This window comes from Zophobas morio, unplaced genomic scaffold (assembly GCF_036711695.1).
Source record: "Zophobas morio isolate AGI-343-1 ecotype UQ-CSIRO unplaced genomic scaffold, CSIRO_AGI_Zmor_V1 ptg000024l, whole genome shotgun sequence".
NCBI classification, from domain to species: Eukaryota; Metazoa; Arthropoda; class Insecta; order Coleoptera; family Tenebrionidae; genus Zophobas; species Zophobas morio.
Genome location: NW_026972129.1, coordinates 9,842,006 through 9,986,184, shown reverse-complemented (window position 1 = coordinate 9,986,184; position 144,179 = coordinate 9,842,006). Strand labels below are relative to the sequence as shown.

General features: G+C 36.3%; 8 protein-coding genes and 1 long non-coding RNA gene across 9 annotated transcripts; 2 read left to right on the top strand and 7 right to left on the bottom strand.

Annotated features, from left to right (window-relative positions):
* Window positions 1-34,028: 34,028 nt before the first annotated feature.
* Window positions 34,029-35,745, bottom strand: LOC135135284 (uncharacterized). Its single transcript, XM_064064311.1, has 2 exons — window positions 34,398-35,745; window positions 34,029-34,261 (listed from the first exon to the last, which is right to left on the bottom strand). Exon 1 carries the CDS (start codon window positions 35,533-35,535, stop codon window positions 34,723-34,725), a length of 813 nt encoding a protein of 270 aa, XP_063920381.1. The 5' UTR covers window positions 35,536-35,745; the 3' UTR covers window positions 34,029-34,261; window positions 34,398-34,722.
* A 48,273-nt stretch (window positions 35,746-84,018) lies between these two features.
* LOC135135031 (uncharacterized) lies at window positions 84,019-85,253 on the top strand. The gene is made up of 4 exons (XR_010281428.1): window positions 84,019-84,451; window positions 84,502-84,640; window positions 84,692-84,832; window positions 85,177-85,253. It is a non-coding gene; the product is annotated as an uncharacterized LOC135135031 (long non-coding RNA).
* Window positions 85,254-90,461: 5,208 nt separating this feature from the next.
* LOC135135595 (uncharacterized) lies at window positions 90,462-91,316 on the bottom strand. Its single transcript, XM_064064690.1, has one exon. The coding sequence runs from the start codon at window positions 91,314-91,316 to the stop codon at window positions 90,462-90,464; it is 855 nt and encodes a 284-aa protein (XP_063920760.1).
* Window positions 91,317-91,373: 57 nt separating this feature from the next.
* LOC135135594 (uncharacterized) lies at window positions 91,374-92,240 on the bottom strand. The gene has a single exon (XM_064064689.1). It carries the CDS (start codon window positions 92,238-92,240, stop codon window positions 91,374-91,376), a length of 867 nt encoding a protein of 288 aa, XP_063920759.1.
* Window positions 92,241-100,725: 8,485 nt separating this feature from the next.
* On the top strand, window positions 100,726-104,237 carry LOC135135593 (myb/SANT-like DNA-binding domain-containing protein 3). Its single transcript, XM_064064688.1, has 7 exons — window positions 100,726-100,924; window positions 100,973-101,236; window positions 101,316-101,785; window positions 102,366-102,599; window positions 102,721-103,662; window positions 103,727-103,905; window positions 103,972-104,237. Exons 5-7 carry the CDS (start codon window positions 103,442-103,444, stop codon window positions 104,235-104,237), a joined length of 666 nt encoding a protein of 221 aa, XP_063920758.1. The 5' UTR covers window positions 100,726-100,924; window positions 100,973-101,236; window positions 101,316-101,785; window positions 102,366-102,599; window positions 102,721-103,441.
* A 60-nt stretch (window positions 104,238-104,297) lies between these two features.
* On the bottom strand, window positions 104,298-105,465 carry LOC135135592 (putative nuclease HARBI1). The gene is made up of 3 exons (XM_064064687.1): window positions 105,178-105,465; window positions 104,846-105,121; window positions 104,298-104,789 (listed from the first exon to the last, which is right to left on the bottom strand). Exons 1-3 carry the CDS (start codon window positions 105,463-105,465, stop codon window positions 104,298-104,300), a joined length of 1,056 nt encoding a protein of 351 aa, XP_063920757.1.
* Window positions 105,466-105,567: 102 nt separating this feature from the next.
* Window positions 105,568-107,076, bottom strand: LOC135135590 (tigger transposable element-derived protein 4-like). Its single transcript, XM_064064686.1, has 2 exons — window positions 106,422-107,076; window positions 105,568-105,644 (listed from the first exon to the last, which is right to left on the bottom strand). Exons 1-2 carry the CDS (start codon window positions 107,074-107,076, stop codon window positions 105,568-105,570), a joined length of 732 nt encoding a protein of 243 aa, XP_063920756.1.
* Window positions 107,077-109,853: 2,777 nt separating this feature from the next.
* Window positions 109,854-111,629, bottom strand: LOC135135589 (uncharacterized). Its single transcript, XM_064064685.1, has 3 exons — window positions 111,398-111,629; window positions 110,354-111,205; window positions 109,854-110,011 (listed from the first exon to the last, which is right to left on the bottom strand). Exons 1-3 carry the CDS (start codon window positions 111,627-111,629, stop codon window positions 109,854-109,856), a joined length of 1,242 nt encoding a protein of 413 aa, XP_063920755.1.
* A 20,099-nt stretch (window positions 111,630-131,728) lies between these two features.
* LOC135135588 (uncharacterized protein K02A2.6-like) lies at window positions 131,729-135,865 on the bottom strand. The gene has a single exon (XM_064064684.1). The coding sequence runs from the start codon at window positions 135,863-135,865 to the stop codon at window positions 131,729-131,731; it is 4,137 nt and encodes a 1,378-aa protein (XP_063920754.1).
* Between the last annotated feature and the right edge of the window lie 8,314 nt (window positions 135,866-144,179).

Sequence of the window (144,179 nt, the reverse complement as noted above, 5' to 3'; positions counted from 1 at the left end):
TGTTTGAGTTTGATGTTTTTTTCCTTTCTCATTGGTGCATTGTGCTCGTAATCGATTCCTCAGCACGGAAATCGTATTTTACATACCTCATTTAAGGCCAGATTTGACCATCCATGTCCTCGCATTGATCCATGCTTCGTGGCGACAATCTAATCCTCGGTTAAAAATTTAATTCTAATTCTTCAATTTTGGATTTAAAATAATTTATTTTCCGATAGGAGATTCGAATTTTGTTTTCATAAAAATTTTACTTCGTTCACTACAGACGAATTTGAATGGAAATCCGAAAAGAAGTAGATGGAATGGCATGTCGTTTGTATCACAGACTTACAGTATTTTTTCTACTACCCCAACTGCAACAAAAAAATTTAGATGACAGAAAACTAAGGAGATCATTTTATCACGATATTTAGTTAATACATATTTATAGTAAAATTTGAACCGACATGTATTGTTAGACCTTGCTGATCAAGATTTGACAACAGTACTGTTGGTATTACTGGAAAAAAGTTACCGCTTTTGTAAAATTTAACCGTTTTATTACAAATATTGAGAAGTAGAAGGTGATGTTAATATTCTTGTCACCGTTTCTATTTTGTTGCGTATGGAGTCATCAACATAGCTTTCGGCCACTGTGGATAACTTCCAGCCACCATGTCTTTTTTATTTGGAGCAAATCCGCACCCTTGTCAGCTAACATCCTCGAGGAAGTCCTGCGGAAGTAGTGAGCCGCAAATAAATTAGGATTATTTGTATTTAAATAAGTAGTCGTGATTTACGCGTTTCGACTATCATTTACATTCGAGTATCTATCCACTCGAACGGTGATCCAAGACTCTCGGATCCACGAAAAAGGAATGTCCATGTTTCGGAATATTTTTCTATCGACGGAGCGGGGCGCAGCGCACCCGCCGATCAATAACGATTCAACTGCCACGTGCATTACACCTCAATGGCTTCTTCACTTCGGTGGTACTTTTCTGAATGTATTCATTTCTCATTTTTACGGCACAAGTAAGTACTTGTAAATACCCATCAATGAATATTTTTTCGGTAATTCCGTATGAAAACAGCGTAAAGGAATTTTGTTTGAACTTTTGGTGAAGAACTAAAAGAAAAAATCAACGCCCGGGCACCATTTAGGATGGCGGTGGGTAGAGAACTGCAGGTGCTAAGTATAATTCAGTTGGTCACCAAGTGTAATTCTTCGTTTGAATAAAAATTCCGTTGCGTCCGTAGCGGAGCAATTCTTTCCTCTCGTCGCTCCAGGTCTTCTCGATGTTCTGAGTGTCAACTTTTGTATACCTGGAGTTCACGAAGTAGAAGGAATGGCTTACATTCAAGTGCTGAAGTCCTCCAACAGTCAGGTACAACAACAGTACCGGGATGTATCCACTTACGAAAAACACCCAGTTGACGCATACCTCTCTTCGGAACGACAAGTAATCCACGACCGTGGCCGAGCTTCACTCCAGTTCTAATTGTGGCATTTTCTGCCTTTTGCATCAAACCATTTAAAGTTTTAATTGAGACCACGCGCACTACTCCATAGGCCCCAGGATGTACTTTTATACGTGTCCAAGCTTCCGTCGTAAAGATGGCAGGTTGTCTTCTACGATGGCGATGTTGGGGTGTCTCTATTTGTTGGCTGAAATACTGGTGGCATAGAGTCCAGAAGTGTTGGTCAATTATTGGATACGTTGCTAACGAGATAGATGGTTTGAGCTTATTTCGCGTAAATCTCTTTCCATATTTGCGGTTAATGACACCTCAGTTAACAAATATCTTTGATTTACAGCTTCCAGGTGATCAAAGTGGCCATGAAGATATTAATACAAGCGAGAACTTCTTCTCGTTGTGTCAAATTTTGCGTAGATTTTTTTCTCGTAATTTCTAATTTGAAAGTTTATAAATCGCATTAATACAGTGTTAAACGATTATTCAGTTACTTCAGATTTATTGCTATTACAAAGTTTCTTCAAGGTTATAAATTGGCCACACTACTTCATAAAACGTAATCAGTTTTGTGATGTTTTACTCAACATTGCGATGGATCTTCCACGTCTCCCATTTTTTGGATGTTAAATCTTTTAAAATTTAACCCCCTTTTTATCATTATTTCCATTTGAATCAAATCTGGTATTGATTTTATTCGCATTTGTGGAAATTGGCAACTAGAAAACTAGAAGAGGGTTTTCACGTTTCTCTCTCTTATTTAGTGTGTGGTGGGTCCATGGGCGATTAGTGGCCGAGAGGTGTAAATGAGTAGTGGAAGTGAACAGTTTCTAAATAGAAAAGAGCAAGAAACCATTATTTCTAATAAAATTGGGATGTTGATGAATTTTTATTCCCTTTAGAATTTTTCTGTTGAAGTTGCTGATGAGCGAGAGATGATGAGGATGAAACCTACCGGTACTCTGCAGCCAAAGTTTCTTTATGCAATGTCAACAATGTCGGCAGAACGCAGTGCAGCTTCAAATAAAGTTTCCTGTTCGGTTTTCACGACTGAGTTACATGATTGATTGCCGCTTATTTTCAGTTTAACGAAATCAGACCAGAGTTTGAACATGGCGAACCTTGTCGACCCTGCAATTTCCATGCAACAGTATCCATCGAGCCGAACCTCTTTTCATGCCCAAATCTTCGTGTATAATCTAGAATATTCTAGTTTCAGAGACACTCCAGCTACTTTTGCAAGCACTGGGATTTTCATTCGTCGATCAGATAGCAGGAAATCTTCAACAAGCCCTCTGGTTTCCTCAGTTCTTGCCTCAACCGGTCTTCCTGATCTTGGATCGTCCTGAATCGAGTCTCGACCCCGCGAAATTGTTTCGACCAATATTTTACTTCCTCTTTAGTGAGGAATTTTATATCCGCGCGATGCTCTAAGTTCAGTTCATTCATTTTTCGATACAAAAAATACTGCCAACACTGCCCAATGTTGTAGAGCCGTACAAAATTACGTCAAAGTACTTACTACACTAGCAGTTATTTGACAACCAAGCCATTTGTTTTTGTGATGTTATTATCATAGCTAGGTTGATGATTTAAAAAAAACGCCCTCTTAGCTAAACTCAAATCCATAAGGTTGTAACCACTCCCTAGTGTAAATTTTAAAAAATTGTTCAGTGTAAATGTGTCTTTTAGTAACCTGGTGACATGTCTGGTGACCTGCCAATATAATGTCAGTTCATTCATGTATTCACGATCGTTATTACGTTCGATTTCATTGCAATTCTTGCACTCCTGCACAAGTTATTTAATAATTATCATTGTAACTTGTCGCAATATTGTAAAAACAATTTTCAATAAAAACACAATAACCTGAGTCTTCATGGTAATTATAATACAAGAGCAACGATAAATAGAAACGTGTTTTATCTTTCATCTGCAGAAAGAAGAATTCCACCTGCTGTAATTTAGACTTGCAGTCAATACGTTTACGAATTACGATAAAACAAACCCAAAAATATTGTGGTCACGAATGAAATCAGATATTGGGCTGGTAAAAAAACAAGGTGAATTGATTTATTTATTGTTGCTGCGACATAAAAATCGCTTTACAGATGGGGAATAACTGAATACCTAATTCAGAATTTGTTTAAATTATTGTACATGAGTGTACGTGATATTATATACTAATCATGATATGATTTGACTCGAAGGACAGCTCTCCCAACTGAAATAATCAATCTCGCGCGCAACACCAAAATTGTCTATAAAGGGTAGATAATTGTTCACCTTAATTAGTCGCAACAGATGACCAATTTTTCATCAAAAAAATGAGACACCAAGAAGTCTTTAATGTTATGTTTAATAACTCTAATTTGGTACTACTAATTATTTACAAAGTATACAAGGAATTTGATTGAAGGTGATAGGCCTGGCTATGCTCCACCATCCTGAGGATTTTAGTGGTAATAATAATAATGAACAAAATGTAAGTTCACAAAATTCAGAGGCTAAAATAATAGGTATGTTGAAAATAATTTGACAGCTTATTTAAACTTACTGCTACAGGAGTGATTAGAAACATTGGGAACACAGACCAAATAACCAAAAAGTAAACATTTTTCTGTTGTTAACTTTCTTAAATCTGAATCCCATGGATTTTAATACTCGATGTAAAGTATTTAAACTTGCTGTATATTCGCAAAAATAAATAAATCCCGAATAGTAAAAAATTCATTTTTTTTTTGTTTTTGTCAAATATACGGTAGGTTAGATCTTCTTTAAATTCTAAATTTGAATACCACTGCGATTTTTGTTTTGGTTTCCACTTTGCTTCTTGTAAAGGTTCTCCAGATTGGTGTTGGGTTATAATTTTGTGGGCTTAACATCGGGAACACTATGGAAATGATAGGAATTAATAAGTTTACAGGGAAAGTTTATGCAGTGTTTGAATTTAATGAGGGACATTTAGTTGTTTTGTGTAGGATATAAAGAGTGGGTATAAAACTTGAAAAGACAATGTTATACTAAAAAGCGAGATATACACTTTCAACTTGAGGTAGTTAAAACTAAAAGTCCTTCGATAGACCACCATGTTGTAATAACATGAAAAATGGTCCGAATGTCGATACGTTACTCTCATAGTATAGTACTCTCTGTCCATGGGATAAGAATAACTACATACTGAAAAGATTTTTGCAAGCTTGAATTCAAATTCTCGGGAGGATGCTTGGGATAAGTAAGTTTCAATTCATTGTGACAGTTGGCAAGTGCCATTTTCATCTGCTTATTTATCACAATATGCCGTGTTGGTATCATTTTTCAATGATATGGTTTAATAACAAACTGTGAGATATTTAAATAAAACTCGCTCGCGCGTGATTGTCAAATTTTGACACATGCGCAGTTACCAATCTGTTCATGTAAAAAACACCATTCGCTGTAATGCCAACCTTACAATTTAACGAGTGTACAAGCTTATGGATTTAACTGTAAAATTTTATACATATTTTTGTTTAGAACGAAAATCTGGGAGATAGGTAAAATCGCACAAAAATTGCCTCCTCTTAAACGAAGTCCTGTAGCCGCCCTTGTCTTGAAGACACTTTTGTATTTGGTGTCAACATGAAATGTATTGTATGGCTACCACGCACACGCGCACACTAATTATAAATCACATGATTGAAATTGCCCTACTCTTATTTACTAAAGCAATTATTTTATTACTCAAAACCTTAAATATTTATCTATTGCTGTGGAAGTTACAAAAGCAAAGTTATCGACAAGAAAACAAAGTTTTTCCTCATTTTTCAATATAGAGAATCAGAAAATAATGATTAAAATAAAGACTCAAAAATAGTATATTTTGCAACAAGAAGTGAAAGTCAGACTTTTTTCGTGAGTTGAGTATTGTTTCACGAGTCGCGCAGCGACGAGTGTAACACACTCAACGAACGAAAAAATTGACTTTCAGTTCGAGTCGCAAATGCTATTTTTTCTACGACAAAAAACATACCTAACTACATATAAATTTCAGGAAATTTTATTTTGTAATATGTTGAAAATTACAGTTGTAATAATTATGTACAACACCTGCTGCTTTAGCATTATTTTCTTTTTTATTAATTATTGATGAAGGCACATTGTCTTCAAGTGCATGTGATGCAGGAGGAACCTCTGCTTCTGTTATTTCTGTCTCCTTAGGTGACAACGAACCCTCAATAGGTGGTAAACTTCCGATATTTTCTTTGCTAATCTGTAATGAATCAAAAAATTTTTTCCCTCTATTAATTTTGTTAGTAATCGAATCTTCGATGTATTGTTCAGCTACAGAACTCGATTTCCATCCGCCGTGCTGCTTTATTTCAGTCATGTTAGCACCCGTGTTTGCAAGAAGTGTCGTGGAAGATCTCCTTAGAGAATGGCCAGTATATAACTGTGAATCTGGTAATTTGAGGAATTTAGCAATTTCTTTTGGAACAGATGCAAATTTATTAATTCCAATAACTTGTCGGGTGCACTTGTTGTGTTGGTAATTCAAAAAAAATCTAACGAGTCGTATTGTCTATTCCTTGTGGACGAAGATTGATGTATCTCTTGCAGATTTTATAATGGGTATTAACAATTGTAAATGAACGAGGTAAATTTGTTTTTGTCTTTGGAATAGTCACAAATAAAGCGCTTCCTAAATCTTGAACATCTTGAATTTCTAAATCTTTTAATTCATGTGAACGAAAGGCCCCACAGATCCCAAATATTATTAGAGCAACCTTCAAATAGTCTAGTATGAAACATTATAAAACACAACCTCAACTCAACTTACCTTCGTGAACAAGAATTTTTCATCATTTGCTTTATCGATAAACAACTGAATTTGTTCCGAATTCAATACTTTTGCCTTTTTAGATTTGAAACCCGTCGACTTCCTTTTTAGAAAAGTTTTTAATTTGAGGTATTTAGAAATATCAACATCATGTTTCAGACTTATTACACTTCGTAGCATGGAATACATGCTCCATAATGTGGAGGGCTTCAGACTGTTTGACAATGTACCGAAATAAGCCATCAAGACATTTTCGGAAAAAGATGTTACTCGGTTGTCCTTCCGCCAAGTTATAAATTTTTGTATACAAACTGATATCTCTGTTGGGATTTTTGTGGTAAGATATCATTTGAAGCGGATGTTGCTGCTTGTATCACACAAGGTGGTGTGGAACTACGCGATTCTTCTGAATCAGACATGGCTTTTCTTTTTCAATAAATTAGGAACACAATTTGAAACCTAATATGTCATTACGAAATAAAACAATCACGTAGAATAAACAATATGACTACTTGACTGGCGCTACTGGTTGCTTAGACGTATGCAGATCTTGCTGCGTCAAACATTTTTGTTTAATTTTTATTCAATTTTATTAATCAGTTTTAATCAATTTAGTTTCAATTTAAATAGGTAGTCATATTTCATTTCTTAACAGTTGATCAAATTAAAAAAAAGATACTTAAATTTTCAGTGGATTTAAACTTTAAATTTTCACTTTTCACATAGCAGTCCATGGTTACTTTCGCTTCTAGAATGAATAAGTATTTTCACTTCTAGAAGTGAAAATGATGTTTTCGTTAAGGGTAAACGATGGGAAAAAGTCTACTTTCATATATAGGAGTAGAAAAAATTATTTATTATATTCAATCGAGTAATATTATTTGGTCCTCACGATTTATATATTGTGGATCATCTACGTCGACTTTATTCATCAGTTCAATCGCAGCTTCTTCTTCTTCATACACTGCTGGCATTTCTTCTCTTTGGTCAGAAGCAATATTGTGTAATACTGCGGTAGCTACAATTATAGCTTACGTCGTAACTAATTTGAGTCTTAAACCCAATGCCGGAAACGACACTGAATTTGGTATTCTTCATAGTCATTTTTTCTTCCATTGTTCTACTCTGTAATGCCAATTGAAAAGTGTGCTACAACCAGGAACACGGCTCATTTTTATGGTCCAACGGTGTTAGGTCATAAGTGGGTGACCTAACGGAAGTTTTGTGTATTCTCGAAGGAACAGCAGTCACAATGGGTGACCACAATAATGTTAGTCACTATGGATGACCAAAAATGAGGTGTCACAATGGATGACCAAAATGGGGGGTCACAATGGATGACCAAATGATGAAACTATAAATATAGTTTCAGTGAAACACGAACCTTTCTGCTTGACGGTTTATTCGAATCTACTAAAAATATTTATGTTATTTACAAGTGGAGGTGATGGGTGAGAGGGTGGAGTCTGATGCACCCCTTCTCCTTCGGTTTACCTGACTGGACCGAACAAAGGGGATGAATTATTGTTTAAAAAAATGTCATGAGGTGAACACTCGAAAACCCGATTTCTAGTTTATATTTTTTGGAACAGTTTGAACAAGTCTTGAAACGACGTTGTCACTAACAACATATAAATTGTGTGCAACTCCTTATGTTGGTTTGGCAAAAACATTAAAGCAATAAGAAAACGAAAATATGCCATTCAATACATACACTTGCGAGCATTAGAATGGGGCCACTATTCACATCTGACTTTGAATCAAATTTTCCATCGAACTAAATTATACTTAAAGAAACTAAAAAAGCCATTAGAAAGACCAGATATTAGTCTTTAAAACAGAGTTACGAAAAACTTAATGAAATTGTTTTGTAATATTCTTTTTTGTACAAAAAAGAAAATTTTTCAATAACGAATTTTTTTATGTCAACAAAATCAACAATTTAAAGAAGAAAATGATGTTAATATTCGGTGTTGCCAACCCTAGCTCGAATAACCGCTCGCATTCGCCTATTCATGGACTCAATTAAGGTGACGACAACTTCTTGCGGATATTAGCCCATTCTTCTTCAATAGCTATTCTGAGCTCTTGGAGGGACCCAGGAGCCGGGATCCTATCTCTAATTCATCGTTTAAGTTCATGCCACAGATGTTCTCTAGGATTCATATAGATATAGCATAGATTTTGAATAATTTTCATTCAAAGACAGATTTGAATAGTGGCCCGATTTTAATGCTCGCAAGTTTGGTATCTCAGTCAGCAAGGGTCTTAATTAAATAATTTATCGTGACCCGGCTGATACTTTAGCATATAATTTTCATTATTGTCGAAGCGAATTTCTGTTTTCTTCCTTTTTTTTGTGGTGGTACCTTTGGAACAGAAGGAAATTTTCTTTAGAATAGGGATAGTATATGTAGAAATCATTGCGTTGTTATTGTAGTTTTGCTGATCATCACCAATTGTGTTACATAACAAGTTTTCTTTAGTGTTTTCAGTTTCCATGTCTTCTGCATTGCCGGGTGTAAGGAAAATATCTTCTAACCATTCGTCTTCAAATGTCCGGGATCCACTTTGGTCTCGAACTTGTCTATCAAAAATAATTATTTACAAATATTTTTGATATAGTTAGATTATAATCTGACTGACTGTCAGTTTCCTAAATTGTGGTCGTCATTTCTGCATTAAGTTATCGTTTGATTTATAATTTAGTTCTTGCCATATTGTCTAAAGATTTATCTACTCCCGTAAATTGTCCATGCTTATATTGTATAAATTTATCGTGATTAATAGTAGTTTGCTCTAAATGCAAAAGTAATGTATTATCTTCTTTTGTGTTATCTACAACTTTTTATGTGACTTTGTCAACATTTCTTCATTATTCAGCGCATTAGGATTATTCACGTGTTATTTTTATTCTTCCATTTACAACACTCCATGGAAGTAATTCTTTCTCCAACATTCTTGCAGCGGATGGAACACAGCGACGTCCGTCCATAGGTTACAATAAGTGTATAAATTGGAATCCAAGGGCTATGAGAATGATCGGATATTCCTAACAAAACTGACTTACGGGAGCGTAACGATCATATCATTTGCGTTAATAATAATTGACTATAATTTTTCTACGAGTGTCATGTTTTAACTTTAGGCTTGTTTAGATTACTTAAATATGTTGTTAAGAACCAATTATCCCCAACGAATTAATTAAATAACTTATTTATTTATGTGTAAAACACATTGTCAGGTGTGAAATGTAAAAATTCGTTCTTCACTATTTACATAACTCAGCTTAAGGCTTTTATATACAAGGGTAATTTGTTAAGTTCTTAGCCTACCATATAAGAAAAAACAATTTAAAAATCAAAATATTTTTTTATTCAAGGTAGTCCCCTTTCTAAGCTACTCACTTGTTACAACTTTTCTAATTCTCTTAAAAAAAAGATTCTTCCTGCTCTTCAAACCAAGTCTCCACGGTCTCTATCATCTCGTTGTTTGAAGAAAATTTATAGCCTTTTGAGTTTTTTTTTAATTGAGGAAACTCTTATTTAGTGTGTGGTGGGTCGAAGAGCGATTAGTGGCCGAAAGGTGTAGATGAGTACTGGAATTGAACAGTTTCTAAATAGAAAAGAGCGTGAAACGATTATTTTTATTAAAATTGGGTTGTTAAATTTTTCTGTTGAAGTTTCTGATGAGCGAGAGATGATGACGATGAATTTTTATATTGGGAACAAACTGCGCGGGCGTAGTGGTGTCGTGGGTTGTAGACAGAAACACAATGATCTAATCAGTCGGTGTTTATTATTTATTTCAATATACTGTCACCACTCTTACAACTGCTGCACCTACTGGTACTCTGCAGCCAAAGTTTCTTTATGCAACGTTAACGACTCGTATTTTGTCAACGACAGCGACTGCATCAATGTCGGCAGATTCCAGTGCAGCTTCAAATAAAGTTTCCTGTTCGGTATTCACGACTGAATTACATGATTGATTGCCGCTAATTTTCAGTTTAACGAAATCAGACAAGAGTTTTGGTAGTGGTGAGAGTCGACTGTACTAGTGTGGTTGGTTGAAGCCTGAGTTTCGTAGTAATTATAAAATTGGTTTCTTTTTTTCCTGGTTTAAACGTGAAGTGCTATTTTCTTGTTTCCAATATGTCGTCTGCGGGTGAGTCCGTCTCCTTTTTCTCACTTTGGCAAACTTTTTTATTTTTTCCGGTCGGTTACCTGCAACATATGAAGACAGGGCATTTAAATTTTATTGTCATAAACAACACTGAATTTGGTATTCTTCATAGCCACTTTTTCTTTCATTGTTCTCCTACTCTGTAATGCCAATTGAAAAGGTGCTACAACCAGGAACACGGCTCATTTTTATGGTTCCAAGGGGATGAATTCTTGTTTAGAAAAATATGTCATTAGGTGAACACTCGAAAACCCGTTATCGAAAGAAATTTTCTAGTTTTTATTTTTCGGAACGGTTTGAACAAGCCTTCAAACGACGTTGTCACTAACATATAAATCGTGTGCAACTCCAGTCCTTATGTTGGTTTGCCAAAAACATGAAAGCAATAAGAAAATGAAGATATGCCCTTCAATTAATTTCATTAATTTTGTGTGTTGTCCTATTCCGCAATTCTTCCAAGTCATTTATGGGTGTTGCATGAATTGAAGTTTTTATATGTGGCCACAAGAAGAAGTCACAAGGAGTGAGATCACATGACCTAGGCGGCCAGTTGTTTGGTGTATTGCGAGTAATTATGTTGTTATAAAATTCAGCTAAGAAATCTGTTGTAGCTCCAGTTGTATGAGCAGCAGCTCCGTATTGCCGAAACTAACCATACACTAACTCATCATCATCCAGTTGATTTAAGAATACAGTTAAAATTTCGCCACGGTATTTTACAGCGTTTATGTTTCCTGAAATGAAAACATCATTATTTTGTTGTTAAGATACTAAAAACCTTTTTACCATAAAAAAAAATTGGACCAGTTATTCTGCGTTGGCTAATTGCAGCCCAAACACCAACTTTCTGGGGATATTGGGACGACTCAATGAAAAAGTGTGAAGTCCACATGCTTGTGTTTTGTGATTTTACATAGCCACTAAGATGAAAGTATGCTTCATCAGTGAAAAACGTTTTTTCAAGATGGTTACCCAGATCCTGAGTATTTAGAAACCATTCAACAGTATTGAACTCTTTGAGGAAAGTCTGTTGTATGTAATTCATGTACAGACGTGAGACGATAAGGAAACAAATGAAGAGCTTTTTTTACAAGAGAGTTACAGGTACGAACACACAAACCAAGGTGTTGTGATGAATGAGGGATAGAAGTACCCGGGGTTTCTCCCATGAATTCCCTCTCTCATTCAATTAGTTCTGGAGTTCGTTTCTTTCGACGGCCACTTCTAGATTTTCGTGTCACAGATTCATTTTCTTGGAAATTTTTTAAAGGGATATTTAAAGTTTGTCGAAACTGCGTATACTCTACGGCAAAATCAGGGAATTCTTCTCGAAACTCTTCCATACATAATCCAATTGAATACTGCCAAGTTCCATCTTCTTTTACACCGTTTCGGTAATACGACATTACCATGAATATTTTGTGTTGTTTAGAAAAACCATTCTTGTTAAAAAATAACTTAAAAGCAAAACTCACTAGTTCTGAAAAGAACCGATTTTTATCACGCAAACAAAGCAAAAGATGAAATAACAATAAACTGCGAAAAATTGAAACGAAGGTTAGGAAAGCTGGACGTCAAATTTCATTTTATCGTATTTAAGATAGTAATGATGTACCCATCTATGTTGTGATGGTTGACTACTTAGGCTCCGAAAATATTTGCCGTGTTGACAAAAACGTCAAATAGTAATTCCAACCACTGCTCCAAATATATATATTTTTTGGTACACCCGTTACTTTTATACGTGTCCAAGCTTCCATCGTAAAGATGGCAGGTTGTTCTCTACGATGGCAATGTTGGAGTGTCTCTATTTGTTGGCTCAAATACTCCTGGTGCCATCGAGTCCAGACGTGTTGGTCAATTGTTGGATACGTTGCTAACGAGACAGACATTTTGAGCTTATTTGGCGTAAATCACGGCCAGTGTTAATAATAAAAAAAGTTTATGCAACGCCAACGCCTCGTTGTATTTTGTTAGCGACAGCGACTGCATCAATGTCGGCAGATTCCAGTGCAGCGTCAAATAAAGTTTTCTGTTCGGTATTCACGACTGAGTTACATGATTGATTGCCGCTAATTTTTAGTTTAACGAAATCAGACAAGAGTTTTGGTACTCGTGAAAGGCGACTGTACTAGTGTGGTTGGTTGAAGCCTGAGTTTCGTAGTAATTATAAAATTGGTTTATAATAACCTTTTTTTCCCGATTTAAACGTGTAGTACTATTTTCTTGTTTCCAATATGTCGTCTGCGGGTGACTCCGTCTCCTGTTTCTCACTTTGGCAGACTTTTTTCTTTTTTCCGGTCGGTTACTTCCAACATATGAAGACATAAGTCAGCTTATGACCTTTGTGTACGATGGACTCCTCATCCATCACAAAATGTGCTTCGAATTTTTTTTCCCATTATTTTAATTTAAAATTTTTGAACTAGAGCTACAGTAAGGAAATTAGCCTAGGGGAAAGAACATTACAGATTTGGTATTCTTACCCAAGTAACAAAATATTTTTTGGCCTCCTGACATGTAAACGTCAAATTAACATTCAAATGACATCTTCGGAAACATCAAATTTACAGTCATCCTGGATGTTTACCACCTGGCGTGCGTAAAAATTGCCCAAATTGTCCACTCTTCCTAGACGTTTATAAATAAAAATCTCTTTACACAACGAAAATATAATGATTAAAACGCCAAATACATAAGTTATTTATTGTTGAACAGCAATGTATCATATAATTTGGAACATTAACGGAGCTACGCCATCTTGTGTATTTTTGTGCACCAGTTACAGATCACTGTAATTGACATATTCATTGACAGTTAAGTTTGTTTTATTTCTGACTTTATGTCAAATTTAATAAAAAATATAAATAATTTTTAAAAATTGTCGGCCAAAAAGTTTAATACAAATCTTGTGCGTTAACCATTTTACAGCACTCAATCATTAAAGCACTCCGGCTTCGCCGTCGTGCTTCAAATTTATTTCGCGCTGTAAAATGTAAGTTACCACACGCGAATGTAAATAACTATTAACTACATTTGGTTCGGGACGTAAAATGTAAATGGCGGTAAAACAAACAGCGTTGGAAACGTAACGACTTATTGCCATACTGTTACTACTCTGCCACTGAAGTCTAATTTGCTTGAAATACGTTGTAATACGTTTTACAGTCACCCCAGGCCAGGTCAATAGGATTGTACTGGCAGTTGTACGGAAGGAAACGTAGTACCTCATGGTTTTCTTTTTTCAGCATCTCATCAATCTCATATTTGTCCAACATTTTACCATGCAGTTGAATTAATTGCCACATATGTTTTTTTTTGTGTGTGAATGACTCTTCAAACTGAATGCCTTGTCTCCTTAACCAGGCTCGCATTTCGTTTTTTTTTTTGACAAAAATGTTGTTTTATTTTTAATTTTCATAGAATGGCACGGCGCATTGTCTAATACAACAATGTACTTAATATTCAATAACCACAAGGCATGAATTAACCAATTATTATTAACCCATTTTTTGAAAATGTCAACATTCATGGTTTTATGATAATCTCGGTCATTATTACCACTATCTAATATTAAATCACAGCCAGGTAGAAAACTTTTATTACTGCCAGCACTGACAACTGTATATCTTCTACCTTCACCTTTAAATTTATTTGGGCCACCATTTTTATTATTTTCCAAAGCCCATTGACGCATTTCAGTTCCATTCTGGTATACCCATGTCTCATTCAGACAGACAAAAATTACATCTCTTTTTCTGCCTCGTCGAGTAATTCTGGATACGTTCCACAAAATTTAATTCGTAAATTTATAATTCTTGGTGTTTGAATAAGTATCTTTCGTCTATCAATTTTCTTGTAAGTGTATCGCATGGTTTAACAATTTTAAATTTTGACTGTGGGGGAAATCAAGATATTCCTTTGCATATTCATAAACAAGTGACAATGTGATGTGTTCATTCTTGCTAATTTGCATAAATATATAATCATTTAATGTGTCTTTAAAACCATAATCAGAATATTAGGGCACTCGTTGTTTTTCAGGCCTCACTGATGATACAAATGTTTTTCTAGACTTTTGCTGCAAAAACACGATTTACGACTTCTAGTGCTAACCTAAAATAAGTTAACAACAAACATTTAAAAATGTCCTCCATTTTTTCCAAACATAATCTAACTTTTCTCTTCTTGTTTTCAAAGATACGCCGACTTTAAGTGGATGCAAAAGTATTTCCACAAATTCATGAGAATTTTCAGGACTTGATATCCTGAAGTTTTGTGAATTCACATATCCAGACAAGTGAAACCAGGCTTCGTCACTGAAGAGCGTTGGATCCAGCACATCATCATTATTTAAATGGTTTTCAAACCACTAGTAATATTGCCCTTGCATACCAGTAATTTTGGAAGGTTGTGAGTTCAGGTTCCTTTTAACAACTTTGTGAAAAATCGCCAATGGAAGATCCAATTAAAGAGATAATCTTCGCATCAATGTTCTCGGATACTCTTCCATTGTCTGTCTCATATTTTCCGCAATTTCATCAGACACAGCATGTCGTCCAGATGATTTGGCGTTCTGTTGTAGAATAGTTATTTATGTACCAAGTCAGTAAAATGATTCTTTATCGAACGAATCTGAGATTATGAGCCGAGCGAGCGAAGCGAGCGAGGCGAGTAACAGGCGAGTTCGATAAAGATCCTTTACTGACGTGGTGCATACAAATTTTTATCGCCAACCTTAAAAATTTATAATTAAAAATAATGGAAATGTTATGACTTATCACATTTTATTATGACAGTAAACATATAATAACAATGTGTCAAAAGATATCTACTTATTACTTGTTATATTAAATGTAAATGTACAACCTGACGGATTATAAAAATTGAGTCCTGAAGTCGAAGGAGTTTGAAGTGAAAATGTTTGAGAATTAGCCGTGCTAATAATTTCATTAGGTGAATCTTGAGTAAAATTATCATTGGTAACAAATATGTTGTCAGTTTGACTTTCACCTAAAATTGTCTCTGCGATTTTCTTTTTATTGAGCACCAAAGACTTCAAATATATATAGGCCGGCGATAGAACGAAAAAGCTGAAGCTAATCGGTCGCCATTTTGGATGTGACCGAAACCGCGGGAAGTTTAAAAGTGTATACAATCGACTTCATATGAATAGTGAGTTTGCACATCATACATACACAAACAAATAAACTTCAACAATACTATAATTGCTGAATCTTAAATGCACGGAAACACGATCAAAAGAACCAAAGAAACTGTGATCACATCCACGTCACAACTGAAAGTGATACATAAGAAAGGAATAGGTTATGGGTATGGGTTGTTGCGGTGTTATTAGTGACAGAAAAGTAACAGCAATGGCGGCGATTTCTGTTGACAGAACTGCTTCACGAAATACAATAGAATTTAGGGTGACAGCCAGTCTATATATATTTGAAGTCTTTGTTGAGCACAGATTCCTCAACATAGGACTCTGCAATCGTATCGCTTTTCCACCCTCCGTGGCGTTTTAAATTTTCCTTACTGCCGCCTGCGTTGGCAAAGAGAGTGGCAGATGTTCGACGGAAACAATGTCCCGTATAAAGTGATGGTTCTGGCAAATGCAAATACGTAGCAATTTTGGTTGGTATACTTCCAAAAGTATGGATCCCTACTGGCTGGACTGTACATTTGTGATTTCTATAAGTTAGAAAAAATCGGTCGTGGGGCGTCTGCTTAGGACGCAAAGCTAAATATTTGTTAAATAATTCTATGGACTTTACTTTTCCTTCAAATTCTGATGTGATTACAAATAATCGAGGCCTGTTGGTTTTTGTTTTAGTTATGTGAACAACAAGAATTGTTTCTTTGTGCTCGATGTAACTTACTTTTAAATTCAGAAGTTCATCATTACGGCAAGCCCCAGCAATGCCAAACACAACACAAATCTAAAATAATTATTACATTTATATCAAATTGGGTTTAAAAAGTTTGCATAAAATACCTTCATCATCAAGTAGACTTCATCCGGAGCATTTAGTAAAAATTTAAGTCCAACTTGTGAAACAGTTTTAGACTTTTTTGGAATATGATGTCTTCCTTTTTGTTTTAAAAAAGCCGTAAGTTTCTTGTATTTACAAATGTCGACGTCATTTTTTGCAGAAAGGGTTGCTTTCACCATGGAATAATACGACCACATTGAAGAAGGAGAATACTTTTTAGATAAATCGGAAAAATATGCCAGTAAAACGTTTTCACTATATTTTGCAGTTCCATGTTTTTTACACCATTCCATGAATATGTCATACTGGCGATTGTATTTTTCGACAGATTTTTGTGGTAGAAGTTCGAAAGACGTCTCTAGCGACTTCTTCTGAATTTCAGGCGGCGTGCATTGAATGTCTTCTTCCATTATTTTCTACATAATTCGCGACAGAACTTTTCTCGTTGGAACCGTGACAGTGACACACAGAATGTCATACAGTCATGGTTATGTTGACAATTATGAGCGGCAGGTAAAGGGTTGATTTTTACAGTAAAATAAAGTGTTTGTTTACTTCCGAAAATCGCTATGGTAATGCATGTCTCTATTGCCGGTTGGCGATAAAAATGATTTGCTATATTTTCAGCATATTTCCATAATAAAATCTCCTACTTCAAGATCAAGAAGCGTGCTTTGAAATTCTTGTTTACAAGCGGAATTGAATAAATTTACCCTACATTTTCCAAATCAAGCCAAATTGGAAATTACAGTTTGACTGCTGACATTTGACAAAAGACAACAACAGTTGCATTCAGTAAAAAGGTGGCAAAACTTCATTGTTTTTTAGAGGCGAGTTGATGGATTTTGTATTATTTTGTTCAAAATATAATCTTTTGATTAAGTCGATGTTCGCACGGAACAAATTTTTATTGGTATTACTATATTCTTTTCGTAATTGTACTTGAAATGTATAACTGCTGCCACACTTTTGCATTTATCAAGCGGTTCTCACATTAATGCTATTCAACATTGCTCCACTCACGTAACCGGTAGCAGTAGTTTCAAATGTGATAGTTTCATTGTGAGAATTCGCTGTATCCGGCAATGCTGGCCTTTTTTTATTATATATTTGTTTGGCTTTAACAAACTGATTTGATGTTAACAAAACAAATCTCCATCGGTTAATGATTCTCGATATTGAATTATTCCAAAGTTATATTCATCTCGTAACCAATTAACTGATCTCCAGGAAAATTTTTCTTTTCCGTGGGCCGGAAGCCTTCGAAATAGCCCTATTTATCGGATTTCATGCCGACAAAGAGATACATCTACATTTACCTACATTTCATATTATAAGCGGCGGCAGTCAATGAGATTTTATTTCATACTTGCTCTTTTTTGCTAATTTACCGAACTGATTTGCAGCCGGTAAATAAAGCTTTACGGTACTAAAATTTTACATACAACAAGAACAAGAAACAAAAAATAACCAAATTTATTCATAATAAAAAATACAAATATACCCTAAACATTAATAGTTATATTAATCGTATAGCTAGTAATTTCTGTAATTTTAACTGAAGGAATGTTTTCAGTTTTAACACTTTTAATCTCCGTTAGATTAATTGCTGAAGAAGTAGATGCAAAGTTTTCATTTGACCTCTGTTGTGGTTGCAAAACTTGCACAAAGTTTTCTCCACATTGGATCATGCGAGCAATTTTTGTTTTGCCTTCCATCGATTCTTCAATATATTTTTCCGCCACTGTTGAGCTTTTCCAACCGCCGTGTCTTTTCAATACACTTAAATCAACTCCAGCATTTGCCAAAAGCGTAGCTGAGGTACGTCGAAAGCTGTGGCCTGTGTATGCTTTTGGGTTTTCTAATTCAAGAAATTCGGCAAGTGTCGTAATCAAAATTTTAACAAGGAACATTGTTGCAAAAATCAGAACAATTGGTTGGCTACCTCTCAGGCGCCATTTATTACAATTATATTGTATAAAAGTTTTCTTTTTTTTAAGCACATCGCCTCTTCGTACAAATTCAATAAATAAAAAGCATTTTATCCAATGTACATAATATAATACAGTAAAACCTGTCTATGCCGGAATCGCGCGGGTCCAGAGATTTGATCCGTCTTAAACAGGGTTCCGGCTTTTACAGGAAACCCGCCTATGACGGAAAGTAAACCTCTATAAAACGGAAATCAATTTTTATTAAATTGAATACATAGGTGCATATTATTTATTATTATTTAAAATAGTCGTTTATTATTCTTTCCTTCTTCGGCCATTGAGATATATTTTCAATACTTATTCTCAACTGCAAAATGTTGGCTACACGCTCACCACTTTGCCATTCTTCTCTAATTTATTTTATGTTTTATAATTTGATATACTTGCTTTTTTTCCAACCGAACTTACTTACTTTAACACTCAAATTTCGCGGCTCGTGTACATTAATTAAATCCATTTTCTTGTTATTGTTGGTCTTGTTTTGGGCCATTTCGAACACACATACAACAACAAGACACACTAATCAAATAAGAATTGAGAACAGTGACTTTGTGTTGACAAAAAATGCACCTGCAGGTCTACGAATTGAATCACGTTTTTCGCAGAAATCATCAATTTTGTTCTCGCTTCCGTTTTACACAGAGTTGGGTGCATTTATTTTGACACGTTGGGACTTACAAACATTTTCCGTTTCCGCGTTATACAGTTTCCGGCTTATCCGGACCAAAATACATTAAATTGGGTATTTGAAAAAACGGGACTGCGGAAAATTTCCGCGATGAGCAGTTTTCCGCCTTCTACAGAGTCCGGCATAGACAGGTTTCACTGTAGTAATAGTCTTAATTAGTTGTAGTTTCTATTTCATTATTGCAAAACCGCACACTAGATAAAAAAGAAAGCTTGAACTGCATCCACAGCCTTAGCTTAGTCGTTTTACATGGTAACATATGCATATATGATAAACACTAAAACAGTTATTGGAAGCAGGAACACCTGGTTTCTAACTAGCGCTAATAATACCAATTACGTAACATAAGTCAGATTTAAATTATGGGAATTACAAAATTGTTAAAGGAGCTTTTTCAAATAAATTTTTCGTTTTTGTACTCAAACTGAATTCTATATTTACTTGTGAATTTTAGTGCTGCATTCAAAAAATGTTTGTATTATTTTTGTTTTGTGAATTCGAATGGTGAACTTACTTATGCACCATAAATTTTCATTTACGAGGCCATTATATAAAATAAGTTATACAATAAAGTTGGTGTGGAAACTGTAGTGATTATTAATTGTGGAACGATGTGCACTTTTAACAACGATTTATTGATATTATGTACATGTCATTATGTATACTTGATAATGAAAATATTTATGTATCTTTGCGACGCGTGCCCGATGACGGGTTGTTGGTGACTCTGCGTCCGTCACCCGTTCTTCCAGGAGGGCGGTGATGAATAATTTTTGGGGGTGGTACCGAACACCCGACGAGAGCCGAGCAGCCGAGAACTCCGGGTGGTACCACACAGTTGGTTGTCGATTTTTCATTTTTCAACATGTACTTATAACACAAGTATATGATAATATAATTCTATATTCAAGTTCTAAGTTAATACATGGAGTTACATGTGTCCTATAAACCATATTAAACCAAATCTTAAACAGAAATTCTGTTAATAGTTGCAACTGCTGCTCTGTGCAGTTAAAAAAATTGTAATACATATACCAATTACCACAGCATTTAATACTACTTAAAACAAGTCAGTTACTTAATTGACATTTAATTCATTGGGGGTTATATACTTTTTTGGAATTTACCGGAATAAAATATTTTATCAAAATCATCAATTAACACGAATGTATTCTAATCAATATTTTCTCATACTCAACCTCAATACTGTCATGAATTTAGAAGGATGCTCCTGAAGCACTAATGTGATGGTCCCTATTTTATTTTCATTAAAAATGGTACAACCTATTTTCTCTGTATAGTTTACCATGGGTGCCTGTAAGAAAAAATAAAAGCAGCAAGAATCTATCACAAAATACCTTCCATTGAAATTATATATTCAGTTTATCAGTTTGAAAAACGGCGACATCGTTTTTCTTTATTAACCCTGCAGTTATTCTAATTTTTAAGGCGACGCTTTTACAATATAGAATTTTGGTTTGGTATAAAATATTTTAATAATATTCAAATACTAATAAGAAAATAGTATTATGTTATTTTATTTTATTTTTCATATGACCAAGACATTCGCTGCATACTATTTCAGAATGGAGTAGGCACAAAAACTATTCATACCTTAGTTCTTGCGATAATGTCTTGTTGGGCAATTCTTTTTCCTGTCGCATTTGCTGCATATTCTATGTTTTCCCCACTCCGGTTGTTCACAATTTCAAGCTCCGAGTCGAGTAGTTTTCCCGATAATATGTCGAGCTAGTATTTTCGATTGATTTTCTCATGCTCGAGCGGTATTCGTTAGGTACGACTGCATAATGTTGAACATAACTTATTTCTTTATTATTTATAAAAATTGAACGTACAATTATTATAATACACATTGTTTGCATTCAAAGATTCCTGCTGGTGCAAAGAAGTAGATGGTTTTGATGATGACGGAATTGTTTCGAATCTGATTTATGATTTTAGCGTCATGTTTGCTAAGCTGTAAGTTGGCGTGAAATGGCCCGTTACTTTAATTATTTGTTGTAAATTTGCACCAGAACTAGCTAATATTCTTACTGCCGAAGATCGGGTACAGCGGTTCGTAATTCTTGCCTTTTTAAATCTGCAATTTCTGTGTTTGGTGTTAGCCACTTGCTTTCGGCCAAATTTTTCTCACCTCCTTGGATTGTTTTTCCAAAAATAGTATCATGCTCTATAAACGACCCGTTGGTATCTCAGAATTATTACTATTCGTCGAAACTTTGAGAAATCTTTTGAATTTCTCGCTGAAGTTCTTTTCTGTTAGTTATGCGGGCTTTACGACCTCTTTCGAATACTAAATCGTTCAATGGGTCCATTTTCCGATTGTGCTCTTTGAAGTACTGTTACGATGATCGGTGAATTAAATCGTCGTAGGTAAAAACTCAACAACCTATTTCTTAATAACTCGAATACACACGAATAACTACTACAGCGATTATGTACAGAATAACTTCGTGGTTCACTTGGATGAGTTCGTTCACTCGCTGGACTCCTTGACTGAATTCGATTGAATCTATTTGTTCTCGACGGTGGCCTCTATTTAGACCCATGCGTGCCTCTCGATGGATCCAGAACGCCGCATCGCGAGTTTTCTCGGTCCGCAATCGAGACTTCCGGTACTCTAATTTTATCTTCATCTGGCTTAATACCATTTGCCCCTTTAACAATCCAATATATTTTGTTTTGTTCATTGCAAATTTACATTTATCTGGATTAAATGTGATATTTTTTGTTTTAGCTCTTTCTAACACAGTTAATTTGTTAATAAGTGCTCCTTTGTATACCACATTTGTGGTAAGGTTTTCATGTGCTTGAATTACCAGACGGCTCGCGGCACTCACTCTGGAACAGGCCACATAGAACTGTCCGTGAGAAAACATCTTCTGTGTTTGACCTTGTGCTTTATTAATGGTCATTGCTAAGTAGACCTTCAGGGGGAACTGCAATCTTTTGAATTCAAATGAGTATTCAGTTAGTCGGTCAGTCAGTCATTCAGTCAGTCAGTCAGGACAAATAATTTTATATGTATAGATAAGTGGGATGATTTATTTTGTCTATGGCTGCATAAAGTAAAATTACAATTATTATTGAAGTTCGAAAAGTCATGGAGCCTGATTTGATTATCACCATATTTTGGAACATGTTTTTTTTCCCACAATATGCTCTGTTTGGAGAATGCGATGATTAGGCTTCGTGCTGGACTTTTCAATTCTTTTCTGGCTGCTGAACTATTCTTTTGGAAGTTTTAACCTCGTTTTTGATACTCCCTTTTTACATAATCCTTTGCTAATAAAGTTAAGATAATTTGGTTGTAACGACATATTTACAGCTTTTACATTAGTTTGGCTTCCAAGATAATCTAGGGAAACATTGGATGTTCCCATGTGTTGACAGCGCATTGTCTCTGATTCGTGATCATCATCTTGTCTAAATAATAGTGGGAAATACATATTGAATACTGTACATGTAATTCTAAAGCAAGAGTTCAACTGGGGAAGATACTGAACATTAATATCGTTTTTGAAAAATGTAAAAACATTTTTTAATCTACCACTCACACTTTCAAGTCGGACGATTGTTACGTCTCTAGATTCATTAGCCTCGGAGGTAGAAAATTGCTATATGACTAAAAACAGCATTGCAATTTTAAATCCCATTTGTTCTACTCTTATTTCCGATTTCGCATCTCTTATGATCGCGATCAAGAATTACTAAATCACAGTCTTTGAGATTATTAAAGAAACTAATTTGGTTCTTTTCTTCTAGAATGTAAAATTTGTGCGTATTACCGCATCAGAACAAAATAAACCGTCTGTGTCTACAAGGTAACCATCAGTGGCGCAAGTTATGTGGGGTCTCACCAAGTTTGAATGTTTTTGTGTTGAATATGTTTTTTTCAGCGTAAAATCTTTATCGATATATAAATAAGTGCCATCCATAATAACGCAAGCATTAATTTCAAGCTGAAACAGTTTGTTCACAGGTTTTACTGTATGTTGAGTAATTATTATTTGTTCTCAAGTGATATTTTCAAAACCTAGATATTTCTTAATGCAATAATTTTCTAAACAGCTACTCAGCGGTTAATGTTTCACTGACAGATTTGCGATTTAACACCAAAAAGATTCCCTGTTGCTTTATCGGATAAACCTAATCTAAGTTTTACTGAAAAAACTGCCAGTGCATTCCTGGTACTACGATTTGAACTAAATCTAATGTTCAAACAAAACTTTAAAAAGTTATCAAAATGTTCTGTCTTTGTTAAACCCCTGTGTAAATGATAATCATCGTCTGAGTAGATATCATAATCAAAATCTAATTTTCAATTTTTAACGCTACTTCTAGCACATATGGACGGACGCTAAAGACTGGTTAAAACTGAACACTTGTTCCAATGTTCACTATTCCACGTTACCGATACATGTGTTGCAATTAGGAGTCGCTTTGCATTTTGAGAGATGGTTGGATGAAAGATGACTAGAACGGATTCTATTTTTATATGAGATGAAAATTTGATGTGTTATAAAATCATCCATATCAACTTCTTTTGGTACATCGATCTACTAAAAGTTGGTGTTGTAGTTGTATTTAAACATTTGGACATAGGGTTATTGGGGACTGTATTTCAAAATCTATATTATTTTCTGTTTCGACTTAGTGAGGTTTTGACCTTAACGATATTTGTAAAAGGGAATTCTCTTGATCTATTGTACACTGTTAATTTAAATCGAGAGCGCCTTCCAGATCTTATTGGAAAAATTTTTCATTAATGCTCCAGCGACTGTTGAGATCAGATTGTTCTTGTAAAAGACAGGCTTTACGATCAACATTTGAGATGATTTTAGCAAATCTCTAAACGATAGATAGACGTGCTTGTGCAAAATCACGTTTTAGTGGAACATGGTTTAGATCTTAGTTTATTCGTGTTTAATTTTATGTTATTGAAGTTTTCATATTTTTCGGTCAAGAATCTTATATTTTTAAAACGTAAACACAATTTGCAGGATCGATTTGAACCAATGCCAAACATGGTGTTGCAGCATTAAGTTGCGATAGCGCAAATGACCATCTTGAAATTGGCCTCTTTGAGACGAAGAATAAAATTTAATATACTTATTGACGGTAACGTTAATATTCTTAAAGAGGTGAAATATGTTCGACAATCATTCCTATAGCCTATGCCTGCAAGAATTCTTGTAGCTCTTCACTGAAGCCTAAATATACTATGAGGTGCTGGCGTGATCCCATGTTAGGATACAGTATCTTTACTTAGATGCGACTCACATAAAACAAAATATGCTGTTCGGAGTACTTGATTTGATGCCTTATCTTTAAGACTCCTTAAACATAAATACATATACGCAATTTTTAATTTGATTAAAAAAAAAGTCCAAAGGAGAAAGGTCTAGAGATCTAGGAGGCCATATGTTAGTACTGCTACGCCCAATCCACCTATGAAGATAGACTGTTTTCAATGTTCGCCGTGCAAGTACCAAATTATGTGGAGGAGCTCCGTCGTGCTGAAACCACATATTCCGCCGTACATTCAAAGGAACGTCTTCTAACAACCCCAAAAATTAGCATATGCCTCACCATTTAGGCGATCAGGTAACACAAACGGAGTTTAATGATAATTTTATCAATTGCATTAAAATTTTTACCACAGTGGTACCAATGATTCCAGCCCATAGATTAATAGTAAATCGCTCGTGATATGCTCTCACCCTAGTGAGATGTGGATTTTCGTGTGCCCAGAAGTGCCAATTCGGCATGAAAACTGACTATAGGGGCGCTGCGAAAAAACAAAATGACGGTCGAGTCAAAGATAGAATTGTTTGTTTACATACGGTATACGTTGTTTTGTCTGACAAAGAATTGTTTAAGATCAAAGTGTAAAAGGAGTATTGTTTAATGTCAGAATGTAAAATGAGTAACGAAAAACGTAACACTAGCCATACGTATTTATTGTTGTGTTCCGGTGTATAGTTCGTATTATTCCAAGGACTCGTCATTTATACATTCCTAAAAAATAGGTAATTCCGAATGCAGTGGGTCAATGCCTGAAAAATTGGAAAACAAATTACGGACACAATGGTTGTTTGTAACAAACATTTTCGAGATGAAGATTATTTTTTTAATCGACCCAAGTATTTAACATGCCAACTGTACACAATATATAAATATAACAATCTGATTGGTTCCTTGTTCTTTAAAACAATGCCATCTCGAGAGCAAGCCAACCATGGTAACTTCAGATTCTGGGAGTGGGTTGGTAGATCTCACAAACAAATTTCTTTTGCCTGTTATCATAGCGGGTGGCATAATTGCCCTTAAAATCTTTTGGGTAGAAATACTTTTGGGCCTTTGTTTTCCATTCAGCATCTTTGGAGAATGTAAACAAAATGTAGCACCTTGTTCCTGCAATACTACGAGGGCCAGTCAAATATAAACCGGAATTATTTTTTATTAATTTAATAATGCAAAACAAATGTACAAACGATGTCTAGAATTTTTCTAAGTAGTCTCCCTGAAGGGCTACACATTTTTTCCAACGTCTAGGAAGCTTTTTAATTCCTTTATCATAAAATGTTTGAGGCTGTGTCACAACCCAGTTGCGCACGAACTGCTCCACATCGTTGTCGCTTTCGAAACGCTGCCCTCCCATTGCCTCTTTCAGTGGACAAAACAAATGATAGTTACAGGACGACAAATCTGGGCTGCAGGCGGGATGTTCGAAGACTTCCCAGTGGAAGTCAACCAATTTTTATGACGTTAAAAGGACTGTGTGCGGTCGAGCGTTATGGTGAAGCAAAATTACGTCTCGGATTGGAGTTTGGCGTCTTTTGGATCTGTACGCGGCTTTTGCATCGTCCAAAAGCTGGCAGTAGTATGGAGCATTTACAGTACGACGTTCATGAAGAAATCGACAAGCAATGTTCCTCTCCAGTCCCCCCCAAAAAAAAAAAAAAGGTTGTGAGGATCATGGTGACTCATTTTCAACCTTTTCACGCCCCTCCTGAAATTTTCTGGACCATTCGTACACTTGAGTTTTTGACAACGTTTCTTCCCCGAACTGTGCAAGCAATTTGGTTAAAATTTCGGAGGATTTGACGCCCTTTTTTGCGAGAAATTTAATTATAATGCGTTGTGCAACCGACGCTGGCACTGCTTGCTTCGACATGATGCTACTGCTCATTGCAAAAAGATATCGGCTGCCGCTATGGCCACATCCCTTCTCTACATTCCTACCTTCATATTCTATTTATGGCAGCTTATTAGAATTAGTAGTTTTCGAAAAAACAGAATTCCGGTTCATAATTGACTGACCCTCGTATATTATATGAAAAGCAAAAAATTGAGTAAACACAAACCAGTTATTCTGAACTGCCGTTCTTTCTGCCAAGTTTCTTTATTGTTTAAAGTCTCTTTGCAGATTTTTAAAGGGTCGCAAGGGTACAGTTTGTTGTATTTGTCCACGTAACACTTTTGTAATGAAGCAGGTAAAAGCAGAGAGGTAACCATATCACTAAGGTCACCCAAACTGGCGTGCCAGACTATCCCACATGAACATAAACAAACCACACAAAACGCACTACTACTAATAAATCCATGAACTAAATACTAGAGAAAACAATGTCAATTTGTTTCATTGCATAATGTGCTGCATCTACTGCATCATTGGACCCGCCCCTTAGTCTCACGTGAGAAAATGTGGCTTCAACAGCATCCGAGCTAAAAGATCGTGTCAAAACATAGTAAAATCTTGACTGAGGAGGAAGTTGGTGCATAAATAAGTGCTCTTTGCCGTAAATTTTAATGCATGGGAAGTTTCTGCTGTAAATCCTTTTAAACAAACAGTTCTAATGTTTTCCTGAATGTCATCAATGTAACTTGCAAATGTTTCATTTAACCACTGAAGACGCTCATCAGAAACATCCATATAAGGTGCAATACTGCTGTTAAGGGAATGAATGTAATGGCGTCTGTTGGAAACATTGTGCAGTTGAAAAAATTTATACATGTTTTCCATGTAAAGCACAGTACTATTTACTTCCACAAATTACTCCTCACCATTCTCTTTTAAGAGCTTCAGGGATGATGTGACTGCAGGAGAAAATATTTCAATGGCTCTCAACACATTCATCTTCTCGAAATTTGAAGGATACAAATGTTTCTTCGTTAAATGCCTAACTGGTTTTATTGGCATCCCCCTTTGTATTTCATAGAGCTTTTTGAGGTAAGGTGATGATATTCTACCTCGACTGGAACACATGTCATGATCTAAAAATAGATTTAGGGCATTTTTCAGGGCGTGGCAATAATCGAAACTTAAAAATAATGGCAAAGAGTCTAAAGTTGGATGATCAATGTAATTTTGTAAGGTCCATTGCCAGATTTTTTAAAGACAGAGACATTAGAAGAAATGTTATCAATAATAAATTTTCATACAATGTAACCATTTTCTGCCAAAAGTTGTAAAAGTTTCTTTGCCAGTAAATACAACTCATTCGCTGTCAATGATGCATGAAAGAAGTATCCTGCTGGTATCGTATATCTGGTGGATAGTCCATGTATAACAAAACAGAGCATTTTGTTAGCCATTTTAGGTGTTTTGCCAAAGTTATTAAACTTTGTTGTCTGAAGCCCATAAATTTGATCTTCTGATCAGTCGTGGGTAACTTTTTCCTTTATGGACATATCATCCATAATTAATAACACATTCTTTCCACAGGTTTTAAATGGGCCGCTTCAGCACACAACCGTTCCTTAATTAATTGATTTTCCCTATGAGATTCACCAAGATATCTCAAAATAGTGGTTTTTGATGGTAATTTGAGCAAATTGTTCTGGCAAACTGTGTATCCTTTAGGCGAGCAAAATCTCCATACCGTGCACAAACGTATTGATATTTCAGACCACCTTGGTTTCTTTTTATCAAAATTTTTGATGGTATCTACGTCAGTTAGTTTTTCACATACTACTTTGGTAAATTTAGAACGAAAGATGCGTAAAAATATCACCCCCGACAAGTTACAATTCACTCGATTTCCATTATTTCGCTATGAAAATCTATATCATCACCGTAATTTTCAAATTCAGATTCTGAATCAGATTCACCTAGCGAAATAATGAAAGGGGGTATAGATTCGCACGAAAGATTTCCCATATTTGTTTCCCAATCTGCCAAAATAAGTTTTTCACAATGTTTACAAAAATTTTGCCACATGCTTGGAGTACATTTAGAAAGCCCCTCAAGCCATAAATTCTCCACCCTATTTTTTAATGAAGGTTAAGAATTTATATGTTTGTTGTAATAAGTAGTTTTTACAAAATCCCCACACCATTTCAATTGGGTTATATTGACAATGGTACGGAGGTAATCTAAGAACTTCATGGCCACTTTCTCTTAATGTCTCGTCTACCAAATACCTTTTTTTTCTATTGTTTCTGAAGGGTTTAATTAAATCCCACAATTGTTTCTTCGAAATTTTTTTGTCAAATTCAACACGATGTTTAAAGAGCCATTCCTGCATTTTACATTTTTTATTAGAAAAAGTGGGTGGTTTATCCAACTGAACCGAATGAATGGTGCATTGTCTAAAACCACCACACATTTTTGGTTCAACTTTGCCAAAGCAGGAATGAGTTGATTAACTACTCAATTTTGAAAAATTGTCCCGTCCATCGTTTTATGATAGTCTCTATCGTTATTTTTTGAATTTAAAAAAATGTTACAACCATCCAAGTAACATTGAACAACCCTCGTGGAGAATAGTAAACCTTGATCCTTCACTTTTAATTTTGGTGGGATTGAAATTAATGTCCTTTTTTTGCAACTAATTTTTTATTTCGTTTTTCTTACTAATATGAGGTTGGTGATTTTTCCTTTCTCCTTGAATGTGTGTGTAATAAGACTACACATTTTTCATTAATTTTGTACAATTCGGGTATTAACTGATTGTCCAGACCAAAAGAGTGTCGGAGTCCATTGTTTTATGATAGTCCCTATATTCTGTCTTATTATTTAGTAAAAGGGTACAGTTTTCGAAGACCACGACTGCACCACGCCTCGAGTATAGTGAACAGTTTGTCTTCATTTTTAATTCTCTTTGGATTTACCCTTACGTTGTCCTCATGCATTCACATTCGGACCTGACTCTCGTTTTGATATATCCAGGTTTCATCCAAAAACATTAATACCAAATTTTGATTTTGGTGAAAATGTTCCAGAAAACTCTTCATAAATGAAATTTTTAAAGCATGGGGTATGGAGTTGTCCACAGAGAATATTCTTGTTATGCACATTTTGTATTTGAAGCCCATAGATTTTATAATGTCAAATAAAATAGGAGTGCGTATTATGTGTAAATTTTTGTGAACTTAAACATTTTGCGTCAAAAAATTGAAGGTTCAATTTATTGTCTTACGGTTTCTACTGATGAAAGAAATTGACGAATGTGTCATAAATATTTCTTCCACCTGGACCACTGGTACTTGTACTGGGCATGCCATATTCTTTGGAAGTCCCTTGCACCATCCTTACAATTCTTTTTTTATCAGAAATGGACTCCTCCACATGCCCCTCAACCACCATGGAGGACTTCCATCCCCCATGGCGCTTTAGAGTTAATATATCGCTTCCATTCATTGTCTGCTAAGATGGCGGCAGACGTTCACCATCGGCTGTGTCCGCACTGATAGTGACCCATACTCGGTCTAGTCGGTTTTCCGGATCTAAAGCCAGTAAACACTCTTTCCGTATTTGAAGATGGCCGTTTGGTAAAATTTTTTTTAATAATCTCAACCCATTACGGTTCCACAAGTACAAACTTTCTCAACGTTTTTGTTTTGGTGGATGGGATGTTCGAGAGGTACCTCTATACCTATTAAAAATACCACCTAAAAGTTTAATATTACCCACTATTTTCCAAAAATTTACCATCAAATTGCGGAATTACCTTAATAGAAAGAACATCGTCATCAGGTGCCTCCAAAATAAATTTTAATATCTGCTTTTTGTCTAAAACTGCAGTATTTTTTGGTATGTAACTATTACTTTTTCTTTTTAGAAACGCAGTAACTTTATAATACTTTAATCTTTCAATATGTTCCTTTGTCTTTAAAGTTTTTGTTAACATTGAGAATATATCCCACGAAGTGGAGGCTTTTCTATTTGGAGCTTTTTCTTGGAAATAATACTAGTAATAAATACATTTTCACTAACGTGCGATACCTGTTTCGATTGGTACCAATCTTTAAAGCAGAATAACTTTTATTGTATAATTGTTTTGATTTTTCGGGCAACAAATGGTTGATTTCAATGTTTTTTGCTTCTTCTCTAATTTGCGGAAGGGTTCCGCTTACACTTTTTATATTTGCTGTATCTTCTATTACCCTTCTCCTTTGTAAATGTCAAATTACACTGTTTGAAACTCAAATTGTTCCAAAGCCTACCAAATTTTGCGCAACTAAATAAATAATGTAAATTATAAAAAGGGGACAAAATCCTCCAATAGTGAAAAAATGGTAGATAAACCACAGTAGAGAACAATTTTCTTAGCCTCTCTTTCGACGCTTTACTTCTCGGGAAATAATACGCTCAGCTAAGGAAATTTCTACCGTGATGTACATACAGGGTCATTATAAAATAATGTAGTCAACTCACCTATGAAAAACAAATGAAATTTTTCTCGTGCCGCTAATCACCAAAATGATTTGAACTGTTTTGAAATGTCACGAACGTCCAAAAAAATCTGTCAGATGTGTCAAAAATTGAAATGCCCGGTTCGCGGTTTACTTTCATTTTAAATAGACACGAAAATACGCCAGAGGTTGCAATGTTGTCGAGCAATTGTGAACGCTACTGGAACTGCATGGCTAATTGGCTACTGCAACATATTTGAATTTGACCTTCAAAAATTGTAAATTGTCAGAAAAGCGTTGAAGGCATGTTGAAGGGCTTTGTCATGAATTACACCTTGGAAAGTCGATTGGAGTTAAATAGAATAAATCGTCTGGTCTGTTTTACAAAGAAACAACAATTTTTCAAATAATGAAATCCAAAAAGTGAGGTTAAATTTGTCGAAACCAATGAACACGGTAATTAATAAAAAAATACATTTTTATAGGTCCTCTGAAGGTAAAAATTGTGAAAAATCACGTAATAGATAATGACAGAGCAAGTCTTATTACAATTAAAGTACAGTACCACTGTTTTAAAATGACAGTGAGTAGTTTTTGCGGTAAAACTTTACAAAAGGCACTTCTTGATTTCGCACAAACTGTTTGCATACACAACTCTTCAACAGCACCTCCTGATCACGTTCCTCGTCTTCAAATGTTGTCAAATGCTTCCATCTGCCACAAAGAAATTGATAAATTTCCTGTTTGTACACTTTACTCGGAAGCTGTCCCTAACATAACCTAACTATTTTTAGTCACCAACACGCGGGTAATGTCGGGTTTTTAATGGACACACTGCACCCCATTACAAACATACCCCTAAACGTGGAACTTCTTACTCCATAGATCATTTAGTTATTGGAACTCGTGCGAGTTAAATTGCATGTGTAGTTGGTTTTCTACATTTGGCGCAACTAATAGTGTGGAAACCATAGGGCGAACACTAAATATTTTTTTTTGTGACACAAGGAAGCATTTGCACAACTTTTGTAAGTGAGGAACGTGATCAGCCGGTGCTGTAGAAGAGTTTTGTGCAAAATCGCGAAGTGCCTTTTGTAAAGGTTCACCGTTTTGGCATTAAATAATTTTGCTAAAATTGTAATCACGCGAAAGTTCAGTTTGTAAATTGTAAGGAATCGTCAAAACATTGTGCAGACGTGGTTTGTAAGCAGTGCTTTTCTCTTGAAATACCACAACTGAAAGCCTTCATCTTTGTTCCTACAATAGGTGAAAACTGCCATGTCTAAGCATTATCTTCAGCTTTGCAGTTTCTAGATATATGAAACATGCGAGATCTGTATAACAGGAATGTCAAAGAAGTTCTACCCAAAACACGCCCACATGGTCATCCTAATATCAAGATTTTTCAAAATTCCTATAATAAAAAAGATGAAACAATAAAGTTTCAGGAGCATAGTGTTAAAGATTTCTGTAGATGATTATGAAACCTCTTGAAATAACAGAATGTTTAATAAAGATTTTTAACCTTCCTAATAGTAAAGTTACAATTATTACTAAACAGTAAGTTGAAATTTTAAATTAAGAGAGAATGCAACTACCACAGAAAGAAAAGTGAAAGTTACTGATGATAAAAAACTTTACTACAGGACCTACATACACTTTTTCCATCTAATTTTGTTTATTGATCACATACATTTACTTAGCACAAATGTAATGAAATGTAAAATACACATGTATGTTGTAATAACCCAAACATTCCGCCAAAATTGGAACATGCGCATAAAATTTGAAAACCCGCGAAAATTTCGAAAAGTGGCCATGAACTGTGATCGTCAACAAAATGGGGACCCTACGTTGTGTTTTGAATGGTGGAATGCGTTCGGATACAAATTGGCGCAATGAGGAGCGGGAAGAGTGTAGGAAGTCAAAGTCAGCGCTGAAAGGGAACATCTTTTATTCAATTTTGGTAAAAAGAGATTTGAACTGAAATAGAATATTTAAGTTTACACATACAACAAAACAATTGGCTGAACGTTGGTTCCTCTTAAGAGAGAGGACAAAAGCTGTGAAATAAACTTGATGAGCATATTTTCCCAGCTGCAAAACCCCTCCATCTTTTATGAAAACAATTATAAATTTAGTTATAATATTTTCAAAATCCTAGCAGTGACATACAATGAAAAAAAAAAACAGTTCGCGAAAGCTCTAGCTAAAGTAATTGGATGGCCATGCCACAGTTGTGATAGTGGCGTGTTAGAAATTCTTTTCTTTTCAGTCAGCAGATAACAGAAACATAATTTAATTCAATAAATTTAGAAACAGGGGGTGTGTAGCGCTAGCGGTTCTAGACCTTGTCTTTTGACCGTGGTTTTCGCTCTAACCAGCTACGTACAATCAAGCCACTGTGCCACCCCAAACGTCACGCTATCTCCATCCTGTGTTCGCCGGCGTCCGAGGCAGCGGCGGCAAGTATTATCCCGTAACTTTACTCCCTCCACCGCGGGACACACGACACTGGCTCCCACCACTAAAGTTTCCTTTACCAGCAAGACACCCTCCGCATATCCCGTGTTGGCGGCATTCGGTATTGCGAGAAAAACAGTCATACGAATGAAAGAAAAATCATCAATTTGAATTTGGGCCGCTCCCCGCTCTCGCCAAACAACCCCGAACATTTTCTGATTAGACAAATTTTAGTTTTAATATCTTTGAAACTTGAAGAACTATCAAACCCAAACTAAAATTGTGGATATTGCAACAAAGTTTAAGTACGCCACATTTGTCAAGGACTTTTACCCAATCGAGAATTAATTCGTTAAAATGTGAATGAAACGGAAAACTGCACATAAAATAAAGCCGACAAAAATACATACGAACATGTCAAAAACAACACAATAAAATATGATGGTTGGTACACATTGCGCTTTGAATGTGTGCTTTTCAAAATGGTAAATATATGTAGAATTCACATGGTAACACATAAGTCATAACATAAAACAGTGGTCCAGCTTTCTGTTACTAATTGAGTAATAATTTTTGAGGTCAATCGACATTTCTCTGCTGGCTAATGCAAAAATGATCTGGGAGCGCGGATTTTCCAGATTAGCGCCGCCCATTAAAATCGTCTAGCCTAAACATTGATAATCTTGAGCGAGCCACCTGCACCCCCCCCCCCCCCCCCCTTAACGATTAAATATTGATTTGAAATTGCCCTAACATGAAAATTTGAAAAAAAGTGGCAACTGGGGAAAAACCATCCAAAAACCTTGGATATAAAATTAATGAAATTGAATTGCATCCTAACTAATGAATTGCCTGAAAAGCCCTGCGACAACGGTTTACTGATACTGAAAACAAAACTAAGAAAATGACGATCACGTGCGACGAACGTCTGGAGATCTTCTACAGCGGGCCCCGGGTCGTAGCTCGGCGATTTCCACACCAAAACGGCATTCTGGGTGGTTCGCACCAGGTACATAGAGAAGCGGAGATTCGCGTTAGAATAATCTCGCAACAATGTTCAACTAAAGAACCATGCACTCAAGAGCACCAGCTTGCATCCAAAGAAAGATAATTAAATAAGCACATACCTGTCCAATTCGACCAAACGCCCAGCGTTCTGACCGCCCCAAACGTTCCTCCCTCCGCGAGCGAAGAAGCGATTTTCAGCCCCACGGAAGACGGCAGCGGTGGTTGGCGGCTCCAACGACAAGGGGGAAAAGTCCAGGTGACAGTCGGGGTGAAAACACAATGAATAAACTGAAACAATAAAACACAGACAGAAAGCGCTCTGTACACAATTGTAAATACAACCTCTTGTCTGATGGGTGTTAAAAAACTAACTGCCGCCACCGGCAGTCGGTTGGGCGCGCTTTTCTTTAAATTTAAATACAAAGTAGGCCACTACAATGTATTTTATAAAAGATGTTGAAAATGTTGTCCATTTTCCCGCAAACACAAAGCCACTCTTCTTTTTTTATTTTCAAAAATGTCCTGCAATACTTCTTCATTGAGATTTTCATTACAAAAACGTGTAATTTTATCCATTAATTTTTCCAATGTGTGGATTCTATTCTTATAAATGCTGTCTTTCATCCATCCAAACACTGAAAAATCAAGTGGAGTCAAGTCAGGAGATCGGGGGGGCCACTCTGGATTGGCTCTTAAACTTATTATGCGGTCATCATAAAATTCTTCCAAATATCTTAAATTTTCTCTTGTCGTATGAGCTGTAGCACCATCTTGCTGAAAATAACCAGACTCTAATTCTTCAGGCAATAACTGATTCAGAAACACATCCAAAATTTGCTCCCTGTATCTCGCCGCATTAATTGTCTCTTGAAAAAATATCGGGCCTATGAATCGTCGTCTGGAAACAGCTAACCGCACACCGACCTTCATTGCGTGTAATGGTGTTTCTTCAAAAGCGTGAGGATTTTCTGTACTCCAAATTCTGAAGTTCTGTGAGTTGACGTAGCCGGACAGATGAAACCAGGCTTCATCAGAAAAGAACGACAAATCAAGAATCCTGTTATCGTCCCAATTAGCTTGAAACCAATGACAATACTGGACGCGGCGAGGAAAATCTGCTGGTTGCAGCTCCTGAACCAACGAAATCTTATATGGATGCATATGTAACTTCTTTTTTACGACTTTCTGGCACGTGCTGTATGGTACTCCGGACTGTAAAGACAGTTTTGACAAAGATTTCTTCGGACTTTGCTCCATTCTCGTCCTTAAATCGTCAACAACGTCTTCACTAACTTCAGGTCTCCCCGTCGGTTTTCCCTTAGAGACGCTACCAGTGTCGTTAAATCTTGCCACTATTCGCCGTATGTGTGTCTTCAAAGATTCTTCCTCGATGGCAACAGGATATTTCACCAGATACTCGTCTTTACAGGCATCCACAGAGTACACCCAGTCTCCATCCTCATTTAACACCCCATTTTACCGTAGGACATCACTATGAAGATGTTTTGCTCTAAAGAATAAACCATCCTAATTCTTAACCTAAAAAAGTCATTTGTAACACTGACTATAGGTATTCCTCTGTGTTCATTACCTGAGATTATTCCACAATGATCTGTAGTTTTGATAAAAACTGTTTTTTGAGACACTTAAAGTTCGAACAAAGGGGAAGACAGCAAATGATAACAACAAGACAAGTCAATTAACGCACAAAATGTGGAAAAGCGCACTAGTAATCAGTAGAAACGAAAAAATTGTTGACATCCGACAGAATCTGATGAAGCGTTGGCGCCGAAACAGTGTAGCCACTAATGTGGCGTAAAAAATAAAAATTCCAATATTAGTGTAATTCTTTCCACAAAACTGAAAAAGGCGGCACATAATGTCACCAAAATCATGGCCTTCTTCGACTACAATATTTTATAATGACCCTGTATAATTACTACTATAATTGCAAAGGAATACAAATAGTAATTGTACACAAAAGGTTTAAACATAAATATAAACATAAATATGGCTAGAAATTTAACAGCACACTGCACTGTTTCACAATGTACTCGCTACTTGGTTCTTATTATTAAGACCCACCACTGACCCGGAAATGACCGGCATTCAGGCAAAACTTCTATCATTACGGGTACTAAGACCAAGTAATGATATGGATTGATTAGATTAACAAAACAACTTTCGAGATTCTTGAATTACAGCATACAAATTAGTCTGCTATTATTTTCTAATCTCACCCCATCCCCAAAAATCTAGCGTAACTACCGATCATTTATCCGCGCATCACTTGGAAAGTGACCTACACTACTCTGACCTACTGGTGCTAATCTAATCTGACTGACATGATCAGACTGTTCGAGAAACTTACGAACAATATGACATGTTCCTAACAAAACAGCTTTTTGAATTTTGACAATTATTGAATCATTCAAATGCAAAGACTTTAAATTCTCAACTAAGCTATTTGGGACTACACCTACATTAGAGATAACTAAGGGTAGAATTGAAATTTTTTTAAGATTCAACATGGATTTCATTTCTATCGATAATTGTAGATATTTTGAAATCTTGGTGTGGTATGTTTGAATAATGTTGTTTGTGTTAGGAATAGCAATGCCAATGAGAATGGCTTCGTTTGTGCGTTTTTTGATAATTATGATGTCTGGTATATTAGCTGTAATGTTTAAGTCTGTAAGTATTGTGCGATCCCAGTATAATTTGTATTTGTTATTTTCAAGGAACGGAGATGGAATGTAAGTGTAATAGGGTGTCGTATCTTCGATTAAGTTTCTTATATTCGGATCTTTGATGATGTATTTTCTGTAATTCTTGGTATTGATTACTTGGTCTTGAATAGCAAACACAAATCCTTCTGTTTCGGCATAGAAACTTGATTTTTTTAACCAAATCAATGACATCTTGTTGACATGAGTTTCTTCTAAGTCTTTGTAGAATTTTCCATGTAGTTGTTTTTGTTTTAAGTCCACTTATTATTTTGTCTATTGTGTGGGGGTGTGGATTTCTTCGGTGTTCGACAGATTTAAGGGTGTGTGGTTCAAATCTGCCCTTGTGATGGTGCGAAACACTTCATTTCTTTCCGCTCGTTTCAAGAAATACTTCTTCAGATCTGAGATTTGTCTCTGATATAAGTTTTCTAGGTTCTGGAAACCCCTTCCTCCATTCTGTCTTGGTAATGAGAATCTTTCAATGGACGATTTTGGATGATGCCTTCTATACTGATGAAGATTTTCCTTGTTGCGATGTTTAAATTTTCAAGATCAGTTTTGGACCATTTAATGACTCCAAAAGAACATGTTAGCAGTGGAACGCAGAATATATTTACTGCTTTCATTAATTTTTTTCATTTAACTGTGTCTTCAATATTAATTTTAATCTCGCTAGCTATTGATCTTTCAATTGTGTTTTCGTTTTGGTATGATTGATGTGGGAGGATTGACAGAAACCCAGATATTTGTATGTATCATTTCGTTCTTGGGCTTCGATTATTTCGTTATTCTGGGTTGTATGTGGTACTTGTTGTTGGACGCCTTTTCTGCTTGCTTGGGTCTTACATTTCTCAATACCAAAACACATACCAGTATCACCAGAAAATTCTTCAGTCAGATTTAATAGGTTTGTTAACTGATTTTGTGTACTTGCATATATTTTTATGTCATCCATATACAGCAAGTGACTTATTCTGTTTTCTCTTTGTTTGTTAATTCTTATATTGAACCCATAATTGCAGCTGTTCAGGATATCGGAGAGGGGATTTATGGCTAAGCAGAACCATAACGGGCTAAGAGAATCGCCTTGAAAAATTCCTCTTCGGATCATTATTGGATCTGACTGAATTGTTTGTTCATTGAAGGTTATTTGGAGGGTGGTCTTCCAAAATTCCATGGAACATTTGAGAAAAGTGCAGATTTTAGTATCAATTTTGTATAATTCCAGAATTTTGCATAGCCAGGAATGAGGGACAGAATCGTAAGCTTTCTTATAATCAATAAAAGCAGTGTATATGTTTCGATTTTCTTTTCTAGCTTGTTCACAGATGATGGAATCTATGATTAATTGCTCTTTGCAACCAAAGGATCCTTTAATACATCCTTTCTGTTCTTCATTAATGATGTCAGAGTTAAAACAGTGTTGATAGATTTTTAGTGTAATGCATGAGGTTAATATTTTATTGTCGGTAAACATGTGATAGGTCTGTATTTTGATGGATTTTTTGTGTCGGTATCTTTAGGTTTTAGGTATGTTACACCATGACATAAGAATGTTGGAAAGGAGGATGGGTCAAGAAGGAACTGATTTAAGTGATTTTTATCCAAAAATTATGGATTTTGTCTGGTCCTGGTGATTTCCAGTTGTGTGTCTTATTGATGGTATTTATTAATTCGGCAAGTGTTATCTGATGATCATTCATTGGTGTAACTGTGGATAGTTTATGGGATATATGAGGAATCCATTTGGCAGATTGGTTAAATTCAAATTCTTGAGACCAAAGTTTAGACCAAAATGTTACATTCTGTGAACTTGGAAATTCACCGGATAGTTGAGTTTTGCTTGAATTGTTAAATGTTGATAGAATAGTTTTTCGTTGTTTAAAAATTTAGTGTTATGAATTTTTCTGAGATGTGATTGTTTGTATCTTTTAAGTCTTTTGCTATATAAGCAAAGCTTTTGTAATAGGGTATCTTTAATTTGGGATAGTGTTGTGTTGTGTTGTACTCATCGTAATCAGTTTGATGAAAATTATTGTTGGTCAGTATCGAATGCATACATGTCATGAAATGTGGTGTTTTAACTCCTCTAAGGTACTGTGTTATTTGACCTAGTTGTTTTCTAATGTTATTAATTTTATAATTTAATCGTGTTTCCCAATGAGGGGTGGAGGGTATATGATTGGTGTTTGTATTTATTATGTTATCTTTACATGTGTTAATTTGAATACAAGTTAAAGCTACACAGTAGATAATTGTATGAAGTTTTTCAAAAGAGATCGAGTTTGTGAGATATTTTGGTAAAATGAAGGAGTTCATTATTTCTACAATTGCCAGAAACTTTTTAGAATAACACTGGCGGGGAAGTGAATGTCTATCATTTGGTTTTAATTTAGAACATGTTTCGAAAGTTAATTTAAATTGGTCTTCAATTTCATTTTGGAAATTAATGTGAAATTTAAAATTTTTGTTTACAGTTTTGATTAATGTGTCTTCGGTGTTGTAGTACGTGTTTTGTAGATTATCTGGGATGTTAATTTGGTTTTGGATTGTTCTTGATAAATTGTTAAGTGATTTGTCAGTTAATGTCTGGGATCTGTTTGATAGTGCGTTGGTAATTTGTGTTATGCTTGTGATCTTATTTGGAGGTGTTTTGTTTGACAAATCTTTAGTAAATGTGTCAGTCGGTTTCTGTCGTGTATTTGATAGACTACTGTTACTATTTTGTGGTATCATTGGGATCTTATTTTGAGATGTTGTTTTTGACAAATTGGTGACAGATGTGTTAGTCAGTAATGTATTTGGTGGTGTGTTGTTGACATTTTCAGGAAGTGGATTAATGATTTTGGAAAGTTCATTTTTTAATTGTTCTAGAGTAAGTTGAAGTATGTAGTTATTTTTAACTATAGCTCTACGTTGATCTGTTAAATTTTGAATGGTAACTGGAAAATTTGGGTACTCATGGCTGAAGGCTTCGTGTAGAACTCTACGATTATTACTTACATCAGTTTCATTGTTTGTAATTTTATAATATAAGCGCATAATATGTAAATTCATGTCTAGAGACCACTTTTTACGCTTTTTTGTCTACTAATGGTCTGAGGCTGATTTGTCTAAGAAACATTAGAGACTAATAAGCTGTTAATTGTCCTTGTGGTGGTATTTCCCGAGGTGATGCCACTTGTTCCATCGACCTCTTCGGAGACTGCAGTAATAGGTGTTAGTCGAATTTCGAGTTGAACATTCTCCGTTGTAGGCGAAACAATTTGGTTTAGACTTATTTTTTAATTGGAAATGTCAGCGTTGACAGTTGATTATGAAAAAAGGAAATTAAATGCAAATATCGAGTTAAATAGGTGGTTTTAATAGTAAATACAGTACCTTGCACTATTATGAGTCCTTTTGAGTCAAATAAAGGTATTGAATTGAGTTTTATCCAAAGATTCCGCCTTGTTAAGAAATTTACGAACAACCAAAGGTCACCTTTTTTTTTATTATTATTAATATTAATATTATTATTTTATCAAAACAGCGTAAACGAATTTTATTTGTTTGAAATTTTGATAACATTAAAAAGAACCAAGTGTTCGTCTACAGTTTGAGGCATCACAAAAAATTTTTGGTAAGTACAGTTTAACCACTGATCTGGGCATTCAAGGAATTATTCTCATAATTATTGTTTGATGAATGTCATGAAATTCATAATGCAGTCTAAGTGCGCTCTAACAACGAAATATCGTAAACCAGTTAAGAGTTAGTTTATCGAAGAGATACTTTGACTGCTGGAAGTGAAATATTTATCTCTGGCTACTGACGTAAGTTCTATACTGACATATCTGCAGGAAATCCTAGATGATGTTCTAGCAGAGGTAAAATAGGTACACATCACTGTTTCTTTGATCATCTGAAACCATTTAAAAAATATGCAATCACTCATATTGTGAGAATGATCAGTTCTTGTTTAGGTTACTCCAAGAACGTCAAATCATTCAAATTCTTCTATTTCATCAAATACTTCAATATTCATTGTTAAATCATTGTCAGCTAGAATAAAATAGAACCTAATACTTTGTCGCTATATAACTTATGTCACTCACCAACAGCTGATTATGTTGAATTACAAAAGATGCAGTAAATGCTGTCCGTTTTGCTGTAAACATAAAACTACTCTTCTTTTTTTGTTGTCAAAAATCTCTTCTAACATCACTACATCAGTATTTTGACAACAATGTATAATTGCATCCATTAGTTCTTCCAAAGTATGTAATCGGTGTTTGTATATGTTATCTTTCTTCCATCCATCCGAATATTGAATAATCAAGTGGAGTCAAATCGGGTGAACGAACAGGTCACTCTGGATTAAAATTTTGAGTTATTATACGATTCCCATAAAATTCTTGCGAGTATCTTAAATTTTCCATTGTTTTATGGGCTGGGGCCCAATCTTGCTGGAAGTAACCAAACTGCAATTCCTCATCATTCAATTGGTTTATAAAAACCTCAAATATTTGCTTCCTATACCTTGCGGAGTTAATTGTGTTGTGGAAGAATATTGGCCCAATCACTCTTCTACGCGAAACCGCTAACAACACGCCAACTTTAACAGAATGTAAAGGGCTTTCTTCAAAAACAAAAAGATTTTCAGCACTCCAAACTCTATAATTTTGAGAATTAATGCATTTAGATGAAACCATGCCTCATCGGAAAAGAATGATAAATTCAAAATTCTGTTCATGTTGTTTTGAAACCATTCACAATATGCAACACGACGAGGATAATCAGCTGGTTTAAGTTCATGGACTGAACGATACTTTGTAGAGATGCTGTATAAATTGCGGTTCTAAATCTGTTTAGAGAATGAATGGACTGTATATTTCGCTCAAGGAAGGTCATTTACCCCGGTTTCTTTGACAACTGTCTGGATGCGTGTGCAGTAGTCCACATGGGATGATATTGCGGGAAGCACGAACTTGCGGTGGTTGCAAAGTGTATGAAGATGCGGAAATTGTGGATGCGTAACCTGTCGCGTGTAGCGTTCAGCGCGAGTTCTGACTCTCTTCTTCTTCGGACGGTTTTTTTCAGAATCCCAAAACCGTTGAGGCAAAAAGAGACCTTCGCTTGTTTATAAGCCCGCGAATTTAATAAATATAAAACTTAAAGAGTATTAAGGATTGAAACTTTGGCATGATATAAAAAGGAAAAATCATAACTTTACAATGCTACCTCCATTCTAATAAATTAAACAATTAGAAATTATACTAATAACTTAAAGTTAAGAAAAAAATAAATAAAAATTAATGCGAAGACGGAACAGATGCATATGTAATGTTCTTTTTTAAACTTTCTGACAAGTGGTATATGGGACACCAGATTGCAAAGACAGTTTACTTAAACATTTTTTTTGGGCTTTACTCCATCCTTTCCCTCAAATCTTCGACAACTTTTTCACTAACTGGAGGCCTTCCTGGTGACTTCCCTTTAGAAGCATTTTCAGTGCCGTTGAATCGGTCCACGATTATTTTTATGTGAGCAATTAAAAACTATTCTTCGATGTTTAATTCAGGAAATTTTGCCAGATATTCGTTCTTTCAAGCTTGAACAGAATACACACGTTCCCCGTCTGCATTTAACGTCCTATTTCGATAATTAGACAACAAGAAACGTACTTTGTCTTAACCTAATGGTATATTATTAACCAAGGTTGTGAAGCCGAGCATTCTAGACCGAGCGCAAATTAGAACCGGAGACGCGCAGCGTCGAGGTCTAGAAGTGGCTTCGCAACCGTATACATGCCTTACTTAGAGTTTGTCAAATTCCGAATTAACCATTTTTTATGCTGTTTTACTAAATAGTGGATTATATATAATGCGACGGGCTTTTATTCCGCATTATTTACTTTTTATGCGAAGTAGTCTATTTTAAACAGTTTATAGCCTTGCCACCTCACCATACCATTTTTTTTTTCTTTAAACCCCAGGAGCATCTTCTACTTCTTTCAAACTTGAAGTAGAAATTTTTTTTTTTTTGGTTTTAACTGCAAACATTTTTTTTGCGAATGTTAGTCACAATTTCCTAGAAAATCTTAATAACAGATCCGTTGATTAAATGATCTCGAAGATTTTTTAAAATATGCGGTCTGATACGAACACATTTCTTTGTGGATCACAGGGATGTTGCGTGGTATCTCTTAGTTGGAGAATACCGTCCGCCACTTATGCCTAATAGCCTCTACAATGGTTGATTTTGTCCAGCCATATAGTTGATTACAACGTCGACTATAAAACCCAACTTCTCTTCTTCATGCGTAAATAATATTAGAACAGACAACACAGTAAATGCTACAAGTGCCATGCTGACGTGCGTTTCCAAGGCAATACGTCTAAAGCTCATACGATGTTTCTTCAAATATTGGACCTTCTAGAGTTTTTAATAATTTATAATAGTTATTTACAAGTGAGATACAAATAAAATATTGAACAATACACGCAAGGTAACGGGTTTTTACAGGCTCCAGAAGGTGACTGGCTCGCCTGCGGCTCTCTAGTCATATCCTTCTGTCCGCCAGTAAAAACCCTTTTACCATGCTAGTAATGTTAAATACTATTTCACCATTTGCTGTGCAAGTACTGAATTATGTGCTGGAATCACATAGCAGCCACATGAGGTATGGCTAGGTGCATTGTCTTGGTGAAACAGCACTCCACGCCCTCAATTTGCGCATTCGCATTTCTTTAATGGTATTGCCCAATTTTTCGAGGAATTTTGCATAGTAACTCCCTGTTATTGTGGCCTCCTTTTGCAAATAGTCAATTAAAATTACTCCTTCGCCATCCAAAAAACACACACATCAAAACCTTCCAAAGCAGACGTAACCACCTTATATTTTCGTGGCGGTGGTGATCGTGAATGTCTCCACTCGTTACGTGGATTTTTGGTTTCAGGATCATAGTGGTGTTGTAACATAGCAACTACAAAATTTTCTTTGTTTTCTTGAAACATAGTTAAAAGTTTTTCACATGGTCAGTACCCACCTTACAGCCCATTTTTTAGTTGTTCAGAGGATTGCTTAAAAATTTGTATGTGAAAACGAGTACTGCTACCTAATTACATAATGACAAGTGTTCGGATGAGAAGACGTAGGCACAACTTATATTATTACCATCGTTTTAACTATCTTGAAAATAAAACAAAAGTGTACCCGCAAGTTAACAGACATTAAAAAAATGCAAATATTGACATTTAGTCACAAGCGTTGGAAATAACGAATGTATGGAGAAAATATATTTCGGGCAGGCGGCGAAAATTCAGTTGTTTGCAGGTTTTTTAGAGTGTAGAAAGAGGTACGTCAAAACCTGAAGGTCATTGAAAATGACATTTAGCAGTAAATAATGTTAGGTTAGAAAATATTTTCTCCTTTTAATGCTTGACGCAGATTTTTCAAATAAAATTAATAAATAATTACTGGTACGGCCTTTACCACTGGCAGCACTCTTTGGAACGGCCCGCACTTTTGTTGGTAGCATTTTTATTCATAGCAGAATTATTATGACTAATACTAACGTATTTTATAAAAAAAAAAAAACAAAGTTATACACTTACACATTATTATTTCCCTAAAAATGCGTAATTCCCATCCGATTTAGATGGAATCTGGGTATTGTATTCTGAAGGTGTAAGATTTAAAAAGTATTTCAAGAATATAAAATAATACAATTCAGTTGACATATTGGAAATGGGCAATAATTACGTAATTTATGGAATGTTTTTCTGAGTTACCTATTATAGTAATCGTTATTTTATTATATTCTCATTAAATGTATCGGAAAGGTACAGGCACAGAACACCTAACTTAGGAGTTTATGTTTAGCGCCTTGAAAACTGCTTTTGCCATCTGAAGATTGTAAAATTCCCAGATTTTTCACTCTACTTCGTTGTTTATTTGCGAAAAAGGGAAAAAGCACGTATTTGTTGCAAAAAATTTGTAAGCTGAAAAAAAAGTGAATTATAACGAACAAAGTAAACGAAAAATGTATATTTTAATTAAAATGTTGCTTAATTAGTCTAGCTCTGGTTTTGAAGGGCCACATTTATCATTCTTGCCTCATTTGGAGGCTGTTCGGGCAGCAAATCGTCGTCGTCGTTGTCGCCTGGGTCATGCATGTGTTCCAGGATCTCATGCTCTGGAGGTAGTGGAAGGTTTCGTGCAACCATAAAATTGTGCAAGATTGCACACGCCTTGATAAAACTGCCCGCTTTCACTGGTGGATATTTAAGCACCCGTTCTTGAATTAAACACCGAAATCTGGCCTTTAATACACCGATACACCGTTCAACACATGATCTTGCACTCCGGTGTGCTACATTGAAACGATGTTCAGGGGTATCATCTGCAGGATTCCTTACTGGTGTAATAAGATATGGTTGTAATGGGGAATAACATGTTTTGAAAAGCTGATGGTATGCATACGTTGTTTTTATTGCAGCATATTCTTCCGGGTTTGGAAAGCCGATGAAATCACCCAAATGGGTCTCGATAGCGGCAGCTACCTCAGTTATGGCGAGGGAAATCTGAGATTGGGACAAATTGACGAAACAATCTTGCCCCACACAACGCTGGTAACTACTGCTAGCGAAAAACCTAATTACAGCCAAAATTCGGTGCTGCTTAGAAGTCTTGTGTGTTCCAAGGATTAAATGTGGTTGCAATAACTTGATCAGTTCTCTCATCGTGGCTTTATTATAGCGGAATAACTATAAAACTAAACATATTTATTTGTTTGTTAAATAATAGTTAAATAAAACATTAACAATTACCGATCGTCTCTTAAATTAAAAGGGTCGTTTTCTTCTCACTCGTACTCGAGCAAGTCCAATTTGAATTCGAGACCGAAATGTCATGAAATTCGAGACAGTTATTGTCTTTGCCATTTCTATTGAAACAAAACCTGTTGATTTTGCTTAAAATTTAGCAATTGGTAACAGCTTTCGGTTGATTGACAACGGCTTTTAGTTAGAAAATTGTCTGAATATGAACGTTGCCAAATTTACGATTAACAAGTGGTGTTTCAATAGAAATGGCAAAGACTATAAGTTGGTAACAATTAAAAAATACATGCGGCAACACCGCACAATTTTATCACTTGGCGCGAACTGTCAGTCCACGTATCACTTCGTTTGTGAAAAGAAACGAATTGAACGGTTTTCGTATACGAAAGTGAGTCGCATGAGTTCAAAAATAAGGTCCCTGTCATTATTACATCGTATGTTTCGAGGTCTGTATACTTTTAGCTTGCCATTTTGGCATGATTGAAAGACTTTCTCGTCTGAGAAAATAATTCCAAAACCTGTCAGCCCACATGAGATGAAAACAAACCCAATCTGTGCGTCCATATGGCTACGAATGCCTTATTTTTGTGCTGCTCTATGGTTTCCAAGTCCTCGTTCCCTAATGCGTCGTCGGGCAATTCTTGCTGATAGTTTGGGAAAATTAGTAATCGCTTCAGCTTCAGCTGCGGTTGTAGATGCTATGTCTTCTACACTTGAACGATCGCATGATTTTCACCAACCCTGGTGATGCGACGTGCCTATACATACTTTGACGGCGATCAAGTTGCTCGCCTTTCCTCAATTTTTTTTCTTATTAGATAACTAACATTAGTCCGCGGTATGCCCAAAAGTGTAGCGACACGCCTCTGTGACATGCCCTCTTAGAAAATGGATATTAATTTAAGTTTATTAAAATAACTAATCTGTGGCATGTTCGGAGTTAAATTAACGTCGGTCATCATGTCAATAAAGCACCCACTGCCGTGAATTTTTGTGAATTCACGTGAATTGTGTGGACCAAATTCACTGTCCTCGACTGTCCGGTGGAACGTGAATCGATTCATATTCCCTAAACCCTAAATAACGTGCAAATATTTTTGCCATTTTGAAAATTTGGCGTCACCTCTTAAAAGGCCGCCAACCTTTAAGTTTTAGTGATTACTGATTACAAGCATGCATCTGAATGACAAAAAATTACTGTTTGTCATTTCTAGCGATCTGGAATCCCTAAAACTCAAGCTCAATGGTGTGTCCATGATATTTCAACAGCATCGTCGACAAGATGGGATTTATTTTCATTGGAATGGAGATAATGGGTTTGACTTTACGCCGCAGTTTTTTCTTAGTGATTGTTTCGTTAAAACCAATATTCTTTTTCGTTATCACTGTTTGAGTTTGGTAGTGTTTCCTTTCTTACTGAATGGTAGGGTGCGTTGTCCATAATAACCACACATTTTTCATTAATTTTATTCAAAAGTTTTAGCACAAAATTCTTTAATAATTTTTTTGTGTGATCCATGGTCTTCCACTAGACGTAACTTTCGTCGCACACTTCGCATTAAGTTTTGGACGGTGTCAATATCGATTTCTCTGAACTTTCTAAAAATTCTTCTTCGCAACTTCTCTTCATTTTCAGCTTCCCAATCTTCGCCGTACACCTTTCGACATAAAAGGGCCCAAAAATCTTCAATCGGGCGAGCCTGGGGAAGATTAGGGGGACTGTAATTTTTAGGGGCAAAGGCTATGTTGTGGTCGTTAAGCCAAGAGTAAAGAAACACATCCAATCTAACTAACACTTATTACAAAATTTCAAATAAGATTTGAAATATCATAGTTACCAGAAAAAGGCTCAATTGGCATTTGAAATATTATATCTAGACTCATAATTAAAAAATAAATAAATACATTAATACAAACGACAAGAAGAGTCTAAGAGGCGTTTGAAACATCATAGCTTCATAATATAAAAGTCACGTGACCTATCACTTCCGCTATATGGAGATGTAAGTTCATTTAGACTGCGATGAAAAATTGAAGATAAGATAATCGAATTTGTTCCTTTTGTCAATTAATTCATTGGTCACACGTGAATCTTTAGGAAGCTTTGCCTTATACATTCACAAAGACGTACCGCTTGCTACATTTTGAGTAAATACCTGCAAGGCAACATATTAGCAATATTCTTGCATTCGGTTAAATCTGTCAAGATATACATGATTGTCACTCAGTTCGTACGAATTTCTGTGACGCAGATTTTTCATATGCTGCTAGTAAGTTTCAAAATATATATGTTAAATCAGGTTTTCCATATAATGTGATAATATGTTTATCCAAGAAGTGACGGTGCATCACATATGTGAAAAAAATGTTCTTCATTCTCTCCAAAAAAAAACTATCTGCTTTAAAATTTAGCTTAGTTGAAAATTCACAAAAATTTGATCCCTGATCAGTTATAATAATAGCATTAACAATTAAGCACACCAACTTCTAAATTAAAAAAAATCTTATGTTGGGAAATATTATTAATAAAAACGATTGTTTCCATTTTGTATGGATACTACATGTCATCACAACAGGAACTTCAGTTGCTGGTTTAAATAATTTTGATTTTTTATTAAAATTTGATCAAAACAAACAAACCAGTGTTTTGGATTTCTTGTGAAAAACTGCATTTTAGATTTTGTAACTTGAAATAAAGTATTGCTTAAACCAGGAGACAAGTACTAGACACAGGTGTATCTTAATAGCTGAACGATACCACTGCCTGGGACCCATATATATGCCTTTGGGTCTATTGGGCCCTCCCCGGTCTAAATCAGGGTGATGTCTACCCGCTCTTCTATTCATCAAGCCACCCAACTTGTTGATGAATGCACTTGTTAATGTAGAGGGTGGGAACTCCTTGATTTTTGCCGTACTAGGTTATATGTTCCCGTAGTATGGATTTTTTGTAGGAGGCTAGCGCTGGACACTTACGAAGAATGTGCTCAACTGTTTCCTCTTCCACATTGCATCCACCACAGATTGGGTGGGTCTGTTACCACTCCTATGGTAAAATTCAGCGAAAGCTTTTAGCCGCACATTATGGCTGGCAGAACTGGTACTAGACCACTCGCCCACTTGCCAGACGCGTGACCAGATGTTCGGTCCGCAGGTGTTGGTGATACTCCCCCGCCCGATATTCGATCCGCGATCGACGGGGGGACAGACAGGCAGGTGTAAGATCGGCGTTCGGAGGACTAAGACGTGGACAGACAGAGGCGGCGGAGTGGTTTCGCGAAGCCCTACGCCCAGACGGGACGGTCCTCATGAAGACATAATTAATTAACACTCAAGCCCCACTTGAAGATCGAATTTGCGCAGGAAGCCCTCAGATGGTCAGGGATGTTTAACAGGTCTACCGTCACCTGGTTGCATCGGCGCCAGAAACCCCTAGCCCCCATGTTGATCGGACAGAATCTGAAGCTTCCTCCCGGCCACCGTCGGGCTGCTGCCTCACGGAAATGCGGTTGGTCGTACACACGACGTTTCAGGTCCCAGACTACGCCCATCGAGCGGGTGTTTGACTCCCAGCTGATCTGCACGTCGACCATTAGAATACCCCAATCCATGTGGATAGCAAGGTCGGGCTTATACAGGATGCCATCGGGGGCTCGCACATGCGGTTCCCATTCGACGACAGAGCCTGATGCCTCTGCAAAACGGGCTATTTTGCGACAGATCTCGTCATGTCTTCGAATCCTCATCCCGTGCGTCACAGGACATCCCTGCAGGACGTGGGACAATGATTCTATCCTCTGGCGACAACTTTTGCACTGCCTGGCCGGTTGGGGATTATAAGGCACTCCGACTACCGGCAGGTTCTCCGTGCGGAGCTGGACAGCTCGCACGAAGTCCTTACCGGACCAGACATGGCCTAGCCCTTAACCTGGCAGAACTCGCAGGATCACCAGAGGCGCTTCGGAAACCTGCCGTCATTTGACCCGTATGCAGCCGTTGCTTCCACACTTGGTCTGGTGGGACGTCTCCCGCCAGGTTTTTCAGCTGGGTGATGAGACAGTCTACCCTTTGCGAGGCCACTACTGCGCGAATCGCGGAATCACCTCCCCTGCTCAATAGGTCGAGCCTCCGGTAAAACATATACGGTACGCCAATCCGGAGGGTCATCACCCCCAGACCATACCTCGCCCAAGCGTGTATGACCGCATTTGGGGTGTGGATGTTCAAGTGCAGGACCCTCTTTACAAACATTTGTATCAGCCGCTCGGCCGCTGTAAGCAGGCCGCTCGTAACATCGGAGTTCTGGAACCTATAAAGGACTCGGGGGACAAGATGCTGCTTGAGCATGAAGAGCTTCTGATACGGTTTTAAAGGAGCGGGATTAAATTGGTTAACATCCTCTGGAGCGCGTAGAGATTAGGCCGTCTGACACCGAACGACCTGAACCCATGTCCGAGGTATCGGAAAGAGTCCATCGCCTTTATCGGTCTTATCCAGTATCCGCCAATCCCAAAGACCGGACGGACTCGCGGGATAGTCTTCCCTTCATACCCTCGGACACAGAGGCCTGCACTCTTTCGAGGATTGACCTCTATGCCTTGGGCAGCGAAGAAGCCCTCCACATCGGCAAGCGTGCTAGGGATTCTAACCTCCTCCTGTTCCAATAGGACGAGATTGCACAACGTACTCCATCCGCTAACCGTGCGCCCTTATGCCCCGGACCGTTCAGCATCTCCAACAGCTCGTCCACCACCATGTTAACGAGTACTGGCAACAGCGGATCCCCCTGTTTGACTCCCCTCCGGAGAACAAGCTCACGCCTACAGGTCCGCCCCACCTTGATGGTCGTGGTGGAATGAGCACATGTACCCATGATGTATGCCCTGGCGCCCTCATCAATTCCAAACCGCCGCAACGTCCGACCAATCGACCAGTGAGACACCATGTCGAAGGCATTCCTGATGTCCAGAGACACAACCGTAAACGACCTACCTGTCTCTGTCTTGTCCCGAATAAACGAGTCCAGAACAGAATTGTGCCGCCGTTCAGGATAATTGACACTAGAGTAGACCTTTCCGTCTGCCAGACGTCCTGGGTCTCTTTGTAGAGTGCTGCCTGGTGTCCTCTGGACGGTGGCTTCTCTGAGCCTTCTCGGCGTAGGTCTGCCCTTCTAACTCCTCTCCCTCTTTTACCTCTTCTGCGACCGACCAAGTTGACCCGTAGCCAATCGTCTACCAGGCCCAGCAGATGTTCGCGGCTGGCACCTGATAGCCAGGCATCGATGAGGTCGGTCGCGGTAGGCACCCCATCGTGGAGGCCCCTCAGGTAGGTGTTCGATGAAGGGCCTATCAACCGCCGCGTATGGGTCGTCCTCGGGTGGGAGAGACGGGTATACGCTTCGCCGGATTAAACGACCCGCCTGGCGCTCAACCCTTCCCCTCATCAGGATCGGGATCTTGCCTTTGTCTATGTGAGGGAGGACTGCGTCGTCCCGAATGGTAATGGCTGGCGAAACGCTGGGTTCTGGTGAGGCCGAGATGGACGACGAATCATCGGAACTGCTGAGGGTCGAGCTGTCTCCGAGGGCCGGATCCACGTACTCGTCAGAGGAAGAGGAAGATGACAACTTTCGGACCTTCCGTTTGGGCTGCACCAGAAAACTGGAACATCGCGATAAGGAGCTAACTTGAACAGTCAGAATGTCATGGGCGCCTCTCGAAGGACCCGGCTGATCTCTAGGTTGTAAAGATTCCCAAAGCAGGTACTTCATGATTCTTGCCGCGATGCATACCACCCCCCCAGCTAAATACAACCAAGGGTCGCCACTCCCCAGAGGTCCACGTTCGTGACTGCGTAACCCGGCGCCATTCATACCTGAATGCGTAGGTCCACCTTGGATTGGGGCATTTTATAGCTGCTGCCAGCTAGCTCAGGTACGCGGGGACGCCAAATCCTGAAGAGCCGCATCACGCCGAACGCTCACGAACTCCTCCTGTGTAGATGTTTGTTAAACTGGTAAAACTGGTAATGTTCCGTAAGGAACCGTACCAGTTTAGGAAATTTATCTCTTGAGAGTGAGAGATAAAATTTCGTCAACTTATGGTCACGTGTCGCTGTGCTAGCTCTACTCTGCTGATAGTTGCTCAACATGGTCTATATCTGTTCGTGGTGTCTATGGGTATATTGCCTTACAAGTTCGTCCGAGTGAGCGACCAAAGGCGTGGTTGCCGGTTCGGGTCCCCAGAAGGGCATCGCTGCGGCTTCCTTCGCCATCGCATCTTTTTTTTCTTCTGTGCAAGGGGAAACCCGTCTTGGGCACCCGGTGCTTAGGATCGTCCGCGGCGGATAGTGCCGGCCTCTTACCGTATAAAAACCCTCCAATTTTGACCGGATGTTATCATCACCGCCACCGGAACCACCTGGGTACTGGCGTCTCTATCGTCGGGGTGATTGGTCTTTCCCTTTTCATTGTTCTGATTGCCATCTTGTCTCATCTTGTTCTTTACAACGGAGCACCTTCTTTACAAAATCATGCACACGTTTCCATCGATTTGTATCGCCTACCATAATCTGGATGATATTGTTCACTTCCAACATCTCACCATTGAGGCACCATAGCACCGTATGCTCGGCATCATGTGTCTGACCGCAATATATAAACGCGTCGTCCTAGCTTTCGCTATCTCATCTGCCCTCCCGTTTCCTTCATTGCCAGTGTCCTTTAATCCAACAATGTTCTACACGATTACTCTGTATTACATACTTTAGCGTTTGTCCAAATTCCCATACCAACCCAGATCGAACTACGGCTAGTAGTACCGACTTAGTGTCAGGATGTATGGGTATTGATTTGTTCTCGATTTCATGTTCTTCGTCTATTCTTCCCAGCATTATTCCTATCAGTTATGTTTGCAAGACAGACGTTTGGGTGTAGAGAACCACTGTCTGTTTTGCATTATCGACATAACCATTGAGCAAAATGTACTCGTCGCGGGTAGTCGGCTGGTCACAGATGCTGCACTCTCGTGTAATGGTAAGGATGCAGTCTTTTGTCCTGAAGGATACGATGTGTGGTTGATCTTGAGCATCCACTCATTTGCACAACGCAGTGGATACTTCTCCAAGGATCCGCTTCCATGTTTTCTAACACTTGCTCTTCAGCGCCTACACGTACATTCCGATCGATGTAACAATCGGTGAAACCATGTTGGTCTGGCTGCCGACGATTGAGGAAACGAGCTGTATATTCGCGTACAGCAGCGGTTGCATTATTGTGATTGCACTCTCCATAAATTAACATCATTTCCAAATCTTTTTCATTTGAATAAGACATTTTTTTTCTACAGTGCTTGAAGCCAATGTTAAAATTGTATTGCCAAGTTGAGACGACAAAATAATGTCAAATTATGGCCGGCCAACTGAACTTTTTGAACACATTCTCTATTGTATTACGTTTACGTCCAGTTTGGTGTGTTATGTCAGGACTTTTCGTATACCAAGTTCGTTGTTGGCTTAATTCGTGTTGCTTGCTTAATTTGTACCATTGTTAAATAAATAAAAAAAAAACACGATTTATGTCACATTTTTATTTATCTTTTCAATCTCTAAAAAGTACCCACAAATTTAAAGAAACTGTTTTAAATCTTCATGTGCAAGATCAATTTTATTCTTAAATATGTATCCGTTTTCATTTATTTTCTCCATATGATTGACACCACAGCAGATACCTATGATCTCAATACACCAGGGAAGTCCTGGAGTCTCGTCTCTTTCTTCGTTGTTTAGATTATCAACAACAAAATTGATACTGTTTATTGAAAATCAAAAGCGGTAATTATGTTTTAGTACACTTAATAACGTTATTTGACGAACGTGTGGTACTCTTTTTTAGTAATAACGATAAACCTAATATCAAGGTTATGATGCGTAGTGAATTCTAAAAATGCACTAATTTTCGTTAAAACGAACAACACATTATTCACGGGGCTCTAAGAAAATGACTTCAAATACCTGCTCTTCGGTATCTACAGTACAAGCACTATGTGGAATACTTATAAATGAAGGGGGCACGTGAGTAACGATCAAAGTCACTATTTATAATTATCGACAAAAATTAATTTTAAAGTTGGCAATCTAATAGGTTCTGTAACACCCAAAATTGACTTACGTAAAGTTGAGGCCTGCTCGACTAGCTCAGGTGGGAGCAGGTTCGTCAAGTTCTTCAATTTCTTTCTTATTTTATGGGCGCCACGAATTTTATCCCCTCAACTCCTGTGCAGCTCAAATTCGAAAACTGTTATCGTAATAAACCGTCTTACCAGTATCTCAAGAGGAAGGGCATAAGTTGGTAACAAAGACCAAAAGCAATTTATTCTGTTTACGAGACAATCAAATAACACAAAATAATAATAAAAATAAAAATCCCTATCTAATTTTAATCAGTTGGCACTGCGGCTAATTCAAACGTCCAACGCAAAACACAACCAGACCGTATCGATAACCGACGTTAACAGCTGTTCACGAATCGATTACCGATGAACACAACGATACCCTAATTCTATGGCGCTGACGAGGTAACCGCCAACAGTCGGAAAATCATAGTACAACTAGTTACAAAATTATAGGAACTAAATATTTTAAAATTATGTCATTCTCTTTTTGGTGTTAAATTAGTTATTCCGCTAAAGCCCTGATGATCTTATTGGTATCTGCTATCAATGCACAGCTCCTCTCCTCCGGGAAGAGGTGAGAATAACCAATATGCAGATCACGGTGCTACCGGGGCTGCCCAAGGCGCTTCAGTATTAACCAGGGGCCGATGTAATTCCTTCAGTATCCTGGCTTCCTGGATGACCGTACTAAATGGCAAGTCTCAGGAAAGGAAAGTATTCCTGGATGAAAGCCAAAAGCCTAAAAATCCAATAAGCGTGAGACTCGTATCTATTGAGGAGGCGATCGAACCGAAGACACTCTTTTATTGCAAAGTTACCTGAAGATGGCGAGCGGCTTAGGTTGAGTTGAAGCGGCTGAAGCCGTTACAAATCCGAACTCGTCGGGGCTGCTATCCAAGTCTGCACCACAGTTCTCCGGTAAATTAATCCGACCACGTCGACTTGCGGGTACTGGATATATGACTCTCGTTCCAAAGAACGTACGAACAACACAAATTCCAGCAAAACCACAATTTAAAGCTACCAAGAGTATTTTTGACGTTCAGCCCATTTCAAAAACAAAATCGTCTCCCCAGAAAAAAAAATAAACAACCAAAAACAAAACCGCACACTCCTCAATTTGGCGGTACACTGGATAATAATACTACACAAAGAGTGTACAAACAAACTTAATAAAATTAATTTAAACGAAAATAAATATATAATTCTGGAAAAAGTATATTATTTCCATGGGAAAAACGTTCAGGGTCCATTGATATGCTGCTGTAACCACAATTTTCATTTTAAGCTTATCTTGACTTCCAAATCCTCATCGTTGACATTAGTTACTGTGGGAAAATTTCGGTAGTATTTCTGGGCGGCTGCTCCAAGAATCATCCCAACTGAAGATTTTCGAATTTTTCCTTTGAAATTGGTATACGATCTTTCTATAAACCCTCTCATGTTGTTGACTGCCAAAGAAAAACATCGTTGCCCGTTCTGGGTATTTGTGTTGGACTTTGATCTTTTTATCGTTGTACGGTTGGAGTCTGATCTCTTTTCCTTTGGATACCATATGTTAAGCCCTTCTTTCTGATGACTGCGACCGTTTTTTGAATGGTTCTAATTTATACTACTGTAGTATTCAGCATTTCCTATAAGATGGCAGTCTTATCTCAGTTTGTCAAAAAAGGGACTTTGATCGTTATTCCCGTGCACCCTTCAAATGTATTATTTGTCTACGATGATGTTCTGTTCTTGGCAGAGGTAGCTTTGAACATTCAGAAATAAAAGCAGCCTCTCTATTGGTCAACTTAATCGCCTTCCAGTTCTCACACGGTTAAAGCTTGGACAATTCTTTTTGCGAATTACGGCACAGTTTGGGACAGGGAACATGTCATTCACGGGAATGGCGGGAATTCTGGGACATCTGTATATCGATGTCGGTTGTTTCTTCTGAATTACCGTTCGTTGATATTCTCTCTTCTCTTACGATAAATTTTGTGGCCATTCGGTCACAACCCATCCTTAATAGAGATATTCTGATGAACGTTTCCGTGTGCTTCGTTATGCGGTCCTTCGTGATTGGCGGAAATTAGATTGATCATGCGCAAATTGCAACTTTCGGTGGCGCTTATTTGTGACAGGACAAAAGTGACCTGAACAATTTAGGTGTGCAAATTTTTATAATAAAAAAATTAAAACAGAAAGCTAAATAAATAAAATGGAAAGACAAACATCCTAATGTGAAAATCAAAGTCACAAAGCCTCAGTTCTAAGGAACAAACCATCGAAGTATAATTAATCCACCAATTTTATCCATTTATCCATCCATCCATCCATTTATAACTGAACCTGTATCTCGTATTTTTCGTTGATGGCTTGCTGTTTGATAGCATGTAGGAACGTTTTATTCTTTTAAACTCTTCGACAGTTTTTGCGACGTTTCCACTGTTCCGAGCATTTCTTTTGACAATTGCCAAATATCTTTCTATTGTGTCTGATTTCTTCCCACAAGAACAAATGGCTTACCAAACTAACACCTTCTCGTCAAATTTTCCAATAGTAACAGTTTTATCAGCGTCTGGAACATCAGTACTTTCACGTACTGTATAAAATTGGTAGTCCAAGAGCCTATGACACATGTTTCATGAAGTGTTTGATGCACTTTGTTATTTTACCTGATGATTCAGATAATATATACGAGTAAATAATGAACGGTCTGCCTGACCTACCGTGGGACATTAAAGAATGGTATAAACGAATTTTATTTGTTTGAAATGTTAGATGGCCCTTAAAAGAACCAAGTCAAAAAACACCCGAACTCCATTTAAGATGGCGATAGAGAACTGCAGCTGCCAAGCAGAATTCGCGGACCCGTTCACCCAGTGCGAGTCTTCTTTTAAATAAAAATTCCGCGAGGTATTCCACGAAGTGTTCAGTTCTGCGTCCATAACGGGGCAGTCCTCCCCTCACGTCTGACCAGGTCCGCTCGATGGTTTGGGTGTGAGCTTCTGGATCCGTCGGGTTTACAAAGTTGAGGGAATGGTTGACACTCAAGTGCTGGAAGCCCTCCTCCTCCAGCGTGTTATACGCACTCCAGCAGTCGGATACAACAACACTACCCGGATGTTTCCCTTTACGAATAACCCCCAGGAATGTTGGTGCGTCCCGACTAGGTACAGGCACCAGGAAGACGTTCTTGGTGGTGCAGTCGAAACCTCTAAAAACCCACTGGCCTTCAATTCGGCGACCGCGATTATATTTGCGTCTGCCAAATTTGGCCTCATCAATCTCCACTATGACGCCAGGACCTCCGATCTTCATAGAGTTTGATAGGGCCCAGTTAAAACAAACTTCCCTGCAGAAGGACGACCAATCCACAACTGTGGCCGAGCTCCAGCCCAATTCCAACTATGCTATTGCCTGCCTGGGGAACTTCGCAATACACCACACACCTATAAAATAGGTGATATCCTCCAGGGGTAGGTGGCTTCGCTCAAAAAAGGTGCCCACCCGACAACTTCTTTTGAACTTGCATTTAGTCTTCTTTGGACCCTTCTTCTGTTCAGAACGGTCTGTATACCGCACTCTTGCACATATGTGCAAGGAGCTGTTGATGTTGGCCTCAACCGCTACTTCACACGTTGGACAATTGCGGAACCGTCTTAACATGTTGTGCGAGACCAGAAAATCAACAACGCGCCTCCGATCCTCGCAACGCACCGCAAGTTGTCGCAGCGAATTTGTACAACCGTCACGCCATTATTAACAACTAATAAAATTGACATATGCCATTAAAGCCGCCAATTAGCTTCCGCAGAAGCAAATGGCGGTTTATGTCTTTGATGTACAGTAATGATCACTTATAGCGAACCCGGCTAAAGCGAACTTCCTGATATAACGAACTAACTTGCAAAGTACGAACTGAAGTACGAGGGTCAGTCAAATATAAACCGGAATTATATTTTATTAATTTAATAATGCAAAACAAATGTACAAACGAAGTCTAGAATTTTTCTAAGTAGTCTCCTTGAAGGGCTACACATTTTTGCCAAGGTCTAGGAAGCTTTTTAAATCCTTTATCATAAAATGTTTGAGGCTGTGTCACAACCCAGTTGGGCACGAACCGCTCCACATCGTTGTCGCTTTCGAAACGCTGCCCTCCTATTGCCTCTTTCAGTGGAGCAAACAAATGATAGTCACAGGACGACAAATCTAGGCTACAGGTGGGATGTTCGAAGACTTCCCAGTGGAAGTCAACCAATTTTTATGACGTTAAAAGGGCTGTGTGCGGTCGAGCGTTATCGTGAATCAAAATTATGACTCGGATTGGAGTTTGGCGTCTTTTGGATCTGTACGCGGCTTTTGCATCGTCCAAAAGCTCGCAGTAGTATGGAGCATTTACAGTACGACGTTCATGAAGAAGTCGACAAGCAATATTCCTCTCCAGTCCCAAAAAAAAAAAAAAAAATGTTTGCGAGGACTATGGTGACTCTCATTTTCAACATTTTCACGCCCCTCCTTAAATTTTCTGGACCATTCGTACACTTGAGTTTTTGACAACGTTTCTTCCCCGAACTGTGCAAACAATTTGGTTAAAATTTCGGAGGAGTTGACGCCCTCTTTTGCGAGAAATTTAATGATAATGCGTTGTGCAACCGACGCTGGCACTGCTTGCTTCGACATGATGCTACTGCTCATTACAAAAAGATATCGGCTGTCGCTATGGCCACATCCCTTCTCTATATTCCTACCTTCATATTCTATTTATGGCAGCTTATTAGAATTAGTACAGTTTTCGAAAAAACAGAATTCCGGTTCATAATTGACTGACCCTCGTACCATAAGATACGTGTTATTTTTTTCCGATTATAACGAACCCGCTTATAGCGAACTTTCGGATAAAACGAACCAAATTTTTAATATTTAAGAAAAAAAAAATCGTTTATAACGAACTTTTTCACCAGTTAGCTTTATCTCGACAATGGTCAGGAACACTTTTGTGTGAATCTATTAGATCTCGTCAATTTTATCAGTATGACATGGCAAAAAGTATCAGAACAAACAATTGCTAATTGTTTTCGACATGCTGGGTTTCTCCAGTGTGAGGAAAAATTTGAACCAGGGGTGGGATTTTGTTTCTACCGATACGATACGATACGAAGCGATAAATGACAAGGACTAAAATATAAATTTCAGATGCGAAAGAAAAAGACGACCACATTTTATCGGTACCGATATTTTATCGTTATAGAAACAAAATCCCACCCCAGAAGACGAACTACTATTGGCTGAATGGCTGAGAAAGCACGAGCAATTCTGACGATTAATTTGATATCGACTTCGAAGAATACGTCCATTTTGACGATATTTTAGTGAAGTCTGAAATTTTAGATGATGCTGCTATTGTAGAATTAGTTCAATGCAACATTCAAACAGAAGATGAGAATGAAGACGATAATGATAACGAAGAAGAAGAAGAAAAAGAGGAAACGATCCCAAAACCCTCTTAAATTAATCTTTCTCACAAGAAGCAACGTAAAATTTGAGATCATTTTAAGTAACAACTTTTATTTTTAATCAATTTTTTATTAATCAAGTTTTTTTTTTCTTATATGTACTACTGTATTATTATCTTTATATGGTTATATTTTTGTAATACTTTTAAATGTTGCGTCCTGAAATACATAGTTCAGTTTATGAAAGTATATATTGATTTTTTTGAGATCATTTATAACGAACTTCGGATATAACGAACTACTTTTCCCAGTCCCATGAGGTTCATTATAACCGAACATTACTGTAATTTTTATAAAAAAAATATAAAATCGGAAGCATTCCGACTAATTAGTTTATTGTTTAAAAGATTCGCGGTCGTTTCCTTTTCATTCGAAATTACAAAATGCGCAAGTGTAGAAAATGTGACCCTCTGTTAGCTCCCCGTGGTCATCTAACGCTAACTTCATTCAAAACAAAACCTGAGAAAATGACATTTGTACGTGTTTCTCACAATCAATTAATTTTTGGTTTGCCAATTCTCTGAATCGATTAATCGGTAGAAAAGAAAATCGATTCTATTAGAAAAAGATACAAATAGAAAAAGGAAAATATTTATTAAGTAAAAGCAATCAACATTCTTCAAAAATGAGAAACAAATGGGATAATACATACCTTAATTATGGAAACATTAAAACGAAAACGTACAAAGTTTCAAGTTTTGCTTGTTTGTTTGACGATTGACACGTTGACAGCTTAAATCTTAAAAACATATAAATATAAAAAACTATTATGTAACTAGTGAGTAAAGTGTATCTTTTTTTTAAGAGAAGGAAAAGGCGAGTGCGCAAATCCGCCGAGTAAACAAAGCCACTTTACTCACGAGTCGCATACAAAATTTTTTTCACGTTCGTAACAAAACTCAACACCCACCAACTTCAAAAACTTTTTATTTTGGAACATGGATATTAAATGTAGCCGTATTTGCCGTCTTGACAATTTTTTCGGGGGTGCACGAGCAATCTTCATCGCTGTCCATTGTCCGAGCACACAAATTACCACACACTGAGAAAATTAATACAAACCACATGTGGTGATGAATTATCATAGCGACGGCAGGCTTCTATGTTTTACTTCCGTTAAAAAATGACACGCTACGACACTTTTTTTCACTCAAATGCGTGAAAAAATGACACGCTATGACACTTTTTCACGCTTCTAGTGAGATGAAATAAACGTATCCTTTATAAACAAACATTAATAAAAAATGTTACACTTTTTTTAACGAACGTTAAAAAAATTGTAATATTGTGATTTTTTTACAAAAAAAATAAATAGTGGATTGTTTTACAAGTTTAGAAAACTGTCAGTTTTCCAAGAAGTGTAAAAAGGTTTGATTCACGCTTATTTTAAGAACACAAATGGCTCATCTTGGCTGAATAACCCTGTATAAACGATATCCATCGTTTGCGCTGTTATTACAATTTATTAAACTGCAGTGAATTTTCAGAAAATATTTTCAATGTTTGACTTTTTACTTCAAAAAATGACAAATTATAAAAAATCACAGTCAAGTGACAGCAATTTTGGCATGACGACCAGTCATATATCCTAAAATATTTTTTTGCGCTGCCATAGTTGTAATTGACATTTTACGTTGACACGTGGCGTGTCGAAATGGCAATGAAAAAGGATCTAGTGCCGCAAAATACAAACGAGGAATTTAAGCTTTGAAAAAATAAATTGATTATCACGAAGTAATTACTACTAATTGATAATCATGTATCTAAAGTTATTATAACAAAAAGTGGCTCGAAATTTTAAAAAAGCGCAATTTAAGTTGTAATCTTAAATAGGGGAATTTGTTGATCAAAATTTGGATTTGTAGTAATTTGACAGTTGACACTATTTGATGGTTTGGTTTATGTTGTTGACAACTATTATGTTATTACTATTTGTTAGTAGTTCTTGTTAATTAAAAAAACCGTTTAAACTTGACGTTATTCGCAACCTCACGCTGAATCATAATCACAAGATTCTCTCTGATCTGGAGCCGTAAATAAAAATGTTTCCACTGGTAAGTATTTCAGACTTCTTGGGCTTGTGTCATTCTGCCGCTTTAAAAACGCTGTTAATTTATAAAATTTCGAATGATTTATGTTATGTTTGATGCAAAGAGTACTTTTCAGAACTGAATATATTGTCCACAATGTGGAGGCTTTCATAATTTCCGACTTAATTTGGAAATAAACCAAGAGCGTCGTTTCAGAAAATTCGCGTATTTTATTTTCTTCGCACCACTTGATGAATTTTTGATATTCTGCTTCATATGGACCTGCGGATTTTGCAGGCAACAAATTTGCAGTTGCTTTATCTGCAATTTTCTGAATACGTGCACGATTTTCCATTTCAACTTTGAAATTCAAAAGCTAGCCCGGACAAATTGACAGATTGGTAATTGACGTATTTGGTAATAAATTCAATATCAACATAATTTCGGTTCAGTAATATTTATTCTTTTAGCGATTGAAAAATGTTATTTTTTCAAAAAGGCAGCGCAAAAAATATTGTATGATACTCGTGTGAAAACTCCATTGCATTACTCACTTACATACAGCGCTCGACTGCGTCTCGCGCCGTATTCCCGTTCGTAATGCAATGGACCGTTTTCAACACTTGTAACATAAATAAGTATTTTGTACGACCATTGCTTTTTCGATCATTTACCGTACAGGTTTCCATAGCAGTAAGTTCAGTTTACGGGTTGCTACGACTAACAACCAAGAGGCGAACGGTAAGCAAATTACTTACTGTTCAGCGGAACGCTAAAGTAATCACGCATTCAAGATTTTTTAAATTTTAAATTCCATGCTTGTTCGACTTGGATATTTTAGCTTTCAGAATCACTCATGATTGATATTTTAAGCAAATAAATCCCTCACTAATAGTCGCGGAAAGAAAATTCTCGAAATCAAGCCGGATCAAATCTGAATCGACAGCGGTCAAAATGGAAACTGATTTTTAAAATTGTTGTTTATATTAATCGAAACCATAGTAACAAATTTTAAATAAAAATAAAGACCTTGTTGATGCTTGATATAAATTCTTTCAATTTATGAATTTGATAAAAAGACGCAAATCTTTTGATGGTCGTACAAAAAATAGTATAAGCATCACGAACGTTAAGGGGGTTTACTGGTAAACACCCCTTACCGTTCTTAATACTTAATATACTATAAAGTTGAAACCGTCATTTTTGTCCACACTGTTAAAAACGACATATTCTGTCAAGGCATTCTACTATTATACACCATCGCTTTATTTTAATATCCGATACAGTAGATCGAGGTATACCCAATTTTTTTGGAAACCAAACGAACAGATATCCGAGGGTCATTCTCAAACAATGTTTTACTCTGTTACAATTTCGTAGGGTTGAAACTCGACACTTACGACCACTAGGAGGGAGATACTCATCAGTCATCACTATCTGTTTCTTCATATCTTTTAATTATTCTAAAAATAGATGTCCGTCGTCTTCCTTTATTTTGAAAATGATTTGCGGTGATTGCTTTGTTAGAGGTTGTTTGATGTTTATAATAATGAATTATGCGTTTTGCTAAAAATTCGTTTTCTTTGCGTGACATTTTTGCTGAATCTGTCAGATCAATCAACCGTTCGTTCCTAAATACGCCTCTTTAAAATACCTAATTGCTACATTATTATAGCGCACATTCATCTTTATAAAAGTGATATTTTGGAATAAATGTTTTCTCATTCCTTTCCGGACATGTTTTATATACAGGGTGTCTCAGAAATAAGTACATTAATTTTAATCAGTTATAGAGCTCATCAAACTCAACAACTTTTTTTAATAGAGTTTTGTCAGGAACTTTTTAATTATCAAGTTAAAAATTGTTAAAGTTTTGTCCCAATTAAGGTTACCCGCCCATGGATCCTCAGTCACCCATGGACACTAATAATTATTATAATTAATAATTTATGGTCAAAAACAGTTACTAGGATACGTAGTTTTCTAGTCTTGTCAACGTGACAAACATTTAGAGAGAAATTGAAAATGCTGCTCCCTAATAGCGTACGGAATTTCATCGGCCCAAATGTGGGTGTTGATTACACCTTCCCTCGTGAATCCGACCTCATCACTTAACGGTACAGAGATACAAAATTTACTTGTTCGTTTATTTTTCTATTAACCCACTCACAAAAGTCTTGCCTACGTGGTAAGTCTGTTAGTTTCAATAACTGAACTTTCTGGTCCTGAAAGGGGTACATTTGTTCTCTGAGTATCCTCCAAATACTACTCTCCGATACATCACACTAGACAGTGATGCGTGCTAGTGTCCGGTCGAGCTTCGACACTCTTCAAAACAGCCTCTTCAATATTAGCAATTCTATTACTACGTAACTTACCCCGATCCTGAGGTGCAGGTTTAAAAAATCCGTACTCTCGAAGATGCTGTAACGTTCTTAAAACTGCGCATATTTGGCAGACGACGATTTGGGAGGCTTTCTGAAAAAATTCTTTGGACGCGAGTGCCGTTTCCCGGAGCTTCACCGTACGTTAAAACGATATCAGTGCATTCCAGATTTGAAAGCAAAGCCATTTCAACACATTTCGTCTCTAAATTAGAAATATGTGCCAAACAAACTTTAAAGAGACAACGTTTAATAACATACACTTGACATAAAAATGATTGTCAGTGTCAAAACGGTTGCTAGGGTACCTTCTTCATTGTTGTAGTGTTGCTATTATTTAAGTTATTATTTAAGGTGAACATAGACGGCTCGTGAATATATGGGTGGGAAAATTCGAAATTCCACTTGAGTTTTCGAGAAAATGCTAGATAAAAAAGTTGTTCCGTTTCACGAGTTCTGCTACTGGTTAAAATTAATGTACTTATTTCTGAGACACCCTGTATTTTAAGGTTGAAGAGGAAACATAACGTAGAAATACAAGCCCTTTGCCACTGTTTAATGTCTTTATTCGCAGCATCACTAGCGTTCAGGGTGCTCATCAACTGCTTCCACATATTTTGCACCTTCCTGTCATCGACCTCTTGACCCCTGGCAAATTTCAGGTGCTCCTCCATGAAATTTACAAGGAGCCCTTTCTGTTCCCCGGTTGGCTTACTGAGGCTTTTCTTGTCCATCTAAACATTATGGGAATTGGAATATTTGGGAAAATAAATTTCTTTAAATAAAGGACACTACTTAAAATGTGGAACAAAATCGCACCCCAGATAAGAAAAGAAGGCGCAGTGCTGCAGTTGGAAATCAGGGAGTTTGCTTTCAGAGACTGTATTTGGAAATTATTGACAATATTACGTCCCACATTGATACGCGATTTCTTAGATTTTTTTTCTTATGGCTACTACAAAACGCAGTTGTACAAGACGATCATAGTTTTTCAAAACCAGCGGACAGAAAAATATTGTTTCATTGAACAGTATTCAAAAATATTTTGCAATACAAAATGGATGTGTGATCTGGCTTTGTTAACAAATACTTATCCTATGCATGTGAATATGAATGAACAAAATGTGTTTTTGAAATTATCCTTAATAACATTAACTACTTGTGAATGTTAATTGTAAAGGTCCAGTTTGAACATTGGTTTAACTTCATTAACGAAGTGTTCATCTAGCCGCTCTGATGGTTGTCTTCTATGTCTGTGGCTTTTTCAGGCGTACTCGGAATCGAAGTTTTAGAGGTAGAAACAGCAGAACTGGTTGTCGGTTGATTGTTGCTGTAAAATATCTTATTTTTTGTTTCTATTTTGTTTCTCATTGATTCTGCCACATAACTTTCAGCGACTGTAGCAGATTTCCAACCTCCTAACCGTTTTAGGTCCAAAACGTTCACCCCTAGATCTGCCAATAACGTTGCGGTCGTATGGCGAACTCAATGTCCCGTGTATGCGTCAGGATTTGGAAGCTTTAAAAGTTTGGTACAGTTGATGACTGAAAGTGATTTTTCCTACCGGTTGTTTCACACATCCACGCTTCTCGTAGCTTAAGAAAAATATCTTGAAATTCGTGCTACATTTGTTTAAGTTTCAAAAACGCACGTAATTTGGAATATTTAGATATATCGTGATTTTCCTGAATGGAAAGCATTGTCTTGATCATCGAAAACTTGCACCACAAGCTCGAAGGGGATTTACATGGTTTAGATTTTTCCAGAAAATACGCTAAAAGCAGATTTTCCTCGATGTTCACCTGCTTTCTTTTGGATTTTTGAAGCAGTAATTCTTGACTTGCCTCATTCGCATCTTCTTGAACGTTGTACAGTGGTGAACAGTGAATTTCGTCCGCCCAATTTCTTTTTACTGAAAAAACTCTAAATTACTCTTACTTATGAAACAATAATAAAGTCATATTTACATTCGTCAAAAAGTTCTGCCCGACTTTAAATTTCCCGCACTGTACATACAGACGTATCTATGTATAAAATTACAGTATATACTTGGAACTTGGACATAACTTTTAGATCTTGTGGTTGAAGGATCAGGATCATGAATGCAGTTGAAGGAGCTTTAGATTATGTAAGGAAAACTTTATTTTGTGAGCACCACCCTGCAGTGTCTTGCCGAAGATCGGATTATATTGCCAGCCTATCTACAACGCAAAATTTGATTAATTACAAAATTTGACAATAAAATTATTACGTACTGCTTAAAGTTCCATCATTTTGGGTCTCTTCTTTAAAATGTTCTACAAGACATCCTGCCGCTTCGCCTCCTCTCCAAGCCAATTCAAATGCGGCTACTTGGTAAAACTTACGTTGAAGTCGATCAGGCGTATTTTAGTCGAATATTTTAGCAACTCCCTGGTGTTCCTTCACGGTTAGGGCAACAGAACTTATTTTTCGCTTTTCTGGTATAGCCTGCAACTGTCGTCGTTTGGCATCCCTTGCTTCTCTTGAAGATTTAAAAACAACATCTTTAAAAGGATCTAACACTCGTTTATGTTTTTAATAAATATGACGTAACCACCGAAAATTTATCGCTTCGGTCGCGATAAGTGAGAAACAAAATCGCACCCTTCTAACAACCATGCATTCGAATGAATCTAATTATTATCTGCGTAATTAAGCTTCGTATCATAATTGCTTCTCAGATTATAGAAATCAATCCAGACCAAATAGAAGACAATCTCAAATTATCAAAGAAAGTCAAGAAATTTTATTATATGCAGGTGTTTAGAACACAACAGTCAAAATATTGAATTTTTCTGGCACCTGTAACATGACTGTACAGAAATGCATGCCCACATGTTGACAGAACATGTTTCGCTTTCTTGACATGTTTGAACATATCTGTCATTACATCATATGTTTCGAGGCCTATACCTATAGGTACTTTTAAGTTGCCATTTTGGCAAGATTGAAAGACATTCTCGTCTGAGAAAATTACTCCTAAACCCGTCGGCCTATATGAGATGTTGTAAAACAAACTCAATCCTTGCTTCCATATGTCTAGGAGTAAGCCTTATTTTTTTTGCTGCTTAGTCCTCGTTCCATAATGCGTCGTCAGGCAATTCTTACTGATGATCTGGGAAAATTAGTAATCGCTGCAGCTTCAACTGGGGTTGTAAATGGCATGTCTTCCAGAACTTGAACGACCGCATGATTTTCTCCAACCCTAGTGATGCGACATATCTTGACGGCGATTAAGTTGCTCGCCTTTTCTCCATTTTTTTTATTAGATAACTAACACTAGTCCACGGTATGCCCAAAAGTGTAGCGACACGCCTCTGCGACATCTTCTCTTGGAAAAGACTGTCCACGAAAAAAATTGGCCATTCAAAGAAAATTATATTATATATATATATATATATATATATATATATATATATATATATATATATGTTAATGATAACTTTCGACCTCAAATTCTCTCACGTATATATACTTTTGGGCTCAAATTGGAAGTTTCGGCCTCGCCGTAGCTTTTGAGGCCGAAGTGACTCACACATTCAACGTAACATTTGGACTCACGCACATCCAGTGACATCTTTTAACAGTAATTTTAACAATTTTGGTTTGAGAAAAGATTGTTAAGTATAAAAGTTGGTTGCATAGATGATTTACTTAACAAAGCTAATATTATGACTAGGTTTTATATAAATACGGGAAGTTGTTTGAAGGTAGTAATTTCCAGAAGAATGTTGGAAATTTATCTAAAATTAAAGAAAATATAAAGCAACTGAAAACAATTGGACAGTAGAAGAGCCAAAAATTCAGAAAGAAGTTAGAGAGTAAGAAAGAAAAAAAAGATACACAACAGCTATAGAATGTAAGAAACGGAAAGTTGAGGACATGGAATGAAGACAGGGAAATTTGGATGAAAAATTTTACAAAGAGAGTTGGAATTAACTGAGCAAGGAAGCATAAAGAGAAGGGGTAATAATTATAGAAAAAAATAGAGAGAGAATGGAAAAGAAAAGCGGGGAGGACAAATGGGGTTTAAAATTGCTTGTTTGAAATATTGCATTATTAAGAAAAATAAACAGAATTTATTTAATGAGTACATAAAATTTTGATTTTGTGTGATTAACAGAAACATGGATACTAAAGAGTAAGGGGAATAAATTGAACGAGGAAAAAGGAAAAGTTGAGGGTGAAGCAAGTGGGGGATCCATAACAGGGGTGACAAAAGATATAAAACAAATCGAAGAGCGGGTAATAGAAGTGGAACGCATAGTGGAAAGAAAGATAAAAGAAAAAAAGAATTTGCATATTGTATTGCATTGCAATTAAAAAAAATTTGAAGAAAAAAATTTAAGAAAAAATTGAAGAGTCTAACGAAGAATTTCTTCTGATAGGAGATGGTTTTAACGCCAAAATAGGCAACAAAAGCAGGGAATATAGCGGAGAACGCACAGAAAAATCTAAAGATAAAATTTTAAATAAAGACAGAAAATTTATATGGAAATTAATTGAAGAAAGAGTTTGGTAGTCTTGAATGGGGTGAAGGAGGGGGATGAAGATAAAGAATTTACCTGTATATGTAACCCAGTAGCTGATGAAGAAGCCGAAACATTTAAATTAGGAGAAAGAATTGATTCCGACCACATGATATAAGAAGTAAAATTGAGGGATAGAAGTAGAAAAGTCGGAGTCACAAATAAGGAAGTAGATAAAAAGGAGAAGGGAACTGAGCATTATAAAAGATGTTGGAAATTGAATTCAAAAGAAGTAAGCTAAAATAAAATAGAAGAATTAAAAACAACAACTGAAAAAGCAGCAATAAGAAAAGGATTTATAACGAAGAAATCAGAAAAGAGAAACAAATGGCGGGTTAATAGATGCAGAGATTTAAAAACATAAGAAAGAAAATGTTTACAAAGGTGTAAAAAGGGAAAGATAAAAAAGAAGAGTACTGTCCAGCAAGAAATAATAACAGGTCGGTGTGAAGAAAAAAAAAGAAGAGATTCCGAAAGAAGAAATAAAATAAAAGCCATAAAATCAGAGCAAGAACCAAAATAAGGAAAAACAAAAACATGATCAGTGAAGAAATGCTAATAATACAATGGAAGTACCATTTCATGAAACTAATGAGCGGAAATGAGAGTATTGTAGCGCAAAAGAGTTAAACCGAGAATGCTGAGAGAGAAAGAATGGCCGAACATTACAGTGGAAAAAATATGGAAACAAGTTGGAGGGTCGAAAAGAGGGAAAAGACCAGGGAGGAATGGATTGGTAAATGATGTATGGACGTTTAGAACGGATGATTTGATTGAAAGACTGTGTGAAATAATGAATGAGATGTGGAAAAGTAAAGGTCTCCTCGAAAGTGGCGACAAGGACAAATACGTCCAATGGCGAGTATAAAGGAACCTAGGTACAATGGGGGTTATACTCGTCTAAAGATAATATCAGAAACAATGCCAAGGTACCTAGAGAGAGAAAGAACGAAGGAGAAAAAGTAATTGCTAGACAGAGGGGTGGACATGAAGAAAGAAACAATAACTTTTGCTTAAGCGAAAGCAGAAGAATATATAGGATGTGTGGAGAAGTGCAAGAGACTTTAGAATACATGCTACAAGACTAGGGCGAAATTAAAGAAAAAAGGAAAGTATAACAGAAATATTGAATGAAGATGGAAGAGAAGCTGGGTGGATGAAAGGAGTGGAAAAGAGCGGAGTAAGGCTGGAGCAAAGGGGATGCGATAAAGGAAGTAAATTGTAAAATCCTTGATTGTTGACCATTATTATTGCTATACCACACCAAAATAGTATAAATAAAAATAAATAATTGGCAGAGTGGTGAACTATCTAGCCTAAAATTATTTTCATCTTTTGTACAATTCGGCCTCACAGAATCGTAGAAAACAACTTTCAAATTTACAACCCAAGCTAAAATTAACTTAATAGCAGTTATTTTAATAACAAATAAGAGAAATAAACCTACAAGAAAAAGTCATAATTGTGTTATTAATTATGAAGTAACTATTAAAAAAATCTAAAGATTGTGATGCCAAAAGTTACTTTAAATCAAATAATGGCTTTCATCCATAGAAACTTTTGGCCTCATAATTACATGACGAATAACTTTCGGACTCATGTGCTAACATACATTAAAGTACAAGGTACATGAATAAATCTAAAATGGGAAACCCAAAATTTGGTCAAATCGAGGCAATAAAATTCATGTGAATCAATATTCGGTGCTATATATTCAGGCACACCCCCAAGTGTAAAGATTCAGATTTTTTCCATAAAACGAAACATTTTCTATAAGGTTAAGACAAAATCACGACTGTGAATGGTAGAAGTATCTGTAGACGCATTCATAAAAATATTTTTTATTCAAAGTTAAAGTGATAATTTAAATTTTTTAAATACTTGCTACTTAGCCAAATATAAAGGAAGATAGGTCCAAAGTTGCTATAAATGAGCTAATTATTTTGATATGTTTGTTTCCATATTAGCGTGGGTATAAATTTGGGTTAGGTAGTTCTGCAATCAACAAATTTTTTATTTTTATTTATACTATTTTGGTGATACCAGTTTCAGGGTTCATCCCCTTTCTCAGCCACCTCGTCAGTAAACTTATGACACTTTAAAAAAGTCAATCTTTGGTTAGATTTTTAGACTTATTAGTGTTAATATTATCTGGAAATTGATGTGCCGTTTTTTGATTCTAAAATACTTGATTTTTGACCATTATTCTTGCTATACCACACGAAAATAGTATAAATAAAAATAAATAATTGGCTGAATGTTGAACTATCTAACCTAAAATTATTTTCATCTTTTGTAGACTTTGGCCTCACAGAATCGTAGAGAACAACTTTCAAACTTACAACCCAAGCTAAAATTAACTTAATAGCAGTTATTTTAATAACAAATAAGAGAAATAAATCTACAAGAAAAAGTCATAATTGTGTTATTAATTATGAAGTAACTATTAAAAAAATCTAAAGATTGTGATGCCAAAAGTTACTTTAAATCAAATAATGGCTTTCATCCATAGAAACTTTTGGCCTCATAATTACATGACGAATAACTTTCGGACTCATGTGCTAACATACATTAAAGTACAAGGTACATGAATAAATCTAAAAGCGGAAACCCAAAATTTGGTCAAATCGAGGCAGTAAAATTCATGTGAATCACTATTCGGTGCTATATATTCAGGCACACCCCCAAGTGTAAAGATTCAGATTTTTTCCATAATACGAAACATTTTGTATGGAGTTAAAACAAAATTAGACTGTGGATGGTAGAAGTATCTGTAGACGCATTCATAAAAATATTTTTTATTCAAAGTTAAAGTGATAATTTACATTTTTTAAATACTTGCTACTTAGCCAAATATAAAGGACGACAGGTCCAAAGTTGCTATTAATGAGCCAATTATTTTGATATGTTTGTTTCCATATTAGCGTGGGTATAAAGTTGGGTTAGGTAGTTCTGCAATCAACCAATTATTTATTCTTATTTATACTATTTTGGTGATACCAGTTTCAGGGTTCATCCCCTTTCTCAGCCACCTCGTCAGTAAACCTATGACACTTTAAAAAAGTCAATATTTGGTTAAATTTTTAGACTTATTAGTGTTAATATTATCAGGAATTTGATCTGCCGTTTTTTGATCCTAAAATACTTGATTTTTGACCATTATTCTTGCTATACCACACGAAAATAGTATAAATAAAAATAAATCATTGGCTGAATGTTGAACTATCTAACCTAAAATTATTTTCATCTTTTGTAGACTTTGGCCTCACAGAATCGTAGAGAACAACTTTCAAACTTACAACCCATGCTAAAATTAACTTAATAGCAGTTATTTTAATAACAAATAAGAGAAATAAACCTACAAGAAAAAGTCATAATTGTGTTATTAATTATGAAGTAACTATTAAAAAAATCTAAAGATTGTGATGCCAAAAGTTACTTTAAATCAAATAATGGCTTTCATCCATAGAAACTTTTGGCCTCATAATTACATGACGAATAACTTTCGGACTCATGTGCTAACATACATTAAAGTACAAGGTACATGAATAAATCTAAAATCGGAAACCCAAAATTTGGTCAAATCGAGGCAGTAAAATTCATGTGAATCAATATTCGGTGTTATATATTCAGGCACACCCCCAAGTGTAAATATTCAGATTTTTTCCATAATACGAAACATTTTGTATAAAGTTAGTACAAAATTAGACTGTGAATGGTAGAAGAATCTGTAGACGCATTCATAAATATTTTTTTATTCAAAGTTAAAGTGATAATTTAAATTTTTTAAGTACTTCCTACTTAGACAAATATAAAATACGAGAGTTCGAAAGTTGCTATAAATGAGCTAATTATTTTGATATGTGTGTTTCCATATTAGCGCGGGTATAAAGTTGGGTTAGGTAGTTCTGCAATCAACCAATTATTTATTTTTATTTATACTATTTTGGTGATACCAGTTTCAGGGTTCATCCCCTTTCTCAGCCACCTCGTCAGTAAACTTATAACACTTTAAAAAAGTCAATATTTGGTTAGATTTTTAGACTTATTAGTGTTAATATTATCTGGAAATTGATGTGCTGTTTTTTGATCCTAAAATACTTGATTTTTGACCATTATTCTTGCTATACCACACGAAAATATTATAAATAAAAATAAATAATTGGCTGAATGTTGAACTATCTAACCTAAAATTATTTTCATCTTTTGTAGACTTTGGCCTCACAGAATCGTAGAAAACAACTTTCAAATTTACAACCCAAGCTAAAATTAACTTAACAGCAGTTATTTTAATAACAAATAAGAGAAATAAACCTACAAGAAAAAGTCATAATTGTGTTATTAATTATGAAGTAACTATTAAAAAAATCTAAAGATTGTGATGCCAAAAGTTACTTTAAATCAAATAATGGCTTTCATCCATAGAAACTTTTGGCCTCATAATTACATGACGAATAACTTTCGGACTCATGTGCTAACATACATTAAAGTACAAGGTACATGAATCAATCTAAAATGGGAAACCCAAAATTTGGTCAAATCCAGGCAGTAAAATTCATGTGAATCAATATTCGGTGTTATATATTCAGGCACACCCCCAAGTGTAAATATTCAGATTTTTTCCATAATACGAAACATTTTGTATGAAGTTAGTACAAAATTAGAATGTGAATGGTAGAAGAATCTGTAGACGCATTCATAAAAATATTTTTTTATTCAAAGTTAAAGTGATAATTTAAATTTTTTAAGTACTTCCTACTTAAACAAATATAAAATACGAGAGTTCGAAAGTTGCTATAAATGGGCTAATTATTTTGATATGAGTGTTTCCATATTAGCGCGGGTATAAAGTTGGGTTAGGTAGTTCTGCAATCAACCAATTATTTATTTTTATTTATACTATTTTGGTGATACCAGTTTCAGGGTTCATCCCCTTTCTCAGCCACCTCGTCAGTAAACTTATAACACTTTAAAAAAGTCAATATTTTTTTAGATTTTTAGACTTATTAGTGTTAATATTATCTGGAAATTGATGTGCCGTTTTTTGATCCTAAAATACTTGATTTTTGACCATTATTCTTGCTATACCACACGAAAATATTATAAATAAAAATAAATAATTGGCTGAATGTTGAACTATCTAACCTAAAATTATTTTCATCTTTTGTAGACTTTGGCCTCACAGAATCGTAGAGAACAACTTTCAAACATACAACCCAAGCTAAAATTAACTTAATAGCAGTTATTTTAATAACAAATAAGAGAAATAAACCTACAAGAAAAAGTCATAATTGTGTTATTAATTATGAAGTAACTATTAAAAAAATCTAAAGATTGTGATGCCAAAAGTTACTTTAAATCAAATAATGGCTTTCATCCATAGAAACTTTTGGCCTCATAATTACATGACGAATAACTTTCGGACTCATGTGCTAACATACATTAAAGTACAAGGTACATGAATAAATCTAAAATCGGAAACCCAAAATTTGGTCAAATCGAGGCAGTAAAATTCATGGGAATTAATATTCGGTGCTATATATTCAGGCACACCCACCAAGTGTAAAGATTCAGATTTTTTCCATAAAACGAAACATTTTCTATAAGGTTAAGACAAAATTACGACTGTGAATGGTAGAAGTATCTGTAGACGCATTCATAAAAATATTTTTTATTCAAAGTTAAAGTGATAATTAAAATTTTTTAAATACTTGCTACTTAGCCAAATATAAAGGACGGCAGGTCCAAAGTTGCTATAAATGAGCTAATTATTTTGATATGTTTGTTTCCATATTAGCGTGGGTATAAATTTGGGTTAGGTAGTTCTGCAATCAAACAATTATTTATTTTTATTTATACTATTTTGGTGATACCAGTTTCAGGGTTCATCCCCTTCCTCAGCCACCTCGTCAGTAAACTTATAACACTTTAAAAAAGTCAATATTTGGTTAGATTTTTAGACTTATTAGTGTTAATATTATCTGGAAATTGATGTGCTGTCTTTTGATCCTAAAATACTTGATTTTTGACCATTATTCTTGCTATACCACACGAAAATAGTATAAATAAAAATAAATAATTGGCAGAGTGGTGAACTATCTAACCTAAAATTATTTTCATCTTTTGTAGACTTTGGCCTCACAGAATCGTAGAGAACAACTTTCAAACATACAACCCAAGCTAAAATTAACTTAATAGCAGTTATTTTAATAACAAATAAGAGAAATAAACCTACAAGAAAAAGTCATAATTGTGTTATTAATTATGAAGTAACTATTAAAAAAATCTAAAGATTGTGATGCCAAAAGTTACTTTAAATCAAATAATGGCTTTCATCCATAGAAACTTTTGGCCTCATAATTACATGACGAATAACTTTCGGACTTATGTGCTAACATACATTAAAATACAAGGTACATGAATAAATCTAAAATCGGAAACCCAAAATTTGGTCAAATCGAGGCAGTAAAATTCATGTGAATCAATATTCGGTGCTATATATTCAGGCACACCCCCAAGTGTAAAGATTCAGATTTTTTCCATAATACGAAACATTTTGTATGGAGTTAAAACAAAATTAGACTGTGGATGGTAGAAGTATCTGTAGACGCATTCATAAAAATATTTTTTATTCAAAGTTAAAGTGATAATTTACATTTTTTAAATACTTGCTACTTAGCCAAATATAAAGGACGACAGGTCCAAAGTTGCTATTAATGAGCCAATTATTTTGATATGTTTGTTTCCATATTAGCGTGGGTATAACGTTGGGTTATGTAGTTCTCCAATCAACCAATTATTTATTTTTATTTATACTATTTTGGTGATACCAGTTTCAGGGTTCATCCCCTTCCTCAGCCACCTCGTCAGTAAACCTATCACACTTTAAAAAAGTCAATATTTGGTTAAATTTTTAGACTTATTAGTGTTAATATTATCAGGAATTTGATCTGCCGTTTTTTGATCCTAAAATACTTGATTTTTGACCATTATTCTTGCTATACCACACGAAAATAGTATAAATAAAAATAAATCATTGGCTGAATGTTGAACTTTCTAACCTAAAATTATTTTCATCTTTTGTAGACTTTGGCCTCACAGAATCGTAGAGAACAACTTTCAAACTTACAACCCATGTTAAAATTAACTTAACAGCAGTTATTTTAATAACAAATAAGAGAAATAAACCTACAAGAAAAAGTCATAATTGTATTATTAATTGTGAAGTGACTATTAAAAAAATCTAAAGATTGTGATGCCAAAAGTTACTTTAAATCAAATAATGGCTTTCATCCATAGAAACTTTTGGCCTCATAATTACATGACGAATGACTTTCGGACTCATGTGCTAACATACATTAAAGTATAAGGTACATGAATAAATCTAAAATCGGAAACCCAAAATTTGGTCAAATCGAGGCAGAAAAATTCATGTGAATCAATATTCGGTGCTATATATTCAGGCACACCCCCAAGTGTAAAGATTCAGATTTTTTCCATAATACGAAACATTTTGTATGAAGTTAAAACAAAATTAGACTGTGGATGGTAGAAGTATCTGTAGACGCATTCATAAAAATATTTTTTATTCAAAGTTAAAGTGATAATTTACATTTTTTAAATACTTGCTACTTAGCCAAATATAAAGGACGACAGGTCCAAAGTTGCTATTAATGAGCCAATTATTTTGATATGTTTGTTTCCATATTAGCTTGGGTATAAAATTGGGTTAGTTAGTTCTGCAATCAACTAATTATTTATTTTTATTTATACTATTTTGGTGATACCAGTTTCAGGGTTCATCCCCTTCCTCAGCCACCTCGTCAGTAAACCTATGACACTTTAAAAAAGTCAATATTTGGTTAAATTTTTAGACTTATTAGTGTTAATATTATCGGGAATTTGATCTGCCGTTTTTTGAGCCTAAAATACTTGATTGTTGACCATTATTCTTGCTATACCACACGAAAATAGTATAAATAAAAATAAATAATTGGCAGAGTGTTGAACTATCTAACCTAAAATTATTTTCATCTTTTGTAGACTTTGGCCTCACAGAATCGTAGAAAACAACTTTCAAACTTACAACCCAAGCTAAAATTAACTTAACAGCAGTTATTTTAATAACAAATAAGAGAAATAAACCTACAAGAAAAAGTCATAATTGTATTATTAATTGTGAAGTAACTATTAAAAAAATCTAAAGATTGTGATGCCAAAAGTTACTTTAAATCAAATAATGGCTTTCATCCATAGAAACTTTTGGCCTCATAATTACATGACGAATGACTTTCGGACTCATGTGCTAACATACATTAAAGTATAAGGTACATGAATAAATCTAAAATGGGAAACCCAAAATTTGGTCAAATCCAGGCAGTAAAATTCATGTGAATCAATATTCGGTGTTATATATTCAGGCACACCCCCAAGTGTAAATATTCAGATTTTTTCCATAATACGAAACATTTTGTATGAAGTTAGTACAAAATTAGACTGTGAATGGTAGAAGAATCTGTAGACGCATTCATAAATATTTTCTTATTCAAAGTTAAAGTGATAATTTAAATTTTTTAAGTACTTCCTACTTAGACAAATATAAAATACGAGAGTTCGAAAGTTGCTATAAATTAGCTAATTATTTTGATATGTGTGTTTCCATATTAGCGCGGGTATAAAGTTGGGTTAGGTAGTTCTGCAATCAACCAATTATTTATTTTTATTTATACTATTTTGGTGATACCAGTTTCTGGGTTCATCCCCTTCCTCAGCCACCTCGTCAGTAAACCTATAACACTTTAAAAAGTCAATATTTGGTTAAATTTTTAGACTTATTAGTGTTAATATTATCAGGAATTTGATCTGCCGTTTTTTGAGCCTAAAATACTTGATTGTTGACCATCATTCTTGCTATACCACACGAAAATAGTATAAATAAAAATAAATAATTGGCAGAGTGGTGAACTATCTAACCTAAAATTATTTTCATCTTTTGTAGACTTTGGCCTCACAGAATCGTAGAAAACAACTTTCAAATTTACAACCCAAGCTAAAATTAACTTAACAGCAGTTATTTTAATAACAAATAAGAGAAATAAACCTACAAGAAAAAGTCATAATTGTGTTATTAATTATGAAGTAACTATTAAAAAAATCTAAAGATTGTGATGCCAAAAGTTACTTTAAATCAAATAATGGCTTTCATCCATAGAAACTTTTGGCCTCATAATTACATGACGAATAACTTTCGGACTCATGTGCTAACATACATTAAAGTACAAGGTACATGAATCAATCTAAAATGGGAAACCCAAAATTTGGTCAAATCCAGGCAGTAAAATTCATGTGAATCAATATTCGGTGTTATATATTCAGGCACACCCCCAAGTGTAAATATTCAGATTTTTTCCATAATACGAAACATTTTGTATGAAGTTAGTACAAAATTAGAATGTGAATGGTAGAAGAATCTGTAGACGCATTCATAAAAATATTTTTTTATTCAAAGTTAAAGTGATAATTTAAATTTTTTAAGTACTTCCTACTTAAACAAATATAAAATACGAGAGTTCGAAAGTTGCTATAAATGGGCTAATTATTTTGATATGAGTGTTTCCATATTAGCGCGGGTATAAAGTTGGGTTAGGTAGTTCTGCAATCAACCAATTATTTATTTTTATTTATACTATTTTGGTGATACCAGTTTCAGGGTTCATCCCCTTTCTCAGCCACCTCGTCAGTAAACTTATAACACTTTAAAAAAGTCAATATTTGGTTAGATTTTTAGACTTATTAGTGTTAATATTATCTGGAAATTGATGTGCCGTTTTTTGATCCTAAAATACTTGATTTTTGACCATTATTCTTGCTATACCACACGAAAATATTATAAATAAAAATAAATAATCGGCTGAATGTTGAACTATCTAACCTAAAATTATTTTCATCTTTTGTAGACTTTGGCCTCACAGAATCGTAGAGAACAACTTTCAAACATACAACCCAAGCTAAAATTAACTTAATAGCAGTTATTTTAATAACAAATAAGAGAAATAAACCTACAAGAAAAAGTCATAATTGTGTTATTAATTATGAAGTAACTATTAAAAAAATCTAAAGATTGTGATGCCAAAAGTTACTTTAAATCAAATAATGGCTTTCATCCATAGAAACTTTTGGCCTCATAATTACATGACGAATAACTTTCGGACTCATGTGCTAACATACATTAAAGTACAAGGTACATGAATAAATCTAAAATCGGAAACCCAAAATTTGGTCAAATCGAGGCAGTAAAATTCATGGGAATCAATATTCGGTGCTATATATTCAGGCACACCCACCAAGTGTAAAGATTCAGATTTTTTCCATAAAACGAAACATTTTCTATATGGTTAAGACAAAATTACGACTGTGAATGGTAGAAGTATCTGTAGACGCATTCATAAAAATATTTTTTATTCAAAGTTAAAGTGATAATTAAAATTTTTTAAATACTTGCTACTTAGCCAAATATAAAGGACGGCAGGTCCAAAGTTGCTATAAATGAGCTAATTATTTTGATATGTTTGTTTCCATATTAGCGTGGGTATAAATTTGGGTTAGGTAGTTCTGCAATCAACCAATTATTTATTTTTATTTATACTATTTTGGTGATACCAGTTTCAGGGTTCATCCCCTTCCTCAGCCACCTCGTCAGTAAACTTATAACACTTTAAAAAAGTCAATATTTGGTTAGATTTTTAGACTTATTAGTGTTAATATTATCTGGAAATTGATGTGCTGTCTTTTGATCCTAAAATACTTGATTTTTGACCATTATTCTTGCTATACCACACGAAAATAGTATAAATAAAAATAAATAATTGGCAGAGTGGTGAACTATCTAACCTAAAATTATTTTCATCTTTTGTAGACTTTGGCCTCACAGAATCGTAGAGAACAACTTTCAAACATACAACCCAAGCTAAAATTAACTTAATAGCAGTTATTTTAATAACAAATAAGAGAAATAAACCTACAAGAAAAAGTCATAATTGTGTTATTAATTATGAAGTAACTATTAAAAAAATCTAAAGATTGTGATGCCAAAAGTTACTTTAAATCAAATAATGGCTTTCATCCATAGAAACTTTTGGCCTCATAATTACATGACGAATAACTTTCGGACTTATGTGCTAACATACATTAAAATACAAGGTACATGAATAAATCTAAAATCGGAAACCCAAAATTTGGTCAAATCGAGGCAGTAAAATTCATGTGAATCAATATTCGGTGCTATATATTCAGGCACACCCCCAAGTGTAAAGATTCAGATTTTTTCCATAATACGAAACATTTTGTATGGAGTTAAAACAAAATTAGACTGTGGATGGTAGAAGTATCTGTAGACGCATTCATAAAAATATTTTTTATTCAAAGTTAAAGTGATAATTTACATTTTTTAAATACTTGCTACTTAGCCAAATATAAAGGACGACAGGTCCAAAGTTGCTATTAATGAGCCAATTATTTTGATATGTTTGTTTCCATATTAGCGTGGGTATAACGTTGGGTTATGTAGTTCTCCAATCAACCAATTATTTATTTTTATTTATACTATTTTGGTGATACCAGTTTCAGGGTTCATCCCCTTCCTCAGCCACCTCGTCAGTAAACCTATAACACTTTAAAAAAGTCAATATTTGGTTAAATTTTTAGACTTATTAGTGTTAATATTATCAGGAATTTGATCTGCCGTTTTTTGATCCTAAAATACTTGATTTATGACCATTATTCTTGCTATACCACACGAAAATAGTATAAATAAAAATAAATCATTGGCTGAATGTTGAACTATCTAACCTAAAATTATTTTCATCTTTTGTAGACTTTGGCCTCACAGAATCGTAGAGAACAACTTTCAAACTTACAACCCAAGCTAAAATTAACTTAAAAGCAGTTATTTTAATAACAAATAAGAGAAATAAACCTACAAGAAAAAGTCATAATTGTGTTATTAATTATGAAGTAACTATTAAAAAAATCTAAAGATTGTGATGCCAAAAGTTACTTTAAATCAAATAATGGCTTTCATCCATAGAAACTTTTGGCCTCATAATTACATGACGAATAACTTTCGGACTCATGTGCTAACATACATTAAAGTACAAGGTACATGAATAAATCTAAAATCGGAAACCCAAAATTTGGTCAAATCGAGGCAGTAAAATTCATGTGAATCAATATTCGGTGTTATATATTCAGGCACACCCCCAAGTGTAAATATTCAGATTTTTTCCATAATACGAAACATTTTGTATGAAGTTAAAACAAAATTAGACTGTGGATGGTAGAAGTATCTGTAGACGCATTCATAAAAATATTTTTTATTCAAAGTTAAAGTGATAATTTACATTTTTTAAATACTTGCTACTTAGCCAAATATAAAGGACGACAGGTCCAAAGTTGCTATTAATGAGCCAATTATTTTGATATGTTTGTTTCCATATTAGCGTGGGTATAAAATTGGGTTAGTTAGTTCTGCAATCAACTAATTATTTATTTTTATTTATACTATTTTGGTGATACCAGTTTCAGGGTTCATCCCCTTCCTCAGCCACCTCGTCAGTAAACCTATGACACTTTAAAAAAGTCAATATTTGGTTAAATTTTTAGACTTATTAGTGTTAATATTATCAGGAATTTGATCTGCCGTTTTTTGAGCCTAAAATACTTGATTGTTGACCATTATTCTTGCTATACCACACGAAAATAGTATAAATAAAAATAAATCATTGGCAGAGTGGTGAACTATCTAACCTAAAATTATTTTCATCTTTTGTAGACTTTGGCCTCACAGAATCGTAGAGAACAACTTTCAAACATACAACCCAAGCTAAAATTAACTTAATAGCAGTTATTTTAATAACAAATAAGAGAAATAAACCTACAAGAAAAAGTCATAATTGTGTTATTAATTATGAAGTAACTATTAAAAAAATCTAAAGATTGTGATGCCAAAAGTTACTTTAAATCAAATAATGGCTTTCATCCATAGAAACTTTTGGCCTCATAATTACATGACGAATAACTTTCGGACTTATGTGCTAACATACATTAAAATACAAGGTACATGAATAAATCTAAAATCGGAAACCCAAAATTTGGTCAAATCGAGGCAGTAAAATTCATGTGAATCAATATTCGGTGCTATATATTCAGGCACACCCCCAAGTGTAAAGATTCAGATTTTTTCCATAATACGAAACATTTTGTATGGAGTTAAAACAAAATTAGACTGTGGATGGTAGAAGTATCTGTAGACGCATTCATAAAAATATTTTTTATTCAAAGTTAAAGTGATAATTTACATTTTTTAAATACTTGCTACTTAGCCAAATATAAAGGACGACAGGTCCAAAGTTGCTATTAATGAGCCAATTATTTTGATATGTTTGTTTCCATATTAGCGTGGGTATAACGTTGGGTTATGTAGTTCTCCAATCAACCAATTATTTATTTTTATTTATACTATTTTGGTGATACCAGTTTCAGGGTTCATCCCCTTCCTCAGCCACCTCGTCAGTAAACCTATAACACTTTAAAAAAGTCAATATTTGGTTAAATTTTTAGACTTATTAGTGTTAATATTATCAGGAATTTGATCTGCCGTTTTTTGATCCTAAAATACTTGATTTTTGACCGTTATTCTTGCTATACCACACGAAAATAGTATAAATAAAAATAAATCATTGGCTGAATGTTGAACTATCTAACCTAAAATTATTTTCATCTTTTGTAGACTTTGGCCTCACAGAATCGTAGAGAACAACTTTCAAACTTACAACCCAAGCTAAAATTAACTTAATAGCAGTTATTTTAAAAACAAATAAGAGAAATAAACCTACAAGAAAAAGTCATAATTGTGTTATTAATTATGAAGTAACTATTAAAAAAATCTAAAGATTGTGATGCCAAAAGTTACTTTAAATCAAATAATGGCTTTCATCCATAGAAACTTTTGGCCTCATAATTACATGACGAATAACTTTCGGACACATGTGCTAACATACATTAAAGTACAAGGTACATGAATAAATCTAAAATCGGAAACCCAAAATTTGGTCAAATCGAGGCAGTAAAATTCATGTGAATCAATATTCGGTGCTATATATTCAGGTACACCCCCAAGTGTAAATATTCAGATTTTTTCCATAATACGAAACATTTTGTATGAAGTTAGTACAAAATTAGACTGTGAATGGTAGAAGAATCTGTAGACGCATTCATAAAAATATTTTTTTATTCAAAGTTAAAGTGATAATTTAAATTTTTTAAGTACTTGCTACTTAGACAAATATAAAATACGAGAGTTCGAAAGTTGCTATAAATGAGCTAATTATTTTGATATGTGTGTTTCCATATTAGCGCGGGTACAAAGTTGGGTTAGTTAGTTTTGCAATCAACCAATTATTTATTTTTATTTATACTATTTTGGTGATACCAGTTTCAGGGTTCATCCCCTTTCTCAGCCACCTCGTCAGTAAACTTATAACACTTTAAAAAAGTCAATATTTGGTTAAATTTTTAGACTTATTAGTGTTAATATTATCAGGAATTTGATCTGCCGTTTTTTGATCCTAAAATACTTGATTTTTGACCATTATTCTTGCTATACCACACGAAAATAGTATAAATAAAAATAAATAATTGGCTGAGTGTTGAACTATCTGGCCTAAAATTATTTTCATCTTTTGTAGACTTTGGCCTCACAGAATCGTAGAAAACAACTTTCAAACTTACAACCCAGGCTAAAATTAACTTAATAGCAGTTATTTTAATAACAGATAAGAGAAATAAACCTAAAAGAAAAAGTCAAAATTTTGTTATTAATTGTGAAGTAACTATTAAAAAAATCTAAAGAATGTGATGCCAAAAGTTACTTTAAATCAAATAATGGCTTTCATCCATAGAAACTTTTGGCCTCATAATTTCGGACTCATGTGCTAACATATCTTAAAGTACTAGGTACATGATTAAATCTAAAATCGGAAACCCAAGATTTGGTCAAATCGAGGCAGTAAAATTCATGTGAGACAATATTCGGTGCTATATATTCAGGCACACCCCTAAGTGTAAAGATTCAGATTTTTTCCATAAGACGAAACATTTTCTATGAGGTTAAGACAAATATTGGTGGATTGAGAAATAAATCTAAGAAATAAATTCATAATGATGTTGTTAAGTGTAAAATACCTATGAAAAAAGATCTAAAGACTGTGATGCCAAAAGTTACTTTAATTCAAATAATAGTTTTCATCCATAGCAACATTTAGCCTCATAATTGCATGTTAGGTAACTTTCGGACTCGTGCGCTTCGTATATGTGAAAACAGCTAATTAACCCATCATTCCGGGCACAATTTTGTTTTTGGAACGAAGTACTAGATTAATAAATTTAAAATTGGAAACCCGAAATTTCAACACAAGCCAGTGAAATTCATGTAGCAGTAATTCTATACTCTTTGTTAACCCTTTTTATTAGTTATTAGAAAGACATCCGGTTTATTAATTTTATAAATATAATTTATTAACTAAATTTGCGCGTAATCTCGCAACGTCGCAACCTTGCATGGCAACAGCGGATTTCTTGAAGTGCAGCGACATTCTATGGCAGCGAACAATGTGTATCCACATAACCTGTAATAAGTTTTTGTTCGGTGCAGAAACAACCATGGAAAACATTATATGGAGAATATCTCATTTTGCATACGAGTATTTCGCTGAAAAAGAAAATTCTGTGAAATCAACATTTTGGGCTACATAGTCGTTGTTAAAGTCAACTCTGTTAATATAAAACAGCATAGATATAATCTAAGTACACCAAGTTCTCAAGCAAAAAATATAGGTTATGTTTCCCAGAAATCAAATATATTTACAAGAGAAAACTTACGAAAATTTTTAACAGAGGCCCGTGATTAATGTACCTAATGTCAAAGGTAATCTCAAAGAAGGTCAATCACATTGTCTATAAAACATAATGTTTTAGGTATATTTTTTATTCGAAGTTGTAGGAGTATGCGGAATGGAAGAATTTGAACAATTTTCTTGTATCTACATAACCTATAATAAGCTTTTATTATTATTACAGAACAGATTATTAGCTTACATGCCCATTTTAAATGAAAGTATGAAGCATACCTCTTATTTTTCGGCACTTTTAATATTTTTGCTTGCAGAAAGATCTGTAGCAATTGCAAAATAGAGATGGATAGCAATAATAACAAGCAGTTTACATGCATTCGACCGAACTTGCAAAAACTGGCAGATAATATATCAAATTTATTACCTAAAAACTCAGCCACAGTTTATGAAAAGCGGTATGAATTTTTTTTTTACGCAGAAACAACCATGCAAAATATATGGAGAACACCTCATTGCATACGAGTATTTCGCTGAAAAAGCAAATTCTGTGAAATCTTTAACACTTTGGGCTGCATAGTCGTAGTTAAAGTCAACTCTGTTAATAAAAAACAGCATAGATATATCTAAGTACACCAAGTTTTCAAGCAAAAAATATAGGTTACATTGCCAAGAAATCAAATATATTTACAAGAGAAGACTTACCAAAATTTTTAACAGAAGCCCGTGATTAAATGTACCCGATGTTAAAGGTGATCTCAAACAAGGTCAATCACATTGTCTATAAATCATTATGTTTTAGGTTTATTTTTTATTAGAAGTTGTAGGAGCATGTGGAATGGATAAATTGAAAAATAATGACGGCATTCAAGACAAAAACGATACGCTAATAATTAAAATTCCAACGTCTAAAACTGGCAAAGCACGAGAATTTACAAATATGTGTAAAAATATTTATCCAATTGAAATATAGTAAAAATACCTAATTTTAAGACTGCACCATACACCAGACAAATCATTATTTATACATTACATTTGGATAGTGAATGCAGCAGCTGCTGCATTGTACAAATATACCTGCAAACACACTGTAACAAATTATGCAGACACCTCTTTTGACTAAAAGATATATATTTAACTTTATCCATACGTTGTCAACTTTGTTAATAATTGCAATCTCTAACTTCATAATAAATATGAATAATCTACTTTGGTGTTTTATAGTAGTATTAAATGTTCATAGAATATAATTGCACTTACTACGAAGTAAGCTTTCCTAGTTTTAAGTTGTTTTCTTTTCTCTTTGATTATCTTAATTTCTTCAGCCTCTATGTGGCTGTTTTAATTCCAAAAAATTATTTCTGAATAAACTGATTCATACCACTTTTTCTTTCTTTTACTCGAAAACAGTTTAAACTATAACTCCAAATATTTACCTACTTTAAAACGTGTCAAGCATTCGCTTGTTGTAAATGATGCAACCATAAATACAAATTTGAACACTGATATGACAGGTTTGAGGCTAGGATGTGGTTTTCATATTCTCCCATTACTTGTTGCCTAAATCTGGCGCGAGGCCAAAAGTTATTATTGACGTATATATATATATATATAATCAAAAACCTACAATACCCGAAGGTGTTAGATATTTACATCATATTATTCATGGACATGTCCTTCGTACACCACGTTTCTCCACTTTTTCTTATCTTTTGCGAGCATCCTGGCTTCCGCCCACCCTACTCCTTTCTGCTGCAGAGTTTTCCCAATATTTTCATTCCACGTTACGGTCGGTCTTCCTCTTGGTCTTTTGTGCTGAACTCTAGATTCTCATACACTTTTTACTGGAGTCTCTCTGTCCATTCTGATTAGGTGTCCATACCACCGTAGTTGGTTCCTTTCTATTTTATTCACGATCGGTTCTATATCTAATTCTTTCCTCACTTCTACATTTCTGATTCTATCCATTTTTGTTATACCCATTACTCGTCGCAGAAATTTCATTTCCATACTTTGTATTTGGCTTATTATTTTCTTTGTTACGATCCAACTTTCACTTCCAAATATAAGTATTGGTGTAAAAACAGCTCGGTACACGCTCATCTTCACTTTCCTTGATATTTCCCTCTTTCCTATGAATGTATTTTTAATACTGTGGTACAATCTTGCTGCACTTTCGATTCTCGCCTTGATTTCCACCTCCTGATTGCCATTGCTGCTCAGCAGTACTCCTAAATACTTAAAAGTTTCCTCTTGTTTTATAGCTTTTCCATCTATTTGTACGCTAATGTCATGACTAGCTTTTCCCATTACCATGACCCTAGTCTTTTCTACATTTATTTTCAATTTTCTGTCCATTAATGCTCTGTTCCAAATCTCAACGTTCTTCTGTAGATCCTGCTCCGTTTCCGCGAAGATCGCCAGATCATCTGCGAAAGCACATTGCTTGATCCATACAGGTTTTAAACATCTATGCCCTACGTACAGCTTGCTCGTCTTATTACCCGTTTTTTTATGATGTCGTCCATAACTAAGTTAAATAACAAGGGGCTTAGAACCCCTCCTTGTCTTAGTCCTTCTTTCACTACAAACTCTCTTGATTCCATGTTATCGGTCCTCACATAGTTTCTAGTTGTTCTATATAGGCTCATAATTGCTTGTCTCAATTTTGTACTTATATTTCTCTTTACCATACTTTCGTTGATTGCGGACCTTGGCACCCTGTCAAAAGCCTTTTCTATATCGATAAATGCTGCATATATATTTTACTTGTTATTTTCGCCCTTTCCGTAAGTTGTTTAATTGTAAAGATATGGTCCTGGATGCTTCTTCCTTTCCGGAATCCACTCTGCGATTGATCAAGTTGTGGTTCAATTATCCTTCTTATCCGCTGTTCCAAAATTCGCTCATATCTTATTGCGTTGCATTTGATGGTTTAGAAGTTATTCGCTGCTTTAATTGCAACCGTTTCGGTCACTCCTCTCGGTTGTGCAAGGAAAAAATAAGTTGTCCAAAATGCAGCGGAGAGCACAATATTGCAACCTGTACAGCAGAAAATTATAAATGTGTAAATTGCATACGCCAAGGTATTAAAGATAACCAAAATTATTTGGGTGAACAAAACAATACTCAAGCTGATGTTAAGCATGCTGTATGGGATTACAACTGTCCAGTATATAAAGCTGCCTTAGACAAACTTAAATCTGATATATTCTCAGCATAGCAATTGCCAAGAAAACCTCGGGCAAGCGCAGTTGGGGTTCCCTTAAGCAAAATAACTGAACTCTCAATAATGTATACTAACATCGCATCATTATTAGCTAAATTAGACTCATTCATTTTATACATTCAAGACAAAAATCCAGCAGTCGTCTTATTAACTGAAACATGGTTAGATCCCATAATCCCCGACTCTGTAATTGGGCTTAATGATTTCAATCTGTATCGAACCGATCGTACGACTCGTGGGGGAGGAGTAGGTATATTTTTAAATAAAGCTCTTTTCACAGATTTTTCAATAAAAAGTTCTAGCAAAAACTTTGGTAATATAGAGGTGGTTAGCGTTAACTGTACAAGTAGACACATAAACTTATCATTAGTGTGTATATACAGACCCCCTAGTAGCAATATTATAGATGATCAATTGCTTTTTGACGAAATTAAGTCACTCTCCAGTCTTCACTCAAACTTATTAATTTTTGGAGATTTCAATTTTCCCAAAATTTCGTGGCCAAATATTCTGATATCAGATAATGATGGTTCTGAGGGACTATTTAAGGATATGTTGCTTACAACTAACTTAGCGCAACTCGTAACATTCCCTACCCGTTTTCGTATTGGTCACACTCCTTCTTTATTAGACCTGATTTTAACCAGTGATCAAAATCTTCTAAGTAAAATCGAGCAAAATCCGCCAATTGGGGTCTCCGACCATTGCGTTATAGAAGCCTCTATTCAATACTTCATACCCTCAGTTGAAAAATACTGCATTAAAGAATTTTCTAAAATAAATTTCGATAATATGAAGTTTGACTTGGCTAGTAAAAATTGGGACTTTCTTTATGCAACTGGCAGTTGTGGTGATGCTTGGGACATCTTTGCTACCACCATATCTGATGCTATGGCCAAAAATACTGTTAAAACTAAAATCAGATTTAATCGTAAGAAGCCATGGATTACGCAACCATTTATCAGACGTGCCAATGTAAAAAAAAGATTATGGGCTAGATACAAAGCCACCGGCACTCAAGCGGATTATGATCAACATCGGAATTTCTCGAACATACTTAAGCAAGACCTTAAAAAGGCCAAACAGAATTATGAAACAAAATTAGTAACTAGTGGGCCAAAAGCAGTCTTCAAGTATGTCCGAAGTAAATTGTCAACCAAAGTCTCGGTTCCGATTGTAGCAGACAAACATAACAAACTTGCCACAAGTGAAACAGAAACCGCAAACTTGTTGGCAGATTTCTTTGAAAGTGTTTTCACTTCCGAACCCGTCGGTAGCCTACCTTCTTATCAAAGACCCGTGACACAATTACTTTCTGATATTAGCTTTTCTGAGGACGTTGTCTTAGGAGAATTGGAAAAACTGTCTGAAAATTGCTGTCCAGGTCCTGATGGCATTTCGGCGCTTGTACTCAAACGGTGTGCTATAGACTTAGCGGGACCCTTATCCTACATTATGTCCTGTTCATTTAAAACCTCAACTCTCCCTTCTAGTTGGCGTCAGGCACTAATAACCCCAGTATTCAAAAAGGGAGACAAAACTAAACCAGAAAATTATAGACCGATAAGCCTCACTTCTATATGTTGCAAGATTATGGAAAGAATAATAAGAAAACATCTTCATCTGTTTTGTGAACAAATCAATATTATTTCTCCAAATCAACATGGGTTTTTACCTAGAAGGTCAACTGTTACTTGTTTGCTTCACTGTATCAATAATTGGACATTGTCATTAGAGCGAAATATTCCGATCGACGTTATATACCTTGATTTTGAAAAAGCTTTTGATCGCGTTCCTCATCGTCGTTTATTGTACAAACTGGAAATAGCTGGTATTCGGGGTCTTTTGTTACGGTGGATAGAGGCCTTTCTTAAAAATCGATGTTTTTCAGTCAAAGTCGGTTCACTCTATTCTACTAAGCGCACAGTCCTATCGGGCGTACCACAGGGATCCGTACTAGGTCCGATTCTTTTTCTTTTATACATATCAGACCTCTTAGCTTTGATAAAGTCTTCCCATTCTTTTTACGCTGATGATGGCAGGTTGTATGGAAATCCACTAGAGAATTCGCAGGCGATTCAAGATGATCTTCAAACCATACACAAATGGACTTGTGACTGGTTAATGCCGTTAAACAACAGCAAATGTTTTGTCCTCCGGTTGGGGAAAAATAATCCAAATACAAATTATACAATTGAAAACCATTCCTTGAAGACGGTTCGTGAAATAAACGACCTGGGTGTCTTAATTGACAAAGAACTCGTATTTTCTGAACATGTTGCATACGTTGTGAAAAGAGCTAATATTAAAACTTATCTATTCCAGAAAATTTTTACTAATCCAAACGGGGACCTAATGAAAAAACTCTTTGTCTCGTATGTTCGGCCCATTATCGAATATGCCAGTGTGATATGGTCACCATATCTTATTAAGGATAAACAGTTATTAGAAAAAGTTCAAAGACGCTACACCAAAACTGTGGTAAACTTAAAGAACAAGTCGTACGAAAACAGATTAACAGAATTAAAGCTACCATCCTTAGAAAAACGTCGTATAGTAAATGATCTTGTCTGCACCTATAACATACTGTCAAATAAATTCAGTATTAATTTAAATAATATATTTGTTATGGCTAACACATCTCGACTACGTGGACATACATCGAAACTGTTTCATGAGGAATATAAAACAAGGTGGCGTCAAAACTTTTTAACCAACAGGGTGTTCCATTTATGGAATAATTTAGATGAACAAATTGTTAACTCGAGAACTGTTAATTCATTTAAAAAAGGTTTAAATATTCATCTGAATGATGTGTTATAGAATATTGCATTATCTATCATCCACCCGAACACTTCTTAACGAAGAAATAGTAGTAAACTGAAAATAGCTGCTATAATGTGTTCCCTCTGACGAGCATAATAGGTTACCTCTGCTCGGTAAAGATAATAATAATAATAATAATAATATAATTTACACGCCACGCTGAGTAATGTAATACCTCGATAGTTTGTGCCCTGAGTCTTGTCTCCTTTCTTGAAGATTGGTATTATCACTCCAACTTCCCAATCTTTCGGGATTGTGTTTTCATTCATTGCTTTGTTGAATACATCTGTGAGCAATATCAACCCATTTCTGCCCAGATTTTTCAGCATTTCTCCCGTAATCTGGTCATATCCTGCAGCTTTACCTTTTTTCAACATCTTTATTGCCATCTCCGTCTCATTAATCTCTATTTTTGCTTCTTGTCCCCATTCTTTATCGTCTCCCACCACGTCGACGGACCTGTCAGTTTCGTCGCTGCTCAGTAGTTTCTCGAAATACTTTTTCCAAGTTTCCATAATCTCTTCTTCCTTTTTCAGCAAAATACCCTCTGCGTTTCTTATCTGTTTAATTGTTTCTTCTTTCTTGTTTGTTCTTAAACTCTTCAGAATTCTGTAGAAGAGCTTTTGGTTAGTATGATAATCCTGTTCCATTTTATTTCCAAAGTCTACCCAAGACTTTTCTTTTGCCTTCTTTATTACTTCTTTTACTTTGTTCCTTTGTTCTTTATATTTATTATAATTTCCATTTGTTTTCCATTGCAGGTACTCTCTCCACCTCCTCTTCTTGATTTTCACTTCGTTCTTAATTTCTTCGTTCCACCAATGAGTTTGTTTCCTTTTTGGGTTTTCCTTTGTTGTTCCGCATGATCGTACCACACCCTTACACATCGCCTCCTTCAATACTGCCCATGTTTGTTGACAATTCAACCTTTCAGTATCGGTTTCTTATATCATTTCTTCTATTATATTTCTATAGTCTCGTGCTACTTCAGGATTATTCAATTTGTATGTTCTTAATTTTACTTTTGGTGCTTTCTTTGGTGAATTAGGTTTTTCTCCAGCTCTGTCTTTAGTATAACCAATGCTCGTGTTCGCTTGGACTAAAAAGTGATCACTATTAATTTCAGGCCCTCTTTTCACTCTTACATCCTGTATTACGTGTCTAAAGTTTCTATTAATTAAAACATAATCTATGATAGATTTTTCATTTCTACTTTCAAGTACTCTAGTATATTTATGAATTTCCTTATGCTGGAAGAACGTGTTCATTACAAGCAGGTTATTTTGGGTGCAAAATTCGATTATCCTTCTTCCATTTTTATTTCTTATATTTTCTCCGTGTTTTCCTATTACATTTTCGGCATCATTAAGCCTTCGTCCTACTCTACCATTAAGGTCCCCTAGTATAATCGTTCTGTCTTTTGCATTATCCACTATTTCCGTTACTTCTGCCCAGAATTCATCCTTTACTGCAGCTCTATCATCTTCGTTAGGTCCATAAATAATTATTATATTAATCTCTTGCTTCTTATCCGTCTCAATCTCCAACTTAAGAATTCTTTCCGAATAAAACTCCCATTTTTTTACAAATTCCACTATGTTTCTTTCTATTAGGCATCCCACTCCCGCTTGTGCCCGTTCTTCTACTTTAACTCCGCTTAGAATCAGGAGATGCCCATCTCTTTGTTCCATACTTGTACGACCTTTTTTCTTGGTTTCCGTTATTGCCAGAATATTCAAACCCAGTTTTTCAAATTCATCCAAAAGTTCTTCTTCTTTCCCGTTCAAACCTCTAATGTTCCAAGTTCCCATTTTCCAGCCTTTTCTATGTATTTTTCCGTTAGCCAATCTCGTATCCTTTATCCTTGCCGGGTTCGTTACCTTATGCCATTTTGTCCTATTTTGCGCTAGTTTTTTGAGACCTCTTCTAATGTTTCTGTGTGTTTATTCCATCTATAAGTCTTGCCTTCAATAGTTAATTTACTATAACCTAACTTGACTTGCTTCCCCTTATTTCTTTCCTCTTTAGCAATTTCTCTTATTTTCTTATTTACATCTCTTTCTTCCGGTGTCCAATCATCATTTATATATATTCTATCGCCTCCTTCATTCTTCAATTTTTTCTTATTTTGCATAACCTTTAGCTTATCTTCTTTTTTACCCAGTTCGACTAAACAAATTTTAGGGCCTAATTGGTAAGCATTTTTAACTGCAACTTCCCCCTCGACAATTCTTCCTAAAAATTTTTCCATATTTGCTGCTAGTGGCTTGTCAGTTCCTATTTCTCCTTTCCACCCACTAACAACGATATTGTTTTTTCTATTATCTCTGTCGAGCTTTTCTACCCTTTCTTTAACTTTCTCTAGCTCTTGTTTTAATTTGAGATTATCCTCTTTAATTTTCTCATTTTCGACTTTCAACCCTCTCAACTCTAGCTTGTACTCATGATTTTCTTTCCTTATTTCTTTTATATCAGTAGTTATTTGCATCATCATTTCCATTATCTTTTCCAATTTATCACCATCTGTTGGTTTCTCTTTTTTGCCTGGTGTTCTGGCAGTTTTCGCACTCCTACTAAAGATGTTATTCTCTTGATCAGCCATTCTTTTCCTTCCCTTTTCGTCGGTGCTATTCTCGTCGGTATCGGACATTTTATGCGCCGCCACTGACTTACGGTTTCTATCTTATCAGTTCGCTTTTTCGCTATTTCGCTATCACTGCCTACTCCCCGCTCCGCACTGTTCCCCGGGTCGACCCCTCGTAGGTTACAGCTCGGTTTTCCTAACCTAGACAGTGTTTGTTTACGTACCAATTTATCCGAATTTTGTTATGTACATGCACTGCGGTCTTTGTATTATCACTTTTTAATTACACTTTCACACTTGAAAACTCAATATTTCCCACTAAATTGGGTTTAATATTGGAGAATGTTTCTCTCTGCTTCACTTCAGATGCGCACGCTGACCTAGTCCTCGTTCCATAATGCGTCGTCAGGCAATTCTTACTGATGATCTGGGAAAATTAGTAATCGCTGCAGCTTCAACTGGGGTTGTAAATGGCATGTCTTCCAGAACTTGAACGACCGCATGATTTTCTCCAACCCTAGTGATGCGACATATCTTGACGGCGATCAAGTTGCTCGCCTTTTCTCCATTTTTTTTATTAGATAACTAACACTAGTCCACGGTATGCCCAAAAGTGTAGCGACACGCCTCTGCGACATCTTCTCTTGGAAAAGACTGTCCACGAAAAAAATTGGCCATTCAAAGAAAATTATAAAATATTTATTTATGAAACTTTCGACCTAACATTATAACGTAAGGATAATCTTAACATAATCTATAACATATTGTAACCAATTTGATTCAAACAAATCTATAACCAAAAAAAACTTTAACTTTGTTTCCTATACTTGTCATCATATCTTGTGCATACTTTAAATGAACGTTATTTGATGATTTGCTCCATTTTTTTCAAAACCAGTAATTCTCTTAGCTCTATCTCTTGTTTTTCTTAGTTCCGGTTTTACATGGGACCAATATTTTTCAATGGGCCTTAACTTGGGGCCGTTAGGTGGATTACTGCTTGAGACAACAAAAGAGATTCCCTCACTCCACAACTCGCTTTGCTTGGTGTGCTGTGGCTAGATCGGGCTAGAAAAGAGTAGGAACATGATCTTTTAGAAGTGGCAATAACCTTTTTTTCAAGCATTCCTCCAAATAAATTTCTTTTGGCCACATCTCTCACAGAGTCATTGGGATTTCGCATGAAGGACCGTAACACTTTTTTTTCCATGATTTTACATGCAGCACCAGATTTTCTGCCTAAACCTGGTTTGCGATCAATGGTTAAGCGTTGACTGAAGTTATCCAAAACATTTGCCACCGTCGACTTTGAAATTTCCAAGGAATTTGCAATCTGTTCTAAAAGACATTTCTGGGTTCTCATTCGTCTTGCACAGAATTTTTTGACGAAGCAAATAATGTTTCGGATTCATTTTCTAAAACAAAAATAATACACAATAGTGGTTATGATGTTAGAAACTGTCAAAAACAAAATGTCATTTAAGCAAAGCCTACTATGTTTTACATTATTTATTAAAAAATAACGCTTCGTTTTAAGTGGCCAATTTTTTTCGTGGACTAAAAATCCGCCAATATAGCCTATGATATTTTGATCGTAAAGATTGTCTTTAGATACTGTATCATGAACTGGTGGCGGCTTCCACTGATCTTCGATACCCTTTCGGTTTATTTGAAGACCAAGAAACTCTCTAATTGTGACCACAAATGAGTCGTCATCTTGCTCACAATTAGATCCACGAGAATGATAGGAGCAAAAATTCTTCATCATTAGTAACTTATAAAATGGCAGGAATGCTCGACAAGTGGGATTTGTATATCGTACTCCATACTGTCTTCTTAATTGACCAAAAAACTTCTCTAAAGGATCTTGGTTAAAAGCTCTTGCTGGGAAAAAGTTATAGCCAAGCTTCTTTAGAGTTTGCTTGATAATCATAAAACCATTTAAAGTGCTATACCACCCCTGTAAAACTGGGGGCTTTGCTCGATCTCCAGCTTTACTTGGTTCAAATCTCATATTGCTGAACATGCGTTTCCCTTCCAACCAACAAGATGATGGTAATTATTAACTCCTACCAATTTACGTAAGTTCTTACCACCGCAGTCTCCGAATCCTCCATTTACGCTGTCAAAGACGGAATCCATGAAGAGAAAAAAATCGGACGTGTATTGAGCATCAAGTGGTAATGATCCCCCAAATCTCCGGTTGGAACAGAAATTCATGAAAGAAGAAACACCACGGCTAAAGACCTGTGAAGCATAACGAACTTTCATTGTTTGCCTCTTAAGTTCGGCTCCACATGGTCTATGGTAATCTTTGACATCAGTCTTACATTGTCACGTAGCATATGATCCAATCCATATGCCCTTTCAAAAAAACTCCAAGAAGCTCTTCTCTCCACACCTGCTTTCTCTGAATAAAGCAGATCTTTGGTGAGAAGATTGTTCCGCGTACTTTTTAGAAGATGAGGAGGATCAAAGAGAGGATAACTTCGTGATCACCAATTCTTATCACATTTTCTTTAATTCCTGTTCCATTTTCCAAAATAGCACGCCGTTTGGGGTCTTGTAAAATAATATCGAGTGCAGCACTGTTTGTAGTGCCTTGATCACAAACGGAAGCAATGATGTTTAAACCTAACGCCGTTGCCTCTTTCACAATCTCTTTATAAAAGCGGACAATGTTTACGGCAGGCACAGTGTTTTTCCAAAAAGCAAAAGCAACATGTTGTTTCCACCTTCCAAAAATTCCTCTTAGCATAAACAGGCAAACATGATCTACAATTTTGTTCGTCTTTGTTGTACCCTCATCCTCAAAACCTCCGACTCTGTCCTCACAAGGCAAGTAGTCAAGGTGAGGCTGAATGGACATCTCATCGAAGATGAGAGTACACAAATTGTACTTGGGGTCCATTTTACGACTTACCTACTTGTCTTCTGAGAACTTCGAATATGGGTTTGTTGATACCCGGTTCTATTTAGGGTTGCCCTCACAGTGCCAATAGACGGCAACGTAAACATTTTGTACAGAAGTTTTAGGGCCATTTTTCCAAATGGCAATGGCGCCTGCCTTTTCCTCAAACGTAAAACTTCTGCCTTTTGGTTTACGATTTTCGAAAAACCGCTGTTGGACGGGAGTTAGACCTTCTATCAGATCAACAAATCGCCGATCCCGCAGAAGTTTTCTTGCGGAGTGCAAGGCGTTCTTCCTTTTTTGGGCTTGTCTTTGGAGACGGCCCACTTGCTTTTGCAGGCGTTTTGCTTCGCCATAAAGTTTCTGTTCACTAGGCGTGAAGTCGATTAGACGTCGTTTCTTCACACCTATGCGATCCAGAATATTTCCTGTGAATGTATATAAATTAACTTGATTTTTACTATATATATTAAATACAAACGTGAGGTTTGCTGCCTTTGCAAGCAAATATTTGCGGACCGTTCTTCAGGGAGTACATTGCTTCCAACAAAATCTGAAAATAGGGAATCGATGACAATCAATATATTATCAGTTAAGCGATTATCATTGTTTCTGTTCCTATTACTCATCCCTGCGTTGTTGGTTGCGGTTGCCCCCCTGCGGCCACCTAGGTTTTTCCACACAGATCGCATGAATAAAGAATGGAGGGTTGAGCCCCACTTCAGGGTAGATTGCACACAGCTATGCCTAACCGACGATGGAATGTCGAGCGCTTCTTCAGTTGCCCGGTTAGCACGAGGCCATATGCCTCGTGCCCCCAGGATGACGGGTCTAAAAATAAGGTCTTTGCCCGGCCATGTCTTCTTAGCTGCTTCGATAAACTTATCGTTTTCATACATTCCCTTCTTCCGATTATAGATCTCAGTCATCGGTGTCTCAGAGCCGTCCCAGCTGACTTGCACATCAGCGATGACAATACGGGACGAGGTTACGTGAATCGCTAGGTCCGGCTTGTAGAGCTGGCCATCGTCGTGTCTGACTTTGGGCTCCAGCTCTGCACCCCAATTCTTCTTTTTGCAATGGCCCGCAATCTTTCCCACTATCTCATTGTGCCTTTTAACCCGCGCATCGTGCGTTACGGGACAAGCTTGTAATATGTGGCACGTCGTTTCCGTTTTTTCGCATCCGCCCCTACAGTTCCGCTGGTTTGCCGGAACGGAGGGTATGCCTTTTGATGGCAAGTTCGCTGTCCTTAGGTGCACGGCACGGACATAATCTCGCCCAGACCAGCCGGGCGGGATCTTCCTGATCCATGCCCTGCTCGCGTGATCCTCTGCCGCTTCTTCGAGGCCCTTCGTGAAAGGACACGTCTTGATAGCCTCTCTCCACTTTTGGACTGCTGGAATGTCACCTGCCAAGTTCTGTAGCTTCTCCAGCCAAAGTTGTCCGAACTCTGTCTGGAGGATCCTGGTTGTTATCGGATCGAAGTTCTGTGATCCCTAGACCTCCATCTCGCGGTTCTGGTATGCAAATGTAGAATGAACCTCACCGAACTTTTGATCATTCTATCCGCGTCTCGTAGGATCCTTGAGTTCACTCTGTAATTTTGAAGTCCATACAGCAGTTTGGGGGTCAGAAAAGTGTTGATAAGATCCACTTTTTGATGCGGTTTCAGTGGCGATCTACCGACATTATCCAACCACACTTGTAGATTCGTTAGAGAGGGCTTAAGGACACCGGTCGCGTTGTATGCCTGGCCTAGATATCGAAAACTATCTAGGTAGTCCATCGTGGGAATCTTCTTCCTATTAACCGAGAAGATGGATTTAGTTCGAACCACTGGAGCTCCTTTCACGATCCCGACCGATAACGCACGACTCTTCGTAGGATTGATTTCCATCCCTCTCTTGGCTACGAAGCACGACACGGTATCGAGTATGACTGGCATGTCGACGTCCTTGTCGGCCAAGAGGATGAGGTCGTCGGCAAATACGAGACACGCAACTTTTTCCTGGTCCCCAATGGAACCGCCGACGGAACCGTCATTTAACTCGGTCAGGAGTTCGTCCATTACAGCCACGAACAATAATGGACTGAGGGGATCACCCTGTCTAACGCCCCGATTAAAAGAAAGTTTACGGGTTCGACCCATTCCCGGAATATTCATGATAGTGGAAGATTGGAAGGTAGTTTGGATATACTTGATCATGCTGTCCTCGATGTCCAATCTCCAGAGTGCCCTAATTAGAGAAAAATGTGAAACCGTATCGAACGCTTTACTGATGTCCAAGGATACCACGTTATAAGTCTTACGCTTCATATAATATTCCAAGAGCACGGCGTTGGCAAGCGTTCCATCGACGTCTACGAAACCCCTTTGGAGGGTATTTAATGAGAAGGCAGCTTTGAGACGATTGGCGATAATTCTATGGAACAGGCGTTGTATCGCCGACCCTATGGTTATAGGGCGCCAGTTCTTCGGATCGTCACGAGGCCCATCCTTGTGCAAGAGGGTCGTCCTTGCCTCACGCCAGCTAGGTGGGACCAATTTTTGCAGAAGCATGACTGAGAAAAGGATGGCCAGTACCTCATTCGGGACCTTCTTAACGTCCGCTGTGTCGAGACCGTCGGGGCCGGGAGCTGAATTCGGCCAATTATTTTTTACAAACGCGACATCCTTCATAGTGATGGGGTAATAAGTGTTCTTCCTCCTCTCTCTTGTCACGAATTGTTCGCCGTCTTTCGGGGAGGCAGATTCTAATATGCCCCCGTAGACTTTTTCGACCGCTTCGACCTGGGGGTACATCTCTTCTTCAAAGAGGCTCTTCCCCTTAAGAATCTTGTCAGCCAATAATCTTTTGTTTTTAGAGTACAGGTCCTGGGCTTTCTTGTAGGTGGTAGCCCTCCTGTTGCGCCCTGTATATTCTTGGCCGTAGTTCTTGGGGGGCCTATTCTTCTTTGAGGGACCCTTCTTTACTTTTTTTACTGGCTTGATGTTTTCCGCTATCCATCCGCTAATAATAGTGGGGAGCTCATCAACCTCGGTCGTTATTAGTACGAGATGAGCCAAATTACGGGCCTCTTGTGTGATCTTCTCATCCTTTAGAGTATCACGAAAGAATTGTTCGAAGGGGCACCCCTTATCCTTGTTCAATACCGATCTTGAAATATCGGGGTTACTATCACACCGGATGATCGATGCTCTCCGAGGATTTTCAGTCATCCCGGTTAACAAGTCGGCATCCTCCTGCGAGATGGTTACGGGAGTCAAGGGGATCGGATCTGTGAGAATAGTTACAGGGGTCGCGTTTGGTTGACAGGTCGAGTCTGGTGTTTGAGAGGGGTGGTTTGCGATTGGGAGAGTCTTATTAGGGTTTGTCGTAATTAGGGGTGTCTCAAATTGTGTAGTCTCTTTTGGGTGTGTCATAGTTAGGAGTGTCTCAGATCGGGTAGTGTCAGTTTCGATAAGTGCGTCATGGTGTACCAAGACTTCCACTTCCTCGAACCGCACCTCAGGGCCCTGAGAGGGCAGACTTCCCTGCGAGGGCGATTCGAGGACAGCAGACAAGTCGTGTCGGGAGATAGATGACGTAGGTGTCTCTTGGGGATCGTAGGTTTTCCGCAAATGCTCTCTCCGCTTATAACGGAGGTCCCGTGGTGTCGGGGGGCATTTTTTCTTTTCAGCGGGCGGTGGAGGCGAGCAATACGCTCCATCAGGTGATACGGAGTTCGGCGTGGGAGGGGGAACTATGGTGATATGGTCTTGAAGAGGAACGATATGGTCCTGTAGCGGAACGATATGATCCTGTGGTTTTCCCGCGATAGTGGCGACTACGGGTGGGGCAACATGCTTTTCCACCTGCGTGTTAGACGCAACTGCAGGGGCTGGGGAAGGGTCACTACTGATGTTGGATAGTGGCGTAGAGGGGGAATGCAATTGGAGGTGGAAGTTGAGGTACCTACTCGGGTGAAGATTTTCCTGCTATCCTCCTTTACCTCTCTTCTTGCATTTTCGAGGTACTTCTTATAGAGCGCCTTTTCCCTTCTATGCCTGATCTGATGGACGGACAGGCCCGTCATTTGGTCAAGGAAAGGTTTCACAGGGACCGCCCTAGCCTCTATACGGGCTAATATCGAGAATGTCTCCGCATCCGATTGCGGCAGTCGCTTCGCCAGTTCCTTCTGGTAAAGCTCCGTATGTGCTCGTCTCTCGTGCTGACGTACTGATTCGTAACTGGGAAATTCCAGTTTACAGAATTGGCACTTGGTACGCCTCATCCCACAAGTACGCTTGTGAGTGCCTAAATTCAGCGCCGACTTGAATGCCTTGTCGCACTTGTCACATTTATATGGAAGTCCGGTTGATGATGGGGAAGATGGGAAGTGCGGTGCGGGGGATGTGCTTTGTACATATTTCATACGCAACGGTAGGTAGAAACGCAAAGTGTGATGAAATTTTACAATCCATCACATTTTTATAAGTATTTTCGTTGGTAAAATTGTTTATTCACAATTATAGTGTAATACACAGTTTCCCAACCTCCGTATAGGTTGGAATATGATTTATTACTAACCTTGGTCGGGAAATTATTACTGACCTGAAACGTCAAAAGTCATAACTGTCATCGAAAAATGATACCATTTGATTTAACATTTTTCGATTAGCAAATCAGAAAGAATTTCACTTTTGAAAAGGTAGGCAACCAGCTTTACTTAGGTGCATTTACAACAGTTTCTCGTATTAAATTATGTATTTTTTGAAAAGTGAGGTTAGATGGTTAGAATACGAGAATAACAAATAACAAAATTACAGCATTTGAACTTAAACATTATTATTAGAATTAGAATGTCCAGTAAAGTGGAAATTGAAGGTGGCATTATCGTGGCCTGTAATGTTTAAAGAAATCCCCTGTTGCAAGTTTTCTCTTGAAAAATTGAATTTCTGAGTGGATGTTGATGGGCCAGGCAAATCAGGATTGTCAATGCAGTTGGAGTTTTCGGTAGATTTTGTTGATAGCATGTTTGCAATCTTAATCCGACTGTTTAAGGAAGTGTCCACATGGCCCTCGGCTACGGCACTTGACTTCCAACCTCCTAATTTTTTCACACCGAGGATGTCTCCCCCACTGTCCGCTACCAAAGTCGCAGCTGTGCGTCTAAAGCAGTGTCCTGTGTATGTATTCACGTTGTTTAAATTTAGATAAGTGGCAATTTTTTTGGGGAATTGTGCAATTGAATTGTGGCCATATGGTTGTTTTGTAGCTTTGCCCTGCCGCACTTGAAGGAAAAATCGCACATTCTCCACCTTTGATGTAAGTTAAATATATTCTTTTATAATCCGCATCCAATCTTTCTCAATTATGATGAATGATCGTGGTTGGTATGTTTTAGTATGGGGAACAAAAACGATTACTTTTTCTTCTTGTACATCCACATTTTTCTTATTCATTTTAAAGAGTTCCTCGCTTCTACATGCCCCTGTGACACCAATAATCAAAGCAGCCTGGAAAAATGAATAGTTTAATGCAAGAATTTTGGTTGTTACTTACAGTTTATACCTTTTGGGGAAGAAACTCCAATGGGGCGTTTTTTAGGAACTTTTCCATATTTTCTTTTGTGAACACACTTGATTTTTTTGGCTGATAGCCAATATTTTGTTGTTTCAAGAACGCTATTAATTTGGCGTTTTTCGAGATGTCAATATTATCCTTTATGTTCAAGGTTGCCCTCAACATTGAATAATGTGCCTATAGCGTCGAGGGCTTTTTGTCTTTTTTCAACTGGGCAAAATAAGCCAATATGACGTTTTCAGAGCCAATATTTGGAACGCCTTTATCATTACACCAGTCTTGATAAGCCCGGTAGGTTTTTTCGTACCGGTCTTTGCTTTTTACGGGTAACATATTCATCGTAATACTTTCCGCAGCCTCCCTTAGCTCTGGTGGAGTACACTCCATCTCATTTTCCATATCACTGTCCATTTTATCAGAGAAAAACGAAAAGAAAAGTTTTCACAGCGGTTTTGTCTTATTTGACAGATAAAGTCACAGCCAACTAAAGTTTCCATAACCAACGTAGTTTAGATCTTTGATGGGCATAAACGGGGTCATTTTGGTGTTTATTTAAATAGTTGATTGTGAATAAAATAGTATACAAACCTCGTCGTGAAGGTACATTCCTACCTCTCGAGAAATAGTTGACCTCGACTACGTCTCGGTCAACTATCTTTTTCTCTCGAGAGGAATCATTACCTTCCCGACTCGGTATGTAATATACTATTTTAGATTTCCAGAAATGTGGTGGCAAACAATATTACAGTTTCTTACCTATTTTTCGAAAATTTTGTAACCCCGAAGGACCAGCACAAGAGAGCTCATTGATCTCATCTTTTTCTGTAAATGAAGTAATATCATTTTCTCTCTATTTGTTTTATTTTTGTAGCATTATAATACCTGCTCCAAAATTTGGTTGTCGTCCTGGAATGCCACTACTCCACGTACCTCCAGCCCTCGGTGTCTCCAGTTCAGTATCTAGACCTATAAGGTCGAAAATAATTAGTGTTGTATTAAAAACAAACTGTAATATTTACTAACTTTGAGAACTAGGAGATCGTCTCTTAACTGGAGATAAATTGGCGATTGAATAAAAATATGGCCATTCCTTTTTTCGAGAGAGGTAAGTGAGATCAATGGTCTGCGGTTCCACATCGGCCACATCAGTCTGATTTGCCTCGAGTGATCCTAGACTAATTCCAGTATCAGCTGTAGGTAAAAATATCTTAATATTTGTTTCGTAGTGGTCTTCAATTTGTTTTTACCTCGAGAAGGCAAAATGGTTGGTACTGCAGACCGACGCAGCCTTTGTGTTTCTGGTACAAAATCCTCGGGTCGAAAATGTTGGAAGCAAATGTACCCCCTGCGATATATTTGCACATTTGTTAAAACCGCGAATTTTGGTTTATTCGCGGCTTTAACCCACGCCATAAATCTATCATGGCCCCGCTTCGGATGGGGGAATGCAAATATTGGCTTTACTCTCGCCGCACATCCGTTAACGGAGCAAGTTTTGTTTTCTTGCATTTTTCTTCTACAAAAATTGGATATAATAATCTAGTAAAGACAAAGTTATATATGTACTTACATTTGTTAATTACACAATGTAAACAAATAAATTCATAAACTGGGAAAACACTTAACACACTAATCACGAGAAAAACATATGAAATGTGTCAAATGGTAATGTGGTAAACAATGAAATTGCTAGGAGACATAAATGAATTCTCAAAAATTTTGAAAATCGCCCAAATTACAGACGTAAGGCCGGTATTTATAAACGTAACTCCAACTTGAACTGAAGTCTGACTTACCCAAGTTATACTAAGTCTAAGATAGGGATAAGTTTAGTTTGGATTTATAAACCGAACTTCGGCTAAACTCGGTGAAGTTGCGGAAATTGTCTGTTTTGCTCGACAAATGTCATTTTTTGACATCAATTTCGAATTGTTTAATGTTTAAAAAATGGAAAAAACGCCTTATACTTTTAAAGAAAAAGCCATTTTAACCAACATAATAAAGGAAAAAGGATCCGTTATAGAATGTAAGAAAACGGACGCGGTGAGTCTTGAGAAAAAGTCTAAAGTTTGGGAGGAAATATGTGCATATTACAACGCACAGCCTGAGGTAGGCTGTAAATGCACCACGAAACAGCTGAAGAAGTGTTGGGCAAATTTGAAGCAAGCGTAAGATTATTTTCATTCTATTACTGAATAATATATCTGAAAAATTTATTCCTATTATTGTTAGTAAACGAAAAATAGTCACTGAAGAAAAATATGACATTCTAAAAACTGGAGGTGGAACGCGAAGCGCCAAAGAGCATGATACCATTATGGACCTAGTAGAAGAGGCAGCTCCACATCTAGACATTCAGTTGGGATGTCAGTATGATTCTACGGCCAGATACGAGAATCACAATAATTTAGGTAGATAAATTTCCACATTTAATTTTCTTTTTTAAAAAATTTATGTTTACGAACGAGTCATAGCAGACCCAACCACGGATTTGGCAACTGGATCAAGCTTGGGTGACACCCAAGAAACCGTACTGGAGCCTCCAAAAAAGACAGCAAGAACAGTAGTAGATCAAAGCTTGGAAAAAACACTTCGCGTGCAAAAATTACAAGAATCAATCGAGCAGCAACGGGAGTTGCATGAACTCCGTATGCAGGCTGCAAAAGAGGAACTGGAAGCCATTCGCAAAATCGATGAAATTAAATTAGCTGTTGCTAGTCGCCTTAAGTTCAGCAATGGCTGAACTTAAGGCGGCCAAGAAGGCTTTAGATTCGTAATTTTTTATTTTTGTTAATTTGTTAATTTAAAAATGTTGTCGAATAAAATATCTTCTAAATTCTAAACCTAAGAAATGATTTTGTCTTACGACAATATCTTCTTGAGGTTCGGGTGGAATATCTTCATCGAACGGAATATCATCATTTAAAAATATTCCAATATTATGCAACACAGCAGTCGCACATATAATAATTTGTGAGGTTTCTAGCTTGTTTCTTAACGTTCTAGAAAGACAAGGAAATCGTCTTTTCCATCTTCCAAAACATCTTTCTACGACATTTCTTGTCGTTTTATGAGACTGATTATATCGCCTTTCTTGGTTATTTTCTATGTTAAGAAGGGGTGTCAATAAATATGGACGACAAGCATAAGCGCTATCACCCAAAAGCAGACCAAGCACTTGGCGTTGTTCAAATTCAATTCTAGCAGAACTGCGGTTAAAAATAACACTGTCATGTGTCGATCCAGGATGAGGCACAACAATATTTAAAATTTCTAACTTTGGTCCTGCTATAACCTTCAATAGAAATCCCAATAAAAATATAATGTTGGCAATACCACAATGTTGGGTACCTGCACGTTCAAAGAAAATTGACCTTTTCTGTTTCTAAAAACTTCGGCATTATTCCCCCCTGGATTTTTTATTGGTATATCAGTACCATCGACACATCCAGCTACAGAAGGAAATCCTCTAATATTATGAAAAGCCATTATATTTGCTCTTTGACCGTTAGGTGTATTCGGAAAGTGGATAAATTCTTGCAAATGTTCTGCGATCGCTATAGATACTCTTTTAATTGTTAACGAAGTGGTGACTTGACTAATTCCTCGCAAATCACCATCCACCATCTAGCAGACATTATTAAAATATAAAACACAAAAAATTTCAATAAATCTCTACCAACCTGAAAATTTCCAGTAGCATAGAATCGCAAAGTTAGAAGCAGTTGTAAAACGGAAGGTACTGGTAAACCTCTATTATTTATTTTTTCTAACGAATGCCTGATCAATGGCAACAACGTGTTTCGCACAACACGGTTACTGAAATAAAAACGCATTTGAAACTGTTCCTCGTGGTAATACTCAAAAGGATCTTGTCCGTCGCGGATGTAACGTTTAGGTACACGAACAGGGATAGCATTGTCATTGTCGTTGTCTTGATATTCTTCGAAAAAATCATCAAATAGGTTCATGGTGGAACTGGTGGAATATTATAAAAATGATTTTTTCAAATCTATCAAATGTCAGTTGCGACAAACTACAAATTGAGTTGCAAAATGGAATTTCAATTGTGCCTATCTTTGATAAGTCGAACTTGAGCACAGGTCGGACCTGACTTGGGCTTGAGCCTGTCTTGAGTTTGACTTGAGTTCTAAGATCGGTTTATAAATCTCAAACTGTCAACTTGAGTCTGAGTTGCGACTATAAATACCGCCCTAAATCAGCTTTTACAGTTATTAGAGACCCTAAATAGGGGTCACTAACAGATAATCTTTTCATTGTGACCCGTAGCGGGCGGGTCGGAAAATTACGTAACGAAGGAATAAGGTGAAGGCCGGGGATCATTGACGTCGAGACATTGATTTGATTTGTAGGTTAATGGTATCGAAATTCACTTAAATAAATAATTTAACAAGAAAAACAACATTGTGCTACGAAAATTTATTTTATTGTTAAGCGGCCCCTAGACGTAGATTTGTATGTACAGTATAATCCGGCTATAACGACATCGAAGGGACCTTGAAATTTTCGTCGTTATAACCGGAAGTCGTTATAACCGATGAATGCTAATTTTATAAATATTACAACTTTATTTAAACAAAATGTAATATTTAATACACGTACATAGGCGCAAGTAAGAAAGGAAAATACATCCAAGGATCATGTAGTAGTTACAAGTACATACTTCATTAGTCACACATACATACACATATGAACCTACAAATATATACTGAAATGTTACTTAATTTACAGTTTGGGACACGGAATTACAAACGACCTGTCAGTCATAATAACAATAAGGTATAAGACTACAATGTTTTTTAAATGTCAGAAAATTGGTTGTCGTTTGAAATTCCGTGTCCCAAACCGAACGTAAAAAAATCTGTTATTTTACTCTGCCCGGTACATTTATTTTTGTAATAAATACCTGCCAGTTTAGTGTCTAGTGTAGAAATACAGCTCAATAGTTTACTATCTTTTAAACCTTCCAAAGTAACGAATTTTTTTATAATAGAAACCGCTTGAAGGGCTTCCGCACATGATGGCACTTGATCATCAACGTCTTCATCATCATTTTCTTCCAAATCTTCTCTAAGGTCTTCTGACAAGTTTTTTACAATGTCCTCTTCACTTATGTCACCACAAGTTTCTAAATTATGATCGACATTCACTAATTCTAGGAAGTCTTCGTTGGACACTGTAATAGTAGTTACATTATTAATCAATCGAGCCAAAGGAATGTCGTCTTCTTCATCAAAATCACTTTCAACTTGTATTGTCTCTTCGTTTTTTATACTAAATCCAGCATGCCGAAAACAATTGGCAATTGTTTTAGGAGATACATTTTCCCATGCATCAGAAATCATAAGAATGGCGTCCAAGAGCGTTACAGCACTCTCTTTCTCCAGTTCTAAATGCCTAATTGTTTCTAAAATCTGCATTCTGCGGTAATGGGTTTTAAGAGAATTAATAACGTCCTGGTCCATTGGTTGTAAAACAGATGTGCAGTTTGGTTTAATTGCTTTTAAATTTTCCACGTGTGGATGCGCCGGACAACTTATATTAGACACAACTCTAATCATTCAGGCCACTTTATATTGCTGAAAATGTTGAGTCTACTCGAGGCTCGAACACACGTGCATAAAAATGCAAACAATGCAGTTTTAATTTCCCCTTCTTTCTGGTTCGTATCTTGAACAATGTTGTGCAATTGTCGTTATAACCGGAGGAAAAAAAGTATTGTCCAGTAAGTTTTGGTCGCTATTGCCGGATTCGTCGTTACAAGCGAAGTTGTTATATCCGACTTTTTTTACCCTACTGTATATGGGTTTCCAAACAAGCTGGATCAATTCCGTCGTTATATTCGGCTTGTCGCTACAAGCGGAGTCGCTATAAACGACTTTGACTAAACAAACAACTTGTACATACAAAAGTTGCACCTATATGTATCAGCTTTGTTCTAAATATGATTGTCCAATCCAAATTATCCAAACTTCTTGAGAATAATTTGTTTAATGTAGGGACGTAACTTATTGTTGAGGACTAAATGTAAGAAGTTTGAACATATCGTGTACCTAAATGCCACTACTGATCGCTGAAAACAAACGTGTATCAAGTCTTTGTAGAATCATGTTTGCTGGTCTAGTTTTAAAGCAAGTTGTAACGATATTGTGCGTACGCAGATTTCTGTAACACTAGTTGATTTTGATTTGTGTCGACCTTAGACGTTATCTAAATATTTTGAGATGATGAGTATTTTATGAATTGGTCGATATTGTATCAAGGCTGAAGCTAAAAGGATAATTCAAAATAACAAATATTTATGATTTTATAAGCAATGAAGTGAAATCTGAGTTCTTGATCCTCCGAAATGGAAAGCTTGGACTTCCTCATGATACTTGGTGCAATAATTTTATGAAAAATCCATATGGATCACCACATCTTATTCAGTTAACGATTCTATTAGTGCTTTTAATGCGCTGTACTGATGAACAATATTGGCCTCATGATAACAAAATTTTTTCAAATCATTCTCTAAATTTAAAATCAGTTCTAGGACACAGGTGCTCTTAAATAAAAATGAGTTTCACAAAAATGTCAACGTAAACTTTTTTAATATTCTGATTCTGCATGATTTACTGATGATTTTCGTGTTTTTAGTTAAATCGCGACTGATCGGGTAGGGTAGAAAAATGGCGCTAACAACATCAAACTTTTTAGGCCAAAGAAAAGATTCAATTTATTATTATTATTATTATGTTAGGCGATCGGGCAGAGGTCTATGCCTGTTATGCCCGCGCCGTCGCGTTATGGGAAGTACCCAATATTTCTATTGGGAGCTGTAAATGTCATATTTAATTTTAAAAGCCATTGTTGATTGTGAACTGACTATTTCTTCAGGCAAAGAGTTCCATTGCTGAAAAACTCTATTACTCAAGAAGTGCTGCCTTACCGTGGTCTTAAACTTTTCTTTAGCCAATTTAAAAGAATGTCCTCTGGTAAGAGTATGTGAACTAAGTATGAAGAGCTTGTGTATCGGAGACGACTTATTGGACATGGCTTGAAAGGTCGTGATAAGATCACCTCTTACGCGTCTATTTGATAAAGTTGGAATTTTCATTATTGCGAGTCTTTCATGGTATTGAGGCCGTACTCTACCAAACGGTATTCTTGTAGCCCTACGTTGGACAGACTCAAGCAAAAGGATGTCTTTCTGTAAAATAGGCGACCATACACTGTTCGCAAATTCTAGTAAGGGTCTTACAAATGTTTTATATAATTTGGCGAAGATAATAGGGCTACTTTTTTGGAATGCCCGTCTCAGAAGGAACAGTGTCGAATTGGCTTTTTTACTGACATGTGCGGTGTGCTGAGACCAAGACAAGTCACAAGTTACCAAAACACCAAGGTCACGACAACAGTCAGAGGAGACTAATTGTTCACCGTTCATGTAATACGGCATTCTGGGATTCTTGTTACCAATGTAAAGGACGTTACATTTATCGAAGTTAAGTGGGAGTAGCCAGTCACTGGACCATTTTTGAATGCTTATAAGATCTTGTTTAAGAATTTGATTTTGTGAGCTTAAATTATACAATTTGGTATCGTCTGCGTACATGGAAAAAGGTTACATCAAGCTACTCTTAAGATCGGCAGTATAGGCTATAAAGAGTAATGGTCCCAGTACCGAACCTTGGGGAACTCCGCTCATAACCTCAAAAGGACGGCTGTAAGCATCTCCCACTTTAACTCGAAATGTTCTCTCAGAAAGAAAAGAACCAATCCATTTTAGCAGATTTCCTCCTAAGCCAAGATGTTGAAGCTTATGCAACAATCGACGCTTAGGGACGCGATCGAATGCCTTTGAAAAGTCTAAATACACTACGTCAATTGAGTTGCCTGCGTCCATTTCTTTCGTCCAATCCGATAGGCAGCAGAGTAAATTTGATTGGATAGATTTACCGGGAAGAAAGCCGTGCTGCTGGAAGGGTATTAATTGATAATCCACGAAGAATTCAATAACACGGTCGTAAATAATAGACTCCATGACTTTGACAATCAGGGAGGTCAGGCTTATGGGTCGATAATTGGTAGCATCAAATTTGTCTCCCTTTTTAAAGATTGGCCGCACAGTTGCTGTTCTCCAGTCGGCAGGTAGAGAACTAGAATTAAAGGACTGGCTCATCAGAATGCTGAGAGGATACGATAGAACAGATGAACATGTGGTCAGAAGTTTAGCTGTGATTAAATCAGGGCCAGGTGACTTTGACACCTTCAATTTATCTAATTTTTGACGTGACAACGTCTTATAAATCGATGGAGCCGGCTGCACGCACGAAAAAGCATGACTCATGCGGCGTTACCTCGCTCTGAGGCGTCCCATGTAAGGCTTGAAGTGCAAGCGAGAACGCGGAACGAGCGACAAAGAGGCACAATCGGCCTTCGCGTTCGGCAGCGTTCGGCAGCGTTCGGCAGCGTTCGCCATCCGTCTCTCTCCTACTTGAGTGAGCGATGCGTCTGCGTGGACAGCTGCTATATTATAGTACCAAGATAGTACATTGACATGTTTTGGTCGAGTATCAAGTTCAGTGAAAAGTGAATGTAGTGTCAATTTTTTCAAGACACATTAAACTAAAAAAATTGACATAATTGTATTTATGCGTATACATAAATCTAACTTGATCAATTTCATTGTGATTTCTAATTACCTCCTTCTCTATATACATACAAATCTATTAAACAAATGAAATTAAAATTTTCTTTTGAAAAATGCTACCATTCCATCAGTATTTTCTTAAGACGTTGTCACGTTCAACTATCGTCAGTAAACCGGCTTTACAGACAACCGATTTTTTTTACGGACAGCGTCACTGGAAAATAGAACATCATCGATAACAGCTGCATTAGGTACTCCAAGGATGCTAGGCATTATGTCATTGGGCGGTTCTTGTACGAAAATTTTTAAAAAAGATTTGGCAAATGAGTCGGCTACCTCAATATCACTATCAACCACTGTACCCGTGTCATCTTTTATCCGTAAATTAGTTCCAACTGGGCCGGATAATTGAGTTCGAATGTGTTTGTACAACCGCTTAGTGTCTTTACCATCAGCTATAGATTTCTCGTAGGTTATTCTGGCTTCTATAATTATAGTTGACAACCGATTTGAGAAAGACCTATGTTTCTTATAATCAGCCTCAAGACCTGTTCTTTTGAATGCACGCCATAGAGCTCGTTTTTTTTTAATAAATTTTAGGATAGAGTTGTTGATCCAGGGCTTTTTAGAAGAACGTTTAACGAAAGAGGTGGTTGTGTGTTGTTCTATCTGAACATTAATAACATTTTTAAAGGAGTTCCAGTTGTTAGAGACTGAAGGGTCACTCAATAAATTATTCCAGTCGACCTTATTTAAACACCTGCATATAGCTTTATAATCTGTAATTGACCTCTTAAATGTGTCAATCCTCTTTTTAGAGGGTATAGAGCATATCTGCAAATCCACCTTTAATGTCACGTGGTCTGAGATGCCAATAGGAGGGAGATAATCTAGATTGGCTAGTGACGTGTTATCAGAAGATAAAATGAGGTCGAGGGTGGATGGACTTTGACCAGTTCTGTATCTTGTAGGCTTGGTTACAAGCTGCCTTAGGCGGCTGTCATTAAGTAAATTTACCAGAAGTTGAGCAGGATCGCGGAATGACAGACGATTATCTAAAGGCCATTTTAGTTCACTTAGGTTAAAGTCACCAAAGAAGAATGTGTTTACATAAGTGTTGGTAATGTTAAAAATAGAGTCAAACAGAAGCCTACTATCGTGTAACGATGACGTAGAAGGTCTGTAGATACAAGCTAGAACGAAAGTGGAAGACTTATTATAAAATTTTAAGAATATGGATTCAATACTTCCCGTGTCTACATCCAAAGGAATCACCACGAAGTCAGCGAGTATTTGATCCAATATGTAAATACAAACACCACCACCCTTTCTCTCAGCTCGGTCCTTTCTAAATAACGTGTAACCATTTAAAAAGGCCATCCCACTAGGTATCGAGGAAGTTAGCCAAGTTTCACTCAACATGATAATTGAAGGACATTCAGTAGCAACTAGAGCGCAAAACTCGTTATATTTGGCCATTAGTGACGCGATGTTGGAGTATACTAGTGAAGCAGTGAAATATTCTGTATTGTGATTGAATGATAATATCAAAAGAAGACAATGGTGTTCACACTCACACGTAGGCAAGAACCTGAAGAAAGAGTCCTTCAGAATCCCACCAATGGGAGGGCATGAAAAATTAGTTGACAGGATTATGTGAGCTGCCGGCCAAGCCAGATAACTCGGTCGGGACGTCGAGGCGCAAATTTAGGGTTCCTTCAGTGGCCTTCTTAATTTTTCTCTGGATCTTACGACACTTATTCTTAATTCCTTTGTGATCAACAACTCCGTATACGTCGTAAAGTAAATTGATTACGCCTTGAATGTCTTCCGTATGTTTGTGGATCAATGCTAGTACGTCGCTTTCTCCCGAGGCGCTATTCATAAAAGCAACGGTTTGATCAAAATTTAACGGGTAAGCGACACTGTTCTCTATCAGATCTTTGGCGGGTTCCAGTAAGTCTTCTAGTGGCGTTAAACTTTCTGTGGATTCGTTAACTCTCTGCTTTTTTAAGTTAGATTTCCCGTTATTATTTCCCATTATTGTAGACAGATCCAAGGGACTTACCTCCGTTTCAGCCGCGTCGTCTGTTGTTTGACGTTTTCCTGCCACAGTTTCACGGAGTTTGCTAAAAGACGCCTGTGAATTATCATTTAACACTTCATTCGGACAATCGTTTGCAAAATGACCAACCAATTTGCACTTAAAGCAAACATCATCGAACGTGAAAAATACCCGGTAGTTAGTATTTTCGTATTTTAAGACCATCGAGGATGGTAGGTCGACCACGTCATCAGGTTGAACATATATCTGTCGGCGGAAACTTAATACATGGGCATATTCGTCACTCCGCATTCCTGCCCTGAGAAAAGACATTTTTGAGACAGGAGTAAATCCAAAAGTTTTAATTTGGTTTTCAAAAACAGTGTGAGGAATGGATGGGCAAACATTAGAGAGGATAATGCGACGTGCTGGATTTAACAGCCGGCGCACACTGACTGATTGGTCTTTAATAATGATAGTTGGATGATTATCAACCACTTCATCTACCCAGGATTTAGCACTGAGGTAAATACATACACGATCTTTTGACATCTTAGAAGCGAACAAAACATTTTTTGCTGTCACTATATTACCTATAGCAGCAACATAATCAATTAAAGTTAAGCCATCGGTAGCGTTAAGAACTACCGCTTGCTCTTTCGAGGAAAATTCAAAACTAGCCATAATGACCAAATTTATATATCACGGGATTAAACCCGTTTGCCCGTGAAGCGACTGCGGCGAGCCGCAATCACTCGCCTCGACCCTGCTTATAAGAACTTATCAGTGCTTGAGTGTAAGAAAACTTGTTGGTGATAAAAGGAACATGCGAATTAACAAGTATTGCTCCACTAAGGAGAATATATAAGGTTCCACAATTTAAAGGGAGCTGCGTACTAAGGCTGTTAACAGCCTGCCACAACCAAAAACAATTAAATTCAGAAAGATCTCACCAAATATTGCCCCAACCGGGAGCGACAAACGACAAGAAACTTTCACTTAACTCACTTTTTCAATATTGTATGAATATGTATCATCAATTATAAAACATTTTAATGAAAATTGTTAATAACAACAAAAAAAATTACAAAATGATCAAAGACTATTTTATAAATGAGACGACGATAAATCAATTACAGCCTTTAACAAATTAGAACCATAACGTTCGTCATAAACATTATTCAACTTATACCGGATCCATGTTTTTAAAAATTCTCTATGGACCGATTCTCCGGCTTGTTCGGACCATAATCCAAGCCCACAATTGCCAAGATAAGCTATACATTCTTCCAGATGATTTAGGGCTATGTGAATTTTTAAAGTTTCCGAAACTCCAGTAGCCCTAAAAGCTTTTCTAAGACTTACAATGTCTTGGGTAAGTTCAGATTTTACTTGATTTGTTCAAAAACAGTCTTCAACAACTTTATTCATTGCTTTTAGGGCCGAGATGATTGGAACAAGTTCTAATTTTGCACGATCAGTATCAAGGTCCAGAATACGATCGGCTTCTTTTAAAAGTCTGCGGCAAGCATTTCCCTCGAAAATTTCACCTTGATACGATTTGGTTACTAGTCCCAGTCTTTGTGGCCAACTTAACGCCACTTCTCGTTCAACGAGAGGTACCAACCCATTCCAAAACAAATGATTCACAAATCCTTGTAAAATATGGAACTCTGGTATAACGCACTTTTGTAAAACTGTGGTTCCTGCCCCTTCTTCAAAAATTGGATTATTTACTGTGCTAAAACATTCTTTTGAGATTTTTTTATTTTTTTCTAATGAACAAAATTTTTTGTAGTGTCTAGTGGCGTCTTCGTAGGTTCTTAAAAATTGCTTCATGTTGTTAGAACTTTTGTCGTTAGTAGAATTTTGCGATCTCAAATCCTTCATTGACACGTAACAATATGGACAGGGATAAGTAGAACTTGCTGTTTGGAAACCATTAACGAGAAGTGTAACTTTCAGATCTGCTACAAATCTGAAGGAAATTTTGTTGATTTGTATAAGATCAAAAAGCAATTTGAGATTATCGTAGCTTTCTTTTATGTCTGGGACGATACATAGGATCAAGGACTCTCTGTACTCCACTTAACTTCCCCTGCTTCCCTGCTCTTCCACCTTCTGAATATTTACATCGCTTCATTTTTTATTCTTCTTCCATTGATTCTTTGTCACTGCTATTTAGTTTACTACTACGATTTTCAGAGAGTATTGTTAAGCATATTTTCATAAACCCTTGTCCTCCGTCTGCCATAACTTTTATTTGGGCATTTCCAACTATTTCTCGGTGATCAACAGCAGCTTTTACCAATTCCTCAGCGTCAGCCCATACTACAGGCCGATTCTCTTGAGAAGACTTTCCATTTATCTCAAATTTGTAGATGTTTTTTTTGTAAAACGAACTTAGAGCTTTTACTTTAGCACTTGCGTGAAGCCGATAATTAGAAGGAACAGATTTTTTTCCAGCGCAGGACCTGATAAAATTGGTAAGTGTTTCCATTTCCTTTAGTGAAGCTCCCGTGTTGGTTTTGTAGTTGTCCAAGTGGTTTTCAGAAAATAATGGGACTTTAACAATTTTTGAAGGTGGATTGATAAGGACTGTAGCACTCGGTCCGCCTGTAGCCAGTTTAAGTTCTTTTGCTTGATGATGTGTTGAACATTGACCATCGACGCAGGATTTCAATGTTGAAATAATCACCTGTTCTTTTTGGATTGTTGGTAGATTTAAAACAATTTCCGTAACGTTTTCACGAGAATGTTTTTTGGAACACTTGTGCCTAATTCCCTTACCAATTTGATGAAAACATGTTTTGCATATTCGTTTAGTGGAGGTTTCTTTTACAGTTGGAATGTTCCCATTCAAACGTTTTGGTTTTCCCAGAAGAGATTTCTTGTGACTTTTACTTCTAGCTGTCTGGCAGATCAAACAATAACAAGTGGCGTTGACATTTCCTCGGGTATTGGCCAAAATTACCATGTTTTCAAAATTCGGAGTTATAGGTGAACGACGTTTGTTGAAAATACCTTTTTCATAATCTAACACTACCAGACGACAAGTTCCACATATAGAGCTGGGGTATTTGGAATTGTTTTTACCAAATGTAGTCCCGGTATAAGTGCACACCAGTTTATAGAGTTTGTCTGTTAAAGCAAATGCAGACTTTTTCGATTTTCCGAACACAATCTTGGAACCGCACAAGACACACACTTTTGAACGATTTTCTTCGTGATTTGCTTTTTGTGGCATGTTGACAGATCTGTCAATCAAATTTAATTCGTAAAGTAACTAGATAATCAGAAACAAATGATGAAATTTGGCTTTATTAAAATATTTTCAATTTTTTTTTATCTTTCATTTACCAAAAATATGCCCGTATTTGTTAAAACAATTTTTTATATTACCCGATATGCTAGGATTTTAACAAAAACATAAAAATGATCGGTAAATGATACAGAATCAAAATTGGAAAAGCATTTTCGTTGATAATTATTTCAAACTCATTTTTGCTTAAGGACACCTGTGAGGAGTGACAATTCCAAATGTTGTTGTAGATGAACTTGATGTCGATGGCATATTTTCTATGCGCACTCATTTGCTGTTGTTTGTTTAGATTTTTGTTTCGAATAATAAGTTGGCTGTTTCCGTTCTCTCTCGTTTTGTGCCCCAGGAAACTGAGAACAGGGAACTGAGAATTTTGTCTTTATCATGTAAAAAAAGCTTTTAATAATTTCGTATGTAGTACAACATTTGCACAAGAGTTTTGCACCAAGTGTTTAATTGATTTATGAAAAACATAAAGTTTCCAAAACTGACAAACGTTAAATAAATACTTCCCAAGAAACTGATAATTTGACTGAAACCACACGCGTTCACTGACGAAAAACACTTTATTTAATGACGGACATTGAAAGTTTATCGTCAAATTGCTAACACGCGCCAAATAGACATCAAATTGGTCAAACTGTCTAATTGGTATCTTCGCAAAAGTAACGTGATATTGTAATAAAAATTAAATATTGCCGACCAGGGAACTGAGAAATAAAACCGATGGACCCTGTTTCACGTTGGTTAAAAACAAAAAAAATAATAAATATCAATTCAAATATGCTAATATCAATTATTTTCACTAATATTAATTAAGTATGTGCCACAATACTTGAATTAGCAGCAATGCTTATTTTATAACACACCACATGTCAATTTACAGGGTGAGGACAGACCCAGGGAACTGAGAATTTTATGTTTTAAAAATGTTTCTATAAACTTAAAAACATATTTTATGAACTATTTGTCATTTGCCGGTGTCAATTCATGTGTGATCTTTTGTTGTAAACAAACTTCAAGACAATATTTATGTTACATAAGGACAATCATTGGTGGTCATTTGAAAATTCCCATTTTTGTAGAATCAGTCATATAATAAAAAATATTGTGTGTTCTGGTTTACCGCCATGTCAACAGAAAAAAACGTTGCTGTTATAATTCTGGTTTTATTGCAAGAAGAAAATCAGAAACATGCATCTGGTGCAAGGAGTAAATAGTATAACAAAAGACCACAATTTTCTCATATGCGTTTACCGAATGAGCAGCGGGTGTCGTCAAAAGCCGATCCATAAAATTTTTTACGTATGGACAAAGACCATTTTGATTGGTTGCTAAAGCAAGTTGCACCATGTTTAATGGTCATGTCTTTGTTTGCCTCTGGCTATATTTCTTTTAATTTATTAAGTAATATTTTATGTGCTTGATTTCTTAAATTGCGATTTGTATATTCTTTGATTTTAATTTTCCATAGACATGGCAAAGACCTATAACGTTTTGAATAATTTTGTAAATCACTCATTCTTTCGTATATTCAAAAGCTTTCATATTACAACTGCCGATGATCGTAATTACCGAGTCTTTCGATATGCACGCAAATATTTCTGCAGTGAACAGTGGTTACCCGCGTCCTCACCACATAAAAAACGCATTAAAAATAAAAACCTGCAGAATCTTCAAACAATGTTTGTGTGATAATTGCACATACATAATCCTAAACTAGACGTAATTTTTCGAATACACAAATAGATTTGTCCATGTCGATTTATTGTAACATATAGTCTGAAACCATGTTGAGCTATAACATAACGATCAAACGATTCTACGACAACTGATCGCAAACAATTGATCGCAAACAACTCGTCGCAAAATTGGTCGTACGCGATAATTGGTCGCACGCGATAATTGATCGCGGCGACAATTGATCGCACGTAAATTTATCGCAGCGTCAATTGATGGCAAGGTAAAATTCATCGCGAAGTATTTTCTTTTATTAGAACTAAATATTTTGTGTTCTGAATTTTAAGTTGCAATAAATGTAGCAATCAGGTAAGGTGTAAATATCGAATTAAACATAATTTGAATATAGAAAAGTGACGAAGTTTGTAGTTGCCCTTTAAAAATTAAAAAATACGAGCGTAAACACCTTGTTACATAAGATTTTTTATTAATAGTCATTTCGGTTATTTTTTTTTTTAAGAGATACAATTATTTAAAAAAAATATTTTGCACATTTCACAAATTTTAACACAGGTTGATGCAGAATTGTCTCTCTTGTCTACGAAAATACCTTGCCTTTATATTTATATACATATCAAATAATAAAATTTATGAACTAATAGTACATCTAGAGTATCCATATGCGGCGAATGTAAATTCCACTGGACGGATATAATACTTATTTTAATCCCTAGATTGCAGTGGATCTTTTACAGGGTTCGAGAAAAGTTTACGTGTATTGTAAATATAGATATATTGCAAAAACTTTTGTTGGAGCGTCAGTGATAAGAATAATTTTATGTGCTACCGGGAAATCTAAGAAATGTACTTATACAAATAAAAACTTACTTTTTAATTATTATTATGTGGCTAGTATTGTACTGAAGAAAAATGCAATTGTACCACATGTGGGTGTGAAAAATACATGTATACATTAAAGAAGATTAAATTAATTTTATCCTAAAATTTAGGGAATACGTTGACACCCAGATATGATAAAATTATATGTGTTATAGTGTGCAAGCCAGCGCGGACCCTGTATGCGACATACAGGTATATATACATAGAAAAACATTTAATACAATTAAAACGCATGTTATTTAGATAAATTAAGTACATAGTAAAAAGTAATGCCATCTCTATGATTTTACATTCATCTAACTTTATTCTTAGAGCCGTTTTACACGTCACAGAATTACTCCGAATATTATAACGAAAATTTATATACAAATTTTGACGCTAAAGTGTTCACAAAAGTGCGCAAAAGCTATGGTCATTTATTTACGATTTGCGAGGCAGCGTGTGAAGCAAAATTTTTACTCGCATAAATTTAGTTACTGTTTTCATTATGATTTTCATTATAATTTTCAGAGTATTTCTGTGACGTGTAAAACGGCTCTTAGATCTAAAAAAAAGAAGAAATAATTCGTTAGCAGTTTTCCATGAGTGACCCTGCTACGGGCTGCTATCTGATTTTATTATTCGCCGCATCCTAGAAAAATTTACAACATCAGCTGGAGAAGATTAAAGCAGTAGATCCGCCGCAGTTTACATCTGCCCACCTACATCCGGCAGATTAGGAAAATAATTCTGAGTGAATAGTCGGCGTTCCAAGTGAAATGCCCGTCAATAAACTTTTCAAATCTTTGGAAGCGAAAAATTAGTCACGCCATTGCGAATAACCACTACTCAGTGGCGTAGTCATCCTGGTTGTCTCTACTTTTTAACGGTATTCACTGTTTGTAGTACTTGTTACTGGTGATGTATTGATTGATTTAAATATTTTAAATCATATTAATTAATAGACAATGTATGTCTGTTATGTGCGTTGTTTAATTCAACAATTTGTATTTCATGTATTTCATGGGCCGCTTAAAAAAAACTGTACGTCACTGTCATCGGCAGTTTTATTTGAATAATGAAGGGTGCTGTTTATGACACTTTACCGGTTTGGCTCAAAACCATCATTTTAAGTCTGGCACGTTCTCCAGGATGAGAATATTCTTTCCTCCATGGTGAAAACTAATTTTTTTACGATCTGGTTTACACAAATGGCGTAAAATGGAGACTGGTACCTATCTACCAATCTCTACTTAACTTAGCAAAGAGAATGAGATATATTACTCATTCGTTCGTATCTATACTATATCGCCAAATGTCCGGTTGTCTTTTTTTAATTAAATTTTTGTTTGGTTTTAAAAAGTGATTTAATGTTAACAGTACTTCATCACTATCGTGCTCACAGTTGGAACTACTACTAATGTTTTTAGAGAAATTTTTTATCAATAATGATTTGAAATATGGCACGAAAGCAAGACATGTAGGGTTATTATTTCTACCACCATACTGCCTCAATTGACCAAAAAATTTTCAATTGGGTTCTGATTAAATGCCCTGGTTGGAAATTTGTCATAACCTAGGTTTTGTAGAGTACTAGCAATTTGAAGGAAACCGTTTATAGTTGTTATCCAACCTGTTAAAACTGGAGGACGTTTTCTTTGATTCGCTTTTTTTGGAATACATTCCATAGATTTAAAAATATGCTTTGCTCTCATCCAAAACTCTTTATGATATGAATCACTACTATAATACATTTGTGTACTTTTTTCTCCTTTCTGGGGGAATTCATACCGCCATTCATACTGTCAAATAATTTATCAAAAAATTTTTAATAGTTACCGTATCTAAAGCTTCGCCATTCAGTGCATATCACCGTATTTGCTGTTTGTGTTAAAAAGTGTACAGCATTTAATTGCTGCAGTCGTGCTAGAACTAAAGACTTTTACACAATTTGAGACTTTCATTTTTTTCACTTTTGCGGGATTGACGTGATGTTCAGTTCTACCTTATAGGAACCCAATATTATGACTTCTACAGATATTATAAGCACTCCATATGTGATCCCACTTAGCTACTTGAGACTTACTACACATTGAAAATTTTAAATCTTTGTCTAATAGATTATTTCTTATACTTTTCAACAGACAAGGAGGGTCGTAAATATGAATTACATGGATTTTTTTGTTAATTACTATAACCTCTTCTTCAATGTCAGGATTTTCCTCTTTGCTTTTTTTGAATAAGGTGTTTATGGCACGAACACTTGTTGTCCCTTGATCGTAAACAGATGCAATCACTTTTAAGCCTATTGCTTCAGCACGTACTACAATATTTTTGTAAAAACTGACAACTTTATCTGCTGACATTGAGTCTTTACAGAATGAAAATGCAACGGGCTGTTTCCATCTTTTGAAAATGCCACGCAACATAAATACCATTACATGATCCTCTAAACCTACCACGTAGTCCTGGTCTTTATTGTAATCTAAATGAGGCTGAATAGCCATTTCATCAAATACCAAAGTACAAAGCTTATCTATGTTCAAATAGTTCAGTTTTCTTTTCTAAAGCGTGAAATATGGTGTCATTAATACCAGGTTCAATACTAACAGCGCTTAACACTTGTTGTAGCGTACTTACGGAGGGAAGACATAACAGTTTATACAGTAGGAGAGACAATTTGGGATTAGTCTTCCACATAATAATACAATTAATTTTTTCTTCGTCTGTGAAGGTCCTGCCGTACTTCTTCTTCCCGTATAATAGTTTCGAAATTGACACTTTAAAAAGAGTCTGCTGAAATGGTGTCATATTATTCAGCATTTCTTCAAGTTTTCTGTTTTCTTTCAAAATTATGGAAGTTTCTTTCACCAACCTCTTACTTGTCAAAATTTTCTTTTCCAACCCACGCACCTTTCTTTTCAAACGTTGAACTTCATTCTTTAACTCATTGCTCTGAAGAGCTATCGAAAAAAAAGATGTTTAAAAAAATGTTCGCTCGACATGGAAAAATTAAATATTGGTACCTACTAAGGTTGGGTATAATAACAGTAACAAAATTATTTTTAATCTTTATTCTTTTTTAAAGAAAACTACGAGGGCAATTTTGTATATTAGCTACCTAGCTATGATAATGACGTCACAAAAACAAATGGCTTGGGTATCAAATAACTGCTAGTGTAGTAAGTACTTTGACGTAATTTGGTACGGATCCACAACATTGGGCATTGTTGGCAGTATTTTTTGTTTAGAAAAATGAGTGAACTTAACTTAGGAGCATCGCGCGGGTCCAAAGTTCCTCACTAAAGAGGGAAATGGTGCGAAAGTTATCCATGAAAAAATGACCCAAGTGTACGGTACTAACGGTTCATCTTGTTAAAATTGTTTCAAATTGATTGTTTTGAAAAAATACTTTTGACTTTTACTTGTGATTCTTCAAACTTTAGCTTTCGTTGTCAGTTTTTGGTTGCTATGTTTTTACAAAACGTGAATTAATTGAATCGGATAGCACCTCTTACAGTGGCGCGAATAAAGCTTGAATAAAGGGTAAATTTACTTCGTAACTTTTGATAATACAACAGGAGTTTTTTTCATTCCTTATGCTCTCGGCAACCCCTCCAATTTTTTTGTCGGTGCATTTCCCAAACACCCTGTATAGGTGCGTGACGCAATCTGCGCATTTTGAATGTAAATGCAAGATTTCCTGGAAGCACCCATGATAGTTTTATCTGGAACAGTAGCAACGTGCTAGACTTCTTACAAAACTTGCACACTCGAGGTCATTCCACTTATTATGTTCTAGGTAAAAATTGAACAATATTTCATATAAATCAGTCAGAAAATATTTTTTACGCAGGTGATTCAGGATATGCTCTTAGGCCGTGGCTCATGACGGCAATTCAAAATGCGGTCCTACATACCCCTGAACGTAAATAACGGGTGTACAATAAAAAATATATTTGGAGCAGGCGGTGAAAATTCAATTGTTTGCGGCTTTTTTAAAGTGTACAAAGAGTCACGTAAAAAACTGAAGGTCATTGAGAATGACATTTAGCGGCAAATAATGTTGGGTTAGAAAACATTTTCTCACTTTAATGCAAATCTGCTTGACGCAAATTATTCAAATAAAATTAATAAATAACTACTGGTATGGCCTGTACAATCGGCAGCACTCTTCGGGGCGACCCGCGCTTTTGTTGCTGGCACCCTGCTGCGAGGCCCCCTTCTGTCAAGGAGCGGCGGCGGTCTTTTAGTGCGGCATTTCTTATCGGCGGCTCGTACCATAGTCGAAGACCAAAGGGTTGGGCGGACCATACCCTTTCACATCTGCCTTTACCCCACTTGAACATTTTTTAGTTTGTTAGTCCTTCGAAAGCAGACTAGTTGTGTGGACTGTTACTGTCTAGTGTTGTGTACAATAAAACAATAATTACAGTCCACTTCATTCATTTCTCTTCTCACCGGCCACTGTAATTACAAAAGAAAACAAGTGACTAGTGTTTTATTTTGACGAGTTACTTTTGAAATAAAAAAATAAATGCAAGTATGCAAATCATACTGGTTATTAAAAAGATCAGTTCATTACAACACTTTGTTGAGGCAATTTTTGTTTCTTAAGAAGGTAAAAGAAAAGATAAGAATACGACACTTTATGGAAATCTTCTGTAACAACAATATGACAGCATTCTGCATAATTCTGTCGAACATTATGTAGGGCCTGATAAATGTTACATTTTAAATTACATTACAACAAATGCTGGAAGTGAGAACCCCCTTCTTGGAGACACAACCTAGCCCTTCGCCTTACTGCATTGGCCACATTTTCTAAAACACTTGCACTATTATTAATATCATTAATTTTGTGTGTTATCCTATTCCGTAATTCTTCCAAGTCATTTATGGGTGTTGTTTAAATTGAATTTTTTATATGTGGCCACAAGAAGAAGTCACAAGGAGTGAGGTCACATGATCTAGGCGGCCAGTTGTTTGGTGTATTGTGACTAATAATCTTATTTTCATTAAATTCAGACAAAAAACCTATTGTAGCTCCAGTTGTATGAGCAGTGGCACCGTCCTGCTGAAAGTAATCATACACTAATTCTTCATCATCCAGCTGATTTAAGAATACACTTAAAATTTCGTCACGGTATCTTGCAGCATTTATGTTTCCTGAAATGAAAACATCATTATTTTGTTGTTAAAATACTAAAACCTTCTTTACCATAAAAAAAAATTGGACCAATTACTCTGTGTTGGCTAATTGCAGCCCAAACACCAACTTTCTGGGGATATTGGGGCGACTCAATGAAAAAGTGTGGATTTTCTGAAGTCCACATTCTTGTGTTTTGTGAGTTTACATAGCTACTAAGATGAAAGTATGTTTCATCGGTGAAAAACGTTTTTTCAAGGTGGTCGTCCATATCCAGAGTATTCAGAAACCATTCACAGTATTTAACTTTTTGAGGAAAGTCTGTTGTCAGATGTGAGACGATAAGGAAACAAATGAAGATCTTTTTTTAGAAGAGTGTTACAGGTACCAACAGACAAACCAAGTTGTTGTGATAAATGACGGATAGAAGTACCCGGGGTTTCTTCCATTACTTCTCTCGCTTCTTCAATTAGTTCTGGAGTTCGTTTCTTTGGACGCCCACTTCCAGCTTTTCGTGTCACAGATCCATTTTCTTGAAAATTTTTTGACGAGACATTTAAAGTTTGTCGAAACTGGGTATACTCTACGGCAAAATCAGGGAATTCTTCTCGAAACTCTTCCATACATAATCCAATTGAATACTGCCAAGTTCCATCTTCTTTTACACCGTTTCGGTAATACGACATTACCATGAATATTTTGTGTTGGTCAGAAATAGCCATTCTTGTTAAAAAATGACTTTAAACGCAAAACTCACACGCTAGTTCTGAAAAGAACTGATTTTTATTACACGAACAAAGCAAAAGATGAAATAACAACTAAACTGCAAAAAGGAGATACGAACGTTAGGGTTAGGAAATCAGAACGTCAAAATCCGTCAAATGTCATTTTTTTGTATTTAAGATGGTAATGGTGTACCCATCCATCCTCTGAAGTATATTTGGTTGCCTACTTACGCTCCGATATTATTTGCCCTGTTACGACAATTGTGAAGTTCTAAATTCAACGCCTACTGCAAATATATTTTTTATCGTACACCCGTTATGAGTCTCAGAAAGACACGATCTATAACACTGGTCTACAAAATTAAAATTTTGTTTTGTCACACGAAAGTTTTTGTCTAATTATGATAGTACTATGGACTCCTAACACGAATTTATTAATAAAAAAGATCTGACACGTCACGTTTTTTTGTGACACTGAAACATATATTTCTATATCCACTGCTCAAAAACTCAATTAAATATAACTTTCTTTATATATATACATAGTTAATTTTGATTACTGTGATTTGCGCGAGTATTTGGCTTCAGGTAAATCTTTTTTAAGACCCCAGCAGTAATCAGCCAGCATTCCAGAGCTCCATTTTCCTTGGTACCGTCGTTCAATCAAAGCAATGTCTTGGTGAAATCTTTCACCGTGTTCATCACTCACTGCATCTAAGTTACTTGGAAAAAAATCTAAATGAGAGTCCAAGAAATGTATCTTCAAAGACATGTTACACCCCAAAGTTTTGTATGTCGCCAAAAGTTCATTAATTAAGTCCTTATAGTTGTCCGCCCTGTAGTTACCTAGAAAGTTTTGTACGACATTGACAAAACATTTCCAAGCTGGCTTTTCAGTATCGTTTAACCTTTCTTCAAAGATCTTATCCTTTATCAACTCTCTTATTTGGGGACCTACAAATACCCCCTCTTTAATCTTAGCATCACTGATCGTGGGAAATTTCTCTTTAAGGTATAAAAATCCAACACCACGTTTGTCCATTGCTTTTACAAAATTTTTCATAAGGCCGAGTTTTATGTGAAGAGGTGGCAAAAATATATCTTCAGGATTTACTAAAGGTGTATTAGTAACATTCATTTTTCCCGATTTTAGTGATCTTCGTTTGGGCCACTCTTTTCTTACGTAATGATTTTTTTTATCTCTACTGTCCCATTCACAAATGAAACAACAAAATTTTGTGTAACCAAGCTGCACTCCCAACAAAAGAGCAATGACTTTCAAGTCTCCACAAATTTTCCATGAATATTTGTTATATTCAATCTTTTCTAGAAGAAACTTCATGTTTTCATAAGACTCTTTCATCTTGGAGGCATGAGCTACAGGTATAGATGGACGTTTGTTGCCATTGTGTAGCAACACTCCTTTCAAACTAGCCTTTGAGGAGTCAATGAAGAGTCGCCACTGACTTGAATCGTACTCAAAATTTAACAAATTCATGACTGCACAAACATCATTACAGTAGACCAAATTGCCCGATTGGGAAAAATAAGGCTTTAATTCGTCGTTACGATTTCGAAAATAGGTAATTTTTGTATTGCAAGACAGTAAATTCCAGTCACTTAATCTTGAGCCCAACAGTTCTGCCTGCTTTTTAGATAACTTCAAATCACGCACCAAGTCATTGAGATCACCCTGCGTTAACAAATGTGGTTCTTTTGAAGTACTCGGTTCATAAGGTGGGTCGCAAGCTAATAAGTCATCATTTTCACTAGAGACAAGTTCTTCATTTTCTAAAGTATCTGGACATGTTGGAACAGGAAACTCGACACTGTGTGGAATTGGTCTTCTTGCAGATGGTAGGTTGGGGTACTTTAGAGTGTGTTTTGACTTAGTTGTTATACCCTTAACAACAGTTAAACAAAAATAATCACTGATGTGATCCTTGGGTTCCGACCAAATCATCGGAACAGCAAACGGCATGTGTCTAGATCCTTTCGCCCAACCCAGTAGAAGCCTAACACATGTTAAACAGCAGATATGTGGGGGCCCAAGACTTGTCCTGATGCCTCACAGGGAAACTAAAATACTCCAAGTAACATTTAGAGACTAACGGCGTGAAATTTCTCCGTTGGGAGTGAAAAGTTACTTCACCGCACACATAACAAAACTCGTCCGGGTGGTTGATACACTTCCGCGGCATTTTAACAGTTTAAGAAACTACACTTTCTTGAATAAGGTCCTTAAAGCTAGTAAGGACTAAGAAGTTTTAAATACAAACACATTTAGAAGGTGAAACGAAAGAGGTGACCATTACAGAAAAACTACGCGTGACAGGAACAAAAAATTTTTGTTTTTGTCATGAGGTGAGATAAGGATACTCGAATTTTTTTACAAAATTCGTGTGACAAACATAGTGTTGATCAGTGTAATCGAAAGATGCAATGGTGTCTAAAAAATGAGATTTAGGTGTTTGCTTAAACACAGAGTGTTGCATTACCACCCTGAAAAAGCGGGAAAAATAATCAAAGCTTGCGTGGTATTGCATAATATGTGCATTGCCAATAACATAGAAGAGCCAGAACACAACGATGAGGTAGAAGTGGATTTTGGAATGAACGTCAATGATGAGGAAATTGTCAATAACGAGCGAATCAACCCGCAATTTGCTGAAGGGCGCAGAATGCAAGCTAGAATAATAAGAAACTATTTTTGAAAATAAATTAAATCTCATACTATTAAACGAGCAAAGTGTGTATATACAGGGTGATGAAAAAAAGGCGCCGACGATTTTAACTTAAATGTCCTTTTCTATTAAAGCATCATGAAAATTGCAGCAAAAGTGCTATAAATATCTTTTCTTTTACTTTAAGCCATTTTTCTAGCAGCAGAAAATGGCAATACTGCATAAATTTAACTTTCTTTTTTGTAAAATTAATAATTCACAATTGGTCTCCAAGAAACTGAAACTGACATCTACACAAAACAAAAACGACTGTCAAATTGCATAAATTTTATTATTTTTATAAATCTTAATTTATTTTAATTAAAAACTACAAAAACTATTAGAGCAATTACTCGAAATGCCTGCCTTCCACTTCAATGCACAAATTTACCCTTCTAATTAAATTTTCCTTCACTCTCTGGAGCATAGGGGCATTTATCGTTCCAATAGCTGCATTCATTCTGTCTCTTAATTCTGCCAAGCTATTTACTGGGGTAGCATATACGAGATCTTTGAGATGACCCCAAAGAAAGAAATCTCACGGATTTAGGTCTGGTGACCGAGGAGGCCATGCAATCGCACCACCTCTACCAATCCACCCATGTGGATAAGCTCGTCGCACCAATTCCGGACTATTCTTCCAAAATGAGGAGGTGCGCCGTCCATCTCCAACCACATAAGTATTCCTTAAATTAGCGAGGGGCAAATCCTGAAGCGAAACTTGAAACTCATTTTGTAAGAATTCTAAAAAATTTTCTGCATTTAGTCTTGCAGGCAATTCAAATGGCCCTAGAAGATTCATGTTAATAATGCCAGCCCAGAGATAGAGGCTAAAACGTCGTTGATGGGCACGAGGACGGGCAACGAATGGGTTTTCAGTTGCCCAAAAGTGATTATTGTGCTGGTTGAATACACCATCCTGAGAGAAAATTGACTCATCTGTCCATAAAATGTTGTCAATAAATCTAAGGTCGTTTGCATGACGTTGAAGAAGCCATTCGCAAAATTGCAGTCTGGCAAGGTAGTCACCTGGACGAAGAGCCTGTACCTTGATGTAATGATAAGGATGACAATGATGAAGAGGGGGAGTGGGAGGTAAAGGAAGTGGGAGAGTGGGAGGGAGTGGAAGAGACGGAGTGGGAAGGAGTGGAAGAGGGGAAGTGGGAGGGAGAGGAAGAGAGATAGGGGGAGAGAGAGAGATAGAGAGAGAGAACTGGGAAGGAAAAGAGAACGAGAAAGAGAGAGAGAACTAGGGTGATTGGAAAGCAGCGATTGGGTAGTAAATGACATTGTAATAAATGTCAAACAATAATTCCAGTTTTCTATTGTTTAATGTCACTCATCAGTGTTTAAAGCAAAGGCTGCTTACGGAATTTCTTTTTTAATGTGAATTTTTAGTTAGTGCGGGCATTTCAAAATGCATAGTGGACGTCCTCGAAAAACGTTTAACTTCGAGCGAACTTCGAGTAGCCAAGACTCATTTCAAGAAAATCTTAATCAAAATGGACGTGACAAGAAAACCTCAATGAAAATGAATCTAGCCAGGTTTCTGTTCAAGAATCGCTGCCATCAGCTCGACCCACGCGTGCTGCTAAAGTAATATGTGTATAAAATATATCCAAGATTATAAGTGAGGAAAGATCCCATGATTTAAGCGTTTTACGAGAACGCAGTCAGTTACAACGAGCGGCTGAAGGTAGTAAGAAGAAAGAAGAGCGGTTAGAAGATTTACGTCAGCGTGCGTCACAACGCGTAGCCTGTGAAAGTGTTGAACAACGAGAGGAACATTTGCAAGATCCACGACATCGTGCATCTCAACGAGTGGCCTGTGAAAGTGACGAACAACGTGAACAACGACTAGAAGATCTGCGACGGCGTGCATCTCAACGCATTGCCAGTGAAGATCCTGAAGAACACGAGCAACGACTGGAAGATCTGCGACAGCGTGCATCTCAACGCGTTGCCAATGAGACTAACGAACAACGAGAGCACCGCCTAGAAGAACAAAGGCGTCGAGAGGCAAGACGCCGCAGAGATTTAGAAATGAATCACTTACCGACATATAAATGCGCCGTTAGTGCATTATACCTTAGGACCATTCGAAATTTTGTGTATCCATTGTGGTGGATTGCATTTTCCTGAGGAACGTGTTTCTAATCCTGTAAATATTTATTCTTTTGGCGACTGTTGTTTACATGGACGAATTGTAATGGAACCACCACAATTTTCAAATGAATTAGCACGTCTCTTTCTGAACCGTCACCCGAATTCGGAAGAATTCCACAGAAGAATAAGAAACAAATGCATCTTTTGCGCTAGCATCTTTGAATGTGGAAGATGACAGAACAATACATAGCCATGGCATTTATAGTTTTGTTGTTTGCGGACAGGTATATCATAAAATGAATATGACGGCCCATCCGACGCAGAATATTCAAGGTGTCTTTGAACGGCCACAGTACGGCCAACTACTTTTTAGATCCTGATAATGCTGTTAACGAACGCGTTCACATCCGCTTAATTCTAGAATCAGTACCTCTCCGATGGAGTTATTGGAATATATTATTCGAGCGCATAATGGTTATGTACAGGGGTACATAATGATGCGAGAGGTCGAGGAAGAAGTTAATCGGCTAACTTTTGCCCAAGGGATACCGCCACCACACGTTAAGCTTTTATTTAGGCTGCCAGAGCAGGCTGATCATAGAAGGTTTAACATACCCGCCTGTAATGAGGTATGTGCAGTATTTACTCTTAATGATGATCACAGCTTTCGTTATAACGAAATGATTGTTCATCAGCATAATAAAAACATTGTCCATTTAAAGAATATTGATAAACGTGTAGAGCCATTTACTTATCCATTATTTTACCCGGCAGGCCACGGATGGTTACAGTATAGACTTGCAACTGCAAGCGCCATATGCTAGCCGCCGTAATTTAACTCGGTTTGAGTTGGCACAATACAGACTTTCGTTTCGACCTGAGTTAATTAAATTCTTACTGGAAGTACCATCAACACATGAACCTGATGTACGACAAATTCCATTTAATGCACTTCATTTCGGTGGCAGATTATTTCAACAGTATTTAATCGATACTTATATTCGCGTTGAGCGTGACCGCACTTAATGGATAAAATGCAATCAAAACAAGATCCTCGCAGAACAATATGCGGGAGTAGCTCGTTTCATTAATGAACTAGCCGAAAAAAAAAAGCCATAATTGGTGAAACGATAATTTTACTACCCTCCTTTCCTGGCTCGACAAGAAATTACACAGAGAATTTTGAAGATGCAATGGCTATTGTTCGACAGCTTGAATCACCTGATTTCTTTATCACCATGACATCGAATCCTAACTGGCCAGAAATTAAACAGGCATTGCGAATAGATTTAGAAGACGGGACAACCTTAGAGCAGCTTCCACAGAATCGTCCTGATATCGTGGCCTGAGTTGCTAAGTTAAAATTCGACCAAATAATAGAAGATTTGGACAAAAAACAGATCTTTGGAAAGGTATCGGCTTTTGTATATACTATAGAATTTCAGAAAAGCGGGTTACCACATATGCATTTACTGGTGATTATGTCCTCTAATGATAAGATTCAGCGACCAGAAGAGCTCGATGACTTGATTTCATCCGAAATACTAGGAAGTTACGACTTAGAGTTAAGACAACTGGTACTGAAATGGATGATTCACAACCCATGTGGAGAGCATAATCCTAATGCGACATGTATGGCTAATAAAAATGGAACAACAAAGTGTCGATTCGACTTCCCTAAATGGTTTCAGGAAGTAACAACTTTGGTCGATGATGGTAAACCAAATTACCGACGCCGCTACAATCCGCAGTTGGACCTTCAACGTTCCCAGTTTTTACATGAACAAGCCGTTTATCGTAAAGATATCAATGGTCATCGTATAACAAGGGATAAGTGGTTTCTGACAGCAAAATATCATCTTGGTTGTATGAACTTATCTACGATTGTACGCAAATAAGTACGTCGCATGCGAAATTGTATTCGTCTAGCGCTCAAGAATACAGAGCGTGCGACTTTCATCTTTCGCATACGAAATCACCATGCGACAATTTTCGTATACGACTCAAAGTTGCATGAGTTCAAGAATAGGGCCCCAGGTCTTCTATGTAGTTCGTTCTTTTGGCACTTGCAGCAAACATGAACTTTTTTGGAATGCCTTCCGTACATTCTGCCACAGTCACCAATGTCACTACACATTATTGTAGTGTTTGAAAGCTTCGCTGCATTCTATTCCGAAATTTGGCGACATACGTAACACCTCTTTGTCGAAGGGCTGTGAGGTGGTACATTTGTCGCAAGTAGAGACGTGGTAGTCAGCTTTCTTTCTAAGTTATTTTTCATGGTCGAAATGATATTTTTCTAAAGTCCTTTGACGTTATGTGCAGTTCAACCTGGGGTTTGATGATCTCATAAACAAACGTCTGCGATTTGTTTTCGTTTTATTCCAGTCTTTGAAATCTTCAACAAATTAATAGCGTGTAAGCATTTATCGCCGCAATATCGATCAGAGTTTAAAATAACGATAGTGGCCATCTTCGTTATTTATACCATACAACGTTTTGTGGTATGTTTTCTCGCCATTTGGTCAATGTTGTCAACGGCTCTTTGATGTTGTTATAATAGAGATTTATGTGGGATTTGTTTTTCTCGCCATCATCAACTTGGCTATCCAAATGTTGCGTGCTCAATTAAATAAGAATTATTCTTGTTTTTTTTTTTACCACATGACAGCAAAGTCACTGGAGCTTTACTAGATGCTGGATCGGCAAATACAATAAACATGTATATTTGAGTACTCCTCCCTGTGATGTCTTGTTTGGGGTAGGTAATATTGTTAGTTTCTCAAATTACACGAGCTCATTTTTCTAACTTATATATTCTGTCAACTGTCATTCTCTATCTCTTTTTTAAGCTAGTACATTACATTTCCTCCCTTACTTGAAAATTAAAGAACACATACCAAATACAAAATAAAAGTTAAACTCAATAACTCATATGACGCACATGCCATTAGAGTTCTACAAGATAGTCCCGAAGCTTCGACGGTGGTTTTCTGTCTCGCTGGGGACGTCGTCTAGTGGGCGTCTCGACTCGTTGATTTGGGGGACTGTTTACTTTGTCCTCCGTGTTGTCTTGTCTAAGGGGTGTCGTGGCTGGAGTTGTCGACCTTGGAGGTGTTGTGGGGAACGGTGCTCGCGTTTGTTCAGATTGGGAAGATCGACTGGGTGCCAAACTTGTTGAGGGGTGATACTCTGGCCTTGGACTCTGTGCTGAGTGGTGTGGCTTGAAGAATGATGAATTTCTGACAATCACCTTTTCTCCTCGTCGAGCTTCAATTTGAGAACCGGTGATTCTAGTGATCGTGTATGGATCTGGATCAAAGAGTGGAGTCAGCGAATTCTTCTTTTGTTGTTTGCAAAGAACTTTTTGTCCAAGTTGTAAGCGATGTTCAAATGTCCTTCTTTTACGATTGGCGCGTTCGTTTTGTTTTCTTCTGTTGTCGATGTCCGTTTGGGGATTGTATTCATGAAACGTCTTGTTTTTGAGAGTGGGTAAGAAGTTGTTGATTTCTCTGTTGAACATAATTTGATATGGTGGGCAGTTTGTTGTTGAATGAGGGGTGCTTCGGTAATTGATTAAAAATTCTTGAATTTCTGCGTCTGGATTATTGCTGTTGATTGTTGCGCACAAGAGGGCTTTCTTGAACGTTTTCACGAATCTCTCAGTTCTGCCATTTGCTTCTGGCCAACGTGGTGTTATTAAATGATGCTTGATGTTAAGGCTTGAAAGATATTCTTTCAACTCGTATCCATTAAAGGGTGGTCCATTATCGGATTTAAGTTCTTTTGGTAGGCCAAATAGTGCAAATGTCTCGTCAAGTACGGGCTTCAGCTGTTTGAAATTGGTCGATGGTACTTTTTTGACGAATGGAAACTTTGAGAAATCATCCACCATTATGAAATAATATTTTCCATCTGGAAATGGTCCGGCGTAATCTACATCTAGACATTCAAGCGGGTGAGTGGATGTCGGGTATGTTTGAATCGGATTTCGCTGGTTGTAGGGTGTTACTGCTTGACATGCTGTGCATGACTTCACTACTTCTTCTACCATTTTGTTGATGTTGGGAAACCATACCTTAGTTCTTACCAGTTGTTTGGTTTTAACGAGACCTTGATGACCTTTATGTGCCAATCTGATAATGTTTTTCTGCAGTTTGCTGGGAATTACGATTTGACTGCCTTTGAGAATAATATTACCATATACAGTGAGCTCTTGTTTGATTTGCTTGAATGTTTGCAGTTCTTGTTTCTTCCAAAACAAGGAATCATCTTCTAACAAGGCCTTTTTCAGTAGCTGCAACTGAAAATCATCTTTCATTGCATTTTCGATTTCTTCAAGTGAAATTGTGTTTGGTAGTGAATGATTGGTTACAAAAGCTACGTATTCTTCACTTTTATCATATGCTTCTGGTGGGCTGTATGTTGGATGACGAGATAAATAATCAGACGGATTTGTTATGCCCCTTTGGTGTTGAACTGTAAATTTATAAGGCTGAAGTTTTAAACAAAGTCGTTCAATGCGTGCGTTTGGAGCTGATCGAGGGTTCTGTAGGATTGAGACCAAGGGTTTGTGGTCTGTGTGTAACACAAAGTGACCTCCTAACAGGTATATTCTGAAGTGATGTATGGCCCATGTTGCTGCTAATGTTTCTTTCTCTATTTGACTGTATTTCTGTTCGGTCAAAGTTAATGTTCTGCTAGCGTACGAAATAACTTCTGTTTTGTTATTAAGTTCTTGCGAAAGGATCGCTCCAAGTCCTATGGGACCAGCGTCTACATAGAGGTGCGTCTTTTTCTGTTGGTCAAAATAGGCGAGGTTTCGTGCTGATTCTAGTTGTTTCTTAAGATCATTAAAAGCGCTGTGATGCTTTTCAGTCCAGTCCCATTGAGCATCTTTTGTAATCAGCTCACGTAATATTGCAGTATTTGTTGCTAAGTGAGGCAGGAACTTTCCAACATAATTCAACGTTCCTAGGAAGCTTCTTAGTTCATGTACATTTCTGGGCGGTTCTAGGTTAGAGACAGATTTGACTTTGTCTGGATCAGGGTAAATGCCTTTGCTAGAGAATACATATCCAAAGAAATCGATTTTGTTTGTGTTAAAAATGCATTTCTTTGTGTTGATTGTCAAATTATGGTTATCCAAACGTTCTATTACTTGCTTGAGAGTCTTATCATGGTCTTGTTGAGTTGTTCCAAAGATTAGTATATCATCACTGACGTTTAACACACCATCTATTTGGTTTAACAGTTGTCTTATTGTGTTTTGAAAAATCTCTGCAGCGGAATTTATCCCAAAACTCAATCGTTTATATTGATACAAACCAATATGTGTTGAGAAAACTGTTATATACCGTGAAGATTCTTCTAATGTTAGTTGGTGGTAGCCATCTTTCAAATCAATCTTTGAGAAGACTGTTGCGCCATTTAACTGGGCAAATATTTCTTCAATAGTTGGTGTTGGATGCCTTTCTCTAAGTATGGCTTTGTTAGCCTCTCTCATGTCTACACAAATTCTGATAGAGTTAGGATCGTGATGTTTGGGAACTACAACTATTGGTGAAACCCAGGGAGTTGGTCCTGTTGCTTTTTCAATGATGTTTTGTTTCATCAGTCTTGTTATCTCTTGTTCAACTGCTTCACGAAGATTTATTGGAATTCTCCTGTGTTTATTTGCTACTGGAGGAATTGACTCATCAATGTGTAGCTTGACAGTTTGGTTCTTGAGGCAACCTATGCCATTACATAAATTAGGATGCTTGTTTTTGATATAGTTCATGTCCATAGGTTGATATATCATCATAGATAGTTGTATCAGCTGCAATTTGTTTGCTGTATCATAGCTCAATAATGATTCACTGTTGCCTTTTATCACAAATACATCTGCTCGCGTTTGGTGGTTGTTATAATGGAACAAACCTTTGAATTTTCCAACTACTTCTAACTGTTGTTGACAGTTGTACGGGAGAATCGATGAGGAATCTGGTTGTAGCGACTGCTGATGAAATTCTTTAAATGTGTTTGAACTTATCAGATTAACAGATGAACCAGTATCTACAATGAAATTGATTACTTTCCCATTCAACTTAACATGTACCTGAGGGCATTTCATGGCTGTTCTGTCGTTTGGACGAATTGTTGTTTTGAAAGATGTCTCAGAATTAGTTGACTCTGGCTCCATATTAAGCTCATTAAAGCGAATTTGTGCTCTGTTCTTCCTCTCTCCATTATGTTTCTTGTTTATGCTAGTATTTGTGCCATGGTTGTTGTGCTGGGGGTTTGCTCGTGATTGTGCTTGTTGCTGTTGTGTTGATGTGGTGGACATGCAGACTCGGGCGAAGTGTCCTTTCTTGCCACAACTTCGACAAATTACATTTAGAGCAGGACAAGCTCTCCTCCCATTTGGATGCCATTTGCCTCCACAATTTTTGCAATTGTTCTTACTGGTACCATTGTTGGCTGGTGCGGTTCTGTGTTGCTTGTGTTTGTTTAGGTAGCTACATTCTTCTGTGCTTGTGTTCATGACAATCTTGTCTTCAATGACCTTCAGTTGATTAGCTGTGCACTCGATTGTACGTGCTCTGCTCAATAGATCATCGAGATTGGGTTGTTCAGTGAGTCCATATCGACGTAGTTCTGTGTACTTCGTGTTCATGATGATTTGAAGTTTGATTTCTTCATTTGGGTTTTCAAACGTGCAAGTCTTGGATAGTTTCAGTAACTTTGCGTAAAACTGATCAATTGTTTCATTCTCGCTCTGTCTGGCTTGCCTAAAATTAAACATTTCAAATTCTTTGTTGACTCTAGGGGTGAAATATTGTTTGAGCTTTCGTTTAGCTGTTAGATAAGGTGATTCATTGGGTTGTGCTGTGTTTGCTGGTAGTTCAGGAAGTGACAAATATAAATCATGAACTTCTTCGCCTGCGTAGTGGAGAAACATGGCTTTCTTTCGGTCTTCATTATCGATGCCTGCTGCTATGAGATAGTTGTCAAAACGGTTGAGCCACTTTTCCCACCTTGAGCCAACGTTATTGGGGTCTTCTGCTATATGAAATGGAGGTACTGGTGTTGAGTGTGTATCCATGTTCTGTTATCTTTTTCTCGATTCGTTTGTTGCGAACCACGTGTTGTGTTGAGGTTATGTGTTTCTCCTGTTGTCTGTTCCGAGTGTTCGTTGTTTTTCGCTTCGTTGGTCTTCTTCTGAGTTCTTTTAATACTCGTCGCCAAAATGTGATGTCTTGTTTGGGGTAGGTAATATTGTTAGTTTCTCAAATTACACGAGCTCATTTTTCTAACTTATATATTCTGTCAACTGTCATTCTCTATCTCTTTTTTAAGCTAGTACATTACACTCCCTATTTCCAACATTTTTCAATTCTTCCGAAATTTGTTTACGCTTGCTGTACATCGTCCCAACCATTGTTAATTTATAATAAATCCTCACCCAACTCAACTGACGTATAAAAACCTTTTGGCTATACCACTAGGTCCTCTAGAATACGAAGTACTTCCTTCAATTTTGCCAGCGTATACTTCCATTGATAAAACATACCTCGTTTTACAATCCGCGAGGCTCCTTATTAGGATACCATATTTTTCTAGCTTGTCTTTCATAGAAACCTTGAAAGGACACCAATCTCTAAAAACTAACCACATTTCGTGAACGACAACATTGGTCCAGGAGAATAGTATTTTAGGGATGTGTCATTTAGCAGTGTGAATATATCTCTCAGATTTGTCAACTGCTCTTCTCTCACTTTCTCTATCGTCAAATCTAAGAACTTTCATGAGCAGTGTTGGACCTTATCTAGATATTTGTGTTGTTACGTTGCGCGGGCGAATAAAATTGGCGTGTGTTAAAACTCAACAATTTATTCCTTACTAACTCGAATATACACGACTAACTATTACAGGGATTATGTACAAACTATTTCCGGCGCAACTTGGCCGGCTCTTCTTAACATTCGCTAGACTCGTGGTTTGACTCAATAATAATCGTCATTCCCGACGGTGACCTCTATTTAAACTCGTACTTCCTTCTAGATGTCGGACATTCGGGATCTTTCTGGATTGCCGTTCGCGACTTCCATTCCAGGTTTTTTTTTTGTGGCGTTTCGCCGCTTCTAAACTTCCTTGGACGCCGCAATCGAGACTGATGACTCACCACCCATAAACGCCGGCCGTGCCTATAAGAAAGATCGGGAACCCATAGGCGTCGTACCGGGGCGGCGTATGGGTTTATTTCGTAACAGTATCTAAATAAATTATCTAGATAAATATTTGGTTATCTATTATCTGTATATAGATAAAATAAAATTTAAGCACAAAATATCTGTATCTAGATAAAAAATAAATGCTAAATGCTTTTTTATTTTACGTTTTTTTTTTTCGTTGGTAGTATAATTACTGTAGTACTAATTTTGACATTCCATGTTGGTGATGGTAGTTCCATAGGCAAAAGTAGAGATACTAATAGTGTTCTGGTACTAATACTAAGCCATTTAATCATCTGTTCACCGAAACTCTCATGTTTTAAATACCATAATTTTCTATATTATAGCCTTCAGTACTACCCATCTTTAAATGTAATCCTGAAGGGTAATAAATATGAAGTCCATTAATACGAAAATGGTATTTTAAATACCATACACCATAATTCACTATTCACTGCATTTTACAATAAACCCTTGTAGGGGTAACACATTTTAACTGTTTACCAGGGCAACCCGGTAGGCAGGTAGCAGGTGGTTGTAATGGGTATAAGATTCATTCAAAAATAAATAAAACTTGTTATCAGTTGTTTTGTTGGCCAAAGTTTCAAAAAGTATCTGTTTTTTTGTATCCATTATCTAGATATATTTCGAAAAATTTGAAAACAGTCAGTTGATATTTTAGTCCCTGTAAATCGGGATTAAGTGTGGTCTTTTTGACCCTAGGGATAAAAAGTGTGTCCATGACAACCAAAACACTTTTCAACTTAAAGTGGTAATAACGAGCGTTTAAATAAAAACGACGTCAAGTTGGCTTTGGAAATGTGAACGTATGGCGTAGTTTGATTACATTATTTTAACCGACAATGGGTAATATTAATAAAATTAAGTATATGCTGATACTTACGATTTTGTTAGTAAATTACTTACGTGGATATTAATATAACATAAGTAGATTGTGACTAGTGCTGATGCTGAAAAATATATACTTGTCCAAAAAAAGTATGTGCTGATATTTTTTATCAAAATCAGTACTTACTCAAATCGGTATAAATAAAATCTAGTTTGTACTGAGAGAAAGTTGCAGGAAAAATTATGTACTCATGTGTTGTTTTACACAACATTTCAAGTATAAGAAATATCGAAAATGACGAGATCAACATTGTCTATAACAATGAGAACGATAATAATAACTTGAACATGAAGAACACAATTTACTACATGAAGGGCGTATCACAAGAAATGATTTAATAATACATTTTCAATAATATATTTATTTATTTTTTTACAAAATAATTAAATTATTAAACTGAATTGTCCAAAATATATAATTTACATTGAGATATTTTAATTTTAATTTAATTTTCTTTAATAGCACTTCATGCTTTTTTAAGGCAACCAATTCTTTTAAATTATTGTTAATTTCTGCTAAAGTTTTGTCATTTTTTTCCTCTATTGATTTTAATAACGAACTCAACGTTGTATTTTTATTTTATTTTTTGGAGCGGGTTTATCTCTGGACGTCGAAGGAATGACGTTGGGTAGGGCAGTAATAAGAGGTGTGTCCTAGGCAGGCGTAGGAGGAATATCTGGTTCGACGGGATTACCGGAATCACCAGGGTCTACACTGTTACCAGTTTCTCCACTGCCATGACCTAGGACTTCACTAAAAAATGTAATTAAAAATTGAAAGAAAGCTGTTGTAAAGAATAAATATACATAATACGATTATGACTCCCAAAGTATTAGAAGATAATGTTCTAAGAACTACTTAACCAATCAAAACATTATACGCACTATTATATTTAGCTGAGCTATACCAAACCAATTTTTCCACATGAATTTTGGTTTGAACATATGCTAATTTCTCCAAACTTGCAATTAGCAGCAAAACAAATGTCACAATGGCGAACAACGTAATTCACACCCTACACAAATTCGAATACAGGGCTTTTATAAATGACTCTAAGGGCGTAGTTGGCCATGGATTTAAGTGTATTGCAGACATCTTAGAATATGACAAACATAGATATAAAAATACTATAGTAATTGTCATAAATAAAGAAACTTTGGCGTGAAGTGAAAGGCAAGCGACAGTTGTGCTTGCTTGAAACCAATCTCTTCAAAAAAGGGACAGCCCAGATACACTAAGGCCAAACGTTTTGAGAAAATGTTTCCATAACGAAGAAATTGAAAACATATGACCAATGCGCGGAATTGTATCTCATACGCTAGAATCAGTGCTGTCCCGGCGATAGTTTGATTACAAATATATTTTTCTTTTGGACTATTTCACCATAATATAACATTTCAACATCACAAATCTGTGGTCCTGTGATTGAAAAATTAAAAAGGGCATCAACTATTATTATTTGAAGTAATATAGTAATATAGAAGTAGTTTTTTTACTAGCTGTAATCACTCCTAGTGACGCACTGGCTACGACCTTGTGGACCAGATCAAGGCGTCCCCGCTACTCGCCGTAAAACACACCTTACTTCTACTGGGGATTTGCAGCGGTAAAACAAATTCCCGCGTACTGCATATGACCCTTCATATACACTGCGTTTCAAATAAAATGCACCACCTAGAAGGAGTAGGCGTAGAATGTTGAAATTTGGTGGAGAAGAATATTGCATATAGACAAACATTTGATTAAAATTTGAAAGAAAAAATAAAATGTTTAACACAAGAAATGTTAATAATGTGTTAAACTTCCAAGTGCACGAATACAAGACTGTATTCTTCTAGGCATGCTTAAAATGAGACGATCTATTGCCTGTCGGGGTATCTCATTCCAGGCATTTTGGATTTGTTGTAGCAATTCTTCCAAAGTCTTTGGAGGATGTTGTAAATTGCGCAGCCTTCTATCCATTACATCCTAAACATGTTCTATTGGCGATAAATCTGGTGATCGGGCAGGCCAGGGTAAGATGTTGACGTTATTTTCTCCAAATACTCTTTGTGTTAATAAGGCCACATGAGGGAGCGCATTATCTTGTTGAAAAGTTGTTCTTCGATGGTTCTAGAGGTAAGGAAAAAAAATTTGATTTACCACGTTATTGATGTAACGTCGGGCATTTAGCGTGCCTGGAATGAACACTAAGGGGGTACTTCAACAGAAGTGTATACCACCCCATATCATTACTCCAGGTGTTAGAGCGGTACAGCGTCTCTGTATAAATTCCAGATTTTACCTTTGGGCTCGAGGCCTTCGAACACGTATGCGTCCATCAGAGTGCCACAAACAAAACCTAGACTCGTCGCTAAACAGTATGACATTCCACTATTACAGCCATTGCTGCCCACCTTAGCACCAGTAAAGCCTGGTTGCTTTGGGTTGTGTTAAGAGTAGTTTACAGTTTGGACGATAAGATCTCAAGCCAAAGGAACAAATTCGGCGGTAGATGGTACTCATCGAGTTGTGTGCCCAATTTGTAGCTCTTCATTGTTCCATTCTCGACATGTTCTTATTGTACAATGTGGTGGGCCTAGTCTCCTGGTGATTTCCCAAAATGGTAAACCAGCCTCATGCATCCCTATAATTCGTCCTCTTTCAGAAGGTGTTATCTGTTGAAAATTACCACTTCTGCGAACTCGTGGCATTTTAGCAAGCACAATAATGACAAATGTCTAGTAAAATTACAAAAAAAAAAAAAATAATAAAAATCGAATAACACCCGGTATATTATCTAAACAAGTTGTAGTTTTTCTTTCAAATTTTAATTAATTGTTTGTTTACGTGCAGTAGTCTTCTCCACCAAGTTTCAACATTCTACGTCTACTCCTTCTAGGTGGTGCATTTTATTTGAAACGCAGTGTATAATAGTGCTGCAAATTAACGAGATCGCCCTGTAGTTTGGCAGTAACGTTGAAGGCAAGTGGGAGAGAATTTCACTTTTGAGTGTTGTTAAATATTTCGTTTTTGTTTTTCGTTCAGAAAACGTCAATTTTAAAAATACAATCCATCAGCAGGAATTGCCACAGGAGGAATTAGCTGATCTCCCTTTAAAATTAAAAGAAAATTCTTGTAGAATCACATACTTACAAAAAGTATGTGCATATTTTGCAGTGATCGCATGGCAAAATGTCAAGCAATATTTATCAAGAGAAGAATCATTAGATCAATCATCATCTAACAGCATAAGTACAGATCTGTTTAGTTGAGTTGGCTGGGCTTTGAATCGTTTTGTTGTGTGTCAAAAATATGTCAAACGTTGTTACAGTTTAGTGTCATTGGTGCACAAACAAAAATGTTTCAAACAGATCATGGAAAAAATAGAAAAATAGTATATTATTAGCCAAGATTGCAAAGCCAAACATTCTAGACCGAGCGCAAATTATAACCCGAGAAGCACATGCCAGAAATGCCTAAAACTAATGCTGCCTGAAATAAAATATTAATTGTTGTTATAGTAATTTGTCAATCTTACCTTCATCATTAAAAATGTTGAATCTGGCGCTTCTGCAATAAATTTAGTTATATGGGCATCTTCCAAAACCGCCGATTTTTTGGTTGATGCTGCTGAGTTTGTCTTTTTATGTAAAGAATCAATTTTGAAAATTTTGAAATGCCAGTGTTTTGTTTTAAAATTATGCAGGACTTAGGCATATAATACACTGACTACAAAGATCTTTTGTGAGGTATTTCCCTAAAGTATGCCAACAAAACATTTTCAGTACATTTTGCGACCTTCTTTCTATGGCACCAATATAAAAATTTTTGGTACGCGCATTCATTCCGCCTTTTGCTTTTTGTTGGCAGTAAATTTTGGGCTGCAGCACTTGCAGCAGCACGTATTTCAGGGGGCTCACAAACAAATTCGTCAGAATCTGACTTTTTTGTAATTTTTGGTGTTCAATTAATGCTGATAGATTATTTTAAATTTTAAAGTACGCTGGTAGTGTCAACGTAGTGACGTGTTTACAGTGCTGCCAACTTGATTGTTTATAAGTAATTCTCATAACTCATGTTTTAATTTTAAAAATTTATTCGTTGCAAAAAATATTGTACACAACACGTGGTGCCGCAAACAAGCGTTCATGCAGGAAGCAGGCTTTCCCGAACTAGTTGTGTAAATAACTACTTTGCACTCATGACCTTTCGCGCATTCACCAGGGTGTGGGAGGTCGAACTTCCCGCACACGTGCATTTTAACCGTGGGAACAGCTTTGATCGTGACGTTAGCCACGATTCTGCGCATGACAGGACAGCTCATGGAAATAAGTTAAGTTAGTATATAGAAATAATACATCAGTGCATACTTGTAATTTGACTCTGACAGAATGTCTCTATTAAAATATCAACAAGAGCTACATGAAAAAGAAATTGAGAATTGCCTGCTAAAATAAGGTGAAGTCCGAAATCGGAACATTAGTTTCCATTTCCATCGTAATCTGATATATAACTGCTTTGAAAATTTTTAGTTGTAATATCACTCTTTTATTAGTTTTATTAAAATGCTTTTTCATAGAAAGTATAAGTAGAGGAAAGGCAGTGATTGTGGAATAGGGCGATAATGTGGAATATCACTATTTTGAAAAAATTGACAGCGCTATCTGTGTTCTGCTGGCATAACTCAAACACCGTTTGGTGCATAAAAATGCACAGCTGCAGTTACCTGCTTTAACTGTGAACATAACCTAAGAATTAATTTATTTGTATATTCTGCGCAGTAGAAAAGTTTTGGTAAGTTTCAATTTTACTTTATATTTTTCATATAAGTGTTATAAAAGTCATAGATATTGTCATACAGAATACGTCTCTAATCAACAGTTAAATGCCATCTCATTTAACATTTATTTATGCGGTATTACTATTATTTTTTAATAAAAATCGTTCGTAGGCTCGTTGCGTTAATGTGGACTATTCCACATTAACTGGTTTTAAGTTAATTCTAATATTACCTGTATTTTAAGGACTATGTCAGTCAAAAATGAACAACTATGGTCCGAAAGCGATATGGAAAAAGCTGCCGTAGCTGTAAAAAGTAAAAAAATGGGCTATTTGCGGGCAGCTAAACATTTCAATGTGCCTAGAACGACTTTATATATATATATGTTAAAAAAAACAAGGAAATTAAGAAAGAAAAATTAGGCAGGAAAGCTGTCCTACCTCCTGAACTAGAAGAAGAACTTGTTCAATATCTGTTGACTATGGAGTCGAAATTTTTTGGCCTAACGAGGAAAGATGTGCGTTCAGTTGCTTACCAGTTGGCCAAAGTAAATAAAATTGAGAATCCATTTAACGCATTTTCAGCAACCGCCGGGAAAGATTGGTTACGACGATTCTTAAAAAGACATCAAAATTTAAGTATAAGAAAACCTACGGGTACTTCTATCTCCAGGTCACTTGGATTTAATAGAGAACAAGTGGATATATTTTTTAACGAATTAGAAAAGTTAATGGAACACTTTAATTTTTCAGCAAATAGAGTGTTTAATGTGGATGAGACTGGCCTTTGCATCGTGCAGTCTAAAACTGCTGAGATTATTGCATTGAAAGGAAAACGTCAGATAGGAGCAATAACATCTGCGGAAAGAGGCTCTTTAGTAACCGCAGTTTTATGCATGAGTGCAGGTGGCGTGTTTATCCCACCCATGTTAATACTTCCGAGGAAAAATTCAAGTGAAATTCTCAAAAAAGGTGCTCCACCAGAAACGCTCTTTGCTTTTCACCCATCAGGATGGATCCAAACCCATCTTTTCACGGAATGGTTCCATCATTTTGTCAAAAAAGTCCAACCCACTAAAGAAAATCCTGTGCTTCTAATACTGGATGGACATAACACACACACAAGAAACCTTGACGTGATTGTAGAAGCAAGAAACAACCTTGTCTCGATTTTATGTCTACTACCTCACACATCCCACAAAATGCAACCCTTGGACAAAACGGTCTTGGGAGTTTTAGAAACCTACTATTCTGAAGAAATAAGATGTTTTATGCGTTTACATCAACGCGCAGTCACACATTTCGATATATCTGAACTTTTTGGAAAAGCTTACCTAAAAGTTCAATCAGGCGAAAGGGCTGTGAAGGGGTTTAGAATGACTGGGATTTATCCCTGTCGTAGAGATGTGTTCACAGAAGATTTTATTGCAGCTTCTCAGGTTTTAAACACTGTGGAACACCAAGCTAAGAAAAACGCTGTAAATGAAGAAATTTCCGCTCAAAATCAGGTAAAA

Coding starts and splice junctions, on each gene's coding strand:
- LOC135135284 (XM_064064311.1), bottom strand. CDS start 35,535: ATGGAGCAAAGTCCGAAGAAATCTTTGTCAAAACTGTCTTTACAGTCC.
- LOC135135595 (XM_064064690.1), bottom strand. CDS start 91,316: ATGTGTAAGGGTGTGGTACGATCATGCGGAACAACAAAGGAAAACCCA.
- LOC135135594 (XM_064064689.1), bottom strand. CDS start 92,240: ATGGGAACTTGGAACATTAGAGGTTTGAACGGGAAAGAAGAAGAACTT.
- LOC135135593 (XM_064064688.1), top strand. CDS start 103,442: ATGGAAAAAACGCCTTATACTTTTAAAGAAAAAGCCATTTTAACCAAC. Junction 103,663..103,726: donor TGGGCAAATTTGAAGCAAGC/GTAAGATTATTT, acceptor TATTATTGTTAG/TAAACGAAAAATAGTCACTG. Junction 103,906..103,971: donor CGAGAATCACAATAATTTAG/GTAGATAAATTT, acceptor GAGTCATAGCAG/ACCCAACCACGGATTTGGCA.
- LOC135135592 (XM_064064687.1), bottom strand. CDS start 105,465: ATGAACCTATTTGATGATTTTTTCGAAGAATATCAAGACAACGACAAT. Junction 105,122..105,177: donor ATGCTACTGGAAATTTTCAG/GTTGGTAGAGAT, acceptor AATGTCTGCTAG/ATGGTGGATGGTGATTTGCG. Junction 104,790..104,845: donor AATTTTCTTTGAACGTGCAG/GTACCCAACATT, acceptor TTTCTATTGAAG/GTTATAGCAGGACCAAAGTT.
- LOC135135590 (XM_064064686.1), bottom strand. CDS start 107,076: ATGATTAGAGTTGTGTCTAATATAAGTTGTCCGGCGCATCCACACGTG. Junction 105,645..106,421: donor ACTAGACACTAAACTGGCAG/GTATTTATTACA, acceptor AACCGATCTTAG/AACTCAAGTCAAACTCAAGA.
- LOC135135589 (XM_064064685.1), bottom strand. CDS start 111,629: ATGGCCAAATATAACGAGTTTTGCGCTCTAGTTGCTACTGAATGTCCT. Junction 111,206..111,397: donor TTTGGATGTAGACACGGGAA/GTATTGAATCCA, acceptor AATGGCCTTTAG/ATAATCGTCTGTCATTCCGC. Junction 110,012..110,353: donor ATTTTCCAGTGACGCTGTCC/GTAAAAAAAATC, acceptor CTGTCCACGCAG/ACGCATCGCTCACTCAAGTA.
- LOC135135588 (XM_064064684.1), bottom strand. CDS start 135,865: ATGGATACACACTCAACACCAGTACCTCCATTTCATATAGCAGAAGAC.